Source organism: Triturus cristatus, chromosome 6 (assembly GCF_964204655.1).
Source record: "Triturus cristatus chromosome 6, aTriCri1.1, whole genome shotgun sequence".
NCBI lineage: Eukaryota > Metazoa > Chordata > Amphibia > Caudata > Salamandridae > Triturus > Triturus cristatus.
The window spans coordinates 1,113,873,670-1,114,017,848 of record NC_140589.1 but is presented as its reverse complement, the minus strand read 5'-3'; the positions used below and the strand labels follow the sequence as shown (position 1 = coordinate 1,114,017,848).

General features: G+C 47.7%; 1 protein-coding gene across 1 annotated transcript; it reads right to left on the bottom strand.

The window, feature by feature from the left end:
- Positions 1–42,132: 42,132 nt before the first annotated feature.
- On the bottom strand, positions 42,133–115,454 carry DACT2 (dishevelled binding antagonist of beta catenin 2). Its single transcript, XM_085611973.1, has 4 exons — positions 114,880–115,454; positions 86,265–86,397; positions 73,143–73,442; positions 42,133–44,213 (listed from the first exon to the last, which is right to left on the bottom strand). Exons 1-4 carry the CDS (start codon positions 115,111–115,113, stop codon positions 42,436–42,438), a joined length of 2,445 nt encoding a protein of 814 aa, XP_085468099.1. The 5' UTR covers positions 115,114–115,454; the 3' UTR covers positions 42,133–42,435.
- Between the last annotated feature and the right edge of the window lie 28,725 nt (positions 115,455–144,179).

Sequence of the window (144,179 nt, the reverse complement as noted above, 5' to 3'; positions counted from 1 at the left end):
CGACAGGAGGTCACCTATTTCGGTCAACTACTGTCGAAAAGTGTAGGAGGTTGACCCATTAGTGTATTAGTACCATTGTGAAAAGGCCATTCCACAAACTCAAAAAGATGTATGCGCTTTTATAGGTATCACTTCCTACTGTCGCCAGTGGATACCTAATTACTCCCTACTAATCAAACCTGTGCTTGCATTAACAATGAAAGAAGTGCATGAGCCTTTGCCTTAGACACCCGATTGTCAGCAGTCTCTTGAACAATTGAAAACTGCGCTTTGTTCAGCTCCTGTGCTTTGTTCTCCTAATTATGGCAAGCCTTTTGTGCTTTACGTCCATGAGATGGCTGGTTGCGCGGTTTCTGTCCTAACACAAAAATGTGGTGATAAGCAAAGGCTGTGTGCTTATTTCTCTGCTGTGCTTGATCCAGTAGCGAGCGCCCTCCCGAGTTGTCTAAGAGTGGTCGCGGCTGTGGTCACTTCAATCAGACAATCCGCTGGACTCGTACTTGCTACTGATCTCACAGGCATGGTACCCCATGCTGTGGACGCCGCTTTGAATAAGACAAAGACACAGCACCTCACCAGTGCATGTCTTATTGGCTATGAATTGACATTGTTTGCTAAACACATTGCAATCAAAAGATGTGCTACTCTGAATCCAGCCAGGTTACTACCTCTCCCTTCTGAGAGTGATGAAGTTGATAAACATGACTGCATCTTTCGAACAGAAGAAGAGACGAAAGGTCGGGTAGACTTGATTGATGCTCCCTTATCTGACCCACAAGGGGATCTATATGTTGATGGCTCTTGTTTTAAATTACCAGATGGCACCACCACTGCAGCCTATGCTATTACCACGCTGCGCCCGGTAGTAGAGACATCACAGGTCCCTTATCAGTCATCTCAAGCTGCTGATTTAGCTGCCCTTATTTGAGCTTGTGAATTGAGTAAGGGACTGGTTGTCCATATCTAATACTGACAGCCAGCATGCCTCCGGGGTTGCGCATAATTTTGGGTGACTCTGGGCTGAGAGAGGGTTCCTTACTTCTCATGGCACAAAAAGCCAACATGGACACCTCATATTGAGGATTTTGTCTGCTTTGACGCTACCCAAGAAATTGGCCATAATTAAGTGTAGTGCCCACAGGAAGGTTACTGATGATGTGAGTAGGGGAAATGCTTTTGCTCACCAGACAGCTAAGGAAATGGCCCGGACGAAGATGAAAAGAATGTTTGTAGCAGGTCCAGCTAGGTGGGTTTCTGAGGTTGTCATGTTTAAAGATACTCTTAAACATGTAAAGGAGATACAAAGTGAAGGAACCATAGAAGAATTAGCGGTTTTGGCAGGAAAGTACAGCACAGTTGAATGAGGAGGTATGTTGGATTGATAAATCAGGAAAGCAGAGATGGGTTTTGCCAGATGCATATGTTTTCCCTGTGGTTACTATGGCCCACTGCCCAGTTCATGTCAGTGCTAAATGCATTTGTAAATTGCTAGACCCTGTATGGCAGAATGATAACATCTCTAAGACAGCTGCACACTTAGTAAAGTACTGTATGGTATGTATGATGCATAATCCTGGGAATAATATCCCTACACCATCAGGTAATTTTGCACCACCCACTTTTCCTTTTGAAGTCCTTCAAATGGACTATATTAAATTGGAGGGATGTAATAATCTGACGTATATGCTGGTGGTTGTATGTGTATTCAGCAAATGGGTTGAGGCCTAACCCACTAAAGATAATACAGCCATTACAACTGCAAAGGTACTCCTGAAGGAGTTCCTTCCTCGTTTTGGCTTGCCCCGAGTCATCAGGAGTGACAACGGATGTCATATTAATGCAAAAGTGATTCAATTGATTTGTAAGGGTCTTCATGTGAAGCAGAAATTCCATTTTGCCAATCAATCACAGTCAGCTGATTTAATTGAGGAGTACAATGGTACTCTCAAACTGAAATTGGCAAAAAAACAGGAGACAACAGGGTTAAAATGGTCAGATGCTTTACCATTAGCCCTTTTGTCAACAACAGCTCATTCTAGAACAAGATTGTCACCCTACGAGGCCGTGTTTGGATGACCGGCAAATGTCTGGGGCGTCCCCCGCAGGTTTTCGGATATTGAGTACCCTGTGTTGCTTGACTATCTCAGCCGGTTAACTGAGAATTTACGTTCTATTTACCAACAGGTGCAGGAGCCCTGCCTTTTACATCAGAGGCCATGACATTCAGCCTGGAGATTACGTGTTCCTCAGGAACTTCCAGTGGGAGAAAAGTTTGGAGCTGCGCTGAAAGGTGCCTGAACAAGTCCTGTTGGTGACGCGTACTGCTGTGAAGGTTGCTGGTTATAAGAACTGGGTGCATGCCAGCCACTGTCAGAGGGTTCCTCTACCCCTACCCTATGACTAGTGGGTCAAGAATGGCATCGGGGACTCTCAGTGCGAGCAGGTCCCTCGGTTTGTCCCGTTCGGTGATGCCCAACTGATGTGGAAGCAGAAGGATTAGGAAAATGATGACGTGTTGAAAATACGAGCTAGCCAAGAGCCTTTATTCACTGGCCATTCAGTGCCTGGGGCTACCAGGTACAATTTGCGCCCTCGGCTGAGGAAATGTGCATCTAAGGAGAAGAAAGATTAGTTAAGGATGGACTGTGTAAGATAGGTTGTGCTAAAGGATAGTACCAACGAAGTTAGTTCAGATTGGTGAGGGATTTTTGAATTGTATGAACATTGGACAGAGAGGACTGAAGTATACCTTGAAGGTATACCATCCTGATCGAGGTGGGACTATGAGCTTAGGACTGAGCAAGCTCCACCGCCGGTGCTCAAGAGCGACAATGTACTGATGAACAATAGGAGCCTGTACCAATGAGGCTCTGACGGACACTGGGAATTTGTATACTTCTCTTTCATTTTGCCCCCTTTTCATTATTCATTATGCATCTATTTGGTAGGATGGTTGCTGTGGAAGAGCAGCCAGTGCTCACCGTTGCCCAGCATACTATGCTATGGACCCGCAAGAAGAAAATAGTATGTGTTGCTCTTGTGGTTCTGTTGCTCGTAATCTTGTGTGGGGTGTCATGGTTTTGGAAAATGGCCAGAATGTACCTCTACGCACTAAGGTTAAGTTTATTCCTCTGACACAACAGAAAAGGACAGCCCGAGTAATGTGTTTTAGACACACACAAGAGGTTCTTTGGAGAAGGGACAGCTTGTTACCCCACTGAATCTTTTGCTAGTTTATGGACTGCATATCCATTATCGCTTGTCAACTATACCTATATCCGTCCATCAAAATTTACCGAAGTAAAAGGAGTTTTGGTTTTGGTTATCCAGATCTCTGTTTATATTACAGAACGGCACAGGGGATGGGCTATCCAGGGTGTGATAACAATACATATTGCAATAACTTTCACATGGAAGAACAGAATGTTACATTGGTGGGTTGGCATTATCAGGAAGGGACAGTCACTAGGGAGGCTGGTTATTATCCTACTTGTTGGCCTATCGTTAATAGCACTGACACTTCATTGTATATCAATTGCTCTGGAATAGTATTGTACAAAAATACCATGCCCCTGGTGAACAACAAAGATCCACGCACATTTGGAATGAACACCAGATATGCTGCAGTAGATTTTGAAGGACTGCTTTATGCACACCCAGGGTTTTATTTCTTGTCTAATGGTACTTATTCCAATGTTCATAATGGTACAAATGATGTTGCTCTTGGGATGGTGTTGTCTTTGGGTGTACCTTGTAAGTATGGCAAGCCAAATATAAGATGGGTGAAAATAACTTTGACAGAAGAGTTCTGTGAAGGAGTGACTGATTTAGACATCAACAATTTTAGCAATGGGCCCACTTTTGGATATATCCTTTCCTCTAGTATTAGATTGGGTGGTACCTCAATGGCCAGGGGTGAAAAACCTAGAGAGTATTTTGGATGTAAATTACACATTCTATCCAATATTACCACAGCAGCTTTGAGCGACATCACCACTCAGTTAGAAAGTTAGCGAATATATTCCGAAGAGACTAGATATACGGTTGATTTTATCTCAGCTACAAGTGGTGGTGTGTGCGCTATAGTCGGAGACCAGTGTGTAGTCGGGATCAAAAATATGGAAAGGAATATTACAAAACACATCTTAGACATCCTAGAGAAAGTCAAGGGAATGGAAAGTGGAAATTGGAGTTGGTCTCTCTTGGGTAACTGGGGATGAATTTTTGAAAAAGTGATTTATATGATTGTGATGCTGGTACTTTGCTGTGTCCTTATTCAGTGCCTCCCCTTTTGTTGCTCTTATTGCACCACCCTTCTCACCCAAAATGTTGATTCATGACACTAATGCTGCGATTATGGTACAGAAGGAAATAGACAACCTCATGCATATCGACTAGGGCGTTTTCAAGACTTCTTTCCTCATTACAGTGTCCCTCCCCGATGCTGTGAATATAGAATGCTCATAAGGGGTATTTTCATGGCCTACTGTTTTTTCTGATTTTATATTTCTCTTGCTGACATTAGATAATGTTTTAGCTCATGCTAAAGGGAGGGTCTGTTAGAATAGAAATGTTTATGCTTGCGCATTATCCTATGTAAGTTTGCATTCGCGGCACCATTTTCTATTCAGACGCCATTTTGAATCATGATCAAAACCAACCATTTGCTATTTCTGAGAAAAGGCCTCTGTTAGGTTTCGTTTCTCCAAGGTTGGGTTTCTGCTTCACTAATGAATAGACTGTTCATATTAGCCCAAACCTTTCCCACTAGATAGAAGCCTTCTCCCACTCGTCTGGTGGCGGGCACAGGGTAAAATGACCTTGGGTGTACTAGGTAGTGTGAGATATGAGAATCAAAGCTTATTTTTGGTATACTACTGTGGGGGTGCCCTCATTTGGTTCTGAAATGTACATAATGTATCTTTATGCTTGCTGATATCAGTCCCTTTGCAGCACTTCTAGCGACTGGCAGACTGGACTCCACTCTGAGTGTATACAATAAACAGTTATTGGTTTGTATTCTCTACTGTCTGACCGACTCTTCATTTTGTATGGAAGGCTAAGCGGTGGTCGTTAGTGACACGGGTGACCCAAATCGAACCACTTACTTAAGTACTAGGGGTACCTTTTAGAAGGGACTTACATGTTGCCCAAAGGTGTATTAATTGTGGAAACAAAGGGACAGTTTTAAGAAAGAACACTGGTGCTGGGGCCTAGTTCGCAGGGTCCCAGCACACACTCGGTCAAGTTGGCATCTAGTATCTGGCAAAAAGATATGGGGTAACCATAAAAAATGGGTCACTTTCCTACAAACCCTCCCCCCACCCCAGTAAAAGAGGATGAGAATAACCTTTCCCAAGAGAGTCTTCATTGTGTAAGTGGAAGAACCTGGAAAGTCAATCTGCATTGGCATGGACAGTCCCACTGAGAAGTCCATTCCCTGTAGGAAGATTGACCACGTCAACAGTTTGGGATTTTCACTTTTCATTTGCATTAGCCATCTGGGATGTCCGTTTTGATTAGGAAATGAGTCCCAAACAGGCAGGATCTCAGCTTCTTAATGGACTAAACCACAGCAAAGGCCACCCTCTCAATGGCACTCCAACGCTGTTCCCCAGAGAGTAGCCTCCTGCATATAAAAGCAACAGGTTGGACATGGCCGTCATCATTGGTCTGGGATAGGACCGCTCCTATCCCTAGTTTAGAGAGGCATCATTCTGCACAATGAATTGCTTGGAGTAGTCTGGAACCTTGAGAATAGGTGCTGATCACATTGCCTCTTTCAGGGTGTCAAAAGCCTTTTGACAACTAATTTTGTCCAGTTCACTTTCTTTGGCATTTTCTTGGAGGTAAATTCTATGATGGGTGTCACGGGAGATCCATACCCCTTCACAAACCTTTTGTATCACCAAGTCAAGCCAAGGAATGTCCTGATGTGGGTCTGGGTTGTTGGAGCTTCCCAGTTCAGAATTGTCTGGGTCTTGGGTTGTAAAGGTTGTACTTGGCCTCCATCTACAAGGTGGCCCAAGTATACAACAGTGCCCTGCCCTATATGGCACTTTGATGTCTTGATAGTCAGAACTGCAGACTGCAGAACATGTAAAACCGTCCCCAGGTGGACCAGGTGATCCTGCCAAGAGGAGCTAACAAGAGCAATATCATCCAGATAGGCTGTACTAAAGGTCTCCAACCCAGCAAGGACTTGATTTACCAACTTTTGGAAGGAGACAGGGGCATTCTTTAAACCAAAGGGCATAACAGTAAACTGATAATGTCCATCAGGTGCGTAGAATGCTGTTTTCTCTTTGGCTCCTGAGACCATGCCAATCTGCCAGTACCCTGCAGTTAAGTCAAAGGTGCTAAGAAATGTTGCGACCCCTAGCTTATCTATCAGCTCGCCAGCCCTGGGTATGAGGTGAGATTCTGTTTTAGTGACAGCATTAAGACCTCTATAGTCCACACAGAACCTAATTTCTCTTTTTCCACCCTAGGTGTGAGGTTTGGAGACTAAGACCACTGGGCCGGCCCATGGACTTTGAGAGGGCTCAATAATCCCTAATTCCAGCATCTTCCTTACTTCATCTCTTTAAATTGGTCAGACTAGCAATAGATCTTTGTTTTGACAGGCAAGCTTTAGCCAGTGTCCACATCATGGGTACACCAGTGTGTCTGTCCACTAGTTGAGGAGAAGAGCCCAGCAAACTGCTGCAGGACATGCCTACCGCCAGGCTGCTGCTGGGCAGTGAGGGTTTTTGAGTAGATGACTTCATCAACTGACCCATCTTTTGGACTGTACGAGAGGAGGTCAGGGAGAGGTTCCCTGTCTGTTTCCTAATCCTCATCAGTGACCAACAGCATGGACACATTAGCCTTGTCACAGAAATGTTTCAGACGATTCACACGGAACACCATCTTGGGGCAACTGCTAGTTGAATCTTTCAACAAGACCATTGGTTTGGGGGTGTAAGGTGTAGTGAATTTGTAGTTCACTCAACACTCATCCCACATGTGCTTCATGTATGCAGACATGAAGTTGGTACCTCTGTCTGACACTACCTCCTTAGGAAACCCTACCCTGGTAAAGATACCAATGAGGGCTTTTGCTACTGCAGGGCTGTAGTAGTCCTAAGGGGGATTACCTCAGGATACCTGGTAGCATGATCCACCACTACCAGCATGAATTTGTTTCCCGATGCTGTGGGTGGCTCAAGTGGACCCACTATGTCCACACAAACCCTCCCAAAGGGAATCCCAAACAATGGTAGTGGGATTATGGGGCCTTTGGGTGCCTACTTGTTTTGCCACTGGTCTGATGGGTGACACAGGAGCTGACAAATTCCTTTACTGTCTGGGACATCTGGGGCCAGTAGAAATGGCTGACAAGTCTTTTCCAAGTTTTAGTCTGACCCAAGTGCCGAGCTAGGGGGATGTCATGAGCCAAAGTGAGTAAAAACTCCCTATACAGCTGAGGCACTACCCCTCTCCTAGTAGCTCTAGGTTTGGGGTCTCTGGCCTCAGTGTACAGAAGTACCTCCTCCCAATAGGTCTTGTGGGAGCCACTCACATCTCCCTTTTGCGGTGCAGTAGCTTGCTGTCTCAGGCTCTCAAGAGTTGGACAGACTTTCTATCCAAAGCACAGCTGTTCCGTAGAGGGTCCCCCTGGACCCAGGAGTTATACCTGGTAAGGTCCAAGTTCCATGGGCTCAGTTTCCCCTTTGGCTGACAAGTCCTCTCCCTGGGGAGTGGGGTCCTGAGTTTGATGCTGTTTAGAAGCTGGACCCCCCACCTTCTTGCCTTTCCCCTTGGGAGGTTGGACCATCCTTTCATGATCCAACACTTCTTTTTCACCCTGTGCTCAAGTTTGGGCTCTTGTCTGTTCACACACTAGCTCGGGGATTTGCAGCATGGCTGCATGGATTTATGGCTCTACCTCAGCCCATGCTGAGGTCTCCATGTCATTTCAAAGCAGACAGGCAGCTGGACGTTTTGGAGAGATCACTACCTGCTTTAGGCAAGTAACCCCCCTAGTCGAATATTACCATAGCCACTGTCAACGATGGTTACTGGGCAGCTTTTTCCAGTCAGGTATTGTCTTGGGGAAACCAGTGTATCTCTCACCATAGTGACACTGGCACCTGTATGACTCAGGTCTTCTATTTAAGTCCCATTAAATAAGGTGTATTGCAAGTACTTCTTTACATTAGGGGCCAGACAGCTAAGGTGGCCAACTCTCCCTCCCCTTCAGAAACAGCTTCAGTGTGAACCGTTATTTGCTCCGGGCACACTGCTGATCCCATCTGGAGATTTGCCATACCAGTGCTAACTGGAGGATGAGTAGGGGCATTTTTGTTAGCACAGGCAGAATCTCCAGTTTTGTGTCCAACCTTCCTACAGGTGCGACACCAGGCCTTTAGGGGATCAAAATATTTACCCTTATACCCACCAGTGGACTAGAATGACTTCTGGGGCTCACCCTCCTGAGCAGGTTTTTCGGGCCTTTATAAGACTCTTGGTTTTTATCTTTGGGGGATCACACCCTTTCCCCTGGGGAGGTTGTGTAACCCCTTTCTTTTGGTTACCCAAATGGTCTGCCTCCTTTCCCAATTCTTGGGTAGAAATTAGACTTAGGTCTACCAAATACTGATGCACCTTTTCATTTGTGCAGTTACTTAGCATTTGTTCTTTCATCAACAAATTATAAAGATCAACATAGACATGCACTTCACTCCCAGTTAACCAACCATTTAGTGTTTTTATTGAGTAGTCTATAAAGTCAACTCAGGACTGGCTCAGGGTTTTGCGAGCCCCCACAAATATAATCCTATACTTCTTAGCTGTGAGTCCAAAGCCCACAATCAGGTGCCCTTCATGAGGTCATAGGACACAGCATCTGCCCCAGTGAGGGTCGGACGTCTGTCTCTGCAGTTATCAGAGAACAGTTCCCAAAGTAAGGCTCCCAGTGTGACGTCTTCACTTGCCTCATTCCACAAGCCCTCTCAAAGGCTGTGAACCATTTGGTGATGTCATCACCTTCTTCATATTTGGGGACAATCGCTTTGGGTATTTTAGGGTCATTAGATTTCTCTATTCCCCTATTTGGTTTGCTGCCCCAATTGATGGGAGGTAAGCCCATCTCTGCTTGCCTTTTTTCCGGATCTAGGAGTCTGGACTCTGGATCTATTATTTTGTTCAACCTTAGAAGAAGGATGATCTCATCAGGTCCTGTCCCAGTGTGTGGGGCCTAGGTGCTGTGAGTACTACTCTTGGAGTCAGGGGTACAGGGACCCTGTCCTCCCTATTTAGTGTGGGAGTTTGGGGTTGTCCTCCATGTCACTAACCTTATCATCTCCTGAGTCGAGATCTCCCCCTTCAGAAGGGTGGTCCCTTGTGCACTCTGCCAAGAGCTCCTGGAGCTTGTCCTTGGGGGCATAGACGCCATGGATATTTTTTTGTCTGCACAGAGATGTTAACTCACTCATCTCTAGATGTAGGTGGGGGTGAGGTAAAGCTTCTCAACCCTGTCCTGTGTATCAGTCATTATTTCACTAATAGTGGGCATCTCGTTCCAAGAGGTCTAAAAAAATCTTCTATAAATACTTTTGTCCCTAACTACAGTAAGTTGTTTTTTTAAAGGAGATGCTAAAGGAATTAACCAAGACCATTGTTCCCTGTAGCATGCGCGCCTGAGCTGGCGCGCACACTGCCTTTCCCCAGCACGCACACACTCTCCTACAGCGCGCACTTCACTGCTCCATGCAAGACCAAGAGATGGTTTGTGAGCGGCGCGACAAAAAGCTCACTTTCATGGAGTTGAATTACAGTGACTGCAAGTTTTCAAGGCCGGGTGAAAGAGCAGAATGCATATGGAAGGACTTGAAAGTCTTTTTCTTACATGAATGGTTTTTGCTACTGTGGATGACAGCACTTGGAGCAGGCAGTTGTTAATATGCTGATTTCAGTATTATTTTCGAGTGGGGGGCCTGCAAGAATTCAGCAGCAACAGCAGCCTCTGGGAGCCTGATGAAGCAGAGGGCTGATAAAACTTAATACATGTTATCTGTTGTAAAGCTCTAGGTAAAACTGTGCACAATAAAAGGTGGATTCTGCCTGGAACTAAAATCTAATCACATCATTTAAACATTAAGCCCAAAGCATTTACCTTTGATGGCACTAAGAGATACCAATCTAGCGGCTGAAGTGCGCAGCCTGAAACTGGAAATCCTGGTATCTGTTTTTGCTTGACCAAAGTGTTTGATCCTAGGCAAATAAATTATTTCACTGAGCAATTTTTTTGTTTGTTGTCACATAAGACCATTTTCAAATAATTTAGTTCAGGACATGTGCGGTGAAAAAAACGTTTCTTGTGTTTGATTTAATAGCTTATAAAGTTGCTCTATCTAAAATAAGAATCTAGGCCACATGTCCTGCATATAACTGACTTGCCTCTTTGGTCACTTATAGCATGGTCATCAGGGCCCAGGTAGGAAGGTTTTTCAGTTAATGTTTAAAAACTCCTACTTTTTAGAAATACTTTGCAAATAAACTGATATGCTAAGGTCAAATGCTTCTGCGTGTTAAAGAAGTACTCTTTCTTGAATCTCAAAGGCAACTTATTATAATCTAACGTAATGTTTGTTGCACAATTTAGATGGCAAATATTTTTAGGGCTCAGCTCGTACAGCGGCTCTTAGAGCCAGATCCATTACTTGGCTCAGCTCTTCCTGTTAATTAGTTGGCTCGCCAATCTCTATTCACTGCCCGCTCTGCATTGGACTGCAGAAAGTTGTTCATTTGTTCTTAATCCCCTTCTATGTCACAGAGCGTCCACTCCTCAGTCTGTTTGATGAGTCAAGTGTGCTGCCAGCAAAAGGAGAAATCATACTTGTCAACATGGCTTTACTTGGGATGAAAAAGTGGGGAGCCTCAAAAGGGCCGCAGAAAAAAGAAGTGTAACTATTACTGGGGTTTGTTGAAGGCGTAGTGGTCTTTATAGTGTCACAATTACCTGCTCACTTGTAAGGACTGCATTCACTTTCACCCTGTTAAAAATGACACTTCTTGTGATAATCTACACATTACATAGCGACTTTAGCCCCTTTTCCTCATCCTGCAGGATTTAACACTACAATCAATTCACAAGGAGAAGCTGTGTCTTCTGCAAACTGTGAATTAAAGACACCCAATTTTACCTTCAAGAATTCCAAGCAGAGGTTCTCAATATCACAGTCTGATAGCCAGTTTCAAGCAGTTCTCAAAATTGTTCAAAATCAAAGACACACTTTACCCCATTTGGTTTTCACCAGTATGATGAGAAAAATACTTTCATTTGCGATCCCAGCTTCATGGTGGATCAGCAGATAGCAATGCCACTGAGGAGAGTGGTAGAGTGGGTCTGTCCAGGAGTGAGGGGATGCTGATAATATTGCTGGACAGATTTAGTAAGTAGATAATGTGAAGTTCAAAGTCCATAGACCTAACACCTTTGGAGGTCCTGGATTCTGTGAAGGAGAGCCTGGGAAGGGGGGCTCAGGGGCCGAAGGGGAAGAGACTCAGAGTTGGCAAGAAGGAGAAAGTATAGCAGAAGAAAACAACAGACATCATGCCAAGACCCCATACTCCTACTGGGCCATGATCACCCTAATGATTCAGAACTTCAAGGACAAGTGGCTCACACTATTACAGGTAAGATGACCACCACTCTGATGATCGTTAGTCACTTATGACTTGTTCGCCATTTGGATTGCTTTGGAGAAAGTTTTCTAATCGTATGTTGTAGCAAATACCACTAACTTCAACCCACTATTCTGGGTCCAAAAAGGCTGCATTAACTAGCTCTAACCCTTCCAAGTCATTGTCGCCAGGCCTCCACTTTACCTTCAGCAACATCTTATAATGGTACATCCTTCTGAGTCCTATCCTTTCCTAAACCTGGGGTGCAGGTGCTACACGAGTAAATAATACATGTCATGACAAAGTGTATTGACATTACAAAACTGTCTGAAGACCTTATTAAATGTAGCTGTATGTCTGAACTGCACCTGTTTTCGCTATTGTTATAAACAAAAGTTTGCAGAGGTGATTGCTACAAATTTACATAGCTAAGCGTTTCACTCACATGCATCATTGGTTCCTTGGTGCACATAGACTTGTCTGCAGCGCACATAGATCTTACACTGCCCCACACAGTGGAAATAAATTAGAGGGAACATTGACCAAGATCCTAACAGACTTTTTAAAAAATTTGAAAAACTTGTCAATTCAAATATCAGAATCTAAAGACAATGTGGTGTGATCAGGTTTTGGCTGAGTAGTCCAACAAATGCAAAGTCGTAGACCCCACCCCTGATCCACCAATGAAGGAAGCTGTCTCTATATATATTATCCCAAAAAGAGGTATAGTGTGCACATAGTCCAGTATGTCCCCAAAGGTTTGGCAGAGTTTTAAGTAGATAATACCTTACTCTCAAGTTAGGGGTAGCTGGGCTGAGCAGTTAGGCTTATTAAAGGGTAGTGTGAATGCATTTGTTGTTTATACTCATACAAGGCATGAACACACACTCAATGACTTAACACCAGGCCAATGGTTGTAAAACTATTACTTTCGTTACTTTTTATTTAAGGAACCAAGTAAACTCAATTACAGACACGTAAACTTTCCAGTTATACAATATTTTCCAATATTCTTGGCAATAGGTTTGTATAGCAGCAACCAATACTTTTCACATACATGAAACACGTTTTAGTCTATTAGAAGATAATTTGTATACAGGCCACCACTGAGCGCAGTGTCAGTCATAGGGGCTGTGGCCACTCATAAGGTGTGGAATTCAGTATCTTTGCAGTCAGTGGGGGCAATGAGTGGGATAGGTGTCAGCAGCCAATACTAGTACCGTCGCAGTTGCTGGCTGTCGATTGCTGTGGATCGAATGGGTTTCTACCAGCGTCGGACTGTCCTGGGGCAGTCACAGCCTGGGAGGTGGTACAGGAGGTGGCCGAAAGGGCACCTTGCAGGAGGGTATGGGATCTCGGACACGGGGATGTGTACAGCTGTGGTCTTGGGGCTGGGAGGATCCCTCAAGGTAGTGGAGGCCTTCCGGCTGAGGTGCTTTCTTCCGGCAGGGCAGAGTCGTGTCGGCACATGTGCCGGTCCTCCAACACATCTCGGGTAGTAGCGAATCACGTCAATAGGAGTGCTGGTCCTCAACTGCGGCTGTTCTTAGAGTTCTCTTGTAGCAGGGAATTGTGTCGGCACAAGTGTCCATCCTCCCTTTTGTGGTTCTTGTAGAACTTGTACCAGAGGATGTCGTGGACTAGAGCCTCTAGTCTGGAGGGAGGTTCTTGACACTTTGACGAATGTTGCGGGGTCACCAATGCAAAGGGGGACCCCTGAGAGCTAATAATAGGCAGGAGGAGCAGGGGAAATTAGTAGAACCAACACATACAAAAATCAACTGCCTATATATGATAATTACAAAAGGCCCTAAGGAAAGGGTCCCAAAATAATGCGCCAAGCGCCAGAGCTGACAATTGCATATATTCAATATTCCAACAACCAAGTTAATTTAACAAAATTATTTTTCTTTTTTATTTTCATAATATCAAACATGATTGTCAGACTTTACAAAATACATAGATAATTAAATACTCAACAATAGATATATATATATATACACAGTGTCCCACACATCACATTCAAAGCTATCAATCATCCTTGCATACATTCAAATTGACATATACATTCATTCTACGAAACGCCTGGCGTTTAACTCTTCTCTTGTCCTTGGATTGTGTTTCCATTTACCACTGGGTCGATACACGAGAATCTTCCATCTGAACATCATGTGGCAGTCTTACAACCTTCATTGATTTGTGATGCCCTGGAACTATGGTTGTTTTGTAGAATGAATGGGCAATAGTCGGCCCAGGGAGAGGGTCATGCAGTCTCTTGACCCTCTTCCATTAGCATTCCTTCAGCCCAGTTAATCTCACTCACCACCCCAACCCAATCCGGGCAATAGTACAGTACCTGGCACACAATGTCATCGGGTCTGGGGGGAGAGAGAGCAGTAAGTCCAGCGCACTGGGGGCCAATTATTCAATGAATGGAGAATGGACCAGGGAGGGGCCTCTCGGAAGCAGGAGGCACTCTGTCAGAAACATGATAATCAGGGTGCCACACAGGCAAATCGGGCGTAACATCTGGTGAGCGGTGATTTGAGTTGCACCAGACCATTCCGGTCTAACGCAATGAAGAGTTGCAAACTCAGTACCTCCCTGGAAATGAGGCTCAATGTGTGGTGAATGCTGCTCTGAGTCGTACCAGACAGTTTTGGTCACACACAATGAAGAGTTATCGATTCAGTGTCTTCCTGGAAGTGTTTCACCAAGTTGGGTGCATGTTGGTACGGGTCACACCAGACAATACTGGTCACGCACAAAGGAGAGTCGCAAACCTCTGTACCTCCCTGGAATTGAGGCTTAACACGTGGCGTGTGTTGTTACGGGCCACACAAGGCAATTTCAATTGCACACATAGGTGCAAGTCTAGCAATGCCACACATGGTAGAATGAGGCACTACTAGGGGTATGCCCTCATCTTCGAGGGTTGACAACCTGTGAATCAAACTCCGTACGTAATGAGCATGCAGTCGGCATGTCGCACAGGAGAGATACTGCACGATCAACAAAACGAACCACGTTGGATCCCACAGCTGATGAATCCGCTCACCACCAGCAAGGCACTTATGCGTGTTGAGGTCCCTACGATGCAGGGGGCCCTCTTCTTAGATGTGGACAGTCCTTTCTATGCTCTGTACAAGGCAATCTGGTCTCCAGGTACAGTTCTTAGTTCCCAGCTTATGCCGCACTACTAGCTGGGATTGAGCAGACAATGAGAGACCTTAATGGGGCACCGCTCTCCAGATGTTGCTGGTAGATGATGTGGGTCCCTCATGGGAGGTCTTTGATGTCCCTGAGACTTTCACCATAGAACGGGGGGCAAACCACCAAGCACTTGAGATTGCATTTCAGGGTGCCACACAGCAGCAGGTAGTCAGCCCAGGCCAGCCACTGTTCAGGAAGGGCACACGGCCCCTTTCAATGGCTGTAATCATCCTTGTGCACAAAAGAGTCCTCTGGCAGTGTGCACTATGCAGGTCCTGGGTCTTCGGTCCTATGTCCCCAAAAGTGTATCTTTGTCCTGCTGACTTATGGCATCAGCAGCTATACTATAGTGTGCCTTTGAAGTTGGGGGTGGTTCGGAGGGTTTCCCTTTGACCCATAGATGTCTCCCCTAAATTTCAGTCCTGTCTGCCAGGAGGCTGTGGAATACAGATCTTTAGTTGGGCCATGATCTGGCTCCCAGGGGCCAAGTGTCAAAACCTGTACCTCCAATTTATCCAGCTAGGCCCTCAAATGGTAGAGGACTGTCGATCCAGTTCCAAGCAGAAGGTTTATAGCTGTCACTGGGGAATTCACAGATATGCTCCCCCAGCCTTCGAAGAGACTGGAGTTTTAGAGCAGAGAAATGCCGACTTTCTAGTGGTGGCATTTCTAAGCTCTTAACGACAACACCACCTTTACCACAGGAGAGAGATTGTCATTGTGAATCCAATAAGACGAAACATGATGAGGCTGCTCCACTGCAATCTACTATTGCAGCCTGGAGTAATTTCCCCCATTCCCCCATGTTAACCTAAGAGAACGCAAACCTCATAGGTAGTGAAAACACACAAGTGTATTCGTCACTACCTTGGTAGCGTACACACTTGTGTACCTGCTCGGCCTTTCACCTACCACCTTCTTCTCCCCTCAAGACGTACCCAAGGGGTGCTTCAGTGGTAGTTAAAGGTCCCCTCAGGATTGGCTGTTAGTTTAGAAGGGCCTACCTCAGCATAAGTGCAATTGCACACACACAGACTTGCAATGGCAGGCTTGACACATGTTTGAGAACACCATCGGTGCAAGCGTGCACACACTGGCCTGCAATGGCAGAACACCATAGTGCAATGGTAGGCGGGACACATATTGAAAACACCATAGGGGCAAGTGCGCTCACACCCAGGCCTGCAATGGCTGACCTACGTTTCGGAACACCATGAGAGCACCGCTTCCTAATATGTGTAGGAAAGGCACACACACTTTCACACTGCATTTACAGTGGGAAAGGGCCCAGGGACCATAAAGCCACTAAAAGAGAATCAGTCACACCCCAGTGTTGTCTCATGGGGAGAGCAGACCTCCTTGGTAGGGAAAATCCTTAAGGGGTCCTTCACTACCTGTGCTTGAAAACCCATGTTTACCTGCTCTGCCTTTCACCTACAAATGGCTCAAGTGGTGGCGGAAGGCCTGCACAGGGTTGGCTGTTAAGTTAGAAATGTCAACCTAAGCACAATGGCCAGGGGTGAGCTATTTTTCCCCCTGCCCCCTCTTTGGGGTCCCATACCCACTACGCCAACCTGCAATTAGGGGACCTCCCTCAGTGGATTTTCTCCTGGCCCAGGCCTGCTTCCCTACCTGGCACTCCCTTTGGAAATACACCAGGCCCAGGTCTGGGTATAGGGTATTCTGGACTTTTGGCCACCCCGACTCCCCCTCACCTTGAGAAAGAACATGGGACCGATTCCTTACCCAGCTCCATGGGGAACTTCATGCACTAACACAAATTTCACCCACCCATGGTAGAGAGATAGCTGACCCATCCGACTGAGGACCATCCCCTAATGTTTTTCCAGAGTAGAGTAAAAAAGTCCTCTCCCTCCAGGATGGACGGTTTGGGTCCTCCCTCAAACGTGATAATCAAAATGGCTTTCTTGACCAGGTAGCTGCCAGTGTAAGGGCATCTCTCCCCACCTTAGGTAAGAACCATCATAAGTTACCTCCCCAGATTTCCTCTGGGACCCTGTGTGTTGTCAAAACGGCCTAATAGGTTGCCAACCATTTCGTGATGTCCTCCCCAACAGGAATCTTGGTATTATCTTTTGGGGGGATGTGACCACTACTCTCACTGTCAGATGCAGCTGGTGAGTGTAGGAGTGTAGGATCTGCTTCACATGGGTACCCCCACTTTTTGCTGGTGTTTCACTGTTTATCGACCTTAGTCTGGCTGTACCCCTGCTAATCAGGACCCCTGCCTAACTGCTTCCTCTCTAAAATGGTTTGCATGTACATTAGGTACATATCTAATTGGATTCTGGAGTGCCTTATAAGCCCCTAGTATATGGTATACTATGTACCTAGGGCATAGGTACCTCAGAGGCCTACCAGGGGCTGAAGCATGTATTATGCCACCCCTGGGAAGCACTCCAAAATGGCACCACAGATCTGCTACTGCCGCTTGGGTAAGGGTGTGCTTACACCCCTTACAGTGGTATAGGCTACCTATATCCACATATATATATACAGACACATATAAACCTATAAGTCACTCCTATGGCAGGCCTTAACAATCCTGAAGGCAGAGTGCTTGGTTTTGTGTGAGAGGGTGCCCAAGCATGAGCTGAGCCCCTCTGCAGCTTTCGGAAATCCTTCCTTATGGCTGTTCTGAAATACAGCCATACCATATACTCTCGGTATATGCTAACTTTGGAATAGCTGCATCAAAACATATCGTGTTTGGTGTCAAACGCTTTGGAATACTACCCCCAAGCCAATTCTGGCGGCGGGGGTAGCATTCCACCCTTCTAGAGGGAGAGACATGTTCACACTGGTCAAACCTGGTAGGACTTTCCTGAGCCCTGGCATCACAAAATGGATGCCTCTGCCACAGACACGGGTCTGGCCTCCTGCTGCTGACTGAAACTCCGGCAGGGGAGGCCTGGACAATAGGTTTCTTGTTGAAGGGAGGTGTAACCACCTCCCCAGACAGGCAGATGTGTATTGGGGCTGGGCGGGAGCACTCTCTGGTGCTTTGAAGTCCTGCACTGGGGGCACACTTTATGTCCCTGTGCATAGTCCAGTTCAAACCGGTTGCACGGGCTACCTGCCCCTGCTCTGGCGTGAAACTGGACAAAGGAAATGGGTGTAACCACCCCTCTTTCCAAGCCCACCTATAGGTGGGGCCTTAGAGTTAGTCTATCCCCTAAACTTAGTATAAGTATAGGAATCCAGTCCCTAGGACTTAAGATTACCCTGGACGAAACTCTGCAACATATATCCTGGACCGTCGACTTTCTATCACGACTAGAAGACGGAAGAAATCTCCCTTGGGGTCAAGGAGTGACTCCCCTGCTTGGCAGGCACCAAAGAAGCAACTGACTGGTCTGCATTGGTGAAGCTTCTGCCAGACGCCGAAGTCTTTGCATCACCAGAGGTGGATTTCCAGACTTCCCCAAGGCTACCCAGAGTCCACAGCAAAGCTGAGGCCCGTGGCTATCATGGGTGACGTGGAACTGTGACCCCTGGACACCATGATCTTTTGCAGCAACAGCATCTTCCTGGTCCTCTTCGAAGTTGTGCTTTGGGCTTCGAGTAGCCCCAGCCTAGAGCACCTCCTGCACCAAAGATTGCTGGCCTCCACTCCACAAGTGACCCGTGGGCCAGTTTCAAGTGCAACCACTCGAGGCTCCTTTGCGATCACTAGCCCCTTGGCTAGCAGGTCCCCACGAAAGCAACTCCTTTTCTGCTTGGGCTTTCCTGGTTGCTCCAGATGTGCCCTGACTTACCCTCACCGGGTGAGTCCCTCAGACCTTGCTGGTCTGCACCGCAGTCCTTTCTCTGAATTCCTGTGACTTGATGTTGCCAAGGCTTGTTGGCTCCAATCTGGTCGCCGACACTGCAGCACTCGACAGACTTCGTGGGACAGCTCGGATCCGGCTCGTGGACTTCGTCGACACCTCCTGGACCTCGTGGCTGAACATTCAAGACACCCATCAACTCACCTGAAGCACCCGACATCTGTGGGCATTAGTCCATCCTGCCCTCTGTCACTGACTAGTGACCCAGACTCTGTCACCTCTGCTTTCAGGTTCCTTCCATCCTAGATCCAGGCTTGGATCACTTCGGACACTTCTCCTCTTCAAGGCAGCAGCAGTTCTTTGCAGGCTTCCATTGTAATCGACGACGCAACCCGACACCCAAAGACACCTTTGCACCCGGCTTCCCTGGGTGAGGTAACTCGAGTAGTCCAGTGCTCCCGTGGGTGCTAGTCCTAGAACATCTTAAGTCCAAAAGGGTTTGGTCCTGACTCGATTCTAAGTGTCCCTAATCTTTAAATTTCCAACCGCTACATTGCCCACAGAAGATAACGGGAACCCGCGGTTGTGTTTACACACTGCATACAGTCCCCGTGGGTCCCCTGTGTCACTACCATTGGTGGTTCCTTGGGGTCCCAGCGATTCTAGAGGCTCTAGGCCTTGTGTCTAGTTCACTCGTGGTTCTTATACCACTTTTTTGGTACATGGTTTGGTATTGGTACGCCCCTAGGGCCCAAACGTGTATTGGTGCGGTGCGCAGGGCGAACTCTCGAATAAGTTTCCCGTTGAGAGAGGGGTAAGACAGGGGTGCGTACTTGCACCGACCCTGTTCTGCCTCTTTGTTAACGGGGTCATTGACCATCTTAACGGGGTCCCCAATTCGGATGTCCCGAAGTTGGCGGGAAGGAGGGTCCCAGCAATTATGTTTGCCGATGATACCCTCCTTCTCTCCAAGTCACCTATGGGAATCCAGCGTGTTCTGGATGGTTTTGGGGACTTCTGTAGAGAGCACGGATTGGAAATTAACACCACAAAGACCAAATTTATGGCCTTCAATCCGCCACCCAGGTTTCACCGTATTCCTCGCATTGGGGAAAATGTATTAGACCGAGTGAGCACGTTTGAATATCTTGGCGTCACACTCAATGAGGAATTGGAGTGGGGCGAACATCAGGAGAAAACAAGGGTGAGGCTGGCGCAACATATTGGCGGAATATTAACAATGGTGGGGAAGAATAGGTCAACCCTTAAACCCATAGGCCCTCCTCTTCATATTTATAGGGTCCAAGCAAGAGGGGCAGTTACCTATGGGAGTGAGCTATGGGGTCATAAAATCCTGGACAGCCTGACAAAGGAGGAGAACAGATTCCTTAGGTGTCTAGTAGCTCTTCCCCCGAGTACACCGCTAGTGCCTTTAAGACTTGATCTAGGCATTAGACCACTGGAGGAAGAGCTGGCACTTCGTCCTGTGATCTACTGGCGCAGATTATGGACGGTGCCTGAATTGATTCACTACAGACAGGGTCTCCAGGAAGTTCTCAGCTTCTCAAATTCGGGAAACATTCCTTGGCTTAAATTCATTAGGAACAGTTTGATGAGCCTAGGACTAGATGCACTCTGGAATGATCCTGGCAATGCCTGCCCCAAACTTTCTAAAAAGGCTCTAACCAAGGTGTATCATGATTCTAAGGCTCCTATACTCCGACCCTCTAAATTTCTAGGGTCCCTAACAAATCAATTCCTTCTTATGAAGAGTACGTATACTTTCGAATCGGCCTTGGACAATGTTTACCCCGTAATGATTAGGAAGCTCTACCTGCAATGGAGGCACGGGTCCTTGCCAATTCGTGCCTTTACTAGCTCCTGGTCCACGCCAACATCCAGTATTTGCCCGGCATGCAGCGCAAGTGAGGAAACTGAGCTGCATTTTATATTTTTTTGCACGGGCTATACTGAGTTTCGTAGAAAGTGGATCATTCCCATTTGTAGGAACCTGGGTTTCGTAAGGTGCCATCAAGCCTTTAGAATTCTTAAGAGCGAAACGGCCGCGCACATTGTGTTTGCAGTGGCTAAATTTTTGGGGGCTTTCTGGCAAAAACGGAAAAAATACCTAAAAATGTCGATTTGATCTAGGAATGTAAATATTATGTATTAGCTGTCTGGATGCATTATTTTAAAGATTTTACCCATTATTCTCAAATGTTTTACACTGATTTTATGTGCTTTTATGGATTTATTCCGAAATAAAGTTTCTTTTGACTTGACTTGTATTTGTGCTATTACTGATGATTGCTCACTTGTAAACAAAGTACTTCGAACTCCAGTCTCCTAAAGAGACTAGAGGGGTGTGTTTCATCTGAAATACATATATTTTGAATATATACCTGGTGTGGTTGTCCTTTCATTTGATCATTCAAGAGATTATAGACTGGTAAAACAAGCTGCTTTACATTCCTTCAAGACTTAGGCTGAAGGCTGCTCTCCATAGCTACCACTAGGATAGCTTTCAATAAAAGTTGACTTTAACCATTCACCATAAGGGGTTGTTTGGACTGATACAAGGTGCCCACTAGAACTAGTGGACAGCATATATCAGGCCACCTTCTCACAGTGGGCTGCTAACATTACTGCAATTGGACCCTATTTGCAGCGTTCTAACATCCGATTCTCTGAGGTTAAGCTCATGGGCCATCTTTTTTTCTTGCATTACTAGCCTTTTCTCAGTCAGGGCTTGATCGTTTCCAATCTGGCAAGGACCTGCTCCTTTTCTAATTTAGCAAGGGATAGACACTGCTCCTTGTCCTGTCTGGCAAGCTCTAATTTCAGCATCCTTTCTTCCCTTCTGTCCTCCAGCTCTTCTCCATTTCATCAGTAAGGTGGAACGTATTTATAGTGCATTCAGTCTGAAGAAGGATCCCTCCGAACCTTCAGAAAACTCTACTATGACAGTCCCCTCCCACTCCATACAAGACCTTCCGCCCATATATTCTAAAGAAATGGACGTCTTGTCGGCCAAGGTAAAATCAGGCTTTCCCGACTATCCTTTAAAACCTGACCTTTTCAGGAAATTTCACAACTGCTTCTTGACTGAGGGCCGGGAGTTGATAAATAGGTCACTCCAAACGACGGTGATCCCTAAGTCATGGAAACACGCCAAAGTTATCCCTTTGTTAAAAAAAAAAACACACTTGATGTGTCTCTGCCAGAGAGCTTCCACCCAATTTCTCTGCTCACATACTTAGCTAGAATTATGGAGTCCTATGTAAACATTGCTCTGACCAAACACCTGGAAGTAAATGAGATTCTGGACAAAATGGCTTCCGGCCCTGAGACAGTACTGAATCTGCACTACTTGCAGTCACAGAGCAGCTACGGGGCACTTTGGATGAGGGCAAGACCTCGGCATTGATTTTACTGGACCTCAGTGCAGCCTTTGACACAGTCTCCCATAAGATTCTGCTATAACGGTTAGAGGAGATCGGGGTCAAGGGCAAGGTCCTGGCCCGTCTCGCATACTTCCTGACCGATCTCTCTGTTCAGGTCTCTGCCCTCCCCCCCCCTTTTGTCCAGTGTCTACCCTCTCGATTGCGGTGTTCCCCAGGGCTCTAACCTAAGCCCCATGCTATTTAATGTATATGTCCGCCCATTGACCCTCTTGGCCAAAGCACGGAACATCAACATGGTATCATACGCTGATGATACCCAAATGGGTATCATCAGCGCTTTATGTGGAGTGGGCAAAACTCTGCGAACTCCGCCGGTGGAGCAGAGTTCACCGTCCACACCTAGAGGTGATGACCTAGCCTGGCAGGACCTACCCCTCCCGTCAGGGGTGGTGATTACACTCACTATATAACCAGCACTCACTCAGGGGTAGCTTGGCACTAAGCAGTCAGGTTTATTACAGAATATATGTGCAAAGCATTGGTACAGTACTCACTCACAATAAACACACTGAGCATCACAACAGAGACTTTACACATGATGTGTGTAAATAACGCTTGTATTCAACACACATAATAATCAACACAACATGAACATCATGTATTTCTAGACAGAAATCACACTTAGAAATTTTACTAGAAGTACGAGGCCCAACCGTGTTGATATGACATCAGTAGTATGCACACTTGGGAAAGATCCTATTCTACTGCCCCCAGCACTTTTATGAGGTGCAACATGTTGTCAAACCTAGGCCCACCCTGGCAATTCGATAATTCAATATCACACCGTTATAGGGTGTACCCGGGTCACGATGATATCAGAAATTTGTACATATAAAAAAAATAACACTTATAAGCAGGCCTGCAGGTTGAGACTGCACGGGTAAAACCAATGTCAAAAGTAGTTTTCTTCTAGAAAGGAATTAACGTGTAAATCAACACCACCGGCCAGTGTCGTTACTCACAGGCGGTGCGCAGACTATCACTTGCACACATACATACACACAAACTCACTCAGCACCGGTATGTGGTGCAACGGATATCTGGCAGGTCCATACGGAATGCGCTCGCAAACATACGCACACAGCACTATAATGCGGTGTCCCTGATATCCAGCGGATTAATTGATAGTATACTGTAGACCCCGTGACCCAAGCCTCCCTCCACCCTCCATCTCGACCGACTACCCAACTCCCACAGTTTGGAGATAACGGCCCACCCCCAGTTAGTAAGCCGCATATTGCCGAAGTCACTCTTAGTCAGGGTCCCGTGGAAGAAGGTGGGGGTAGGTAGCAGGATTAATTAGGAAGCAGTAGTTAAATGGGGGTTTGGGAACCACTCGGGAAGTTCACCCACAGGATGAGGAGCAGAAGCGGGCTCAAGGCCATAATCACAGCTCACTCAAAAGGGTTCCACAAGAGGCCTTCTGGCACCAGCCCAGTTCTGCGAAGCACAAGGGTAGGGTTATGCACTCTCTTGAGCCTCTTCCGATCGCTTCTGGGAAGCTTTCCTTCAGCCGAGCCAATCTCTCTCACCACTCTAACCTGATCCAGGCAATACTACCTGGCACTAGAAGTCTTCAGGGCCTGGGGGGGAGAGGGCAATAGGTCTACCACACTGTTATGTTGTTATGTTATGTTATGTTATTTGTTTTTGTAAAGCGCACGGATGCCGCAGCCAAGAGGCGTCCCGGCGCTTTTGGAGACAAAGAGACATAACACCACTGAGATAAGCCAAAAAGACAAAGACTAAGCTGTAGAAAATAAGAATGTTTTTATAGCTTTCCTAAAAGGGAGCAAATCTGGGATAGAGCGAAAGGAGGCAGGCAAGGAATTCCAAAGGGTGGCTGCTAACACCGAAAAAGAACGTCCACCTAATCTCGCTTTTTTAAAACGCGGAACGATGGCTAAATTAGACCCTGCAGAACGAAGGGTTCTAGAAGGAACATAGGGCTGGATGATCTGAGTGAGAATAGGAGGGGAGGCCAGCTTGAGAATTTTAAAAGTTAAGCAAAGAGCTTTAAACTTAATTCTCTGACCTACTGGTAGCCAATGAAGATCTTGGATGGTACTACGAACCGAGACAAACTTAGGAAGGCCGACCAGCATCCTGGCCGCTGCATTTTGAACCCTCTGGAGGCGAGCTAGTTCTGCCTGATTAACGCCTAAAAGCAGAGAGCTGGCATAGTATAGCCTAGTGAGAACCAGAGCTTGAACTATGATCTGTCTGGTATCCGCATCAAAAAATTTAAAAATGGGCCGAAGGCACTGCAGAGCACCAAAACAGATACCAGCTACGCGTTTGGTCTGGGGAATGAAAGAAAGTTTGTCATCGAGCCACACGCCAAGGTTTCTAACTTCGGCTACAGGAATGGGAACAGGCCCTAACTCCGAGGGCCACCAATGATCTCCTCATAGCCCAGTTTCCCTGCCAAAGATGATAACCTCGGTTTTGGTGGCGTTAAGTTGAAAGTTGAAGTCTGTTTGTCGCCATCCAGCCAGCCACTGCCTTAAGGGCTAACTGAAAAGTAGAGGCATCCATATTGGATTCACCATTCAGTGCCACCGCCAGCTGCGTGTCATCGGCGTATGACACCATGGTGAGACCAAAACTATGGGCTACCTCCGCTAGTGGCTGAACATACAAATTAAATAGGGTAGGGCTAAGAGCTGATCCCTGTGGAACACCCTGAAGAATGGGGCGAGGAGCAGAGACAAAAGGCGGTGAAGATACCTTGAAGGTTCGGTCCGTAAGAAAGGAGCGGAACCATTCAAGTGCCATCTCTCCTACTGGGGGCACAAAAGGAACAATCAATGGATGGGGAATGGAGTGGGGGCCTCTTGGAAGGAGAAGGCACGTCTGGTGCGTGGTGAAATGAGTCGTACCAGACGATTACGGTCACACATGTTGAAGAATCACAAATTCCCTGGAAATGAGGCACAACGTCTGGTGCACATTGCTCCAAGTCATACCAGACAGTTCGGTCACAAACAACGAAGAGTTGTCAATTCAGTACTTCCCTAGAAGTGAGGCACCACGTCCGGTGCACGTTGGTATGGGTCGCACCAGACAATACCAATCACACACAATGAAGAGTCACAAACTTCTGTATCTCCCTAGAAATTAAATACAGTGCCTGGTGCACATGGTGACTGGTCTCACCAGGCAATTCTGGCCACACACACAGCTGCAAGTCTAGCAATGACACACAAGGTAAAATGAGGCACTACTATGGGTACGCCCTCAAGTCCAACGGACGCAACCTGTGAATAGGACACTGCACACAATGAGCATGCAGTTGCCGTGTTGCACAAGAGAGATTCAGCACAATCGACGAACAGGGCCACGCTGGATCCGGCAATGAGTGAATGCACTCACTACAAAGACATTTATGTGTGTTAAGGTCCCATGATGCAGGGGGCCCTCTCCTTTAAAAAATGTTTTTTTTTTTATTCATACCAAAATAGCGTCACATAGAAGAATACATATCAATAGATCATGAAAAATAGAAACAGTTCTGATAACATTGTGCAAAAATGCAAATAGATCGCTTAAATAAAAGATGACAAAGCAAAGAGCATCCCAGTTATAGCGATTGCTAAGTATAGTATATGCAATTTAAAGCTAAAGAAATTTGGCAGCACCCTTAAAAAAAGCATCACAGGTCCTTCTTACAGAAAAAGACATCCTTACATCCTATTTCTAGTAGGGTTGTGCAAAAACGCAATAGATCACTTTGTATAGATATCGATAGATCATAGGTGATCGTAGCAAACCTACTAGGGTTCTGTAAAAATACAATTATATTACTTGGAGAGACAAACACCACATATGAGCTAATCCAAAATAAGAGCAGTTGCTAACTATAGCATATACAGTTTACAACTAAAAAGATTTTAAGACCTAGTTAAAACAAACATTATAATTCATTTATATTGGGAAAAGAACCTTTACAGCCACCTTATTCCAGCCTGTCAGAAACTTTTCAGAGGAGAAGCCTGCTATGACCGCTCTTAATCCCCTATATCCATGCTTTAAGGCCCCCTGGCTTCTTTACACCATTTTGAAACATGTACCCAGATTCCCCCCCCCCCACACGGATTCTGGCCTGCCTGCCTGCCCCTACATGCATACAAGGCCTTCTCCTGATTATATATTCCAAGAAGTCTAGCTAGCCACATCTGACATGTAGGTGGCTCTACATTCTTCCATCTAGCAGCTAGCATTATCCTTAATAATGCTGTTCCCACAAATATACAATATTCCTGTGCAGTTTCAAGCTCCAAGGAGCTATCATATCCCAGGAGCAACAGGGTAAGGGTTAATTTAAGTCTCAATCCAAACATATTTTCCCAAAAGTTGAGTAACCCATTCTTTAAAGGAGATAGTTTATCACATTCACAAAACATGTGAATTAATGTGGCCGGTCCGACTCTGCATGTAGGACACCTATCATCTGCTCTTTTTCCTCACTCAAATAATTTAGCTGGGGTAAAATACAAATGAAATACAGTTTTATAAATTTGAGCCTTTAAACATGTAGATAAAAGTATTTTCGTAGCTAATAATAGTATCTTGTAAATATCCACATCCGGGTTGTTCAGCTTCCTTGCACAGCCTGTCTCGGTCTTTTTTAAATCATCTGGTAGTTCATCTATCACCAGGCTATAAATATTTCTAATTCTACTAGTCTTCCTGGTGATTACATCTAACATTGGTATCCTATCCAGATTTACCACCGGTCTACATGTGGTAAAGATACTCGTAACCTGCAGAAATTTAAAATAGTGATTATTTGGGATCCCGAATTATTGCTGCATCCTGAAAAAGTGGAAGATTTCCTCTCCCCCAAAGGGATCTCAAATTGTAGCCACATCTAGCTCCTCCCATTGATTTCCCATAGCATCGTAAGAGAGGGATGGGAAGAGCGAGGACAGCCACAGGGGAGTATATCGACAAAGCTTAAGTATCGCCATATGCTTTGACACTCTTTTCCATATCCTCCACGCACCATCTAAAATCTTGAAGTGAACCTTTTTATAATAACTGTGCTCAATTTGTCTCAACAACAGCCCCGGGGCCTCCTTCCCTATGGTGAGCTCATATACTGTTTGTATTCTGCCTGCACTTTCAACATCCCTGACCCTTTCTGCTACAAACAGGGAGGTCATCTGGTGCAGAAGAGCCACCCAATAGTATAATGTAATGTTAGGGATTGAAAGTCCCCCTCTATCCTGAGGGAGAGTTAGATATTTAAGTGACCTTCTCATTTTCCCGTATTGCCAGATAAAATTAGAAAAGAGCCTCCAAAGTCTCCAATATCTGCTCATCCACCGCTAATGGGATTGAGCGAAATAGGCATAAGTTCTTGGGTAGCATAGTCATTTTTTAAAAGATCCCTCTCCCAATTATAGATAAGTGCAATCCATTAACTCTTTTTAACTCCACAGATATCGTCTTTACCAGGGGGTCAAAATAAATTTTCACAATTTCATCCACCTTCGGGCTGATACGAACTCCGAGGTAAACTGCCGACTCAGCTCGTCGAGCATCATTAAAAACAGTATTCTCAGTGCAAATAACAACTGTCTTCCCCTTATTCAGTGCATAGCCTGATACAGGCCCTTATCCCTCAGCTATACAAACAATATCCCTAATTGCCTCTGTTGGGTCAGAAGTTATCACTGCAACATCGACGGCATACGCTAATACCTTGGTCTCGGACCCCCTACTTATCACTGGTTTGATCTCCTGGCACGGCAGCAGTTTTACCACCAAGGGATTGATATACAGAGTGAACAAAATGGGTGAACAAGGGCGTCCTTGTCTGGTTCCCCTGGATATCATTATATTTCCTGATTCGCTCCCCATCACTTGTAGTCGGGCTCTTGGGTCGGAATACATAGCTTTAATTGCCTTTATAAATTGCGATCCCAAGCCTTTTAATTCCAGTATGCCCCACAAGAACCTCCAGGAGACCCGATCAAATGCCTTCTCGGCATCGAGAAGGATCACAGCTATCTGGCCCCCCGTACCAGCCATGATGTCAAATAGCGATGTACCCCCCTGGATACGATCCGTTGTTTCCTTTCCTTGGATAAACCCATGCTGCCAGGGGGAGACCAGACATCCTATAATCCTCCTTAGCCGAGTGGCCAATATCTTCAAATAGATTTTAGTATCCAAGTTAATTAGGGATATCGGCCGATATGAGGCTGGATTATCTGTCGGTTTTCCTTTCTTTGGAAAGATAATGATGTCCGTTTCTTTCCAAGATTCTGGAGGATGGCCACTATATTGTATGCCCTTAAAACGGTTAAGTAAAAGAGGGGCTATCTGGGTTTGCAATATCCTATATACTTCCAGGGGAATCTTATCCGGGCCAGCAGTCTTCCCTAATGCCAATTCTTGCAGAGCTGCCAAGACCTCCTCTAGTGAGATATCCTTTTCTAAATCATCCTTAGCAATGCCATCCAGCACCTCGCCAAGGTCTGCATTAGTTACTGTTCGGGATATATCCTGTATTGTTCCATCTGTATTCATGTCATCCTGATACAACTGTTGATAATAATCCTGAAACACCCTTATTAAATCATCTATTTTGGTGTATATTTGCCCATCCTTCTTAATTGAGGATATTAAATTCCGAGCTGATTGCTGGCGGGTTCAAAGGGCTAGTCTCTTATCCACTAATTCCCCATTTTCATAAGAATTATTTTGCTGGGACTGAAACCCTTCTGCCGATTTTTCCTTGAGCCAGCTATTTATTTCCCCTTTAAGGGCGATTATTTGATGTTGAGTTTGAACCACCCCCGATCCTGTGCTATTAATAAAATGTGCTCTTCTTCTGCTTCTGCTAGATTTTGCATCAATTGCTCATTCTTTGCCTCCTGCTCCTTCCTTGCACTGGCAATGAAGCTAACCGTTGCACCCCTAAGACCAGCCTTAAAACAATCCCACACATCCCCCCCTGCCAGCACTATATCTACTTATATCGAAACATTTCTGGGACCATTCCTTAATGTTTTCAATATAGGCTTCATTAAAAAAGCAGCTTTATATCAAAAGTCCATTTATTCCGGGTTCTTTTGAACATTTTGACTTCAATATCTAAAATTAATGGATTGTGATCAGAGATCACTTTGGGAAATTTCCTAATGCCAGCTCCGTTAATTATGTCCCTCGTACCTAGGAAGAAATCAATACTGACATACTTTCTATGGGGAAGGATTAATATGTATACCCCGGGCTAGTGGGGTTCTTAAAAGCTCAGATATCAACCAAGCCATGGCTACTTATAAGAGATGACAGCGCCCTATGTACTTTGAGCTTACGGCCTTGCTATGCTCCTTGATTTATTTGCCCTTGGCCAGAATTCAGGGAGATATTAAAATCTCCACACATAATTACTGGACAAGGCCATTCTGCAAGCTCCAGCTCAAGATCTTCAAAAGATTTTGGATCATCTTGCTTTGAGCCATATACCGCACATACCATAAGCCCTATATCTAGCTTTACCATTGCCCACCTTCCCATTGCATCTGTGGTCTTTCGTTTAGCCACCCCTCGAATGTGTGAGCTCTGAGCCGTGCAAACCAGAAAATTATAGCCCCCAATGCCCAGCCACCCCTTCTTCTTCCATGGGATATGAGTCTCCTGCAGACATATTATATCAAAGCCATTAGTCCTCACAAACTCGGCCAGCCTAATCCTTTTCTCTCTATTATTCAGTCCACCTACGTTCAATGAACAGATAGTTAATCTCCCCATTTGAACTTGAATCCATGCCCACCTGAAATACCTCTGCTCTTTTCATTTCCTCACCATGCAACAAATAATCTTTTTTTAAGCACATTTCTTTCTCGCCTCTGGGTATGTTTTCCTTTTAGCTTTCTGCCCCCCTCCCACCCACAACCTCTCTTCCCCTGACCCCCTACCCACCACCACCCTTTTGAGGCACTCAGACTGTGGTCTGTGTGCGATGGATATGGCGTGCAGAACCAATAGCCCTATAATCCTCAACCTTGTGTTCCAAACAATACCCTACTACATGCTTCCTTAAGAGAGAGAAACGCCCCTCCCACCAAAAAAAGAAATACCCCTCTCCCTCACCCCACACCTTTTTAAATGTTCTACTTTAATAAACCTTCTTATGCTCAATTATTTTCTTCTGATCAGTTTGTACTAGCCGGCTTTACCCTGTAAGACCATCTAAAAATTCCTTAGCTTTGATTTCGGATACAAAGAATCGTGTTTGCCCCCTCCCCCCCCCCCCCCAAATCACTTTCAACGGAGCCGGATTGTTCAAGAAGGCTTGTGTATTTTTATCATGGAACGGTTTGATCAATTGCCTTAGCCGCCATCGCCTTTCGACAGTAGTGTGGCAAAAGTCCGACCGGACGAAAAACGACACTCCACCCCTGATCCTTCGTGCTTCGGGTCTAGCCTTTTCGAAGATAAGTTCCGGAAGTATACTAGAATGGCTTGTGGCATTGCTCCTTCCCTTACCGGTTACTTTTGTATGAATGGGGCCCTGTGGGAACTTGCACCTCTTGGCCCCAATTCCAGTCTGTTAACTCCGGGAATGCATCTCTTAGCAAATACACAACGTACGAGCGGACATCTGCCCCCTCGACCCCCTAAGGAACCCTAAGCACCTGCAAGTTGTTGCACCTCTAGCGATTTTAATGCTCCTCCAGCTTCCATTGTTTGTCAATTAGCTGGGACTCATGGGATTTGGCTAGTGCTTGAGTGGTTATAAGGTCGGCCTCTGTGGTAACAATCATTGACTCAAGATCAGTCATTTGCTCCCCGATGGCACTGCAGGTCTTGGTCAGCTTCCTGACCACCCCCTGCACCTTTCTCATAGCTGATTGAGCCTTACGGCCATCCTGCCGGGTCTCCTCACAATGCAAGGATATGGCCTGAAAGATGGCTTCCAACGTTGGAGGGTTTGGTACATTTAAATCTGAAACTGATTGCCCATTGGTTGAAGGTCCGACGAGTTGATTTGTAGGAGTATAATCCCAAGCAAGGTTTCTATCCCCCGGTTTTTTTCTTCTCTTCTGAACAGTTTTAGCCCTAGCCCCATCAGTCTCTTCCATATCACTGTTGCTAATGTGGGTAGAAGTACCTGAGCCCTCCTCTGACCATTCTCCCCGTCTGACACAGAGAAGAAAAAATCACTTGGCTCCTTATCCAAATAATTATCCAGATCAGACCTATCAGCTGTATCAAGCCCCTGAGGCTCCTGAGGCCCCATGCCTGAGTTAAACCGCTGGGATAAGTTGAGCCTTCCAGCCTGTGCTCTGCCAGAGTTTGAAGTGGGGGGACTGAAATTCCATCATCCCTTCCCACATTCGCTCCCAGTAAACTTGCTTTCTGGTTATCTGGGACTGTTAGGTCCGCATTACCATCCACTCCCCCCCGTTAGCTGTCAGTGAGGGAGGGGGGTTATCCGCTCCTGGCCTACCTTCCTTCTCTTCTAGGTTGGCTACTTGATTGTTTCTGTCCATCTTTAGAGAGACATCTGCCTCTCGCACCGCCTCCACTCCTTGCGTTGTGCTCCCCCAGCCTGTATCGCCTTCAGCCTGAGCTTTCCTTGCAGTGGGGCCTCTCAGAAGCTCAACCACCGTGGGGCCGGCCGGACGCTGTTTTCCCGCAGCCCCGCCTCTTCTTCTGTTTTCCTGGGCTTGCTCCAGGGCTTGTTCGCGTTACTCTGCCTGCTGCCCTCGGCGTCCCTACCGAGGCGTCTGCCTGGGTGACACAGCCGCAGTGTCGATACTCGTCTCTTGCACCTCCGGCTGATCCTTGAGCGTGGGGCAAGCAGTCCTCGACTTGACCGCTCCACCTGCTGGCTTTGGCCCCATATAGTCTGCTTCTTCAGAAACTACTCCGTCCACAAGGTGAGATTCGCTGGAGATCCACTTAGGCACCACTCTAATCAGCCTGTCAATGTGCCTCAAGACCGCAAGCCCTATTACTGTCCCAATTAGGTGCACGTAGATCCTTACACCTTTCGAGGGACCATATGTCACTTTGCCTCGTATACCGATGGTCATCTACACACGTTCTTCACTGCTAATTCTGCATGTAGATACTCTTAGGGCTCTTTAGTGGTCTGGGCGCTGCTACGGTCTCAGTCGACCGCCATCTTGCCTCTCAATCGCTTAGCAGGGGCCCCTCTCCTTAGATGCAGGCAGTATTTTTGGGGTTCCGGACAAGGCAATCTGGTCTCAAGGCAGAGTTGTTAGTTCTCAGCTCACGCCGCACTACCAGTTGGGATGCAGCAGATCATGTGGGCAGTTAAGAGGGCACCGCTCTCTAGATTCCAATGATAGATGGTATGGGTCCATCGCGGGAGGTCTTTGATGTCCCTGAGACCTCCACAATAGAACAGAGGGCAAGCCAGCAAGCCCTTGGAGACCACACTTCAGGATGTCACACAGCAACAGGTAGTCAGCCAGGCCAGCCACTATTCAGAAAGGGAACACGGTCCCTTTCAATGGCAGTAATCTTCCTAGTGCACAACAGAGTCCTTTGGCAGTATGCACCATGCCATTCTCCGGTCCCCACAAGTGTATCTTTGCCCTGCTGAAAAATGGCACCATTAGTTATACTATAGTGTGCCTTTGAAGCTGGGGGTAGTTACAAGGGTTTCACTTTGAACCATTGATGTCGCCCCTAAATTTCAGTCCTGTCTGCCATGAGGCTCTGGAATGCAGATGTTAATCTTTAGTGGGGCCATGATATGACTCCTAGCCGCCAAGTGTCCAAACCTTGCCCTCCAATCTATCCAGCTAGTCTCTCAAATTGCAGAGGTTTGTCATTTCAATTACATGCCCAAGGTTTGTAGTTGTTGCTGGGGAATTCACAGATGTGCTCCCCAAGCCTCCGAAGAGACTGGAGTCAAGCTAAAAGGCACACAAAGAGTTTTGGAGCAGAGAAATACCACCTTTCTAGTGGTGACATTGCTAAGCTCTTAATGCAAAACCACCTTTACCACAGGAGCGGGTTTGTCATTGTGTATCCAATGATAGGAAACATGATGAGGCTCCTCAACTGCAATCTACTATTGCAGCCTGAAGTAATTTCACCCATTCCTCCATGTTAACCGATGGGAAGAGCAAACCCCATTGAAATTGAAAACACACATGGGTATTCTTCACTACCTGGGCGGAGTACATTACGGCCTTTCACCTACCATGAACCACTTAGGACTTATCCTAGGGATGCTCCAGTGGTAGTGAAAGGTCCCCTCAGCATTGGCTAGTGGTTTAGAAACGCCAATTTGAGCACAAGTGCAATTGCGGACACACAGACCTGCAATGGCAGACTTGACACATGTATGAAAACACCATAGGTGTAAGCGCGCACACATCCAGGCCTACAATGGCAGTCCTGACCTACGTTTAGGAACACAATGTTAGCACCTATGCCTAACAGTATAAGAAGGGTGCGCACTTTCACAGTGCATTTACAGTGAGAAAGGGCCCAAGGCCCTAAGGCCACTAAAAGAGAATCAGCCACACCCCGGTGTTGTCCCATGGATGGAGATGACCTCCTTGATAGGGAAAACCACGTGGGGGGTTCTTCACTAGCCGGGCATTGAACACCAATGTGTGCCTGCCCTGCCTTTTACCTACCAATAGCTCCTATGGTGGTGGAAGGCCTGCTCAGGTTTGGCTAACGAGTTAGAAATGCCAACCCAAGCACAAGCATCACTGCTCCCCCACAGGCCTGAAATGGCAGGCCTGATACATGTTTGACAGGCTATTCAGGTGGGTGGCACACTCAGTGCTGTATCCTGCTATTAGCCAGTGCCATACCCGCCCTGGGTAGGGGTGTACCTTTTTACAGAGCATGCATAAGTTCAGCCCCTAAACCAATTACGTAAGTACCCCTTTCTGGCATGTATAGGAGGGGTGCACATGCTTTTTCATTGTAGTACAGTGGGAAAGTCCCCAGAGTTCTATGGTCATGAGAGTCAGCAAAAACCAGGAGGAAAAAGCTAAAAGTTTTATAGAAATCCCCTAAGAGAGGCCAAGTCCAACAGAGGTTTAGTAAGGTTGAACAGTGCAAATAATATCTAGAGAAGTATAAATCTGACGTCCAGAGTAATGCATCCACCGGCTTTAGATCTTAAGCAGAATACCAGCTACAGCTGGTCTAATGATCAAGGCTGTAAAGTATCATAGGTCCAGGATGTCATGAATGACAAGTGCCCCTTGTACCATCCGCTACCTCTCCAAAGCATCTGGGAATTTGGTGCTTTAAAAGCTAGAAAGCTAAGGATCTATGAAGGCCTTTTTAGGGATCACCAGATGTCCGGATTGTCCTCCTCCCTTCTCATCAACTACAGCATGCCTCATCCTGTTGGCAATAAATCCTGCAGGAAATTCCTTGCACCATCTGTCAAAATGTAAATTCCAAGTTTTTTACAGTGCATAGCATTGGCGGTATGGTTTACTCCCATGGACTCCCAGCTTTTTGAGCCAAAAGAGCTGATACATAAATTTCAGCTGCTGAATGATCAAATTCAGAAAAGTCCTTTCCTTCTCTGAAATTCATCCCAATACATGGTCACTGCCGCCCAGTGGGCTAACGTTCTGAAATGACTGCAAAGTGGCATTCTGTGCTCTTCAATAAATCATCAATAAATAAAACGAAGTAGCATGGAGTGTTAACTAGCAGTAAAGAAGAAACAATCTGGTTCCACAATATTAGGTCGATATAACTTCTGGCAATGGTGTTCTCTACTTTTCACTCTCTTAGCAGCCACGTCTGCACGCATAACAATTCTGATATTTTAACAAGTCCAAGTTGGCAACGGATAGGGATCCTTAACCATGAGCAAATATACTAAGAATAGGGGGGCATCGCAAATCCAAATGAATGTCAGGACTCCGTGTGAGTCTCAGAGTTGCACTGGGACTTGCACCAGTACTTAATGCCAACGGCTGTTCTTGATGGAAAAGCTCATGGAGGGTTGGGGCACTGGTGCTTGTGGCAACAGGGCAATACCTGGTGGTATGTTTCACATGCAGTGGGTATGATGGGGAAAACGTCATTCTGCACACATGGAGACTATCCTGGAAAGAGGAAGAAAGCAGAAGAATGGGCATGGTGATGTAGCGACCATGTTTAGCAACATCTTCTTTGGGACACTTTGCAAAGGGAACTAGGTGCACGTCAATCCTAAGGGGCCTTTTATTTCTTCTTGGACATTGCACTTAAGTTCTGGATTAATGTTCTATTACTTACTGGTAATCTTCATTACTCCGGGTCCCGTTGTCCTCATCCCATTCATTTACATATTGGAGATAACCATCTCCCGACAGAAAAAAAGAACAGAGGCATGCTGGGACCCCAATACTGCCCCTCCCACCGGGAGTACATAAGCAGCACTTACCCAGCATCCCGTCTGTACAACCAAGCCCAGACAGGAAGGCCGGCCGCCCGGGAGGGAGGGAGGGGCGCATGAATGGGACGAGGACAACGGGACCCGGAGTAATGAAGATTACCGGTAAGTAATAGAACATTACCCCCAGGTCCCTTATGTCCCTATCCCATTCATTTACATATTGGAGAATACCAAAGCAGAAAACCGGCCTTCCGCATCCACAAGCACACCCAGGAAACCACAACCAAAGCAGCAACCCAAGGGAGCACCGAGAAGGAGAAAAAAGGGAACCGCAGGAAACAACCGGCCCGAAACCCAGAACAGGACCGGAGACAACCCAAAAAACAGAAGGCCAGAGCCCCAACAAGCAGGCCGTCAACCAGAGAAACCGGAGACAGGGCAACCAGAACCAAGACCCAAAGGACACGGCCAAGCAACCCTCCGGGCCAGCCGCAAACACACAAGGCAAACCGTGACCGCCCCGAAGAAGGCCATTGAAAGAAGCCAAGACCGGCCAACAGAGCGCAGGCACAAGCACCCAGACCAACAAGGAAGGAGGAGAGCACAGGCCAGAAACCGGCCCACCCCACCAAAACGAACAACCCGGCCCCAGAGAGCCAAGAGCAGGGTCCGAACAGGAGCAAGACCTCAAACAAACAGAAAGACAGGCAAGGGGAAGAAAACCGAAAACCCAGGAGGCCAAAAAAAGACTTCACCGGGAAGGAGGCCACCAGCCCAAACGGGAAGGCCACCAAATCTAGAACAACAGGGAAGAGGAGGCCAACCCAAAGACCACAGGCCAGAGACGCCCCCAGAAAGAACCAGCCGACATCCGACCAGCAAGGAGGCCAACAAGACCGGAAACCAAAGCCCAACCAGGGCGGGGACAGAGCCACCGGCCACAACCCCCAGAAAAACTCCAACCCCAAAAGGAAGGGAGAACAGGGCAGGAAAGAAGGCCATAGCAACCGGGAACAACCAGCAGCCCCCAAACCAAGAAACAACCAGGCAGGAACTCACTGAACTACAGATGGCAGGTGCCAACACGACAGAGGACCACTCAGCAACCCACACACAGGCCAAGCAAACAGCAAGGTCAGGAGCAGCCGAAAAAGAAAACGTCCCCAGGGCACACAGCACCCAGACCAAAAGGCCCCAAGACCCAACCCCAGCCACACCGGAGAGGAGCCAAGGAAACATCACAAACCAGGGCAACAAACGCCAAAAGGAGCCAGGAAGCCAGGACCAAGGCCAAGCAACCCGACGACGCAGGAGGACCCGCAGACCCAACCAAACCCCGGAAGGAGCCCACGCTGTGCCAAGGCCAAAGCAAAGGGCAGGGAGGAACAGAGGACCCCCAGCACAACACCGCCGGTCCACGCAAAAGGCCGGAAAAAGAAACAGAGGAAACCGCCAAAGCGGAAGCCGCAAAGAAGCAGAGGGACAAGCAGTAGGAAAACCCCAGACAACCCGCAGCCAGGAAGGAGGACCCCACAGGGGCAAGAGCACCACAGAACCACACCCCAACCAGAGAGGGGCGGGAAGGCACCCAAACAAACACACCCCGGGAACAAAGCCCGGGGAAGCAAGGAGCGAGCCAGGATACCAGAACCAGGAAAGAACCAGTAACGCCCAGCAAAACACACCACAGAGCCGGCCCAAAACGACAGCACAGCCACAAAGCTAGGGAGGCACAGCCCGAGGCCACCCCAAACCAGCAGGAAGCCGGCAAACCCGGAGCCACAGGACCCCACACAGGCCTTAACACAGGTGAAACAAGCCCGGGAAGAGAACCGCCGGCAGGAGAAGGCCCCGAAGGACCCACCAGGAAGCGGCCACAAGCGCACAGTGCCACGCCAGGACACAAAAGAGAGCCCAGGCAACGACGCAGAGCCCAAAAGGCGACCAACAGCCACACAAAACCATGCAGGAGCGGAAAGCCCCAGCAGACACACAGCCAGGCACAACAGCAGTGGCACGAACCCCATCAACCAAAAGGGGAACCGCCACTGGAACACATCCCGGGGGGGGACACCAAGGAAAGGAAAACCAGACAGAGAAGCCCCCACCCAGTACCCCCAGCCATAACCAGGCAAAATCAGCGGCAAAACCAGGCGGGCAGGAAACCCCGGAAGCAAGCCAAAGGCAAGCACAGGGAGAGCCAGGGCAGGAGCAAACAAAAAACAGAAGCAGCCAGACCCCATAAGCAACCCAGCACACAGAAGGCCCCGGGACAAACACCCGAAGCCCCAGGCCGGAACAAAAGAGAACAAAACAGCCGCAGGTCCGGCATTATGAGCCACCCAGGCGGAGGCAGAGGAGGCAGAGAGCCCCAGGCATGACACCAGGATGCCACAAGAGGAACTAGATGCAGCCCAAGGAACGGCAGGAACAAAGCCTGGAAGCAGGAGCCCCCACGCACCACAATCCAACCAACCACGCAGAAGCAAAGGCGAACACCCAGAACCCACAGCGGAGCCGAGGCCACAACACAACAGCCAGCCCGCAGCGGAGGGAAGGCCACCCAAAAAGGGGCGGACAGACAGACCCAACACGCTCAAGGCAAGGCCACGATACCCGCACCTGTGACACCCAGAAAAACAGGGCAACAGAGGGGCAGCAAGAAAAGTGGGGAAACCCGAGGCAGAACCAACAGGAACCCAGGGGAGGCAACAGGACCCACCCCCCAGCAGCCGCTAAAGGAGCAGGAACAGCGACCCACCACCCACCAGGGGCAGGGAGCCGCGGAGGAAGCCAAAGGAGAGGGGACCAGGAGCGCACCCCAACAGGCCACCGCCGAGGAAGCGAAAGGCGACCCCGACACAGGCGCAGCAGAGAAGGTGCAAGCAAGCAGGCAGGGAGACCCCAGCAACATAGGGAACCCCAGGAACGAGCACAGACAGAGCCAGCAACAAAAGGAACCAGCCACCACAGAGGCGACAGGAACCCACGCCAACCCGATACAGGCGACAGGAACCCACGCCAACCCGATACAGGCCCCCAAATAGAAGAGCGAATGCCAACAGCCCAGAGAAGCAGCAAATGAACCCAACGGAGAGGAGAACCCCCCCCAACAAGGCCCAAAAAGAAAATGCCGATGAGCCGGGAAAGAGGAAGAGGCAGCGGCGGGCCACCCAACGCAACCACCCCCCACAGACCACACACCCCAGGAGGGGGGCAGAGCCCGGAGCAACCGCAGGCACAGGGGGCACAGTCGCAACAAAGGGCGCACTCGAACCGGGCAGAGCAAGCCTGGAGGAGGGCGAGGGAAAGAGTAGGCAGCATGCGAACCAAGACGGAGGAGGAGAGCAGCCCCGACAGGGCGCCCCCCGAGAGGAGCGGCAGAAGCAGAACTCGCACCCACAGAAGCACAGCCCAAACCAAGGCGCAACGGACCAGGGCAGCAGACACCAGAACCGGGAGACCACAGCAAGCCCCCGCGAGGAGCAGAGCGGCCCTAACAGGACGCACCCCAAGCGGAGCCGGACGAAGGCACAGAAAGCCAACACCAGGCCCCAACCCGGAAACCCAGCGCCAAAACAGGGAGAATCATAGGCACAAACTCCGGCAGTAGGAGAAGGACACGGACACACAGCAGGCAAGCGGGCAGAAGGCGCCGCAAGGAGCCACGCACCCCAACAACACCGGAGCAGGGCAGCCCAAGCGAAGAGCAACAGCACAGCGCCAGCACACAGGGAAGCCGGGAGGGCACCGACAGGGAGGTAGCTCAGAGGCAGAGCGCATGCAGCGGAAGCATGAGGTCCCGGGTCCAAATCTCGGCATCCTCAGGAGCCACCGCAGCACAACAAAGCAACAGGAGGCAAAACAAGACAGAAGAACAGAACCAGACATGTGCAGAAACAGACAGACTGAAACAGGGCAAGACACAACAGAACACCTGTATACGCAAAGCGCACAAATCACCCAGGGGTTGCAAGGCACCGAATAACAGATGTACATTGGTACCCAACTCAATGGTGCAGGAATATGAACAGCAAACCGGGAAAGAAGGAGCCGGCGGCGGGACACGAACCTCAGTAGCGAAAGAGGCCGCCACACCAACACCACAAAACGCAGCCACTGAGCCACAGCCTCCGGCGCCCAAATGCGAAGGCAGGCGGCAGAGAGAACAGCACTCCAGGGAAAAGGAGTGAGAGAACAGCACAGAGAAAGGAAATGGCCCAGGGCAACGCCCAGTCCATGGGACACTACACACAGGACGAGGCACCACCCGTGAAAGCACCGCAAGAAACAATACCATGAGGCCACAGCAACTCTCCTTCCCAAGAAAAGGAAGACCGCTACGCGGTACTCACCCGGAGGGGGGGCCGAGATGCCACCAGGAAGACGCCCCCCCCCCAACAGCCCCAGCGAACCGACCCGGCGGGCCCACGAAATCCAGGAGCGCCAGGAGACCAGCAAACGCGGCGCGCCTTCCACCTGGCCTGGCTCCAGGAAGACGCGCACGCGATCTGGAAGCAACCGGGAGGCCAGCCGCAAAGGGCCGGCCGGCAGGAAACAGAGGAGCGGTATGCGAACCCTGGAATCTTCCACCAACTGTGAACGCCAGGGCACCCATAGCCCCACCTGAAGAGCCATAGGAGGCAGATCCGGTCATGAACAGGCCCGCAACCCAGCAAGCCCGGCAGGCCAGGAGGCAGACCAGAAGACCCCCCGCCCTCACAGCCAGGCAGCAGGGCGGGGGGAGGAGAAAAGAAAGACCACTCCAGCCCAGCAGGAGCAGCACCAGCAAAACCACGTCCCTTCTGTCGACAGACAGAAAAAAAGAACTGCTTTGGTTGTGGTTTCCTGGGTGTGCTTGTGGATGCGGAAGGCCGGTTTTCTGCTTTGGTATTCTCCAATATGTAAATGAATGGGATGAGGACATAAGGGACCTGGGGGTAATGCTCTATTACTTACCAGTAATCCTGTCTGGGCTTGGTTGTACAGGCGGGATGCTGGGTAAGTACTGCTTATGTACTCCCGGTGGGAGGGGCAGTATTGGGGTCCCAGAATGCCTCTGTTTTTTTTTCTGTCGGGAGATGGTTATCTCCAATATGTAAATGAATGGGACGAGAACTTAAGGGACCTGGGGGTAATAGAGGAAGGGATAGAGTAAAACCTAAAAAGGAAATCACTATTTAGTGGGGTTCTCTTGCTTTTCGCACAGTTCGCACCCGGTCTTCTTGCGTTGTGCATTTTTCATATGTTTTGCTGCTTCCTCAGTTATCTGGTCTAGTTTTTTTTTATCTCGCTCCACTCTCATTTGTTCTTTCCTCAGAGTTCTTGGATGCATGTTTAGAGTTCTCCACACAAATCCTCAGTCAAGGTGCTCAACTGGCCGTTAGGAAACGAGTTCTGCTACTTGTATTCTTCATTTAACTAAGACAAATATCTTTTTTCTGTTAGCCAGTTACTCTCTATTTCATTTTCTTTTCTTCCTCAATGTTTGATGTCATACTTTTGGCATTCATGAATACAACCTACCGCATCTTTCCTTATTTTATTGCTCCGTTTACCAAAAATCATGCTTGTCAGGACAGCTTCTGTCCTTTTATAATAGTTTGGGAATTGGAAAGACTGTGGGTCTAGCAGTCATTCTGGTTTATATAAAATCCTCTTTGGCTTCCTGACAAGACCTCTTATGTTTCCCAGGTGTACCAGAGCTCATTATGTGGGCCAGTAGCATAACGCAAAAACCCTACCCCCCCCCCCCCCCGCCCCATGCAGAATGTGATGAAGGGACCCTGAGGTTTCCATATCTCCCAGATATTCATTGGCCTTGGACTGAAGCGTGACCCCTTGAAAAGTTGGGGGCCTCCTGGAGGGTGTGGGGCTCACTTGACCCCCAAGGGCTGCAGGGGCCTAAGCAACGCCACTGATGTGACCCAGCATACGCTTGAACATAAGAAAACTCTTCCATTAAAGACATGTGAAAAAAATCCTTTTATTAAAGACGGGAGAAATAACAATAGCCGAATGTGGGTTTCTCTGTAAATTCTCATGCCCCGGCACTGCTGTGGTGAGCTCTAAATACGTAAAATTCAACCGACAAATCATCAACTGCGTCTCTATTGCCTTAAGGAAGAATGCTACTACTGTAAAGATTCTCTCTTACTGCTCTCTGGGATTGTCAAGCTAACTGGCCAACCCAGGATTCAAATCAGCAATCACTGAAGTCCACATTACCTCAACTCAGTTCGAAAATAAAAGCGTATAAACATCATTATTTGCACGCAATGAAACTATTTTCTTTTACCCAGAAGTCGGTTGCCAATTTGTTCCAGAATTCCACAAAAGCATTACTTCCAAACAGCGTGGCCCAGCCCAAGGTAGCCTTCTGCTGTGCTATAGTGAAGTCACTTGAAGGTGTTTTACAAAACTAAAAGTGTGTATTTTATCTTGCGAGGGTAAAGAATATTTGCTTGGAAAGGCTTCGGTTCTGTAAGCACTTCGTTGAAGTTTTGAATAAAACAAATACTTTGGAAATAGCGTTACTACGAAAACAGTATAGGCATCATTAATAACCATTTCCAATAATGCCACAATAACATACGGAACCAGCGCATTAAAATCCCAATAAGTACCCCCAAAAGAATATTAATATATTTATTAGCACTTTGCTTTATACGTCAATTACACTGATGTGAAGCTGTAGTAGAAAGACAAATCTCGCAGTACACAATCAAACACGGGGTTGCAGACATTGGCAAAGAAAAAAGCTCTTGGTGAATACTTGGGGTTATTTACAGTGCATTCAAACAGTGAATTTCTTGGAAGGACGGTCCTTTTGTTTTGCTAAACCGAAGCCAGCGTGATGTCTCCCACTGTCATCAGGCAATCAGCTGCTCAGTCTTTCTTTTAGTCTCCACCTCCCTCCCCGGGCACTAGCCAGCTGTCATACCATTGTCATAACTTTCAAAGCCGCAGGCTGAAATCTCCTGATCTTTTTCTTTAGAGCTCTTGAAGCTTTGATGCGATAGATCTTTGGTTCTGGCAGAGGCTTGCTGGTGGTAGACTGGGCAAGTGCTGGCAATCTTGGGGGTGCTTCAGCCCAAACTAACTCACTCTCAGCAATGTCATCAGAGTCGAGTGTGAGGCTGCTACCACTGCTGGCCACATCAGACTCACTTTGACTCGACTCACTGTCCCCAAACCGGTTTGCGGTGTAGTTGCTGACCTCACCTTCGCTGGTCTCGATGATGGTGGAGTGGAATAAGGAAGCACAGTCGGCTGAAAATTCAGACTCACTCTTTGCATACGCACCAGGATGGGGCGGGCTGGGTCTTGCCCTAAAGCTTACAGGGTAGAGGGCACCAGCTCTCCTGGTAGACTGCTTTGGTGGCCCTAAAGCAGCTGCAAAGCCATGTTGAATGTTGGTAAAATCGGATTTTGTTTCAAATGTGGACTGCCACTTACGCTGCTTTCTCTTTGTGGTATTATCAATGTGCGAGGGTTTAAGCAAATGTATTTTTTTAACTGGCGCTCTATAGACTTCCGCTTTAGGAATGTCATGGGGTACTCTTAACTGTACAGGCAACAAACTGGACTCTGAACAAGACCTTGCTGATACATCACCAATATACGTGGGTCTTCTGACCAGGCTTTTACCACTATGATTCCTACTGGCATGTGTCCACTTTACAGCTTTGAGTCCCTTTGGCCTTTCAAGACCAGGCAAATGTTTCGTAGGACTCAGCAATTTCTCACTGTTTATTCGTTTCACCTTCATTGCTTTCGCTTTAGAGCTTGAAGCTCTCACTTTTACATTTTGGGATTCTGCGGGCACAAACTGCGCATGCACAAAGTTAGTTTGTGCTGGAGGTTCTTGAACGACCTTTGCAGGCTTTAAGATGCAGTTTTCTTTGTTGACCCTACTGGATAAAATAATTTTGGCTGGTAAAGGTGATGGGTCGTGACAGGACTCCTCTGAACAAGCCTGTAAACTGGAGGAAGAACCTAGCTCCGAAAAATGCTCTCTGGACTCCCTCAATGCAAAACCACTTATTTTTGACCTTCCATCAAAACAGTTATTAATATGTGTACTGGGGAGACTGGAAAGCTCTTCACTGTCTGTGCACGTGGCAAACTCTGGCTGATTTTCAGGTTCCACATCAACCCTCTCTTGTCTGAAATTACTGTAGATTGCTTTGTCTCCTTCAGAAGACCCCCCATCTTTCACCAACTGGCAACAGCTGTCCGTCTTTATCATATTGGCGGTGGGGTATATAGGAAGTCTTTGATTTTGCGCACATCGTTGGGTACTGTCCAGACCACTGCTGCAGGTATTAGCTTGGTTGCTGGTGGTTTTGTACCTGCGTAGTTCCAGAAGTTTCTTGATGTAATCCCCAGGCCTGGTTTCAGTGAGGGGCCTAATCGGAAGCGTTCCGTTTACCTTGAGTGTACTGGGCTGAGCAGGCTGGCTGACTACAGCAATGTCGTCAGTATCCCAGGATTCTCCAATCAAAGAAAAGAGAGGGCTTTGAAGTGCCACAGCATGAAGTGGACTTGGGTAAGGATACACCTCATTACCCCTCCTGGGAATTAAATCGTTCTCATATTTTGGGTCCACTACATGATGCTGAATGCCACTCCCATGACATAAGGAGGACACGGATTTCAGATCCACAGTCTTGTGAAATCCTGGGTGCATTGCTACTATTCTCTCCACGTCACCTACGGAGGGGTAAAAGATGAGGTTATATTAGGTCATGAAGGCCAACATTAATATAACAAGTTGCATAGAAAGACTTTTTTGTTAACTCATAATGAACTAACAATATTATTTTATACTATAAATAAGCAATTGCATTTTTCCATATATACACTATGGGCCCGATTCACAGAACTAACTTAAGACAAAATCCTAAACTTACTACCATTTTGGTATTCACAGAATGCACTTACTGCTTTTGGTATTCACAGAATGCACTTACTACTTTTGGTATTCACAGAATGGATTTACGACTACTAACTTTACGTCCGCACTCGGGCCGGAAATTCCGGCCCGGAGGCGGAGCTTCCGGCCCGGAGGCGGAGCTTCCGGCTCGGCGGTGGAGATTTTGGCCATGGCTAAATCTCTGCCATTGGCCGGAATCCCCACCTCCGGCCCGGAAGCCCCGCCTCCGGCCCGGAAGCTCCGCCTCCGAGCCGGAATTTCCGGCCCGAGTGCGGACGTAAAGTTAGTAGTCGTAAATCCATTCTGTGAATACCAAAAGTAGTAAGTGCATTCTGTGAATACCAAAAGTAGTAAGTTTAGGATTTTGTCTTAAGTTAATTCTGTGAATCGGGCCCTATGTTTGGGTATTGACATCATATATATACAAAATGTCGACTTATGGTTACAGTAGTAAGAAACTCAATACACAAGTCAAGCATTCGTCTGCTAAAAAAAAATCACCAGAATTAGAGGCAAGAATAAGTGATGCTGGGAGGAGGCTCAGGAAAAGGTTTTCACACAAAATGTATTGAATGCCTCAAATGACCTCATAAAAAAGTGACGACGGGAAAAGCACTGGGTGTACGATTGAAAAAAGCAGTGCTTGTGATAGCATCCTCTACTGCATACCTTCCCACCCAATCCTTTGAAACATGCTATGGGTGTTTTGATGAAACAGGCTTTCTGCAGGTTTCATCGCATGTTTTGCCCCTATTCTGACTACAAGGCACTGGTGTAATGGCTCTGAAATGCAGGTGCAGCTCCTCCGCTATGGCAGGGGTGGGCCATGTCACACCAGCAGCGGGGGCAGGACCAGTTGTAGGCACTGAAAGAGCAAATGTCAGTTTGGCTGGCCATCCGTGGCTAGCCAAACAGACATGCGCACTTTGATATCTCCAGGCTGTTCCTTGGGGATATCCCCAGTGCTAAGGGCACCGGCTCCCAGTCCCTGCTGGAGCGTGAGAATGGCCCAATCCCAGAGCTGCTCTCATGCTGGGCGTAATAGCATGAGAGCAGCATTGGAATCGCGTGGAGAGTCTGGGAGCCTGTGCTCTGAAGATTGGAGTGCCGGGAGCAGACGAGCAGTGCGACGCAGGAGCTGAAGATCGCAACTGCCACAGTGAAAGGTAAGTGTATTTCTTTTTCTATCGCTGCCACCCCCCCTCCAGGTCGTATTGGCAGTAGCCACCACTGCTGAAATGCCCAAAGCCCTGCTAATCAGTGTATGTGCTCTGACCCTTAAAATGGTACATTGTCGATTGGCTCATACCCAATTGGCAAAGCTTAACTTCTAAGTCCCTCATATATGCTTCCAGGGGTACCCAGGGCCTGTAAGTGAAAGTGTCACTTGTGGACTGTAGCACTAGTTGTGCCACCATGAGTATGACAAGGTAAAACATGTCTCCCAGACTGCCACTTCAGACTGGTAGAGCAGTTTTATCTGCTAACTCGACTCTCTCATTTAAGGAAATGGCAAAGCCCAAACCTCCCTTTGTAACATATATAAGTCACCCCTCCAATAGGCCTCATGAGTCCTAAGGCAGGTGAAGTATATGAAAAGTGAAAAGCCTTGATTTATCGTTTCTGTAAAAAGGTATATCTCTGGAACCCTCCAGTAGATCTTTTTTGTTTGGATGTCCATAAATTCATAAAAATGTAACCTATTTTTGTAAATTAATGTCGGATTTCTTGAGAGTTGTGTATCTTTCTTTTTCAGTTGTTTTAGTGCTATTTCAGATCAAATTAAATCAATCTTTATTCGGTCGCAGTCACAACCATAACATATAAAATCACAGAGCCAATTCATTTAGATACAATATCATCATAAATACAAATAAGATTTAGATAAAATCAAGTTTAAAACAGTATACAGTAAAAATATATCCACAGAATATCAATCTCATCTTGATTGTTTTGACTTCAGGGCTGTCCGAAGAAAGGAGGTTACAGCAGAAAGGGTGTACTCATGCATGAGCACCACACGGGCTTGCGTATAAAATTTCTTTCACTTTTAAAACAGTATACAGTGAAACATGTCCATAGAACATCAATCGGGTCTTGATTGTCTTGGACTCAGGGCTGACCGGAAAAATGAGTTTACAGCAGAAAGGGTGTACTCATTTGACAAAAGCTGCAGATGCATGAGCGCCACATGGGTTTGCATAAAATTCAAGTCTTTCAAGGGGGAAGGTGGCTGCAGGAACAGCTTCCTAGGCCGGGTAAAATATTTACAAAAAAGCACAAAGTGCAGGGTGTCCTGTGGAGACTAACAGTCACAGGCAGAAGGCACTTGCAAATTTGCTTGGGGACAGCCAAAAGGGGTGGGCAAGAGATGGTGAGCTGGTTAAACCTAAAACGGGTCACCAGGAACCTGTCCCTTTCACTTGTAAGGAGAGAAAGGCTGATGAGGGGTGTTACCTCAAAACCAATCCCAAGACGCTTGTTTCTGGTCCAAGTAAGACCTGACTTGGCAGTTCAGGCTGGACTGTTCCAATGAGAAACAGGGTCAAGACTGATTTGCATGTGAGTAGGTCTGAACTGGGATGGTGAAGTGAGCTAAAGAACGATGATGGATTCAACCCAGATCTGTGACTAGGGGTGAGTGTCTGAATAGTTTCAGTGCTCCGTCCATCATCTCATTGTGGTTGCTTTGTTTGCCCTAAGTTGTCAGGGTATGCCCAGACATGGGTCCCTTGCTCACCTTGCCACTGGATTCAAGCTAGCCTGGCTGATGAGGGGCTTGGCAGTTCGGCTGGACTGTTCCCATGAGGAACAGGGTCAATACTGATTTGCATATGGCTGGGTCTGAACTGGGATGGTGAAGTGAGCTTAAGAACGATGATGGATTCAACCTAGATCAGTGATTAGGGTGAGTTTCTGAAAAGTTTCAATGCTCCATCCATCATCTCCTTGTGTTTGAATTGAGAAAGGTAACTTTCCATAACTTGCACAGTTTTCAGCAGTAAGCACCCCCTTACTGCAGGCTTCACAAGCTCAACGCTTTCACCATGAGAAAGGGCATGCTTAAAGACAAGGCCCTTTACATACATGTGCTCGCAAGGACTGAGCGTGACATGGTTGTGAAAGATGTCCACCCTACCTAACCTGGTAAATGACACCCTTACATAAGAGATCCAGGGGTTGTATATGCATTGTCAAATTACAAACAGTCGGTCAAAATCAGACGATTTAGCTGGCCACCCTCCCTGGACCATATCTTAAACCAACACAACAAAGGCTTAACAGCCATCAAGTCAGCAATGTACTTGATGCCCAGCTCTTCATGTCCAGAAAAGGACGGAGTGCTCTGGGGTGCCCTCAAGATCCACCTTAAGAACTCGTTTTGTTCAAGCTGTATCTTGTGCATGGGAGTGTACCCCAACACTTCACCTCCATATAAAACCTTAGAAAGACATTTAGAGTGATAAAGGTTTACTAACACACTTGGCGACCAGGAACCCAGCCTCTTGGCATAGCTAGCTAGGGCCCCTATTTACTTGTTCATCTCGCACACCTTTCCCTCGACCAAAGGCTTCCAGTTCAGTTTGGCATCAAACAGCACTCCCAGGTAAGAAAAGGCAAGGACCTTTGCAAGTGTGTGGCTCCCCGCCTTAAAAGTTTTAGACCTAGTCGACCGAGGGCCAACTTCCAGAGGGAGATTTTCTGAAGTTCACTGTCAGGTTCAATCTGTCCATAAAAGAGAGAAACATGTCTATTAAAACCTGTAAATCCATTGCTGTGCGCGCTATAAGCACCGCATCATCTGCACACAGCAAGACTGGCAGGGATGTCAAGCCTATTCCAGGGAAGTCAGACAGTACTGAAGAGAGAGCATGTTCTAAACCATTAAGCTACAGGGTGAATTAGAAGGGTTCTAGTATTCACCATTGACAAACATCCCGTACACAATTAAACTGCTCTGTTAGGCCCATCCTGTGTGAGTAGATAACCGCAGCTATGGTGTGAGCCTGGAGGTTCTTTAATAGGGTTACAATATCCGGGTTAGCGCTCAACGAAAGGAGGATGTCCCAATGCTTCTTTTGATTTACTCTATCAAAAGCAGATATAAGGTCCATAAATGCTAAAAACATGGTGCCAGGCTGGGCCACAGTATATTTATCAACTATTAGATAAGAGATTTAGACACTGATCATTCGTTGATTTGCCCGGGTGAAAACCACACCATATAACACAAACCATTTCCTCATAGAGTTAACTCAAGAAGGGCTTTCCAGATGAAAAAAGTTAAACCCACCAAAGTAAACAGTAACTGTTAATCCGACCCATAACCCTCTACAAATCCTTTGGGCTGTGGCCTCCCACCACAACTAATGAAACATTATTTTAAGTGCTCAGTGGGCACAACTGAACAATTTCCACTAGACCTGTCAGCCCTTTGGGTGGTCCCTCCTCATCATTATTTATTTTGTCCCACTTTTGCCTCAAACCCTGTTTGAATTTTTCCTTTTTGGGAACCACCAGACTTTTTCGTGTTGCTACAGATTCAGGGAGCCATTTTAGCTACCCCTGAAACTTCTGTCTGAGGGCCTGAAGCACAAAATGGTGGCCACCTGTGACATCACCAGCATCCACTGGAACCTACCAGCACCTTCCAGAACATTCCAGGAGATTCCAGAACCCTGTGACCGTTGGAGGCGGTTTAGAATGTTGGGAGGATAAGAGAGGCAGTTGGCAGTTGGAGCTGGCAGTTGGCACCTGACTGGTGAAGAGAGAGGAGCACAACAGTGAAGGAGGAAGGAGTGAAGCAGCAGGGGTGGAAACTTGTGCCTGGAGTGGGGTCCATAAACCCACCCTTGATACTTGTCCCTACTGATGGATCCCAGCCTATAGCCCTGTGTGGGAAGAAGACAGAAGAAAACCATCCTAAGGACCTGGACAGCAGGAACAGGCCTTAGAAGCAGAAAGCAGCAAGATCCTGACCTGGAAACTGGTTTCCCTGGAGTCCGGCGTCGAGTAGCCTGAAGACCTGGAGCCCGAGGTGGAGAAGCGGCGCTGACTGAAGTAGCAGACGTCGTACCCGGAGCCGCCTGAGGTCGTGAGAGGGCGCCGACGGGGGTCGAGAGGAATACCAGAGGTCGAGGAGGAAGTGAACCGAGGTCGAGCAAGCGGCGTCATCGGAGGAGTGAAGTCCGCCCTCCGGAGTCGTCGGAGACCGAGGTAGAGGAGCACCGGAGGTCGGGAGTGAGGATCGCACTCCGGAGTCGCCCGGAACCTGTGAGGAGGAGCACCGGAGGTCGGGGGTGAGGATCGCACCCCGGAGTCGCCGGAAGTCGACATCGAGGCCAGGCCGGCCGACGTCATCGGAGCCGAGAGCGCCATCGGACCGGAGCCGCCCGAAGTCGACATCGTGAAGAGACTGCCCGACGCCGTCGAATCGGAGGTAGAGATCGAACCGAGGCCGCCGACATCGGACCGGAACCGCCTACCGGCGTCGTCAAAGAACTGACATTGTGCCGAGGCCGCCGAGACCGAACCGGAACCGCCTCACGGCGTCGACACGACTCCAGCGGCGTCGGAACATCAGAAAAAGGGCAGTAAGTGGAGTAGAGGGCGCCTAAGGCCCTGTGGAGACCTGAGAGACTGCTCTAAGGGGCTAGGGAGGTGCTGAAACCAACCTGACTGTGCCTGGGGTGAACTGGGACTAACCTAGAGAGGTTGTGTGGAGAGAGAAAGCCAGGGCACTGGTATTCCCCCCTTTGATCTACCTCAGTTTGGGCCTCAGCCTTGTCCCAGCCAGGGAGTAGCCTCCCCCCTCAAGCCTTCCACAACCCTACAAGCTGTGCCTGGGCCAAATCAGCCCTTAAGAAGTGAAGTGTCATCTGATTATATGAGGGTTGCTGTATACTTTTAATTATTTATTGGGGATACTGTATTTATTGAATTTTTATCTATTTATTGCTGCACTATATTTTTAGGTCCACAGGACTTGTTGGTGTACAATATTTATTGATACAGTATTTATTGCCTCAAAGTATTTAATTGTCTGTATATATTGCACTTGTATTTATGCCCTGTTATTTATGATCACCCCTATTTATTTCATAAAACAGCCAATATTTATTTGGCCTGCACTAATTGAAATTTGTATATTGTGATTGACCTATTTATTTTTCCAATCAGCAACTAAGAGAAAAAGATAAAGAAAGAATATTTTCATAAATTTTACGGTGTAGAGTCGTTTTTGGAACGGATGCACGCATGGTTATTGTATGGGTATATTGTATGCTTAGCACTGTGCCTGTTTCCTGACCACTCGAGCCAAGCTACCCCATTGTGTTGGGAAGGTCCACCACCACCCTGCGGAGTGGGAGTGGGGCTGTTTCCAACATAAATTGGTGTTCAGTGGTGGGATAGAGCTGTGCCTACATATACTCAACAATAACTGTGGGTAGTCCATAGGCCTACACCGGGAGTTTTCTCACAGCGGCCTTCCAAATTGTGGGTTTTTGTTTTTTCCAAATTTACTCTGGTGGTGGGAGGAGGTATTACTAAAGGTACCCCCCTGCATTGTTACTGCACAAAACCTGTCCTCTAACCTGAGTGGGCAAGATGGAGTTTGTACTGGAAGATTTAGAAACGTACACTGTGGCCCAACTCAGGGAGTTTTGCCAGCGGGAGGGGGTGTACTGTCCCCCAGGAGCAAAGAAGGGTGCACTCCAAACCAGCTTAAGGGCTTGGGGGGAGGCACGCCGAGAAAGCAAGGCTGAGGAGGAAGACAGGGATGGAGAGCCTAACCCCGAGGGGGCTGAGATGTACCAACCTGAGGTGGGGAACCTGTCAGCAGGGCCCAGGACACTTTCTAGGAAGGGCAGCACTGTCTCTAGCGGGGGCTTATCCAGCGTGGAGTTAGCAGATCGGAGAGAGAAAAGACAGCTCACATGGGATTTAGCAAAGCTGGAGAAGGAGAAGGAGGAACAGAGGTTGGCTCATGAGACGGAGAAAGAGAGGATGGCTCATGAGATAAGACTGAAAGAGATAGAGCTTCAGATCCTAAGAATAGGGGCACAACCTGTTCCTAATGGTGGCAGCCAAAACCAAGAGGTCACCAGGGAATCCAAACCTTACCTGCCAAAGGACATAGTAGCTAGCTATGGGGCGGGTGACGACATCGCCAAGTGGCTAGCAGCCTATGAGGTCTCGTTGAGGGCCCATGGGGTTCCAGTGAAGTACTGGGGAGGGGGATTGTATAAGTACATGCCTCCAGCTGGTAGGGATGCTTTATTGGCCCTCGAAGAGGATGAGCAGACCCACTACCCCACCATGAAACTGGCGCTCATCAGAAAGTTTGGACTAACACCTGAAAAGTACAGACAGAAGTTCAGGGGTAGTCACAAGCTGGGCACACAGAATTGGGTGGACTTCCTGGACTATGCAAAGAAGGCACTGGAAGGTTGGATTCAGGGCAGTGAAGTAAGGAACTACGAGGAGCTGTTTGACCTAGTACTGAAGGAACACCTACTCGAGAAATGTTTCCCTGAACTGCGGCAACACCTGGTGGATAGCAAGCTGACCAGCCCCCGGAAGCTTGCTGAGGAGGCGGACATTTGGGCTAGTACCCGGGTGTCCACAAGGGGGACTGGAGGGGATACTCAAAAGGCCGGACAGGGCGCCCCCAGAAGAAAGAAGGAGGGGAAAAGAAAAAGGAGTTCTCCAAAGGCCCCCAAAATAACTTCCAAGGGAAGGGAACAGGATTCACCTCTAAGGCTAACCCACCCAGAAACCCTAATCCTGGCCAGAGTCAGCAGCCAAGGGTTGTCCATTGCTACGAGTGCGGTGGCGTTGGACACTATAAAGGAGATCCGAAGTGTCAGAAACGATCACCCCCTCCCACTGGAGGAAAGACCCCCGGAGTAGCTAGTGCAGTGCTCGGGGAGGAGATGCCCTTAACTAAGGGAAGGGAGTGGGCGGGTGTCACTTTAGTGTCCCTGGGAGAACGGGAGATGGTTCCTAAGATCCAGGTGCCCGCAAATACCGCAAAGTATGGGCAGTGGATCACCATCAACGGCCAAAGAGGGGAGGCTCTGAGAGACACAGGAGCCAGTATGACTATGGTGCGTAGCCAGCTGGTGTCTCCAGAGCAGGTAATTCCCGATGTACTCCACCCAGCCGCGATGGCTGACGGCAGAACAGGTCACTATCCAGTGGCCGAGGTTCCCTTTGAATGGGGGGGGGTTGCAGGTTCACTTCGAGTTGCCGTAAGCCCTGCCGTGCCAGTCGATTGTCTGCTGGGCAATGACATGGAGCACAACGCTTGGAAGGAGGTGGAATACCGGACTCACACCGAGATGCTGGGTACACCTGACTGGGCCTGTGTTAGCACAAGGTCCGTGACTACCCGAAGAGGGAGTTCATTCCGGCTGGAGCCTGGAACAAAGGCCCAGCCAGCTGCCAGTCAAGGGAAGAACCGAGGACAGGAGGAGCCTGCCTCGGCGTCTCCACCCCGTAGGACGGATAGGCCACCGGAGGTGGTGGACCAGGAGTCTGCGGAGGGGGACGTTACCAACCTGGAGGACCTACCCATCCCGGCCGAGTGGCACGTGGAGGGAGGCCCGTCCAGGGAGGAATTCTGCCAGGGCCAGAGGGAGTGCCCTACCCTTGAGGGGCTGAGGCGACAGGCCGAAGCCCAGGCAGCAGGGAACGTTGAAGGGAACTACAGTGTTTACTGGGAGGATGGCCTCCTCTACAGTGAACCCAAGGCACCCCTACATGGATCGTCACGAGCCTTGGTAGTTCCTCAACGTTATCGAGCCTTCCTTTTAGAGTTGGCTCACGAGATCCCCTTGGCAGGACACCTGGGGCAAGACAAGACCTTCGCCCGTCTTGTCCCACACTTTTATTGGCCTCAGATGAAAGTGTCGTCCGATACCTACTGCCGGACATGTGTGTCTTGCCAAGCCAGTGGGAAAACAGGGGTGAAGCTGAAAGCTCCCCTGGAACCACTTCCTGTCGTTAGCACCCCCTTTGAAAGGGTGGGCATCGACATTGTGGGTCCGTTAGATCCACCAACATCAGCTGGTCACAGGTTTATCCTAGTCCTGGTGGATCATGCCACACGGTACCCAGAGGCAATACCTCTGAGGACCATAACAGCACCTGTTGTGGCTAGGGCCCTGATGGGAATCTTTACCCGAGTGGGTTTTCCCAAGGAAGTTGTGTCCGACAGGGGGACCAACTTCATGTCAGCGTATATGCGGGCAATGTGGAAGGAGTGTGGAGTGACATACCGGTTCACCACTCCTTACCACCCCCAGACAAATGGTCTGGTGGAGAGGTTTAATAAAACCTTGAAGGGCATGATCAGAAGTCTGCCTGAAAGCCTGCGGAGGAAATGGGACGTCCTCCTACCCTGTTTACTTTTTTCTTACAGGGAAGTGCCACAGAAGGGAGTGGGCTTCAGCCCCTTCGAGCTTCTGTATGGGCACCCTGTACGGGGACCTCTTAACCTGGTGAGAGACGGATGGGAAAGAACTCCCAGAAAGCTCCCCCAGGATGTGGTGAGCTACATGCTGGCCTTCCGGAGCCAAATGGCTAAGTTGTGGAAGCAAGCTTCTGACAACCTGGAAGCCAGCCAAGCAGTAATGAAGGCGTGGTATGACCACAACGCTCACCCGGTGGAGTTGGAGCCTGGCCAGAAGGTGTGGGTGATCGAACCCGGAGAGCTTAGTGCCCTCCAGGATCGCTGGTCAGGACCCTTTGAGGTGTTGGAGAAGAAGGGTAAGGCTACCTACTTGGTGGACCTGAAGACCCCTCGTCAGCCCCTGCGGGTGCTGCATGCCAACCGCCTCAAACCCCACCACGAGAGGCCCGAAGTCATCTTGATGATGGTGACTGACGGAGGAGAGGACGTGGAAAGCGAGCCTCTCCCTGATCTGTTTGCGTCTCAAGAAAAGGATGGGTCGGTGGAGGGAGTGATTCTCTCCCCATCTCTAACTCCTGAACAGCAGGAGGACTGTCGCCAGGTCCTGGGGCAGTACTCTGCGTTGTTCTCCCTTGTCCCGGGTAGGACTCACCTGTGCGTCCATGACGTGGACACAGGGGACAGCCCACCTGTGAAGTCCAAGATCTACCGGATGTCAGACAAGGTGAAGGCCAGCATTCATAGTGAAGTCACTAAGATGCTGGAGCTAGGAGTGATTGAACCTTCTAGCAGCCCCTGGTCCAGTCCGGTGGTGTTAGTACCGAAAGCTGCACCACCGGGTGCCCAACCAGAACTGAGGTTCTGTGTGGACTACCGGGGACTGAATTCAGTGACAAAAACTGATGCTCATCCGATCCCTAGGGCGGATGAATTGATTGACCGGCTGGGAGCTGCCCAATATCTAAGTACCTTTGACCTTACTTCAGGGTACTGGCAGATCTCGTTGACTGATGGAGCAAGGGAAAGGTCAGCCTTCTCCACGCCCAATGGCCACTACCAGTTCTGTGTGATGCCCTTTGGGCTCAAGAACGCACCTGCCACGTTTCAGCGCCTGGTAAACCAGATCCTCACCGGAATGGAGAGTTTCTCTGCTGCTTATCTGGATGACATCGCCGTCTTCAGTAACAGCTGGGAGGATCACTTGCATCACCTGCAAGCTGTTCTCCAGGCCCTGAGACAAGCTGGATTGACGATCAAGGCCAGCAAGTGCCAGATCGGGCAGGGGTCGGTAGTGTACCTTGGACACTTGGTGGGTAGGGGAACAGTGCAACCCCTCCAGGCGAAGATCGAGGCCATCATGGCCTGGGAACCCCCCAAGACACAGACTGAGGTCCGAGCATTTTTGGGCCTCACGGGATACTACCGCCGCTTCGTGAAGGGGTACGGTACCATCGTACCCCCCCTCACGGAGCTCACGTCCAAGAAACAACCTCGACGGGTAGTCTGGACGGAGGCTTGTCAGCAAGCCTTTGAGAGATTGAAGAAAGCCATGTGCGAGGCCCAGGTCTTAAGGGCCCCAGACTTTTCCAAGAAGTTCATTGTCCAGACAGATGCATCAGAACATGGCATTGGGGCAGTGTTATCGCAACTCAACGAAGAGGGTCTGGATCAACCCGTGGTCTTCCTATCCCGGAGACTACTTCCCAGGGAACAGAAGTGGAGTGCAATAGAGCGTGAAGCCTTTGCAGTGGTATGGGCTCTGAAGAAGTTGCGGCCATACCTGTTTGGATCGCACTTCCTCGTTCAGACCGACCACAGACCCCTTCGTTGGCTGATGCAAATGAAGGGGGAGAATCCCAAGTTGTTGAGGTGGTCTATTTCCCTACAGGGGATGGACTTTCAGGTGGAACATCGGCCTGGAGTGGACCACGCCAATGCAGACGGTCTCTCAAGGTACTTCCGCCTTAGTGATGAGAACTCCCAAGGGGTTGGGTAGCTCTCCCCACTTTCAGCTGGGGGGGACGCGTGTTAGACCTGTCAGCCCTTTGGGTGGTCCCTCCTCATCATTATTTATTTTGTCCCACTTTTGCCTCAAACCCTGTTTGAATTTTTCCTTTTTGGGAACCACCAGACTTTTTCGTGTTGCTACAGATTCAGGGAGCCATTTTAGCTACCCCTGAAACTTCTGTCTGAGGGCCTGAAGCACAAAATGGTGGCCACCTGTGACATCACCAGCATCCACTGGAACCTACCAGCACCTTCCAGAACATTCCAGGAGATTCCAGAACCCTGTGACCGTTGGAGGCGGTTTAGAATGTTGGGAGGATAAGAGAGGCAGTTGGCAGTTGGAGCTGGCAGTTGGCACCTGACTGGTGAAGAGAGAGGAGCACAACAGTGAAGGAGGAAGGAGTGAAGCAGCAGGGGTGGAAACTTGTGCCTGGAGTGGGGTCCATAAACCCACCCTTGATACTTGTCCCTACTGATGGATCCCAGCCTATAGCCCTGTGTGGGAAGAAGACAGAAGAAAACCATCCTAAGGACCTGGACAGCAGGAACAGGCCTTAGAAGCAGAAAGCAGCAAGATCCTGACCTGGAAACTGGTTTCCCTGGAGTCCGGCGTCGAGTAGCCTGAAGACCTGGAGCCCGAGGTGGAGAAGCGGCGCTGACTGAAGTAGCAGACGTCGTACCCGGAGCCGCCTGAGGTCGTGAGAGGGCGCCGACGGGGGTCGAGAGGAATACCAGAGGTCGAGGAGGAAGTGAACCGAGGTCGAGCAAGCGGCGTCATCGGAGGAGTGAAGTCCGCCCTCCGGAGTCGTCGGAGACCGAGGTAGAGGAGCACCGGAGGTCGGGAGTGAGGATCGCACTCCGGAGTCGCCCGGAACCTGTGAGGAGGAGCACCGGAGGTCGGGGGTGAGGATCGCACCCCGGAGTCGCCGGAAGTCGACATCGAGGCCAGGCCGGCCGACGTCATCGGAGCCGAGAGCGCCATCGGACCGGAGCCGCCCGAAGTCGACATCGTGAAGAGACTGCCCGACGCCGTCGAATCGGAGGTAGAGATCGAACCGAGGCCGCCGACATCGGACCGGAACCGCCTACCGGCGTCGTCAAAGAACTGACATTGTGCCGAGGCCGCCGAGACCGAACCGGAACCGCCTCACGGCGTCGACACGACTCCAGCGGCGTCGGAACATCAGAAAAAGGGCAGTAAGTGGAGTAGAGGGCGCCTAAGGCCCTGTGGAGACCTGAGAGACTGCTCTAAGGGGCTAGGGAGGTGCTGAAACCAACCTGACTGTGCCTGGGGTGAACTGGGACTAACCTAGAGAGGTTGTGTGGAGAGAGAAAGCCAGGGCACTGGTATTCCCCCCTTTGATCTACCTCAGTTTGGGCCTCAGCCTTGTCCCAGCCAGGGAGTAGCCTCCCCCCTCAAGCCTTCCACAACCCTACAAGCTGTGCCTGGGCCAAATCAGCCCTTAAGAAGTGAAGTGTCATCTGATTATATGAGGGTTGCTGTATACTTTTAATTATTTATTGGGGATACTGTATTTATTGAATTTTTATCTATTTATTGCTGCACTATATTTATAGGTCCACAGGACTTGTTGGTGTACAATATTTATTGATACAGTATTTATTGCCTCAAAGTATTTAATTGTCTGTATATATTGCACTTGTATTTATGCCCTGTTATTTATGATCACCCCTATTTATTTCATAAAACAGCCAATATTTATTTGGCCTGCACTAATTGAAATTTGTATATTGTGATTGACCTATTTATTTTTCCAATCAGCAACTAAGAGAAAAAGATAAAGAAAGAATATTTTCATAATTTTTACGGTGTAGAGTCGTTTTTGGAACGGATGCACGCATGGTTATTGTATGGGTATATTGTATGCTTAGCACTGTGCCTGTTTCCTGACCACTCGAGCCAAGCTACCCCATTGTGTTGGGAAGGTCCACCACCACCCTGCGGAGTGGGAGTGGGGCTGTTTCCAACACCGACCCATAACCCTCTACAAATCCTTTGGGCTGTGGCCTCCCACCACAACTAATGAAACATTATTTTAAGTGCTCAGTGGGCACAACTGAACAATTTCCACTAGCCAACAGAGCAATATTGCAGTATTCAATTGACTAGTCAGAACAGCAAAGAATGAGAACCCCTGAACAAAGACCAACCAGAAGTAACATATTGATGGCCATGTTTACTTGGGATTGACTAAGATAAAGAAAATGTTTGTTTTCATTGAAGGACCAGTGTAAGTTTGTTTGGGGACTGCAGTTGATAGCGTTTCTTTGCTATCTGTCATCCTTCAGGATTTTAATCAGTCGATGTATTGGATGATTCAAACTCGTTCAGCTGTAGTTTGACCATGGAGAGGCCGTAATTCAGAATGAAGTGTCCTGAGTGTGGTAGGGTTTTCTAAAAGGAAGACAACTTAAAAAAAAAACACAAAAGTAACTCCGTAAGTAGTTACTCAGGAGAAGGGCGTATATTAAAACGTTAGCTGGGTCTTTCGAGCAAGTAATGGTGAGAGTCTTCTTTCACCCCTGAGCAAGAATATATAGCACTGTGTTTTTAAATGAACCTGCACTATGGATTTTCCTGAAACGCAGCCGAGTTTTAATAATCATAAAACTCAGGACGTTAGATTTGAAAATTTTACATGTGTTACTTTCTATAAACTCAGCGTGTGTTACTTTCAATAAGCTCAGCGTAAGCTAAGCCAACAAGAAAAAGTCAAACAGCTTCTTTGCACTGTCATTTTCAGCAGGTGAGTGGCAGTTATAAAAACACACTACATTTTTGCTGCATCTGATAATTCAATCCTTTATGGAAATGAAGCACTCCCTACGAATTACCGCCTCGTCCCACACAGCCGTCTGGGCCGACCGACGCCAGCTCCTGCAAACCGGCTCTGTTGCCTGCACCACAACCTGCCAGCACCGCATCGAGCATCGTCCCGCCCTGCACAGTAAGCCTTGGTCTCACCGACGCAGTCTGGACGAATGTCGCGAGCCGCTGCCTGCACCGCATCAAGGGGACCCTGCACCCTGCACCGCTTCCATTTTGCAAGGGGGTCCCCAAGTGTGGCAAGAGGGCACAGCCACCCACCAGAGGGCAGTCCAAGGCATTGGCTAGTGTAGCGCTTGGGGTGCCTGCAGAAATGACCCTCGTCACACTAGGGGACAGTGAGAAGGTCTCAGGAAACCAGGTGCCCCCTAAAACAAAGAAATACAGCACCTGGGGGGACCATCAATGGGAAAATGGTAGAGGCTCTCGGAGATACTGGAGCCAGTGTGACCTCAGTCTGGTGTCACCTGGTCTCTAAAGAGCAGGTATTCTCAGGGGCATTCCACCAAGTAATTGCTGTGGACAACTCAGCACGCCAGTGTATGGTGGCACAGGTTCCCTTGGAATGGGGGAGTCTCAGGTCCCTTGAGGGTGGTTGTGAGCCCTACCATACCTGTAGATTGTCTGCTAGGTGACGACCTGGAGCAGTCCTTGTGGAAGGATGTTGAGCTCAGGTCTCACTAGGAGATTCTTGGGTTGCCTGAGTGGGCATGCATGTCCACTGGGTCAATGGCGGCCAGAAAGGGTGATCAAAAGGACCTGGAGCCTGAAACAGTGGCCCAGGTCCCTGCCAAGAGAAAGGGCAGGGGGCACGGGAAACCTACCCCTGAGGTTCACACGGACCGGTAGGAGGCTGACATTTAGGGGGACGCCCCGGTACCTAGACGGGAGCAGGTAACTGAACTTCGGGGACATCGCTGAGCTGACCCATTGGCAGCAAGAAGGTGGTCCCACCAGGGAAGAATTCTGCAGGGAGCAGAAAGAATTCCCTCCTCTAGAGGATATGCGGTGGCAGGCTGCAGACCAGGCAGCTGGATCACATTGGATCTACTGGGAGAATGGTCTCCTGTATAGCGAGCCTAAGGTCACTGAGCCTGGGTCAGCCTGGGTCAGCCCGTGTGCTGGTGGTAACCCAGCGCTTCAGGACCTCCCTACTGGATCTGGCTCATGATGTACCTTTGGCAGGACATTTTGGGCTGGACAAGACCGTTGACAGGCTTGTCACCCACTTCTTCCGGCCCAAAATGCGAAGGCAGTCAGATGGACATTGCAGGTCTTGCCCAAATTGCCATGCAAGTGGTAATAGTGGGAGGAAGGTCAAAGCTCCTCTCCAACCTTTTCCAGTTGTTGTAACCCCTTTTGGAAGGACATTGTGGGGCCACTGGATCCCAAACAGACATGGGCAACAGGTACATCCTGGTCTTGGTGGACCATGCCACCCAGTACCCGGAGGCAATCCCTCTCAGTACAACGATGGTGCCAGTGGTGGGCCGGGCATTTTAAAGGGGATCTTTTCCCACGTGTGTTTCCCCTGAGAGGTGGTTTCTGACTGTGGGACCAATTTCATATCAAAGTATATGACATCCCTGTGGAAGGAGTCTGGTGTAACCTACAACTTCACCACTGCTTACCACCCACAAGGTAACGGTCTGGTAGAAAGATTCAACCAGACATTGAAGGGCATGATTAAGGGTCTAACAGAGCCCATGAGGCATAAGTGGGACGTCCTCCCGCCATGCATTCTCTTTGCATACAGGGAGGTACCTTAGAAGTCTTCAGCCCCTTTGAGCTTCTGTATGGCCACCCTTTGAGAGGACCTCTGAGTTTGGTGAAGGAAGGCTGGGAGGCGACTCCCAGGAAACTCCCTAGGATGTGTTTAGTTACATGCTGGCCTTCAGAATCCAAACTGCCTGCTTCAGGAAACTCGCTCAGGCGAACCGGGAAGCAAGCCAGGAAGAAATGAAAAAGTGGTATGACCAGAAAGCTACTCTGGTTGAATTTCAACCTAGACAAAAAGTGTGGGTAATGGCCACCGTGGAACCTTGTGCTTTGCAGGACAAGTGGACTGGGCCTTTTGAGGTGGTGGAGCGCAAAAGGGATGTCACCTACCTGGTGAATTTGCAGACTCCTAGGAACACTTTGAGGGTCCTCTATGTGAACGGCCTCAAGCCCCACTTTGAGAGATCCGAAGTGAGCATGCTCTTGGCGACAGATGGAAGAAGAGTGAACCTCTCCCTGACCTCCTGTCCACCAAGGAGCACGATGGGTCAGTAGAAGGTATGATCCTCTCCCCTACTGTCACCAGTTGTTGGGACAGTTTGCCCTACTGTTCTCTCTGACCCCATGTTAGAAATGTGGGTCTCTAGTGGGCAAGGGCTTGCACCTTTGTCGAAGTAGGGACCCTTCTTCCTAGTCAGGATAAAATAACTCCTGCTCACCCCCTTGGTAGCTTGGCACGAGCAGTCAGGCTTGTCTTAGAGGCAGTGTGTAAAGCATTTGCACAAAACCAACAGTAATACAATGTAAGCACTACAAAAGGACACCACACCAGCTTAAAAAATAGCCAATATTTTTATATACTTAAAACAAGACCAAAGACGATAAAGAATCCACAATACAGTACTTCAAAAATAGTTACTTCTCAAGATGTCTTTAAATTGCAAAAATACATTGAAAACACAGTTCGTACGAGTCGGTAGCTTGGTCCGAGCCTACCGCGATGCTGAAAACAACAGAGTCTCGTAGTTCCAGCTGATCGTGTCGGTACGGGCCAGCAACAGCGTGAACAGACTCGTTAACAGTACCTTTCTTAGTGCGGCTCACACGGGCGTGCGAATCGGTCTTGGCATCTGTCGCGGTTGCGATGCAAAGTGGAAGCGGTGCAAGGTGCGGTGCGAGCAGCGGCTCGGTGACGATCGTCAAGATGGCGTCAGTGAGACCCAGGCTTGCGGTGCAGGGCGAGACAGTGCTCAATGCAGTGCTGGCAGGTTGCGGTGCAGGTGATAGAGCCGGTCGTGGCGTCTGTCGCGGTTACAGTGCAAAGGGGAAGCGGTGCAGAGCACGGTGTCCTCTCCATGCGGTGCGAGCAGCGGCTCGGTGACGATCGTCCAGATGGCATTGGTGAGACCAAGGCTTGCTATGCAGGGCTCGACGGTGCTCGATGCGGTGCTGGCAGGTTGCGATGCAAGCGACAGAGCCGTTTGGCGGGAATGGCGCTGGCGGAGCCAGACAGCTGTGCGTGACGAGGCAGCAGCGATCGTGCCAGTGAGACCAGGCCAGCGAAGTGAAATGAGGCGGTGCAGGCTGCGGTGCCTCTCGATGCGGTGCAGGCAGCGGCTCGGTGACGATCGTGCAGACGGCGTCGATGAGACCAAGGCGTGCGGTGCAGGGCGAGACTGTGTGGCCTGTGGTACCTTCAGGACACAAGGTCAGCGACGGAGTCAGTGACAGAGTCGGTCGTGGTTCCTTCTTCTCTGTGGCAACTGAAACAGTGGTTCCAGGAGCAGTACCCAGGGCAGAGGCAGCAGCTGCAGGCCAACCCAACAAAGGAACAATACAGCAAAGGGGCAGTACTCCTCCTGGCAGCTCTTCCAGCTCTTCTTCTTGGCAGGTTCCTTGATTCCAGCTAGTTCTTTGAGGTCTTTTCTATCCCAGAGACTTCCAACAGGAGGCAAGCTCTACTTCAAGCCCTTGGAGAAAACTCTAACAGCAAGATGATGAAAGCACAGTCCAGTCCTTTCCCTACCCAAGACAGAAGCAACCACTGCAGGCCAACCCCACAACACGCAGCATAGGGGCAGCACTCCTCCTCCAGCTTTCCCGGTCCTTCTTCCTGGCAGGTTCCTTAGTTCAGAAGTTATCTAAAGTTCTGGGGTCTTTGCCCCAATATGTATACCACCAAATCCTTTGTCCTCTGAAGGCAGAGGGTCCTGTACCTAGTTCAAACCAGTTCTGGGTGCATTCTGCCAGTGTGCACCTTCTTCCTTTGTCAATGTGGGCCAGGGTCATCAGACGCACCACAGGAGGTGGAGCCAGCATTTTGAAAGGCAGGCACAGCCCTATTCAGACCCAGGTGCGACTCCTCCCACCCATCTACATGCAGATAGGTCTATTCAGCCCTGTGCTGACTCACTCTGTCTCCTGGAGTCTCCCCCAGCCCCTGTCACTCACAAACCAGACAGACAATACACAAGCTAGCAGAGGCAGGCTGGAAGGTAAGGTAAGAAAATACCTACTTTGTATAAGTGGTATTTTCAATCACAGAATGTTAAAACCACCTTCACTAAAAGATGTATTTTATCATTCTGAGTTCAGGCATACTAAACTCGAATTTCTACCATGTTCTCTGGGTCAGTTAGGATTATAGGATGCTATAATCAAACTGCCCATTCTGGCCTATGGGGAACAGGTAGCCTTGCAATAGTGAAAAACGAAGTAGGCTGTAATTCACTATCAGGACATGCCACACACACCAGGGCATGTCCTACCTTTCAAATACAATGCACCCTGCCCATGGGGGTACCTTGGGCCTACCTTAGAGGTGACTCACATGTAGAAAAGGGAAGGTTTAGGGACTTGCAAGTGTGTGCACTTGCCAAGTCGACATGGCAGCCCCAGGCTGCGCACAGGCTCTGCAATGGCAGGCCAGAGGTACACTTTATGGGCTGTCTGTGTGGGTGGTACAATCCAGTGCTGCAGCCCACCAACAGCATTTGATTTATAGGCCCTGGCACTCACAGTGCACTTTACTAGGGACTGACACATGAATCAAATAGTCCAATCATAGAAACACCAATCCATAACACATTTTACACAGAGAGCATATGCACTTTAGCACTGATTGGTAGTGGGAAAGTGCCCAGAGTCTTAAAACCAACACACACTGGTCAGGAAAAAATAGGAGGAAAAAGCAAAAGGTTTAGGGATAACCCTGCAAAAAGGTCCATTTCCAACACCCCAGATGTTACTCACTGGTGTACCCATGACTTGGACACTGGTGACAGCCCTCCTGTAAAATACAAGATTTACAGATTGACTGACCGGGTCAGGGCCAGCATCAAAGAGGAGGTCTCTAAGATGTTGGCGTTAGGGGTAATCAAGCCCTCCAGCAGTTCTTGGGCCAGCGCAGTAGTCTTGGTCCCAAAGGCTGCTGCACCCGGTGCCACCCCAGAACTGCGGTTTTGTGTGGACTAACGTAGGCTTAATGCCGTCACCAGGACTGACGCACACCCCATCCCCAGAGCAGATGAGCTCATTGATCGGTTGGGAGCTGCCAAGTTCCTCCGCATGTTTGATTTAACATCTGGGTACTGGCAGATTGCCTTAACCGATGAGGCCAAGGAGAGGTCAGCATTCTCAACCCCAGAAGAACATTACCAGTTCCGGGTGATGCCCTTTGGGTTTAAGAATGCCCCTGCCACCTTTCAGAGGTTGGTCAACCAGGTGTTGGCTGGACTGGAAGATTTCAGTGCTGCATACCTGGATGATATTGCAGTGTTCAGTTCCAGCTGGGAAGAAGACTTGCTGCACCACGGGGAAGTGTTGAGGGCTCTGCAGAGGGCAGACCTCAAGATCAAGGCCAGTAAGTGCCAGATCGGGCAGGGTTCTGTGGTGTACTTGGGACACCAGGTAGGAAGCGGCCAGATGGTGCCCCTGCAGCCCAAGATTGACACCATTCGGATGTATGTCGTTACAACGCACACTTTTACAACGCATGCACTTACAACGCATTTTTTACAACGCACAATCCATTACAACGCATGACATTACAACGCAGGACACTACAACGCATTTTTAAAAACTACCTTTACAACGCATTTCCATTACAACGCATACTACCTTTACAACGCATACCATTACAACGCATAATATTAAATTGCATTTAAGGTAAGTATTAGATAGTATAGGGGTAAACATTACTATTCTAACTCCAGGGGGTGCAACAGTAGGGTAAGTGTTGGATAGTATAGGGGTAAAAATTACTATTCTAACTCCAGGGGGTGCAACAGTAGGGTAAGTGTTGGATAGTATAGGGGTAAAAATTACTATTCTAACTCCAGGGGGTGCAACAGTAGGGTAAGTGTTGGATAGTATAGGGGTAAAAATTACTATTCTAACTCCAGGGGGTGCAACAGTAGGGAAAGTGTTGGATAGTATAGGGGTAAAAATTACTATTCTAACTCCAGGGGGTGCAACAGTAGGGTAAGTGTTGGATAGTATAGGGGTAAAAATTACTATTCTAACTCCAGGGGGTGCAACAGTAGGGTAAGTGTTGGATAGTATAGGGGTAAAAATTACTATTCTAACTCCAGGGGGTGCAACAGTAGGGTAAGTGTTGGATAGTATAGAGGTAAAAATTACTATTCTAACTCCAGGGGGTGCAACAGTAGGGTAAGTGTTGGATAGTATAGGGGTAAAAATTACTATTCTAACTCCAGGGGGTGCAACAGTAGGGAAAGTGTTGGATAGTATAGGGGTAAAAATTACTATTCTAACTCCAGGGGGTGCAACAGTAGGGTAAGTGTTGGATAGTATAGGGGTAAAAATTACTATTCTAACTCCAGGGGGTGCAACAGTAGGGTAAGTGTTGGATAGTATAGGGGTAAAAATTACTATTCTAACTCCAGTGGGTGCAATAGTAGGGTAAGTGTTGGATAGTATAGGGGTAAAAATTACTATATTATGCGTTGTAATGGTATGCGTTGTAATGGTAGTATGCGTTGTAATGGAATGCGTTGTAAAGGTAGTTTTTAAAAATGCGTTGTAGTGTCATGCGTTGTAATGTCATGCGTTGTAATGGATTGTGCGTTGTAAAAAATGCGTTGTAAGTGTAGTGCGTTGTAAAAGTTGCGTTGTAAAGGTTGTTCCCCCACCATTCTGGCTTAAGAACCCCTCATGACCCAGACAGAGGTGAGAGCCTTTTTAGGTCACCAGTTAATACAGGAGGTTTGTTGAGGGCTATGGCACCATTGTTGCCCCCTTAACAGAGCTGACTTCCAGGAAGCAGCCCATTAAGGTGATCTGGACTGAATCCTACTAGAAAGCTTTTGATGCCAGACAGACCACAGGCCCCTCAGATGGCTGATGCAAATGAGGGTTGAGAATCCAAAACTGTTGAGGTGGTCCATCTCCCTACAGGGAATGGACGTTACGGTGGAACACTGCCCTGGCACGGAACACGCTAACGCAGATGGTCTGTCCAGGTTCTTCCGCCTTAGTGAAGAGAACTCCCAGGGGGTTGTGTATTCCTCCTTACTTTCAGTTGGAGGCGACATGTGTTAGACTTGGCATCTTTTGGAGTGTTTCCCCTGACCTTTTGCTTTCTGACCTACATGGGATTTCATGCAGTCGTAATCTCATTATACATCAGTGTTTGCGCTTATGGAGACATCCAACACTCGAAAACGCACATTCACTCATATGCGGAGTTAATTTCGTTTTTCGGAAGTTACGTTTGGTAGTTTCTTTTATTTGTATTTTATTTTCATTGACTGCTTATATTCAGGATTTATGGTCAATTTGTCAGACCACATAAGTCTGGACCAGCACACCTTTGCGCACATAATTGTTCTTTACAAATTTTGCGATGAACAATAAAGTTCATTGACACTCACCAAATTCAGGGGTGTCACTCAAGCTTGGATAAATAAGGAACTTCTCACGTACTGTCATTACGACGGGGTTATGTGTTTGTAGTCACAACGCACAGAACGTTGGTGAGTTCACGAGTTCAGACTCGGCCATAGAACGCTGTTTGAGATGCATGCGTAAGACACTCAATTCAATTCAATTCAATTCAATTCAAATTCAATTCAATAAGCTATTTGTTTCTTCACCAGATTTTCTGTTTTGTACTTGAGGTCTCACGCTAGGAGAACGTAAGATAGGTAAGACACGTTTTTTTTTATCCGACATGCAGCACATTTGAGTGCAGCATACTGTTGTTAGTAACCACCAGTTTTTCTTATGTAACAGGAGTTCACACCAGTTTCCCATTTTTGTAGAGAAGATTTAGAGGTATCTGGTTTGTTCAGCATTCGTAAACTTTCACGACACCATTATTCGAGTCATATGCTTTGATTTACTAGTCTTGGCATTTTAAAAGTATTTTAGTTATAGTCACGTATTCACGTACGTTAAAGCTTTTAATCCACAGGAATTCAGCCCATATATCATTGCATTGACGCATGTTTTAAACACTGGGACATGCATCTCTTTGCTGGATTTAGCAAGTGTTACATGAGGCACTGCACTTTTCAGTGACGGTTGATCGACAGTGACTGCAAACACTGATCTTGTATTGGAATGTAAATAGGATATGTCAATATATTCCATTGAGTTACTTTTCCTTGTTTTCTTTGTGTTCCGGCAGGAGGCCGTGGAAGATTCATTTGTATCAACATTATCTCCATGAAGAAGGGTGTTACCTGAAATTAATTGGGGCTGTTTGAATGTGATGCAATTCCATGAGGGTTGCTAAAAATGCAATGCACTTATAAAAAACTAATTGTGTTATGAACAGTGAACTACGTATTGTAATGTTTAATTTGTGACTCTACAATATAATTCATACTGAAATATAAATGCTAATATCATTTTGGAACATCACCTTGGATTACTGTTTGATTTTGGTTAAAACTCATGAGTTTTCAAGTATTATGCTGAAGCCTGAGGGACTACAGCTGTGCGCTGCGAATAGGAATGGAGTGGTTCTCCGCTCCTACTTGTTCACAAGTGTACCCACTTGCCAGGCCCTAACCTTACCTTTTCTTACATGTCAGTCACCCCTAAGGTAGGCCCAAGGTACCCCTGTGGGCAGGGTGCAGTGTATGTGAAAGGTAGGACATGCCCTGGTGTATGTGGCATGTCCTGATGGTGAATTACTGCCAATTTCGATTTTCACTAATAGCAAGGCTACCTGTTCCCATAGGATGGAATGGGGAGTTTGTTTATAACATCTTATAAACATAACTGGCCCTGGGAACCAGGTAGAGAAATACGTGTTAGTATGCCTGAACTCAGAATCTAAAGATGCATCTTTTAGTGCAGCTAATTTTTACATTCTGTGTTTGAAAATACCACTTTTAGAAAGTCTGTATTTTCTAGCCCAGCCATCCAGTAGGCCTCTGCTAGGTTTGTGGATTGACTATCTGGGTTTTGGATGACAGGGGCTGGAGAGGAGCAGTGGCTCCAGAGAGTCTAGATGGGTCAGGGGAGGGCTGAAAAGACCTGGGCTGCATTTACAGCAGGGAGAGGAGATTTCCTTTCACCTGAATAGGCCTGGTTTGCCTCTGACATAGCTGTCTCCACCTCCTGCCAGGAAGCTGCACCATGGAGGACAGAACTGGTTCTAGCTGGGAACAGACACTCTCTGCCTGAGAGGACAAAGGTTTAGAACTCGCTGGAATCAAGGAACCTGCCAAAAAGAGGTGTACTGCCCCTTTGCTGTGTTGTTGCTTTGTTGAGTTGGCCTGCAGTTGCTGCTTCTGCCTTGGGCAGTGAAAGGACTGGACTGAACTTTCTTTACTTGTGCTGAGTATCTCCAAGGGCCTGAAATTGATTTGGCCTCCTGTTCTGAAGTCTCAGGGACGGCAAAGACTTTACCAACCTCTGGGAACTGCTTCTGGAGCCGCTGTTTCAGTTGCCACAGAGAAGGGAACTGCAACCGACTCCATCACAGACTCCGCAGACCACACCGTCTACATCTCGTACCACAACCCTGAGCTTACCAACAATGACGCCCGTCGCTGCCGCCACTGAGCCGCTGCTTGCACCGTGACCTGTGGGTACCGCAGTCCGCACCACTTTGCCATCCTGGTCTCACTGACGATGTCGCTGCTGCTGACTCAACACCCGTGACCGCATCGTGGTTAGGGCACCGCTCATAATGTTTCACGACGCACCACATCGTCCCACACAGCCATCTGAGCTGACCGATGCCAGCTCCCGGAAACCATCTCTGTCTCCTGCACCGCAACCTGCCAGCATCTCATCGAGCACCATCTCGCCCTGCACCGTGAGCCTTGGTCTCACCGACGCTGTCTGGACGTTTGTCGCCGAGCCGCTGCCTTCACCGCATCAAGAGGACACCGCGGCCTGCACCACTTCCATTTTGCAATGCGACTGCAATGGTTGCCACGACCAGCTCGCACCTCCGTGTAAGCCGCAACGAGAAAGGTGCTGTTACCGAGTCTGTTCATGCTTTTGCTGGCCCGTATCAACGCGGTTGGCTGCGACTGTTAGACCCTGATTCTTTCAGCATCGCGGTAGCCCCGGATGGAGCTGTCGACTCGTACGAACTGTGTTTTTCGAGGTATTTCTGCAGTTTAGAAGACATCTTGCAAAGTAACTATTTTTAAAGTACTGTATTGTGGATTCTTGATCGTTTTTAGTCTTTTTTTGTGTATATAAAAATATTGGATATTTTTCGAAACTGGGATGGTGTCCTTTTGTAGTGCTTTCACTGTATTACTGTTGGTTATGTGCAATTGAATTACACACTGCCTCTGAGATAAGCCTGACTGCTCGTGTCAAGCTAACAAGGGGGTGAGCAGGGGTTATTTTAAGGAACATAACTACCTTAACCTGATGAGAAGGAAGGGTCCCTACTTGGACAAACTTGCAAACCCTTGCCAACTAAAGACCCCCATTTCTAACAGGTCCATTCAAAAAGATATTTTCGGCTGTGATTGTAAGTTTATGGCTGAAAAAAGTTCACTTACAGATGTGAGGACATAAGGCATAAATGCATTTACTACTGCAGTGAACTCTTAGTGGTAAATCTCACCTTAAGGTGGGAAGTAGGCATTACAAAGCATGATTTGCCTTGTATGTTTTGGGATGCCCACTGACATCTACGCTTGCTGACATACCCAAGCTTCAGCCCAAACTCTTCCTGTCCTGGGAAGGCTGAATTAACAGGATGGGAAAGGGGAAAGAGCACCACTTGATTTTTAAGTCTCGCTAAGGCAGCACTTGCCCTGTCTCTTCGAGACATGCTGTATTCAGAATATGGGCTTGAAGCCACGCCCATTTTCTGGCTATAAACTTCATTGGCTCCTTTGAGTGTCTTTTTGAATTACTTTTTTTCATTAGTCAGTTTGTTTCTAAGTCTCTCCTCAGTACCTCCTTTACTCCTCTTGTAACACCCATGAGAACTGCCCCTGATACATACGTCCTTACTTGGGATGTTGCATTTACTGTGTCAGACCACTACTTGGTTATTTCATAGTTGTTCTTGCAGGCATGGCACGCTCTCCTACTGTGAGCTTGATTTTTCCTCACAATGCTGTACTCTCTTGTAGCTTAAACTTTCATTAATTACATGGTATTTGGAGCCCACACAGCTTGGCGCTGTGCTTCATGCTTCAAGCTTCACTCTTTTTTTGTTTCTATTAACTGCTCATGTTTCCTGCAAGTGTTTACACATTGCTACTGCCAGTACACTTACAGCATTCTGCAGTTTCCTTTTGATTTGCCATATTTTAGTTTTATTAGTTCATAATCATGTGTTTCTTTTTTATTTTTTTTACTGGGCATGGACGTGAGACTCGAACCCCATTACCCCACTCCACAGTCAGCAGATTGGATGTTACGCCACACCCTCACTCAAAATATTTCTGGGCATAGGTCAGTGTGTTTGGGTGGGAGTGGCTGAGTTTTATTTTTTTTTGGTTTGTTATACATGCAACAAATGATCCGTTCAACAATGTCTGTCCAAAGACAAGACTACTGTATTTCCTTACCAAATCTTGCATGCTCCCAGACACATCTTCTCTATGGTCCCATGCCTATTTCCTTTGGTCTGCAGCAAGTTCATAGGCGTAGCTCAGCTCCAAGCTTCATCGATTGCGCAAGCACTCAAAATTCACGTTTATAGGTCCCTGAAACACTCTCAGATTTAACCCAGTGTTTCAAGTTCCTGAGTGTATCTCGATTATGACTCTTTAGTCACTGCTTACTTGTCCCATGCTCTCCAATTTCTGTGCTTACAGTACCCTTGAGAGCTCCATGAGTTCCAGTGTACATACAGCTCCTCAAAAGCTTGGTAGGTCTTCACATTCTCTGTGGTACACATGTCTGGTGCTTATCATTATTACAACAATTGGTGCTCGTTTTCAATTCTTACGGAATTCCAGGGTGCTCACCAGGGTCTTTGTTTACAGTTCCCAAGTGCTCATCCCATTCTGTGTATACAGCTCTCTCCTAGCTTCCTGTTCCAGTATTTACCTGTTTCCAACAACCTCAATGGTATCAGCATTTTGAATTCCCAAATGTTCCAAGTTCTGATTTACCGCTCACCAGGTGTTTCAGATCCGGCTTTTACAGGTTTCCAATGTGCTTCCAAATGCTTCTAGTTACATTTCTGATGAACTATCCTGTCCGCTCCCCACACCATGTGTTTACAGTTCACCAATGTGTCATCAGTTCCGGTTTACACTTTTCAGCCATATTGCAGCCTTAACAATCAGGTTCCTTTGTCCTCAGCTGATTACTTTGAAAAACCTCCCTACCTACAGATCTATTTTAGTGCACGAAGTGATGAGGACCGACAGCAACTTGCAGATACATGTTTATTAGTTATAATAATATCCCTACCGGAAAACCTTTTTTTTTAATTAAAAAAAAAAAAATGGTATCCATCTCCTGCATTTGCTGACAAGCTCATTGATTCCATAAAGGAAATTAATTACATACAGTTTTTGCATACTGTTATGAGGCACCGGTCCAGCAGCAGTTAAACAGTGGTATATTTTAACTGTTATGCGGCTTTTTCATGTTTCAATGATGCATCATTTTTCGTTAATAGTGTCAGATACTCAAACGGGGCAAACGTTTCACACATATTACTGTGTGTGCAGTGTTTTGCCTTTTAACGCAGTAGTGGCATATTCTGCTTTTTTTTGTAAATAGGACCCAATAATGTAAAATTAAAATTCAGTTCTCAAAAGCACAAAACATTTGCATGGCATAATGTAGGACTTGCAGACTCATATTTCACCACTATCCATGCTAACGCAAATACTGCATAACCCATCACCAGTTGGGCAATTAATTTTCCAACTCTTAATGTTTTTGGGGTAAGAAAAAATCTAAGTCAATTTGTACGTATTACACCACTACTGGGATGCCCGTTCAAACATTACCATGGACTATTAAACTGAGACAAAAGGTAGTGCAGGGTCAGAATTAGCCTATCTACCAGTCTGCCTTTTCCAGGCAGTCTGCAGGCTATGGGATGCTTTCAGCGTTGGATGGTTTGAACATTACTGCAAATGTGCTCCTGGCATCCAGTCCAGTCCGACTCTCCACACAGAGCCACCTTCTGGGAGATGGTTTTTGAAAGAGGGGCATGAGCTAGAGAGAACCAGATCATTGTCACAGATCCATCCCCTCCCCCTGAACCTCACCTTGCATGATGCAGGGGAAGTACAGTGTGAAAGCCCTTAACACCCATGTGATTGCCCCCTCCCCAGGTCCTGGCCACCACGAACACTCCAGAGCTCACATCTGGCATAAAAATGAATGATTACATTAAGAATCGAATGTAGTTCTTAGCAAGTGATGCTGTCTCCGCATCCAATTGCAGGAGTATGCTATAGGAATTGTACTATACTTTCCATAAGTCTTTTATAGAGGGGCGACTGCACCTAAGGGCATTCTTGTAGATAAAAAACAAATTATCCATTATAAATCTTAGTTGCTACTCAAGACTGCATTCTGATTTTTAGAATCTAGTAATTAAACCAGTCACTTCATAGCGTATGTACTGAGTTAAGAAAAGAGAATATGACACTTGGAAGTTGGTCTAGGGGTAAAATGCCTAGTAGTAAAATTAGCTTAGTTTCAGAGGCACTGTGCATTGCAAAAAAAAGTAGTAAGTGAGGCCAAGACTGGATGAGGTAAAATATACAGGGGTAGAGCAACTAAATGCATGTAGTTAGTGCTAAACACACATAAAATGAGAATAAAAGCATAAACGGAACAATTGACAAAATATGTGACGTAGTACGCTTGCAGTACTGCTTCACGTTCTCATAAATGCCTTAACGAATTAGTTCCATAGTTTGGCTTATAGACGAGTATGAACATGGCTGTCATAAGTGTAAAAAAATACCAATTCTTTCTGAAGTTGCTCCTTGTGTATTATATATTATACATTATAATCCCTAGCTGGTTAAGAGCTTGCGGTGGCCAGATTGTGATAGTAAGCATGCAATTGTGAGGGATGGGATAGAAGGGTCATTCATTGCTAAGTTGATACAGGAGACTGTACATTTCCTATAGAGGTTTTGAATGCCAGAAATTAGGTGACTGCATCTAATGCTTTGTGGCAAAACTGCTAAGAACAATTTTTGTGATGAAATTACTTTGTATTGGGGAATCGTTTAAGATAGTACAGTAATAAGGAAGCTAGAATGTTAAAGTCACTACCTGTTGAAACTGGCCTTGGTCGGGGCCTGGTTCCGTTGCTCAGATGTTCCACACTGGTTCTGATCCGGCACCCGTCCCTGATAGATGACCCCTGCCTCTGGAGGTTAGCAGAGACAACTGCTGCATGTACATTGGTTTCATCTGCAGATCTGGGCCTGTAGCCAAATATGTTCAGTCTCGTTCGCAGCTGCAGGGCACACGGCTGAAGACTCCCATGCGAGGAAGACATGGACTCACTGTAGACAGAGGTACAGGAGGCGGACAGTGAACAGGAACCACCATCACTGAGCTCGTAAAATCCTAAGAGAGAAGGGAAAAGACGTTAGGGGACAGAAGACCTTTGTAAGAAATGTCATCTTCCACTAAAAAAGTAGCACTTTGGTGACAAACCCAAGGAGGGCTAGACTTAACATCAGTTATACTAACGGGAATTGATGTTATGCTGTGGAGAGTACAAATATCAGAAAAATAACAGCGTTATCGTTAAATCATTGTGCATGAGGCAAAGCCATGTATAGTCCACTATACAAAATGGACAAGATAAAAACATACTGCTAAGTTGATAGGTTAACGGTATGGAATTCAACAAGCCACACGAATCTGAACATATGTTGTTGGCTTCTTGAACCTTCTGGGGTTAAAGCATGCTGTATTGAAAATGTGTTGTTATTTCTGTTCAGCTGAGCTCTTCACTACACGTCACCAGTCTAAGCGTACTGGTTTAAAAAACAATGTTTATTTTTTTGACCGTGTTTATTCCAGGAGGTTTTGTGTTCATTTTGCTGTTGAATGCTTCCTGTTTGGCCTTTTTTGCGAGTTCACACGTTGACACATGTGCCTCTCTTTGACATGACTCTGAAGGTATTGGCTTGTTTACTGGTTGTTCTTACAGCAGTCTTTAACAGTACTTTATCAATGACAAGATGTCTGTGTGTTCTACAGCTGGGTGCTCTTGGCGCTACCTACTCCGATCACTGCTGCGGTTTAAAGATTCAGCATCATGGCTGCAAGGATCCCTGGTTTGCATTTTGTTTAGCCCTTAGACCACATTTTCTTCAGTATTGTGTCTTTATTTTATCTATTTCATTATTGTCAGCCGTTATCACTTGCCTCTCCAAAAATACATTATAGAGGATTCGTAGGAGGCACAAAAGGGATAGAGGGGCTTGCAGAGCTCACATCCCAGAATGAGGCACCTACCTCTTGTGAGACATGCTGAAACGTGACCAGTGGCAAGCTAAGTATTCTTTACCATTTCTCCACAATGACAACTAGGGACCAGGGGCCCTACACTTAGGAAACAATATGATGTTTAATGCCATATTCAATAAAGTCTTTACCTCTACCGAGATATGGTGGCAATGCATTATGCACAGCTAAATCTAGGAAGATGACAACAGGCAGTAAGTACCTAGAAGTAAGTCCTATAAATTTAGACCGTCTTCACTACAGCATCTACACATTTGCCTTTAATTCAGAAATTGACTAAAGTCCTGGCATGCATCAGAATCATTCAAACTAGTTTCTTCTAGGTAGTAGTCTTTCCACCATGGATTGACCTGAGACTATCAATGGTACCAAACCCCACAGTAAATCTGAACTTTACGTTTGCAAGATTAGAAAGGAGTTTCTGAGATTCTTAAACCTAATGTTTTCTGTCACGTTCGAATTTCATTTAATCAAATACAAGGCATCAAAAATCTACCACAGCACTGGAGAGTTTTTACTGCAATATTGCTACACAGTTAATCGCAGTGTTTCGAGGGGTAATAGCATTCCAATAACAGTAAGGATTCCTTGTATGCCTTTTCATGTTTGGAAATGTTCAGGTTAAAGGACCAGTCTATGACTTTGGGGCAAAGCAGCCAGAACAAGCACCGAGACCGCCATGACCACTGCCACTGATGGCATCAGAACCCTCCTGGACCAGGTTATCCTGAAAATCATTTGTGTATATATTTCACAGTGTAGTGCTCTTGGCCTGCAGATTGAAAAGAATATTGATGAAGTATATGCTTTCAAGTGTCTGAACGTCCCCTTCATCATAGGTCATTGGGCTCATGTATAATATTTTGGACCAATGGACTTGTGTAATACTTAACTGCCTTGACCTATTACTTTACCCATTCAATTAATATCTATTGCCTGAAGGATGTCAGCCATTATGATTATGTTGCTGTGATGTAATTTGTGAGGATCAGGGTGAAAGAGAATGTTTGCTATTAGTACACCTGGGGCCGTATTATTTTGCTACTCTCTCTTGGTCTTCTGACCACAATTTTCAGACCTTTGCACCAATCAAATAGCTATTGAGATTGTCATGAGGCAGTTTGTAGCTCCTTAGTGATCGATAAGGTATGGAAATTTTTGGAAAATGGCCCTCTCTGAAGGCTCACCCCAAATGTGTTGCCTGTTTACTTGCTCTTTTTGTTGATTCTTTTTGTTGGCCTTAGTCTTTGAGCACGTTATCACTGCTGGCCAGTGTTAAAGTACATGTGCTTCTCCCATAAACATGGTAACATTAGTGAATACACATTTGGCATATTTAATTTACTTGCAAGTCCCTTGTAAAGTGGTGTATCATGTCCCAAAGGCCTGTAGATTAAATGGTACTAGTGTGGGCCTGCAGCACTAATTGTGCCACCCACGTAAGTAGCCCTTAAACATGTCTCAGACCTGCCACTGCAGAGCCTGTCTGTGCAGTTTTACTGCCTCTTCGACTTGCCATTTAAAATCCTTTGCCAAGTCTTAAACTCCCCTGATTATTACATAAAGGTCTCCCATAAGGAAGGCCCTATGTATCCCATGGGGCAGGGTGCTTTGTAAGTAAAAGGTAGGACATATACTTTTAAGTTTTGCATGTCCTAGTAGTGAGGCCTACTCCTCTCATGGGATAACATTGGGAATTCCTTAATATGCAATCATTTTAAGTTGTAATTCCTGATTAGAAAGGAGTAGCTGAGCCATGTTTTATCTTTGGAAATTGTAATGGTAAATCCGCTTTACTGGTAAAGTTGGTTTAACTTTACTGTTTTAGAAAGGCCACTTTTAGAAAGTGGATATTTCTCTGATCTTACAGCTCTGTGTGCCTGCAGCCTGTATCCAAAACACATCTGGGTAACAGCTTCACTCTGTGCATTCCCTCTAGACAGCCACAAATAAAGGAAGATTAGGTGTGTTTGAGTACTGATCTGCATTCTGACAGCTATTCTGGGGCAGAAGGGGAGGCAGGAGCTGATACTTACACCCGAGGGCGCTGTCCCTACACAAAGGGCTGATTACCATCTACAGTTTGTCTGGAGCCAGAGTTAGGTAGAAAGGGCTTCTGTGCACTTCAAAGACTCTTCTTTGAAGTTACCCCTACTTCAAAGACACAAATGGTTATAAGTACTGGGGCTCTGACCCCACCAAATCAGACACTTCTGGACCTGTAACTGAACTCTATCAGAAGAACCACTGTGCTGCATCAAGGTCTGATACTCTGATAGACTGCCGATCTAGAAGATCTGCTTTTCTGCTGTGCTGCCCTGCTGCCTATTGCTCTCTGACCCTGTTGAAGGAAAGCTGTATGTAATCTTTTATGGCTCTTTTTGAGTCGGATAAAGTATATTGATTGATTAATTGATTGTGAGCTGGACTCTGCCTTGCAACTGAAGTGATCCCCAAGAGCTTGTTTGCTTACCTCCTGTTGCTTGACACTCAGGGCTATGTCTCTACAACTACTCCTGTGGCTGTTTCACAGGAAGAGGATCCAGATACGTGATGAGAGAAATCAGCATATCTCCAGTCTGCGTATAGCAGAACCGGTGCATCAACCCTATTGTGAGAGTAGAATCAGCGCATCACTCTCGGAGCCAATGCATCGCACCCAGAGCCGGATGCTTTGGAACCATGCATCGCAGACGCAGCAGTGTGGAGATATTGACGCAACCCCACCACTACGTGGAGAAGCCAGGTACATCGCATTTCGATACCTACGCATCTCGGTGTTTCATCTACAGAACCGCCGCATCGCCCCCACGGTGTTGAGAAAATCAAAGCATCGCTTCGACTGCAGGCTCGACATCAAAGCATCCCTCATCTGCGGCGTCGCATCTTGCTGTTGCGGCCAGGAACAAGGTACTCTATTCACGGACCTGTGTGGCACCTGTCCCCACCTTGCGCTTCAACGCGGTCGGCTTGAACTATTGACTTAGCCTCGGTCCAGCGCAACCTGATAACCTCCATTGGCCCTTATTGCTTCTAGGCGCTAAAACTCTGTTAATTCTTTAAAAATTCCCATCTTGTCTTCTACCTATTGGATTGTCGTTATGATCTTGATTTCTTTATAAAATTATCATCTACTTTTCTTTTTCTTTTTTTTAAATAAATATTTGTATTGAACAAGCTCATGAAATCACATATATTAGAATACTAGCATATAAAATCAATTGTTCAAGTATACAATTACACACATTGTTTCAAGGTCAGCACATCATTATTAGTTCAATCTAGATCTGACAAGTTGCCAAATAAGTAGGGTTGGCCAAGTCGCATCTGCATTATCTACTTTTCTAAACCAGTGTTGAGTCTTATTTTTGTGGTTTCATTGTGTTACTGTGCATTGTGTTGCACAAATACTTTAATCATAGCCTCTTCAGATAAGCCTGACAGTTCTGTACCAAGCTACCTGAGGCTGAGCACAGTTTATCTTTTAGTGTGTATCTGACTTACCCTGACTAGGATTGTGGTTCCTGCTTAAAAAGTGTGCATACCTCTGCCGACCAGAAACACAATTTCTAACAGATCATCCAGGTAGTCTTTAGCAATGTGCCGGTTTCTCAGAGCTACATGTTTTCTGACTTTGAAGATAGCGTTCTTGCCTGAGCAGAGAGACTAGGGCATTATCATGGTAGCTTCATTCTGTGCTGCCATCTTCTATGGTGCATGAAAAGCCATTAATGAGGGGAAGTTCATTCAGACGGCTTGATGTGTGTCTTTATTTATGTTGTCCCTATTGGCACTTTCAAATGATTCTTAACTTAAATATTCAAGTTCAGGTTGGGGCTCTAAAGTTACAGTTTACACTTTTCCCCTTAATGTTCTTGTCACGTTCTTGTCACATTTTTGCTCATTCTCCATTGCTATTTCACAAAAGAAAATATGAGTGAAGTTTCACAAAAGGAAATATGAGTGAAAACACTTTCACAGGCAAAAGATTGTGACAAGGCACTTATCTATGTAAGAATTTCAATATGGAACCTCATTTAGAGCGAGAAAAAGACACTTTTTTTTACCACTTCGACGGTCAAATGCTACTCGATGACACCTTTCTACAGACACAATTCAAAAGCCTCGACAAAGTAATGACATTGAAAAACAGGCCATATTGACTTCTAGATGTAAGCAAATTGGCACGTGGTTATGTACGTACGCAATGTTGGTCCCGAGTACCACGCATTGTTCAAGATGTACAGAATACAAAGCACAGGAGTACAACCGTCAACCCAGTTGAGACCGGATGAAGTGTATAGCAAAAACAACAGTGTCTCAACCTGTAACCATTGGGCAGAGGCAGTTACAGACAGTGTATAAATCACTTGAGGAACAACCAGGTGTGCACTGAACATGCTAGTGTGAGTTAATGGCGCAGTGACACAAAGGTGAAAAACAGCGTGAACATAGTCGCCGACAGTTTGGATTACTGCAACATTTCTCTCTCAGGTACTTCTAAATTACTTACCTGACCTCTTTACACTCTTTTACCTCTAATACTTGTATTCAGGACCTTCCTACTCTCAATTTTCTCATTCTCCTTCTCCTTTTGTACAGCACTATCTGTGATTTAGTAACCATCGTCCTGATGATGACCTGATATTGAACAGGTCGAAACGCCGTTGACTGTGCAGCGCAAATTACGGTTCCCACAGGGTCAATCAACTCTGCCTAAATCATAATACTTGACTTGTGTTGATCTGTCTTGTATCACTGACCTCAGAACGACTTGTTTTTACTGTTTTTTCACCGTTCACGCTGGTTTTTTCCCCTCTGCGCCACTGCGCCGTTCACTCACACTAGCACGTTCAGTGCACACCTGGTTGTTATGGTTACTTTAAATTAAATTGTATTGTAGTGCTGTTATAACTACCTACAAATAACATTATTTATTTAAAAACCTGCTCTTGGTCTCCCTCCCTTTTTATTCCCTTCCTCAAGTGATTTATACACTTTCTGTAACTGCCTCTGCTAATGGTTACCGGTTGAGACACTGTTGTTTTTGCTATTGTTCAAGATGAAGGCTCTGGCTGTATGACAGAGGCACGCATGGCTAAACCACGCATGCCTCTGCCATGCAGCCTGAGTCACAAATGCGTCTTAACCAAGCATTTCTTTACCACGCATGCCTTTACCACACATTTTTGTTGGAAAGGCATGATTGGTAAGGGGGTATGCGTGGTTAAGGTTGGCCACTACTCCGACCCCAGCACCCCTGCCATAACCCTAAAATACACATCCCCTACCTCACCACCCACCGAGGCCTAAACCTGCCCTGCCCTTAAAACTACCCCTACCCCTTTCCCTGGCCTGAGGCCTAAAACCATGCCTCTTACCACATACTACACGAACCCTGCCCTAAACCCTAAAAGTCAAACCCCCTACCTCGCCCCCCCACCCTGAGGCCTAAACCTACCCTACCCATAAAATGACCCCTTCCTCTCCCCCTGAGGCCTTAAACCATGTCTCTTACCATATGCTACCCCACCCCGCGCTGTCCCTAAAAGTACACCATCCCCGTCCCCCTGAACTGAGCCCTAAAAACCTCTCCCTTTCCCAAACTACCCCAATCCCTTCCACTGCCCTGATGCCTAAAACCCTGTCCCCCAATTATAAAATCTACCCTGATCACCCACGCTTTGAGCCCTAAAACCGCCCCCACTCCTTAAACCTTGCCCCCAAGCCCAGCCCTTAAAACTTCCCAAACCCCTCACCCCACCCTGAGCCCTAAAAATCTGTCCCCTTTCCAAAAGTACACTGACTCCCCGCCCTGACCACTAAAAGCACCTCCACCCCTAAAAAATGCCCCTCCAAACTCGGTCTCATCCCCACTTTCCCGTACCGCGTCTCAAGCTTCCTGTTCCGACGCTTACCCGCCCATCCTGAACACTAGAGCACTATCTGCCTCAACCACACATGTGTGTGGTTAAGAACATGTGTTATTCAGGCAGTCGTGGTTATGCTTGCGGTGTTCCGGAATGCGTGGCTCTGCTCGCGTTGTTCCCAGCGTTTCCCGTAGGCTCTTGATTAGTCACAGAAGAGCATTTTTGTTTCAATGCTCCCAAACACCGCCAAGTATCATGTGGGCCGTGCGCATTCCAATTTGAAGAAAAGCCCTTTTCTGTTAGGAGCCACTGTGTTCTTTAAAAAAAATACGAGTATCGAGAAAGGCTTTAGGGAAAAAGGCATGTCAGCCATTTAACCTGCTCGATTGTCCTCATCTGGATGCACAGATTCTAGGCTGTGAAGGTCGATTAGAAAAGGGGTCGAACATTTCTAGGTAAGACATCGACATCGCTTCACTGTTTAAGGTGGTCTCTGCAATTTCAGTGACGTAGCTGCACAGTCTAAGGTGGTCTCTGCAATTTCAGCTAGGCAGTAGCTTTGACCCAGCTCTCGGAAGCTGTAATGTGCCTGTGTTGTATATGGTGTAATTGGAGCACACAGTAAGGCACACAATGGGTCACACTGTAGTACCAGATACGGTCTGAATGGACTGCAAATGTGATCACGGTAAAGAGGCAGGTGACTTGTTTGGCTGCAAATTAATTTGTAATGAGAGTGTCTTTGTATGACAGCTTTGTTTGTAATTATGTTGCTGTCTTTTGTTTCTTTTCTTTTATCGAGCAGAAGGGATCATTTGTGAGCATTGCTCAATAAAATATTTATACCTATCATTTTATCGCATAATAAACAATGCCTTAATTTGTTTGTCTCTGAGGTATCAGTGAATAACATGTGTACGAACAAGCATTTGCAATGCAATCGGTCTCGCCTTTGGGACCTTATATGTATTTAGATATACAGCACATTAGCCTGGGTGCTGAAACATGTACCGGTCTTTAACATGGAGGGAAAGTAAGCACCAAACTGTGTGGCACGCCAGGGATAGGAACACATGGAGAGAAATATTGCCATTCACCGGGAAATGGTATAGTCCAAAGCTCGGTTTTTAATATAAAATCAGGGCCTTCAGTGGTCATCTCACTGAAAATACAAGATTTGAAAAAAATATTGTCTACGGGTGCTCGTGGAAGACAATATCTATGGACTGGAATCTAGAGAATGCTAAAGTGATTCTGGCATTTTACTGACCTCTGCCTGTTGCGTGAAGTTTGGTATTTTATGATTTGTTTAATAAACATTTGGGAATCCTTAGATGAAAAGTTGTTAACCCCGCACTTAGTGGTTTAATGAGCATGCTGCAGACATCAGCAAGTAGCTGGTAAGTCAGAGATGTCAGACTTCACTATGTAGCTCAGTGAGTTATTGTGTCTCCTGCAGAGAGCCTGTGTGTAAACTGCATGTAACTGGTGTCAGATATGGACCACGTGCTTCAATGGGTTAAAGCGCCTGTTGCAGAAATAAATGTGCAACGCAAAGATTACAGGGTAGAAGGCCCACTGTAGCCACCTCAGCCTCTCATCCTCCCGATGGTGATAATAATAGTAAGGTGAGAACACTGGATATTGTCGGCGCTTTGACTGCGCAGGCTGTCACTGTGGCGCTACATTATGTAGACAAGTGCTGCATTGTCAGTGTCGAGAAGGAGACGTCCCTTCCCTGTCACTGTTCAGCGCTCCAGTGGTTTTGTGCTCCGCTCTGCTTCAATGCAGCAGCCAGCCAGGCTCTTCCATCAGGGACATATGCAGGCGCTGCCGTGTTTGATTGTGCATGTGGTGCGCCGACCCCGTGAAGCACCGACCCCCACGTCAACGGGCAGTCAGGCCGCTAGGTCGTTGTTATGTTATGGTGGGTTGAACATTGCATCGGGTGCGCTTATGTTCAGAGGGCGACACTGAAACAAACGGACATGTTGGACGATGGCAGTTAGTAGTTTTGCTTCCGTCACTGGTGTCTTTTGGTACGCAAAGAATAAGTGCTATAGTGCCAAAATAAACAGTATACCATACACACGCAAACTCATATACACCATACCTGACCATTCCACACTGTGCCATGCCATAACACAACTTAATGTGAGATAACAGTTCAGCATAACACAGACTTGTATCATAATACAGCCTAGCATGGCATAGCATACCGTAGGATACTATACACAATAATACAGCATGAATATGGACAATGTCAGTGTGGCATAATATAAGAAAGCTTAGCCTAGCATAACAGCATGAACTGACATGACAGTGCACAGCAGGATATAGCAACACATACAATAACAATACATAGCAAAGTACGATATTAAAGCTTAACAGAAGAGAACATAAAATAACAAACAGTAACAGGTGCAGTTAGAGGAGAAACTCAATCTTATGCAACGCCCCAGAAAAAATAGATAACCACTGCCATACACAGAAACACAGAAATAAACCCAAGAACACATCCACAAGCACAGAGACACACTTGGAACAAACATGCTGCCAAAGATAGTACAATAAAACACACTAGCATTTCTACACACAAACAGGCATCTACACAGAGCCAAGAGACCCAACTAAAGGGTAAGCAGGGACACGCACATTACATACACACATCCCACACCGCAAGGGGGAACAAGCCAAAATTATCAGTGCAATGGTAAATGTACAGCTATACAAGCACACAGCGAAATAAATGGAGAGATAGATTTGGGAATATATTCACACTCACCCTCACATTCACACAGAAGTACAACAGACACAAGTTCAGCTTAAATGCACGCAACCGTACCATTAACAACAGCTACATTTGGGAGCACACCTAAAACGTGACAAGCACTCGCATGCATACACAGAGACACACGTACACACGCATCCATGCAAAGATAGCTAGACCTGAGAATAGATTGGCATATTTGTACACAGAGAGACACACACCACACACACAGATAGCCAGGCCTGCAAGTCTGTGCGCAAATACCAAGATATGTCAGCACTCGCACACGCAGAGGCACGCACACAAACTGCTCACATTAAATATTGCACATAGACTTACATGGGAACAATTCACTTCAGTTCCCAAAAAGCCTACGCAAGCCTTCACACAGACATGCAATTCACCACACACAGAACACTTAACAGGCAATGTCGGGGAGACAACCATGCACACTCACAAGTGCAATGCCATCCTATCAGATTGTCCCATCTCAGGAACAGCCCAGTAGATAAATATGTACAGGCACATACCTATAGATACACATACATATAATCTGAATACAGACATACGTCTATTGATTCAAGTGTGCACAGGCATGTAATGTAAGTGCACATGTAGATTCATGCACACCAATACCTACACACGCACACAAGCACACAGGCATAAACACATCTGTATCCAAGTTTGTGCGCAAACACTTTTAAGTAACCATGCACTTCCGGAAGATGCACGGGAACAATCAGATCAAGCACACAGGCTTCAGATACATATGGGCATGCACGTTACTTTAAACACACATGTAAACCACCCCTCCCGCACACAAATACATTGATTACACAATCAAGTACGCAGAAATACACATGCACATAAAACACAGGTGCAAACACACACACACACACGTAAAGACATATAACCATTGTAAATGTAAAGATATAAAGCTATAAACCTGCATGTACGCAGCCCTTCTTTAGACACAAGCATACATACTGTACACGCACATGTGCTATGCATCCATGAACAGCCAGTGATTCTGCACAGCAGCACTCTGAAAAGATTGTGCAGATAGCAGAGTCTGGAGAGACCGCACGCACCTTGAGTAACCACACACTCCTCATGTTGGGCAGTAGAGACTGCAAGTGGGACAGAGAGACCATACGTGAGGCAGGAGAGGGCACAGCCTCAATACAGTCCGCACAATCCACCAGTTGGCAGAAGAGAGTGCGAATTTGTGTTATCCGAGTGCCAACGATTACAGTAAGAGAGACCACGGGTAGTTTAGGAGGAACACTTTCAAACAATGGGGAGGCGCTATCTTCAGAGCCAATACAAATAAATAAATAAAATGCGATGCGGGAGAGAGCTACAGGCAGGAAAAAAGATATTTGCAATGCAATAGGTCTTGCATTTAAATGCGAGACCTATGCCGGTATTGCCTGCGCATGGCGCACTCAATGTAAGCAGAGCACGTCGTGCCTACAGGAGAAACTCATTACAGTAAATAGTGCTCAGAGACTAAAGAAGAGGGACCATGTAACATCCGAGGTAAAAGGGCCAGTCGCCAAGGGTGGTATCAAATGGCGACAGTGCGGTAACAAGGCGGGACTAACAAGTCTCATTATCAATCGGAAGCCCGCATTTACCAAGGACAATGACACCAGCCAATGAAAAGTAGGGGCAGAGAGTAGGCGAGGCTTACACACCCTAATCTACTACTGCATGCCTCGCAGAGCGAGCAGCGCAGGCGCGCTGCAAGGCTAGGCTCAACCTAAAAATTAGGAAGATGCAAAGTTTGAAACAATAAAGCGAGGCTTAGATGGGTATTAGGAAGGTTATTGCTACGGACACAGGCAACTGCATTTGCTCCAGACAACATGGGATGGAAGTCAGTTTCAGGAAATATACCTAATTTCTTAACCATTAAACCTGACATTGTTTATGTACCTACATGAAAAGTAGTAGAGAAGTTTAACTCATGTCAATAATCTCTGGATTAATCTTTTCTCAGAAAAGTAAAAATTAATGAAGTCATGAATGTGCAAACCGTTCAGGCTTAAAAATGTTTCTTCATTGAGAGGTACGTTATTCAGATATATTTAACTAGATACAGTAACAAACTTTTTCTCCTTGCACTGATGCATATTACTAATCTATGTTTAGTTCTATTCCCTTCAATGTTTGTATTGAGGTAGAGCCAATAATCACAATAAGTCTTGTGTGTGAAATGTATTGGCTTTGTCTATGCTTGTTTGAGTGAGAGGAAGCTGGAGTGTTGGTGGGCACGTGGGCATTGGGGAAGAGGATGGATTGCTTTCACTAAAGATAGGAGGGTAGGATTGAGAAGGGGGTAAGTGATACAGAGGGAGGAGAGAGCCCCCATATGCACCCAAATACAAGGTCTGAAGTCAGTGGTGGAAGGACATGTGCCATCCAATCAAAACACGTTGAGACCAAAAGGCTCCTTTCAGTGGGCCAAACTCATGAATAGGGAGTAAAGTCATTGAATCGGGAGCAGAGAAGTAAGAGAGACAAGAAAGATATACTCTCAGAGTAAGGGGTTCACCTAAAGCCCACTTTATATATTGTTGTGCTCATGGTCGGTCTTTGACAATTGATAGCTAAAGCAGCAGGAAAGACCTAAAAAGGTTGGTAACTGAATGAATCATGGCAATTTGCAAATTTGTACTTACGACATAAGCATCAGAAAACAGAAGTATAATACGTATCTGGACTAACACATTTATGTATGATGATTATTTGGAGAATTCTTAAAAGCAGCTACCTTCGAGGTGAGGACATTGTGGCAGACAATATCGGATCTGCTGAACCACAGAAATGTGTTATGTGTCTGTGACAATGGCAGAACTCCATTATAAGAAGACAGAGGATTCTTTTGGGAAAAGAAAATGCAACTCACGACATTTCATGTACTTAGCAGAGGAGTAAGTACTGTGCAAGCATCAGCTAACTGATTGTAGGCAGATTGGAAACTGACGTACTCAAGAATTTTTTTTTTTTAATAAAGGGTTCAATTTAGCTCCTCATTGTCTTTACCAAATGTTCCCAACACAATATTTATAACCTGAGGGACCTGCATTAGACTTAAAGTACACACCCACATGTATGGTACGCTCCTTTGTACCTGGCAGGATCTCAGATGTAACTTGTCGTGCTGCTTTACTCAAAGTACCTTCAAATGGTATACAATGTGGCTGAGATCCCTCAGCAACACTAGCGTTTTCCAACAAGATATATGGATTTTTTGGAGAGCATTACCCGAGCTCGGTCTGCTGTCGCTGTCGATGTGTTCGCTGGATGCCTTGTTGACATCTAACTTCAGTTCACTGATTTGCTGATCCAGCTGGTCAAGATGGTATTTCAGACCGACATCTTGTCTCCTTAAACGCGACTAATGATCAGGGGAGAGGAGATGAAGAAGGACAATTATTAGCTACACAACGAGTAACAATACATCGCTACACAACTGCACATTTGTACTGAAAACCATTTTGGTTACAACATACCATCCACCACAACCAACCATGTACTTGCACTTAAATGTGAGTTAAGTGTAGGAAAGCCCTGATCCTGTGGGCTACAGCGGCCAGCCATCCCATCTCTGCTGAGCGCTTTATCTTCTCCCAATCTTCTCCACTCTCTTACCCTTTCAGTGTTATAAGGCCACACTTAGTAAGCTTCACTGCCTTATAAGTCACTACAATTGCCAATTAATGATCAGTGATTCTACGTCACATTGGATGTACAAGGTGGAAATGGCATATTACAAAGAGTACATTGTCATGTCTATCAGGCCAAGTAACGACAGACACCGTGGTCTGGGTACAGGATCTTTATTCACACGTCTTCTCTCTTCTTTCACTTTTCCCTGACTGCCCGCCGTCCCATCTAGCTCCTCTCTTTCCTCTCCACCCCTCTACTCCGCCCCTCGGACCACTAGACTGTCCTACGACTGTACATCTCCCCCTTTGTTAACAGAACAAAGTAACACTGTGTTACATCTCTTCAATTAACCTTTTGGGCCGTTGAATTGTTTGTCGGGGTCTGAGAGACCGACTTTCTGCCTCACCTCTCGGGGTGCCCCGTTCTCCCCTTTCCAGGCTTGTGGCACCCTCGGCTCGTTCCTCAATCTGCTCAGTCCTCGGTGTCACTGCTTGGGACCCAAAGGCTTCCTGTAGGGCAGGACTACATTTGTGAAAGTGCGACACATTGCGGGTGATGCGCCTGTTGTCTGATTCTGCGGTCAGCATGGTGCCCTTTTGTCGGATGACGGTCAGGGGTTCCGCCCTGAACCTGCTGTCAGTCTTTCTGCTCTGCTCCTGCTTGACTATCACACAGTCCCCTTTCCGAAGTGAGAGTGACCGTGCACGTCTCCTGCCGTCAGCATACGCTTTCATACTGTCTTTGCGGGCTCTGTCTGCGACCCTTACTTCCTGATGTATGCGGTTGGGTGATACTGGTCGAAGGGCCCCTTCCCAGGTAGGTATCCTTGTCTGAGCAGGACGTCCTAACATGAGCGTCGCAGGACATTTGCCCGTGGTGGCATGGGGCGTCGTCCGGTATGACCGGAGTACGTCATTGAGGGCTGTTTGCAGATCTCTTTTGTCCAACGTGGCCTGTTGGAACATTTTCTTGAGAGTGGCCATGAACCTCTCGACCGTGCCATTGGCTTGTGGCCATAACGGGGTTATCCGCCGGTGTCGAATATCCATGAGTCTCATGAACTCCCCAAACTCCTGACTGTTGAAAGGTGGGCCATTGTCCGTTTTCAGTTCTGTAGGCACACCCCAGGCTGCAAAGACTTCATCTAGCACTGGAATGGTCACGGCTGCGCTGGTAGACGACACAAACTGAGCAATGGGGAAACGCGAGTATTCATCAATCACCACTAGAACATACTTGCCCGATTGCATGGGGCCATAGAAGTCCATAGCTAGCTCGCGCCACACACCCGACGGTAGTGGCGTCATCTGGAGTGGGGCCGGAGGGTCTCCCTGCCCCACCACCTGGCACTGCGGACAGTCTTTCAGGGTGAGTTCCACCATCCTGTCGAGAGAGGGGAACCAGACACGCTCACGAAGGGCTCTCTTGGTCGCAACTACCCCTCGGTGGCGTTCATGCGCCAAGTTGATGACTCCTTGGCGCAGTAGACTGGGAATGACAATGCGGTGGTCTCGCAGTAGCAGACCCTCTGAGGTGACAGACAGCTCCTCGCTCACGTTCCTGAACGCCTGCAGTTCTTGCCTCGTCACCGGATCACTCCCTTCCTCGGTATCTTCGTGCCGCCATCGGTGTGCCTGAACCTTGCGAATCACTCTCTGTAATGTCTCATCTTGCGAGGTGGCTTGTTGGATGACATCCAGGGGGACAGCCGGTGGCCGCGCCTGGTCCACCACAAAGTGAACATATTCCTCAGCAACCGACGGTCTGGAGGATTGGGATGGCTCCGGGTGACGCGACATGTAGTCAGCAGGGTTGGCTGACTTTCCTGGCTTGTGTACAATGGTGTATGTGTACTCCTGCAACCGAAGTCCCCATCGTTCGATGCGAGGCGGCGTTTTGGAGCGTGGATTGCCAAAGATGGTGACTAGCGCTTGGTGGTCCGTCACTAAGGTGAAATGCTTCCCATATATGAACACGTGGAAGTGTTCACAGGCCCATACGACCACGAGGCTTTCCTTCTCAGGTTGTGAGTATGCTTTTTCTGTGTCGGAGAGACTCCGGCTGGCGTGGGCCACTATGTGGCGTTGATCAGTGTCATCGTCGTATTGGGCTAGGATGGCACCCAGACCGACCGTGCTAGCATCTACTGTGATTTCAGTCTTGCGGCTAGGGTTGAAATAGGCTAGGCTCTCGGCTGCTCCGACCGCATGTTTAATCTCTTGGAAGGCTTGCTCGCACTCAGAGGTCCATTCGAATTTCTGCCCTTGTTTGGTCAGGGTTCGGAGTGGGTGACTTAGTGTGGCATAGTCTTTGATGTACCTTGAGCAGTAGCTCGCCATGCCCAGGAAGGATCTCACATCGCTGACATCCCGCGGGCTTTTGGTGTCGTTTAGCGTGCTCACTTTGTCCGGGTCAGGCTTCATCCCAACCCCTGAAAAGATGTGCCCGAAGAATTTCAGCTTCGATTGATGCAGTTCACATTTCTCTTTGTTGAGTGTTAGGTTCGCCTCTAGGAGGGCGTGACAGACTCGATCTAAGGCCGTGTCATGGTCTTGGACATTTGCCCCATACACTAGGATGTCGTCACTGTAGTTCAGTGTGTTGGGGATATGGTGAATGGTTTGCCGAATCGCTTCTTGGAATATTTCAGCGGCCGAGGAAATTCCAAAGTTCAACCTCTTGTATCTGTATAACCCCAGGTGCGTCGCAAAGGTTGTAATATACCGAGAGCTGTCATGGAGTTCCAACTGGTGGTACCCTTTATTGAGGTCCAGCTTGGAGAATACTCGAGCACCATTCAGCGCGGCTATCATGTCACTTAAGTGTGGGCCTGGGTGACGCTCTCTTTCGATAGCGGTATTGGGCATCCGCATGTCCACACACAGCCGTACCTTCCCCGGAGTCCCTTTCTTTGGGACGATCACTACGGGCGACACCCATGGCGTGGGACCCTCCGTACGTTCAATGATGTCAGCTTGCAGGAGGTCTTGCAGTTCATCCTCCACGGCTTGCTGAAGATGGAATGGCACCTTCCGGGGGTGCTGGGCGACTGGCCGGACCTGTTCATTGATGTGGAGACGTATCTGGTTTCTGTTCATTTTCCCCAGTCCCATGAACAGTTTTGGGAACTTGTGGACAATATCACTGTCATTGCTGACGCGGTATAGGACTTCCACTAGCCGGAGACGTTCGGCCGTCGGCAGACTAAGGAGGCAGTCGGCCTCCGGTCCTTCTATGACGTGTATCAAGGCAGGGACAGATGTTGTTTTGTGTCGTAGTGTGGTTGAGAACTTCCCGAGGCACGGAAGTGGCTTCCTGGACATCCAGGTGTAGACACGGACGTGCACGGGGCTCAGTCGAGGACGGGGATGCATCTTATTGTATTCAGTCACTGGGAGGTAGATTAGTGATGCCCCACTGTCCATTACGAACTTTGTGTTGTGTTCACCGACGCTGATGTCCAGTCGGGGATATTTCTTGAGCTGATCTGGGTCAGCGATCATGTTTGCATACTCCACCGAGTAGTCTCGTTCCTCGGATGTCGATCTGGAATCCCGCGATGGTGACTTCCTCGACCATCGCGATGTCCGCGACTCCCCGCTGGACTGCGAAGACCTTGACGACGACCTTGGGCGGTCACGCACCGCTCGTGCGTGGTGCCGGTGGGAGTCGCCTCGCGACGACTCGGGTCTATCCTTTTCCTTCTCGCGGCGATACTCTCCGCACATGGCCTCAAAGTGGTTGCTTCGGCTACACTTGCGACATTGCTGTCCCATGGCTGGACATGCTCCGGTGTGTGGGAAATCATACTCGCATCTATAGCATCTTCGTGCTGGTGTCTTTCGCACGGGGTCATGGCGCTTGCTTCTCCTCCCTGAGTCTGGCCGTCGACGTCCCGAATGGCGGCGGCACGATGGCGGCCGGGTGTGACGTCTGTGCTCTCGGGACCCTCGGCGGGGCCGGCTGGTTCGCACCTGGCATATCTGTCCTCTGCGTTCTGTACTCCCTGCTTCGATGGTCTTGGCCTGTTCTTCGACTTGATCATGCACCCTCGTCATTTCTTCGATCTCGTCGAGGGTGTGACTTTTCTTCAATAACTTCCTCCGAAGGGTCTCGGACAGGCAGCCATCAATGACGCGCAGTCGTATGGCATCATCCGTCGAGAACGCTTCAAAATTGCAATGTCGCGCCAGTCTGCGCAGTCGTGTTATGTAGGTATTCATCCTCTCATCTTTTTCTTGGCGCACCCGCTGGAACACATACCTTTCGTAGTCCACATTTTTCTTATGCAGGAATTTCTTGTCGAGGGCCTCCCGTACCTTGGCGTATGTCCCTGCATCCGCAGCCGGGAGTTCCTTGATCATTTTGCTGATGTCTTTTCCCGCTAGGTTGCGAAGCGCGATTATTTGGTCTTCATCGCCAGTTACTTTGGAGCCTTTGATGTAGTCTTCAAAGTCTTCAATCCACTCCTTCCAGCGGGGGCCCATGCTGCTCCCGACCACCAGCGCTAGAGGCTCTGGAGGACGAAGGTGAGACAGTCCCATCACGATGGGCTTCACCTCTTGGCGTGCAGGCGACCCTTGGTTCGACATCTTGTGTGGTACGAGTTTGTGGGGTCTCTACAGCTTGCTGGTGCTTATGCTTCTCTTCTTGCTCGCTTGCTCTAGCTCGTGCTTTTTTTTGTTGTTGCCTGACTCCAAGATGGCCGCCAACCTGTTTTCAAAGCACTGTCCTATGGTGGCCGCCTGGTTTAAAGATGGCCGCCGGGCTGGTTCTACACGCGGTGCTTGTCACGAGGCTGACTCATCCCTCGGATTCCTTCCCTTGCAGATCGCGCTGCTGGCAGCTTCACTCACTCGCTCCCTGGGCCTTCCTCATTCCAGGTGAGCACGCGCAGTTGCTGTCGCTCCCTTGTTTGCACACACGCGAGGCTCTGGCTTCACGCTGGGGCTCACCTTTGTACGGCGGATTTTCTTCACTCCAGTCAGCGCTGCTCTCTGACACACGCAGCAGGGGTCAGGCTCATGGCTGGGCTCTCACTTTTGTCCCGCTCTCACAGGGCCTTTGATCCCGCACAGGTTCCGGTCGCGCTCCGGAAGGGCCGCTTTCAGGCGTCTCCTCTTGCGCCTCGGCCAGGGTGCAGACCACGGTCTTCTCCGGGTTCAGGGGAGCATCACATGCATCCCACTCTCGTCGCCAGCTGTCATGTCTATCAGGCCAAGTAACGACAGACACCGTGGTCTGGGTATAGGATCTTTATTCACACGTCTTCTCTCTTCTTTCACTTTTCCCTGACTGCCCGCCATCCCATCTAGCTCCTCCCTTTCCTCTCCACCCCTCTACTCCACCCCTCGGACCACTAGACTGTCCTACGACTGTACACATCTATTGAAAAGAGTTATTGATATTGCAAACGTAGCCGACCTGAGTGTAAGATGTAAGGGAACCAAAGAACACATTATCAACTGCCAAATATACTATGTATATAATAAAAGGAACACAGCAAAAATGGTTCAGCTTTTAACCAACGTATCTCTCTTTAAAACAATGAAAAAATGAACTATTCCAAGTTTAAAAACAATACTTTTCTGCTCATTTAACGTCTTCCAAAGAAAATGTTATGCTGAGCGGTAAAGAAGATGGACTAGCCAGCCCCTTACAAAATGCACAGCACTTAAGCTGTAACTAAAGAACACTGGAGCTGGTAAAGTGATCAGACATGACGCCAAGACAGAAGCAGATATAATAGATCAAACCACAATGCACAATATCATACCCACAAGGCCATTGTGAACGTAGGAGAACCAGCAATCGTGAACATGAGGCTGGGGTAGATCTTGTAACAAATTTGGGTCATCTGTGCCCAGGTTCCACATAGTAGCGCCCTCTGTTTTGGGCTAATTTGCCACACTCCAAACGGTGCCAAAAGGTCTGAGGAAATATTGCTCCAAATAAAAGCTTTGCAACATGACCAGAGGAAACTTGCTCTGTGGGATATCAAGAGTTGCACTATTTTGATCCCAATCTGTGCCACTGGATATAAATTAATCTAATACCATCCCAGTGTCTCGATACTGCTGCTAAAGTTTCATGGTTTAGGATAGCAGGAGACCGAATTGTAGCTTATGTGTAAACTGATCTCATGCATGCAGGCACGATCGAGCCGTTTCCGACCACAGAAAGGCTTTTACATATGTACAAATGCCAAATTATGATTCAGTAACTTGTTACAGAATTGCAATTTGTTTTAGTGAGTAGGTATTTGGAAAGGCCGTGTTTAGGGCATCCCTTCCAAATACCAAATGTCATTGCTATGTATGAATGTTTTGCCACCCAATTGCGGTCACAAAACATTCATTTGTTACTGACTACTAAAAGATAATGGTAACCATTTTCAAATGGGAAGGGGCCCCCTCCCCTTCCCCTTTGAGAATGTAAAAAAACTAATTTTGAGAGCAAGCAGTGGTCCTAAGGACCACTGCATAGTCTTAAAAAAATAAAACTTCAAAGTTTCATTCTTCCTTTTTCAAAACATCCCGTTTTTCTTTACGGAAAATAGGTTGCATTTAAAAAATCATAAACTTTGCTTTATTAACCAGCAGTCACAGACATGCTGGTCTGCTGACCTCAGCAAGCCACCATCCCTGTGATTCTTAATGGGTCACAAATTGCGACCCACCTCATTAATATTCATGTTGAAGGCCAATTTTCGACTCATTAGTAATTGCTAAATGAAACTCATCGGGTTTCATACATTAAGAATTGGGATTTCCTAATTGCGATTCGCAAAGATTCTCAATTAGGAAACCCTAATCCCTACAATTGGCACATATGGCCAAATGTTCCTTACAGGTTTGTGAATGTCGTCAGTATACTTGCCTCATGTCAATCGCCCAAGCATTTAGTGAATGAAGATATTGTATTGTTCTCTGCCCCTAACTTTCAAACATATTGACTTAATGATACCAACACCTCAATTCTGAACACATGGGTATAGCTCCCTATGTTAAAAGGATACAACAAAAATAGGACCGTGCATTGTCTTTGCTAATATATCTGTGATATGGTAATCCCAGCCTGAATGTGAACAGTTCAACACTGTCAATAGAGCTAAGGACAAGTGATTACACTTTTATAAATATTCAGTCTTATAATAGACTGCCACTGTTAGGCCAATTCAAATAAAATTGGTTTGTAACTAAATAACGAACTAGTATATGATGATAAGATATGAAATTCCATTAAAAAATGAAGGCAAGTAAATATATTTCATTAATGAATAATTATGTAAAGATTTATTTAAAGAATCCCACCTACAGTAAAATGCTTATTTTTATTTAGTTTGGATTTAAAAATTGCTAAACGTTATTTAATTAATTATAAATAATGAATTTTCACAACAAAAAACAAAAGTTACATTTATTTCTACATTTTCAAAAAAGTTTATTAAATAATACAATAAAATAATATTTATTTGTGATTCATTTATAATTTTTAACAATCAAGTAAACTGTATATCCATTTTTAAAAATTGAAATAAGTTTATTTTAACATACTTTTCTATGCAGCTTTATTTTAAGTCCTTGCCACCATTATTTTCTATTTGGAGGGTGTTACGGTTCCATTTGTTATCCATGTGTGGCGCTGGACTCACTCCAGGATCTGAGCTAGAGTACATTTAATTGTTTTGAGATCTTTTTGCCTTTAATAAGTAAAGGTATACGAGCCACTGAAAGCTCAAGTCAGACTCTAAACTGAAGCATGGCTCTAACTCAGCTCGAGGTCCTGCTGGAACCTCGAGCCCATAATGAGCCGAGCTTTCACATGGCTTCTACCTGTACCCTGAATGTGGCATTAGGGCCATAGCTGCTGACTTTGGACCAGGGAAACCCAATTCGAGTCTTGGAGCTGGCTCAACATCCTGTCAATCTGGGCAAATCAATTAATTTCCCCATCCCTATAAACAATGAATGATGGCCTTGTGTAACATAACTGGTGCTTATGTAAGGAACTCAAATACCTTTGTGTTGAGTTTGCGGTATATAGTAACTGCTGCAAGGTGTACAAAGAGATAAAAACAAAACTTTAACGTAAGGAATTTTACTCTATAATAATCTGGGCCACTACAGGGTTTACATGGAAATTGTCTTGCAGGTTAGTTCCCTAAAGGTTCAAGTTTAAAAATGACTCGATGCAGTGCTGTTATGTAACATATTAATGTTAAAGCTTCCAGATGCTAAAGAAATAAACTTTTTTTGAAACTTTTGAGGAGACTTTATCTTATTTTACATGATGTTTAGTCTATGATTTTCCTAGCAAACATTATCGGGTCTTTTACATTTTCTTAATGTTTCTGGGGGTGGTGGGGGGCAGCTGTAATCACAGCAAACCCTCACAAAGTTAAAAAAAAGTTTGGTAGTGTCCCTGCCCCCAATAGGGGCACCACCAGCAAGAAAATATAATCTATGAATGCCCTAGGGCATTATGGGGTAGCTCCTTGCAAAGCAGTTCATCATAAATGAGTAACTCCTGCCACTCGTTTTTTATTCTTTTTTTTGTGACTGCCTTGTGCTAACCTGGGACACCCACACTATTTTTTAATGTTGGAGGCAGCAGGAGGATCCCAAGGCCATGTGGCCCCAGTTGGCTCCCAGAAAAACACAATGGAGCTGATTTTGATGTTGTGCCGTAAGCCTACGACTGACAGTCAGATTCTTCTAGACCATGACGGAACCCCTCCGCCAGACTCGGTCGGTTTACAATCTGACCGACCGATTGCGATGTTCAAAGTTGAATTGCAAACCGCGCGGTCTTTCAGAATCGGTCCCGACCGGCTCGGCTCTTGGAGTATCCGTGTCAGTCGGAGCCGCATCGTAGAGCTGTACAGACAGCATTTCCGACAGAGCGATTACGATGTCGGTTTCCGCCATCCTTTCCGAGTTGGCCAGTTTGACATGAAAATGCTACCGGAAACTGAATTTGGGGGCCCCTATCAGGCCCCCCTTCATCTTGCAGCCTCTGGTTGGGGGCTGAGGGGGTACCCAAGGGACCACCCTATAATAACATGCACTGTGTGGCAAGCACCATGGGGTGCCTGTGCAAGGTGCAGGGTGTTCTTGAAAAGCCCCATTTCCACATAGGAGCCAGAACACGGGCTCCAATAGAAGTCAATGGGACTCCGACCGAACAGTGTTCGTTCGCATCGTAATTGGTCGGGCGGAACCACTGACTGCAAGTCGTCAGTTCCGATTCCGAGAAGGAGTCAGGCGGAAAGTTTCCGCACGACATCGTAAACAGCCCATATGTTGTATGCTGGCGGGAGCCAGCTCCATTTTACTCCCACAAGGACGGGAGCAACAATTTTCACTGCTCTGGTATGGCTGAGAGCAATGTTGTGCTCCCTGCCCATGAGAGTGCAGGCAGGACAAAGATTTCTATTCCCTCCCGCACTTTCCCAGGTAGAGAACTGCAGTGTCATGAAGTATGGGATCCCTGGAACACTTTGAGCAAGCTCGAGAGGATGGGTTCCCTGAAGCTGATCTTTGTGTGTGGGGGTCCCATGCATGCCCACTCTGCAAAACAATACACTAGCCTTAGGGATTCTTTAAGGATTTGGGAGGGAGGCTGGGTTCCCCCCTCCTTTCATTATAATGAAAGAACCCTTGGAGATAGTGGACCCTGGAGCCTCTTAGAGGCTTGGGGAAGAAGGATGTAAGCTCCCCTCCCCTATTTATGATAGGGTCCCCGGAGTTTCAATGAGGCTTGAGAGGAGGGCTGCATGGGTCCCTCCCAATCATATAAATACCAACTCAGCCAGATGGGGTTTCTGGATCCTCATAGAGGCTCATGGGGGGGGGGCACACCCCTCTCCCACAAAAACAAAGCACCGATCCCTGGGCCCTGGCCCGCCATGGGGGGGGGGGGGGTCATTTGTTTTGAAAAAAACATTTGTGGCTGCCATTTTTTTACATTACCCCCTTATATGGTAGATTATTTTTTTCAAAATATTTTCAGGACTGAGGAACAAGTCTTCGAGTCCTGTATCTCGGCCACACCTCAATCAATCAATCAATCAATCAATCATGGCATTTGTAAAGCGCAATACATACCCACGAGGGTCTCAAGGCACGGGGGGGGGGGTTGGAACTGCTACTGTTCGAAGAGCCATGTCTTGAGAAGTCTTCTGAAGGTCTTTGGTCTGCCGCAGGCAGATGGGGAGGGTGTTCCATGTCTTGGCGGCGAGGTGGGAGAATGATCTGCCGCCGGTGGTCACTTCAGATGCGGAGGACGGTGGCGAGGGTGCGGTCTGCGGAGCGGAGCTGGCGGGTGGGGGTGTAGAGGCTGTTGAGGTACGTTGGTCCGGCATTGTGGAGTGCCTTGTGTGCGTGGGTGAGGAGTTTGAAGGTTATCCTCTTGTTGACAGGGAGCCAGCGTAGGTCTCTCAGGTGGGGTGAGATGTGGCTAAGGCGAGGGATGTCGAGGATCAGGTGTGCGGAGGCATTCTGGATGCGTTCTGGATGCGTTGAAGCCATTTCAGGAGTTTGGCCGGGGCTCCTGCGTAGAGTGCGTTTCCGTAGTCCAGTCTACTGCTGACGAGGGCCGGGGTGACCGTCCTTCTTGTTTCGGTGGGGAACCACTTGAAGATCCTGCGAAGCTTGCGGAGGGTGTTGATGCAGGAGGAGGAGACGACGTTGACCTGCTTCGTCGTGGAGAGGGTAGAGTTGAGGATGACCCCTAGGTTGCGTTCGTGGTTGGTGGGTGTTGGGGGTGTTCCTAGTGCAGTCGGCCACCAGGAGTTGTCCCAGGCCGAGGGGTGGATCCGAGGATGAGGACCTCCATCTTGTCCGAGTTCAGCTTCAGTCGGCTGTTCCTCATCCAGTCGGCGACGGCCTTCGTTCCTTCGTGTAGGTTGGTTTTGGCGGTGTGGGGGTCCTTGGTGAGGGAGAGGATCAGCTGGGTGTCGCCGGCGTAGGAGATGATGTTGAGGTCATGCCGTCGTGCGATGTGGGTGAGTGGTGCCATGTAGACGTTGAACAACGTTGGCCTGAGGGATGAGCCTTGGGGTACACCGCAGATTATCTCGGTGGCTTCGGAGCGGAAGGGAGGAGGCAGACACTCTGTGTTCTGCCAGAGAGGAAAGAGGAGGTCCAGTCCAGGGCTTTCTCTTGGATTCCGGCGTCGTAGAGGCATGTTCGTAGTGTGCAGTGGCAGACCGCGTTGAAGGCGGCTGACAGGTCCAGGTGGATGAGGGCCACGGTTTTTCTGTTGTCTAGCAGGGACCTGATGTCACCGGTGGCGGCAATGAGGGCAGTTTCTGTGCTGTAGTTGCTGCGGAACCCGGACTGGGACGGGTCCAGGATGCTGTTCTCCTCGAGGAAACTGGTCAGTTGTTTGTCAACGGCCTTTTTGATGATCTTCGCCGGGAACGGGAGCATGGAGATGGGTCGGAAGTTCTTGAGGTCCTTGGGGTCGGCCTTGGATTTCTTAAGTAAGGCGTTGATCTCTGCGTGCTTCCAGCTCTCCGGGAAGGTCGCTGTCTCGAAGGGTATGTTGATGGTTTTTCAGAGATGGGGTGCGATGGTGCTGCTGGCATTGTTGAAGATGTGGTGTGGGCAGGGGTCTTCCGGGGATCCGGAGTGGACAGTGTTCATGATCTTGATGGTGTCGTCGTCGTTGATGTTGGTCCAGGAGATCAGGCGGTTGGTGCGGGTGGTGGTCGTGGGAGCGGGGGTCTCAGTGGTTGCCGGGGTGGGGACGGTGTTGAAGCTGTTGTGGATGTCTCCGATCTTGCAATGGAAGAAGGTGGCCAGCGAGCCACAGAGGTCTTGAGAAGGTGGGATGTTGTTGGTGTTGGAGCTGGGGTTGGAGAGTTCCTTCACGATGTTGAAGAGCTCTTTGCTGTTGTGTGCGTTGTTGTCTAGGAGGTCTTTGAAGGAGGTCCTTTTGGCAGATCTGATGAGGTGGTGGTGGTGTCTGCGGGTGGCGTTCTTGTGGGCGGTGTAGCTTTCTGGTGTTCATTCATGGATCCAGGTTTTTTCGAGTTTTCGGCAGGTTCGCTTGGAGACCTTCAGTGAACCAGCTGGCTTTCTTGCTAGTGTGGGTGTTGGAGGGCTTCTTGGGGGGTGCGTGGGTGTTGGTGCAGTCATTGATCCATTGTTTGAGGTTACGGGCGGCGATGTCGGGGTCGGTCGGATCTGCGGGTGGGTTCTGGGCGAGGGAGGTGGAAAGCTGGTCTTCGGAGACTTTGCTCCTGCAGCGGTGTGGAATCTGTTGGGTGCGGTGGTGCGTGGTGGGTTTCCGGAAGGTGAAGTGGATGCAGTGGTGATCGGTCCAGTGGAGCTCGGTGGTGTGGTTGAAGGAGATGTGGGAGCTTGCGGAGAAGATGGGGTCACACGTGTGGCCGGCGGAGTGGGTGGGTGTAGTGACGAGTTGTCTGAGTCCGAGGTTGGCGAGGTTGTCGATCAGGGTGGAGGAGTTGGTGTCGTTGTTGTTCTCGAGGTGGAAGTTCAGGTCCCCGAGGAGGATCTAATCCATGGAGGCGCGGGCATGTGTGCTGATGAGGTCGGTGATGGAGTCGCTGAACTGTGCTCGTGGTCCGGGGGGTCTGTAGATGAGGGTTCCTCTGAGGGTGGTGTTGGGATCGGTGTGGATCTGGAAGTGCAGTTATTCGGCGGTGCTGAGGGTATCGTCGGTGCTGGTTGAGACTTTGAGAGAGTTCCTGTGGACGATGGCGATTCCACCTCCTGCTCCATTGGTGCGGTCCCTGTGGGTAATTTTATAGCCTTCTGGGATGGCTATGGCGATGTCGGGTGCCGAGGAGGGGTTCTGCCAGGTCTCCATCAGGAAAGCGACGTCTGGGGTGTTGGAGTCCAGTAGGTCCCAGAGTTCCACGGCGTGTTTGCGTGCGGAGCGGGTGTTGAGAAGGATGCATCTGAGGTGGTTGGGTTCTTTGGTAGGTGGGTTGGCGGGCCGGATGCTGGTGAAGCTGCAGTTCTGGCAGGAGAAGGGTCCTTGGGTGCACCTTGGGGTACCAGGCAGCAGGTGCGTGATCGCCCAGCGTTAAGTGCGTGGAGGGTGCTGAGCCGTAGCGGAGCAGGCGTTGTTGCGTTCGCGGGGGCCAGGGGTCCTGGCGCTGGGTGCGGTCCAGGCGCAGACGGGCTTGCTTAGGCACGCATGTTGCACGCGTCTGCTGCATGGCCGCGCAGCGGCCGCCATATATGGGGAGGTGGGAGGAAGGAGCAGCTGGGAGGCGGGAGTTAGGGGAAGCGAATGGACAGTCAGGGGGGCGAGGCCGCAGGGGATGCAGCAGCGGGAACGGGAGCGATCTCGGGGTCACAAAAGAGAAAAGGGGCACAGATCACGGGGGTCACAAAAGAGAAAACGGGCACAGATCACGGGGGTCACAAAAGAGAAAACGGGCACAGATCACGGGGTCACAAAAGAGAAAACGGGCACAGATCATGGGGGTTACAAAAGAGAAGACGGGCACAGATCACGGGGGTCACAAAAGAGAAAACGGGCACAGACCACGGGGGTCACAAAAGAGAAAAGGGGCACAGATCACAGGGGTCACAAAAGAGAAAAGGGGCAGAGATCACGGAGTCACAAAAGAGAAAACGGGCACAGATCACGGGGTCACAAAAGAGAAAAGGGGCACAGATCACGTGGGTCACAAAAGAGAAAAGGGGCACAGATCACGGGGGTCACAAAAGAGAAAAGGGGCACAGATCATGGGGGGCACAAAAGAGAAAACGGGCACAGATCACGGGGGTCACAAAAGAGAAAAGGGGGACAGATCACGGGGGTCACAAAAGAGAAAAGGGGGACAGATCACGGGGGCACAGAACTTACCTCAGCAGCGGCAGCTGGGGCAGGGACAGGACGCACAGGCGGTGCTGTGCGGAGGGGTAGCGACCTAACAACATTTCCTTTCATGTTGCGGCCAGCCAATCAGTGCGCAAACTCCTGTTGTAGTCTCCACCCCTGTGGGAGCGAAGTGGCCAAAAGGAAAAAAATACTCTTCAGCTAATCAGATCGCTGTATTTTTTTAAGCTGAGGACTCGCAGATTCCCCCGAGAGTCCTGTGAACTCACCTGTCCAGTTATACAAAGTTTTTTACCTTCATTTCTGAAAAAAGTCTGAACTGATTTACACCAAATAAAGAAAAGCATGCCCTCTGAACTAAGATCCAGCTTTCTGCCACATTTGGTGAAATTCTGTTCAGTCGTTTTTGTGGTATCACTGTTCAATTTTCTTATGGATAATTGCACAGGCACATTGTGTTTTGGGACCCTCGCTTGACAGATCACTCAGAAATTTTAAAGGAAAGAGCTTTGTCACCATTTCTTGGTCAAAACGTTGGTGGGTGGTGGAAATGGTGGCGGGATTTATGCTTGAATAAATAAGCTTTTTGAATCTAAATCGACTTCTGGAGTGCGGTGCCCTTGCTTGATGGAAAATTAACTACGAGGTATTGTCTGACCTCGACACCGGCACCCGTGTCATAGTGTGCACCTTGTACAGACTAATTGTTTTGAAAAAAAACAAATATATATATATAAATATATATACACGTACACACACACACACACACATATATATATATACATATACATGAGGTGTATATGAATCATGCTGCATGTGAGTGACAATAGACATTTTTGTTTTTCTCTCTATACAAGATGGAATGCAGTTATTTTCTATGAGAGACTGAGCGCAATGAAATAAAAGAAAAACTAAATGTTTACCATCAGGTTGCATGCAGCAAAGCACACGCTGATATGGCAGCTAGTGAGATAGGTATCATGACTGAGAACTTTACTAGTTCTTTGCCGTGATTCTGTGCTTCTCCAATGAAATCACCTCTAATTGTATTTAAATATGTGTTATGTTTGATGCTGAGTTGAGGAGCACTGGGGAAGGCAGAGGGTTGAAATGCATTTGCTCAAATAAATCTAACTAAGAAAATGCCCCGTGAGTGCTCCTCATTTTGCAGCATATATAAATACATAAATATATATATATATTTTTTTTATATATATATATATATATAGACACATACACACATATTTTCTGTACATATGTTTGTCACTGCAATTGTCCCCCTGAGCATGTAAGATGAGATAAAATAACTTTGAGGCCCCTGTTTATAACAAGTTTGGGGGGCAACGGGTCGCATTGGGCACTTGCCCCTTACTAGCCATAGCTCTTGTTGCAATGTAGTTAGGGTCTACTTTCTGGTGCATAAGTATCAGAATGAATTTGGTACCGAGAATGAGATTTCTTGGGTGTCAACCCAGTATAGCAGCAATGACTACTGTAATGTGGAGGCTTATCCTACAAACTTGGTTTGTGTTGTAAATTATGATTTTTGCTGAGACTAATCACAAGTTTCACTTTAAGATTTAATTGCAAATTGTCACTTTAAATGTTCAATATGCACTGTCACTTTAAGGTTTGTTAAGGCCCAGGAACATGTATATAATGAAACTAAGATGGCAACCACAATAGGTTTTGACAAAGGAAGCTGCGTCTGATGAAACATGTTACCAGTTGTTTTGCCAATAAATCGTCCTTGAGCAATCTCGAGTGTGCTGGAGTCTGTCTTGATTGAAGGGCAGGCGTGTTGAGATGATATGTATATATATATTTTTTTTTTACGGAGTTTTATAAAGCGCAAACTTGACCCGGATTCGGGTATCAGAGCGCTTTAAATAGCATCAGTTGCATTATATGAGGACACATTCATTTTTGTTAGGCACGGGGAGATTAAGTGATTTGCCTAGAATCACAGGATGTTCACCATCATTGCCAAGACTCGAACCCAGTTTCCCCGATTCGAGGTCAACAGCTCTAGCCGTTAGGCCAACTCCTCCCCCTATATATAGACAAACACACACACATTTTCCGTACATACGTTTGTCACTGCATTGTCCCCCTGAGCATGTAAGATAAGATAACTTTATTTGCGTGATTACTTGAAACCATTGCAATAAAGTAAATACCAAAAGTGCCATGACTTTTCATAAGTTAGGACTGAAAGTTGCAATTTGATTTTTGTACAAAGCAGTTATACTGGATTTGCACCCTGTATAAAGAAAAAAAAATGTGAATTTTGTTGTATTTAAAAAATATTAAAAAACATAAGTGAAAGATTACGAAATTCAGTAATATAAAAGTTATTAGTTGACACTCCAATAAAAAAAGAGCAAAAGTTGTTCTCTAGACAACCGAGGTGATAACCCTGCGCCGACCCAACCCGCTATGTGCGCAATCCTACGGCACCTGGGAGTGGTGAGTCGGGACAGGAAGGGTGTATGTGGTCAGAAGTCTGTGGTCCTGTGCCTGCAGTAGTCGACGCTTAACGATTTTAGTGGACCTGCACTGTAAGCGTTCGGGTGGCACGACCAAAATTAACATTCATAATCCATTGGGGATCCAGACTTCCCTGCCGCCTTGCGGGGGTCCCGTGATTGTCGAGGCGCCGTCGCAATAATCTCCTGTTGTCAGATGACTTGGCTTCCTCGTCGGAGCCTCCTTCCCGCAACCGGAGACCTGGTGAGCCCTGGCGCCCTGCTGTGCTTGCAGGGAGGGCGGACCGGATCACCGTTTTGGTTTTTCGTGAAACTATCTTTTTGTCTGGAACCACAGAGGTCAAAAATAGCCGCTTCTGGGCAGTCGATCCCTCCTCAGAGTGGCTGTGGTACTGTGGGGCTGGACCATGGTGCCGTGCTGCAGACGAGCAGTCCTTTTTCAGTGAGACGGTTCAGCAATGGTGAAACCTGCGCCCAACTCCTGATATCAACAAAGTACAGTGAGAGAGGAGGCGGGGGGTGGCGCCGACGACCCCAATTCGTACCAGGGGTCCTGAGTTGCAACAGCCACAAGTTTTTGGAGACAATCTTGTGTTGATTTTAGACAGGCAGGGATGCCTGATCTCAAAATGGCCGCCACAGATAGGCGCGAGATGCCTGACCCGTGCTGCCTGACTTCAGATGGCGGCTTTTATCAACCTCTCTCCAGGATCTCTAGGCAGTGTTAAGCGGTGGGCTCCCCAGGGAACAAACATATACTGGTGGCCTAAAAATAGCAGCCAATGCGGAGTCCTTGTTCCTAGGGATCCTCACCCTAAAAGTTACACCCACCCGATTAACAGTTGCTCTATTTGAGACTAAGGACTATCAGCACTTAAACAGTCAGTACTATGATGGCTGAAGAGCTGGAACCAGACAAAGAAGCTTCCCGGACTGAGATCATTAACATTTAAATCTTGGCCATCTTGAACAACACCCTGCAGAACATATGGGCCTACTACATAACTCTAAATAAGTCTAACCTAAGTGGCCTCTCCGGCCTGCTGACTCCCTAATGCTTTTGGGCTTACTGTAAAAGCATGGTTGGTGGGGCCCTGAACTTTTGAGTTTAGGGTATACACTGCAAAAAATGTTTTATACTGCAGTTAATATGACACTTTAGAGTTTATTGTATATACAGCATAAAATTATATGATAATTACCACCCCAGCCTACTGCTCGATTCCTGATTGAGACTCGGTTTTCTACAGGAACGCGCCCGGCCTGGCGTTTTGTTTGTCCTGATCTCGCCCCATGCCGAATCGACCCAACAACCGAAAGTATCGCCTTTCGCCTATGTTAGGTCTATTATTGTCTATAATTGACTGCTCCTGACTATTAATCTGTCTGAACATCAAGGAAGGAAGCCCTCATCCCTTCAACTCTTTTACCGATCTCTCTTCCATTCAATCATGCGCCCGCCTAACCCCACCCGGAACTCTAATCTTGTGCGTTACGGACCCAACTCCTGGTCCATTAACTACCCAGACAAAATGACCAGTAATGCAAAAAAGAACTTCAAGCACAGTACTCTAAAACAACACCTGGAAACACTCATTGTAGATAACTACCACACAGCGACCAATGGCAACACGAAAACTAACTTCATTTTTTACACTAATCGCCTGACTAAATGGAAAAACACCTTCTTTCTTCACCTTCAAGTCGCCAAGTCAGTAATCATTCCCTATGGGAAAAAAAAATTCCACTACCATCTCCCCTACCTTCTGAGGGGAACTCACTATTTCCATCTACAGAACTGGAACCATTCTCATACAGGCCACTGACCCGCACCACACCACTTTTGACCGCCACTTCCCCACACTTCTCTCCTCGTTAACTCAACTGAGCCATCAAAACCTATCTCCCCTATCCCCCACCACCCTCACTAATAACGTGGAACTGATCCAATCTCCCTGCCCTGAAGAGCCTCTCTTCAACTCATGGACATCCACCATCACTCACTACAATCACACTACCCCTATCATTACTCTCCGTCACCAAACACCCACCATTATTACATCAATTGATCACACCAGGAACAGCAAACTCACAATTAACAAACACCACAAGGCCGATCTCGATCTTGACAGCTCAGACTCTAACCTCAGCCCTCCCGTGACTGAAATCCCCACAGGCACTCCCCTCTCGACCCCTGATAATCTGAACCCTCCCTCACAAAATACCCCTTCCTCCAACACAGACCCTTTTACTCCGACCCTTACTTCCCCCATGTCCAACGTCATCTCCAATCCATCGGTCACTCTCCCCCCGACTACCACTGCCCACTCCCCTTTCGATGTCCCACAGGCACAGCCTGTCTCCACCGCTTATCTCACTGACAACCCCCGTGACATCCCCATGTCCAACGTCTTCACCAATCCAGCAGACACTTCCCCCCCATTATCACTGCCCACTCCCCTTCCGCTATCGCACACTCACATACACAACCTGCCTCCACCGCTAATCTAGTTGACATTCCCCGGAACTCTGACTTCCTACCTAGAATTTCTCTCCCTCCTCTCTTGGACATTAGAACCACTACTCCTCCTCTGAACACCTTGAATGGGAGCATTACTAACCCGGCTCCCCGCGTCCAATCTCTCCCCTTTCCTAATCCCACTGATTCCGTCCAATCCCTGACCCCTGTTCTCTCTCCCTCCATAGACCCAAGTCATTCTCAGCCCCTGCCTAACTCCTTACACTTTTTCAGCTCAATAACACAGCCACTGAACAGAATGGAGCGGAAAATCAACTCCCTTGCTGCCGATTTCCTGTACTTACAACAAGACCTTCTCAACAGGACTAAGTCACCGTGCTCCCTCTCCCCGGGTAGATTTGCTCCTTCCCCCCTCAATACCTCTCCCATGGCCCCACAGAGCACCCCTCGACCCTCCAGTCCGTTGGCGAGTCAGGCACTTCGACCCAACCGGGATCGCCACCCCTTTTCGGTACCGAAACCTGATGAAAATAACGACTCTTACGTCGCTTTGAGCCAGAAGCCAGCCCCTGTCTCCATCCCTGTTATTGTTGACACTAACAGAATCCATAAAACTATCCACTCGCCTAGACCTCCTGCTCAATACTCCTCTATCCACCTAGCTCCCCCCATCATCAAGGTTCCCCGCCCTCTCTCTTGCATGCTCCTAAACTGCAAATCTGCAGTACAACATGCCACAGACATTGCTGAAGCTCTACTCGCTGAAGAAATTGACATTGCTTTCCTCACAGAATCCTGGCTCGATGTCCACTCCACCCCCATTCTTGACATTCTCACCCCTCAAGGGTACAACATCATCAGACAAGACAGGCCGATCAAAACTGGGGGGGGACTAGCCATCATTCACAAAGCGGGAATACAGATTACCAAACTTAAACCTGAAGAATACCTATTGTTTGAATATCTGGGTGTCGAACTCACTGCCAAGGTCACCACACCCATCAAATTCCACACCATCTACCATCCTCCTGGAGAGCGTACCCTCTTCTCCGAAGAACTAACAGACATAATAACACGTTTCTCCCTGACAGACACAAAAGACGTGTTCCTGGGTGACCTCAATATCCACTGGAACGACCCAGAAGACTCCAATGTCCAAAACCTATCCAACCTACTTGAAATATACAACCTCAAACAACTCTGCAATAAACCAACTCACATCAAAGGTGCAACACTGGATGCAATCATTACCAACAATGAACTGGTCTCTCTGAGATCGATTTCTCCCATTGACTGGTCCGACCACCACCTCATTCTGTTCAAGATTGACACACTTGTCAGCCACCAACCTATTTGTGATGACAAACCTAAGTACTGGACCAGAAACATCAAAGAAGTCCCTTTACCTGAATTTGAATCCATGATTCATGCCCATCTTCAACTCCAACCCTCCTCCTGGATGGCCGATTACCTCACTGCACACTTTAATTAAAAAATGACAGAGGTTTTAGACCAAGTAGCTCCACTCAAACTCAAACAAATGAGGCGAACCAAATCTAAACCCTGGTTCAACGTAGATCTTAATAACGAAAGGCATCAACTCAGACAAACGGAAAGGTCTTGGAGACTAAACCCCTCGACCTTGCACCTAGCGCAACTTAGATCTGCTCAGCTGGCATACAAAAAACACATTTTTTGTGAAAAGGCGTCTTTCTTCCGCAGCCAACTAGATCTGGCGAAAAACAGACCGAGAGAACTCTTCAACATTGTCAAAAGCCAGACAAACTGCACTCTCTCTCACGAAATCAAAGCCACCAAAGAGCGATGTGAACAAAATTGCCACCTTCTTCACTAATAAAGTCTCAAAAATAGATCAATCCTTCATCCAAACCGCTAATCCTCCTTCCCTCTTAACCTGTCCCCCCTTTATTCACCCTTGACCAATCATAAAGAGTTCTTACCAAGGACAATCAGGTCTGCCTCCAGCTAAAAAACAATGCGCACTGGTCCGACTTTGAGCTAATGTCGGAAAACGAGGTCTTCAGTATAATTGTAAACCTAAAACCTTCTTCCCACACTACGGACCCCCTCCCATCCACAATTATAGAATAATTCAACCAAACCATTTCCCCTATCTGGACAAAAATCATCAACGCCTCTCTCATCTCAGGCTGTGTCCCAGACTCCCTTCAACTAGGACAAATCACACCCATTCTCAAGAAACCAGGGGAGGACCCTAATAATCTTAAAAACCTCAGACCTATCTCTTGCAAAAACATTGGAGAAATGCGTTCTCCGTCAACTCAACAAAAACATTGATGAGTTGAACCTCCTTAACACCTTTTGATCAGGATTCAGGATAGGCTGTATCACTGAAACAGCTATGCTCAACATCTCTGACGATATTCACAAGGCTTTAGATGAAGGTGATGCCTGCCTACTCATCCTTATTGACCTATCTGCGGCATTCAACACAGTAAATCATCCAGCTCTTCTGGAGACCTTGACGAAGCGCTCCGGCATTAATGGCACAGTACTAAAATGGTTCACCTCCTCCCTTCAACACCGCTCACAACAAATTAAACTCAACTCCTGTCTCTCGAAGCCAACAAAAGTCACACTTGGGGTCCCGCAGTGCTCGATCCTCCCACCGTCCCTCTTCAATCTCTTTATGGAGCTCCTCACAATCATCTTGAAAAAAGCTGGAGTGAATTACCACCTTTACGCGGATGACACCCAAATCTATTTCAAAATCAAGTCACCCCGCAACATCCGACACCTCAATGTCACTCTAACCGAGATCCAAACTTGGTTCAACGCTAACCACTTAAAGCTCAACCCAGATAAAACTGAATTCATTCTATTCTCTCCAGACAGTAACCTCCGTCCAATCCAAGAGTGGCTCAAGAATCTGGATGCCCTAAACTGCCCCCTCGTCCTATCCGACTCAGTTAAGTCTCTAGTCCCAACGGCTTCTTCAAAAGATCCCCGGTTTCGGGAGCCCGTCAGGCATTGGCGAAGGGCAAATGCCCAAATGATAAAGCATGACATCCCTTGGGGTGTGTGAGGGTATTTTTTTGTACCTCTGTTTTGCTTCCTTACCGCCTTCCTACTATGTGATGCACTTTCCTTCTGTTTTTACACTGTGTATGTAAAGCGCTCTGATACCTACGGGTCAAGCTAGCGCTATATAAAACTTTTAAAATAAAATAAATAAATAAATGTTTGCTGGTGGTCACAGTACAATTAGACTTCAGCACCGGATCCAGGTGGATGGTTCTAATGCTCAGAGTGGGAAGCCAGAACATAAACATGGAGACTGGGAACTTAAGGCTCCCAAGTGTTGAGGGAGGCAGATTTTCAGCTGTATATGGATGAGTCAGCAAAAAGGTTGTGTGCAGCGTCTCTGTGGAGAAAAATGTTGGTTGCAGTGCGAGCCCTGAGCATGTGTTTTATAATATATATATATATATATATATATACACACACATACATACATACATATATATATACACAGACACACACAGAATGGACGCGCATTGTATTTTTTTTGCTTTGAAGATATTACATATCATATTCACAAATGTGTTGCAATAATGAAGAGAACGGAGATAACGAACTTCAATTGCGTTTTTAACATAAAAGTCTTGAATGTGACGCCTAGGAGATGTGTCCTGTCTACATTTACCGCCTGAACACCGAAAGCAGGTGGCACAAGTATGAACATACACATGGCATGTGTGCATGCATAGCGGGTGGCTGGGACAAAAGGCAGACACGCTGCCGTTTATTGGCACACGTGGGGAGAGGGTCGTCAGCCCCGTTAAACATAAATGCATTCATAATGAACACCCAGGGGCTGCTTTCGGGCCGGGCAAGGGGCCGTTCCAATCACCCTGTCGTAAATCGAAAACTGGAGACACATTCCACACACAGGGTCGTTTTGTTCTCCGGTTTAATTACGTGCCCGCAACTCTTAACTGAAGGCCATTTTCCTGTTACGCTCACTGGGACTGGGGAGGTGGGTCAGACAGAGTGGTGGGAGGGGCGCACTCGCCCTTGCCCTCTTGCTACCGCCTCAGAATCACCGAGCCAGAAATTCGGCTTGTTTATTTGTTTTCGTGTCTTGAACCTACCCCTAAGGTTTCTGAGTAATGCTAGAAAGGCCATAAATTGAAGGGCCAAAAGCGCCGATTTGTGGCCCTTCGGTCTCGCCACAGCTCTCGGGACACTCAGTGGACATAAGCCCCTTGTTTAGGACCACCTGCCCCCCATTGTGTTTATTTGGTGCTACCCCAGTCGCTGGGGGCGCCATAACAAGTTTTTGTCTTAGACTTTTGTTAACTACTAGAAAAGAAACAACCCTTGCCAAGACCTTGTCAACCAAACCGCATTCCAAATGAGCGGCGAGAGCACTTCCTCAGAAATTCAATGGTTTATGACATGTCGTTCCACATTGTAAGAAAGAAGCCATTGAAAAAGCGTTGAACTTTTTTTTCATGAGACCAGTTATCCGAGGAAGAGTTGGCATTCTAAAAACACATTAAAATACTATTTTAAAAAACACTCGAATTCGAACATATTTTAGAAGTTTTCAGCAAAATGTTCGAGACTACTACATTTACATTTGCTGTCTAAAGCGCGCATGCGTGAGTGTGTTTTGCTTCAAAGCGCTCAACATACATTAGAGGGGATATGTTAATCCAAAATGCCCCCTCGCCTATCACCTTAAACGCCCTGAAAAATCTGCAAGAACCAACACAACACATTGACGACAGCCTGTAAAAGCAGAGAGAAATTGTGGCGACATTATTAGCATATCTGGAAAAAATGTGCATGGATATCATTTTGTTTACACATGCAGAAGTGTAAAGAAGAGATGATGGACGGAAAGCTGAACAAATAAGCATTCACACCCAATCACAGATCTGTGTTTAATTTATCGTTTGTTTTCTTCATCAGCCACCCAAGTTTGGACCCAGCCATATGCAAATCAATCTCAACCCTGCTCCCCATGGGAACAGCCCAGCCCGAACTGCCGGACCAGGTCCTCCCCTGGACCAGAAACAAGCATCCTGGGACTGGTTTCTGGGTATCACCTGTCATCAGCAAGGCTAGCTTGAATGGACTGTCCCCATGTTAAATCCAGAAACAATGGATTTAACCTAGATCTATGACTGGGGGTGAATGTTTGATTTCTTCAGCACTGCATCTATCACCTGTTCTTTCTGTAATGGCAGAAGTGACATAACACCAGACAAGGTTGGCCTCCAGCATCCCTTAGATTCCTCAACAGCCTCCTGTTTGCTTGTGAAGTGGGGACAAATGCAAACAAGCATTGGCATAGCCAATAGGTCTCGCCTTTGGGACCTTATACGTTTTTAGCTAAGCAACAGTTGCATAACTAAATACTTATAAGGTCCCAAAAGCGAGACCTATTGGCTATGCAAGCGGCGAAAGTGAAAGTGATCGCGATCACGATCAAACATCAAAGCGGCCGTGAAAGTGGAAGTAATTGCGTTAAAGCGCGGCGCGCGCGCCCGCGCACATGCACTGTAGCTCTATGCTGGCCTGGTAGCACTTTTTGGAGCCCTCTCAATAAGTCTGGCCAGACCAGCGCATGCGCTGGGTCAGGCGAGACCTAAAAAACAAAAGAGGGCTCTTAGAGCTATTTTACTTTTTTTCTGCAGCTTCCATCAAGACTACTGCTGAGGGTAGGAGGGCAATCACAGTGTCAGGGGTGTCAAGTCAAGGCTATTAACTGATACCAATGGTTACCTTTAATTGACGTCCATGAAAGACAGTCCGCAATAATCGGGTGGTATAAGAAGTGGCTCGCATTCTTACTCTCCAATCAAGAATAAGGGTGGATTGAAGGGGGAGGGAGATCTCCCGCTTTAATGGGAACCTTGCCAAAGGAGGGTGTGGGGTGTGGTTTTACTTATCCATGTGTTTCCTGAAGAGCCACACATGGTGTCGTACGCAATTTAAAAGCACTTTGTCATGACTGCACACGCATTTATGTAACTGTATATGTAATGCATTATTCACTATTGGTGGTTTATAAATAGACAGTGATAAACGATTATGGTTTAACCATGTGTTTATACTTCATGGGACTAACCTAATGGGATTTTTTTTAGATTTAATTTTTGTGTAGATTGTGTCTGGGTATTGCTCCAGGAGATTCGTTGATGTTTTGTGCAAAGCCAGATTCTGCAGCTGCATATGGACTTGCTAAATATTCCATTGCATACCCATTCTCTTCCAGGGTGGGCAGGCATTGTTCAATATCCCTTCCAGGGATACTTGTATCGCCGTTTACGCTGACCCTTTAGGTTTACGGCTAAGTACTACAAGACTTGTTCTCGAGTTCTTCAAATGCAAAAATACCTATCCAGAACAACAGGAAGAAATACTTCAGAAAGTCTCATCACTATGTCACAGTTTCTCCCAGTAGGAAGCTAAATTACTAATGACGTATGCTTATTGTGTCCGTCTTCCTTCTATGTTACAGAGAGTGCATAGTACATATTAACTAGATGGACGGTTGGCAACGGTGTATGTCCTTGGTCAGTCCCTCTCTTAACAAAATGTACGCCCCCACGCACATTTTAGCCAATTTGCCCTGAAGATCGAGGCTGGTCCCACCCACTAAGCGGCAGGGGAACGCTCTCCCGGTAAACTCACATCCTCTGAATTTTCACACCTGATTGGTAGCTGGGGCCTGTCTAACACCCTCAGCGGGAGGGGGCGGGAATTAACTAGAAGTCACTGGAGAGTGTAATTACCAGTGCGGAGGAGTTTAAAACCTGGTGCCCTGCATTGTGCTGCACGTAGCCCAGATCAATCGTCATTTAAATTGAAACTAGTATAACTTTCACTCTGTTCGGATGTAGCGGACATCGAAGATAGCATGCTTTTCATGTAATAATCCTCCGGGGGATTGTGAAGGCGATGCTTTGCGCCCCGTCCCTTTTGTGAGTGGAAACCCTTTTCATCTTTCAGTCCATGAGTGCGATTGTAATTTAAAACCCGTCCCCGTAGGGGTTAATCATCACGTGTGTCTTGCCACTTCTGGAGTGGGAATCGGGTTGCCATCTCCACGGCATGTTTTTTTCAGTGCCAGTAATAAAACCCCCACACGTTTTCCCATAAAAGAAGGGGAGAAGCGGTTATACGGGTATCTGGAGTGCGCTGATTATACTGGAGCGATGGGTTATGCACTTGTGAGTCGAGGTCGTTAAGTGGGCCGGGTCTCAACGGTGCTGAGCACCGGCAGTTTTAGGAGGCTTCAAAACGTGTATCTATCGGGCTGTTTCGTACCCTGGCACAGGCGGTCCGTTTTTTCCCGGACTGCAGTGACAGCAGGCACATCATCGATATGCGCTGCTCACACTGCTCACTTCTCATTAGTGGAGAAGTTCCGACATGAGGTCATGCCAGGTGGACGTTGTAGGGGAAGGGAAATCCTTTAAAGAGAGTCATCTTCTCTTTGGATTTCTCTTCTCTTTTTGAAGCTCAGAAGCAGCAACATTGTCCTGGTGTCACCAGGGCTTTAGGTGGAAGCTTTTTCAATATTATATACAAGCCATAATTGCTGCTTATTTATCTTATGCAACTAACAACCATTGACAATGCAAATAGTCCTGACTTGTTGTAGGTATGATGTTACTTGTTCTGTCATATATCTGAAAGCAATGACAGAAACAGCAAAATACCAGCCAGGCGGCACACTATGCTATACACAGATTTTTAGCTTAGGTGTTTTTAACCTACGCCATTAATTACGTAGGCCACGCCCCTTTGAGAGACCCCCAGTTTTTTTTCGTCCCACACAAAGTCCTGAGTGAGTCAATGCCCCCCTTAACCCCGGTAACGTCATACATACTGCGCCTGGCAGGAATGTATCGGCCATGATGTACAGTATACACACAGTGAGGATTCGATTGACCCTAATAAAGGTAGCATGAATGGGCCCAGGTAAGCCAATAGAAGACACCCATAACTGGGGTGCAATCGACCCTTCATATCTTGAACCCTGAACTTTTTACACCACACAGTGAAATTCCATTGTGTCGTATGTACTAAAGTCAGTATGGGTAGTGTATAGGTGTCTGTACATCCTTATACCTATGCTGGTGTTAGTAGTGTAGAATGCTTGCCAAGGGGCCCTAGTGGGACCAACGAAAAGGGGCAAACTATCCCCCTGGTGGGGAAGCAAAATACACCCATTATTGGCGTACAAAGTGCCTAAAGCCTACTGCCACTCTACCTGCTGCTCGCCCACACATTTGGCAAGTAGTTTTTGTAATCCATCGAATATATCCTGAATACCGTTCCGTACTTCAGTTATTTCAGAATTGCAACGCTCCACTGCTCACGACATAAACCGCATGTGACTGGGAAAAGCCTCCTTTAATCCTTTAACGGGCACTGAATATTCTGCCCTCAACACTGGCTGAATTAATCAATTCAGAAGTGGTTGATTATTATCGCTCGAGGTGAAAGCACCGACATAAATGAGCAGCAGCCCCATACAGCACTTATAGCAAACAGTCAGTAAAAGGATCGGGAGGAGCAGCAGCGGCTTCAGGTGGATAGGATCTGACCCCAGACAGATGCTGCCTCAGAAGCCACGGTGGCCTCTCCATTATCAGGGCCACGGCGGAGAAACCAGCACATCTCTAAAATGAATGATGCTTAGTAACCGATCCTTACAACTCAACACTTCCTAAATTTAGAACGAAAACGTGTTACATAAAATGATTTTTTTTCCAAGTTTGAATAGTCACTGATATCTGAAGAAATTAGAATCTGACTTGAATGTAGTACTAGAGCACAGGAAAGCGCAGGGGGTCTATAGGTCAGATGGGGCATCAGGTGATCCTCTGAGCCACCCCCCCCCCATCCCCCCCAAAACAACAGATTCTACTCGTCCCTCGTTCTGTAATGTACATTGTGGCGTTCCTAGAACGGTTACAGATGCACGGTGGACTGGGAACCGAAAGCTCTGCTGGCAAAAAACACAAACGCTCAAACTAACCCAGATTCTGTCCTTTCCTCTCTATTTCTCTGCCCCCCTCCCCCCCAGTAACAAATCGTCTGCCACCTCTGAATAACTTGGGAAAGCTGGAGAAAGGGCCAGCGGCGCCAGCAGTTGACCCTGCCCTAAAACCGGCCTCCAAAGCTCCAGCACACTGGGAAATGCCCGCAAAACCCAGAACAGTAAGGAGCAAGGCTGATGGGGCATGTCCCCCTACCCCTGCTCTATTTGTCCTACTCACCTACCTGCATTATCTGTGATACGAGCTTATTATAGTTTCTACTGGCGCATCGACAATCATGCTACTTTAAATACGTAGAACGATCACTATTGTGCATGTGCGCCCCAAGCCCTCCTCTCCAGGGTACTCACCAGCTTCTCCCTGAGGGCACTTAGAGCGCACTCCAGCCGCAGTTCCTCGCTGCTGCGTCGCGGTTGGACTGGGGCCCCCGCGGCCGGGTCCATCGCAAGTGCCCGGGTCACCAGCGCCTGGTGCCGGCTTCGAAGCAGGTGCAACTCCCGCAGACCAGCCAGGGCGGCTTGCAGCCTCTCCCCTACACGTTCCCGGTCCAAGCCTGCACGGCCCGCGATGCACCCCGGCTGCATGTTCGCCTCTAACCGCGGCCCCAAGTCATTGCAGGCTCCTCCGGCGGGGGCAGGGGTGAGGCGAGGCAGCACAGAGGAGAGCAGACAAGGGTAAACGACACAAGAAGGACAAGGCTACGGGAGGGTGAAGAGAGTGCAATGAAAAAGGCAGGGGGCACCAGATGGCACTGGGGTCGGCAGCACAGGGAGAGAGAAATAAAGTAAGATCGGAGGAGGGTACGGGCGCTCAGGAAAGGAAGGGCAGAAAGACTCAGGCTCTATAGGCATCGGATAATGGCTGCGCTCAGGGTTTTAGGACAGGAGGATATACAGCCCGAGGCTCAGTAAGTATCTGTTCTGAATCCCGCAGGACAGCTCTGTCTAGCAGGCCGTGACGTGTTTTGTGTAGTAAGCTCCGCCCCTACAGCGTGACTCGCCCGAGGTTAATCTCGGGCCAGCCATACCTGTGTTCACTCAGCGCCCTGCCAGCTCACGCCGCCTCTCCATCCCGTCTGCTTGCTCTCCTAATCCACACCTAGGGCCGGAGATTAACGCTCCCTGCAGGCCTGAGCTGTGGGGGGTATTCCCATTCACTCAGGGAGGTTTAGATTGAATGCAGGCTCAGTCTTGATATGTTTGGTGTCTTTAGCCCGTGGGGCCAGAAGCCGTAGGGGGTTGGCAGGCAATCACTCTAACGCCTTTGGGGTGCATACAAATCCAGGTGACCTTTAGCTCCCGGAACTCGCCAACCAGATGCGAATCGAGTTCATAAAAATGTACATGTGTTTGGATTTGTTTATTTCTGAAAGTTTTATATAAGAGAGAAGGACGCCCAAGACAAGAGAGCGCCAGAGCCCCTCACCTTAATACATCCATAATATATGAGCCGGTCAGTCGCTTTAGATGTCAGTTCAAAATCTCCAAATGATTTACACTATGCTACCTGGCTACCACCAAGAGCTTTGAACACCATTTTGTAACTCTTCAATAGAAGTCCTCCATTTAAGTTCTCGCTGTATTTTTCGCTGCTCTTCTTTCTATTTATCTGCCTCATGGTTCCTCGTCCTGTGTGGAAAAGCCCACACGTCTTAGAGTTGCGACTCTGATTTACACACATTTACCTTTTTGTAGATGCTTGAATTTTCGGTCGTGCTCCTGTAGTCACCGATGTAGAGAACCACCCGGGCTCTCCAACAATGTAGCAGGTCTTACACGCATACACCCCTCGTGCGGGCTCGACCTGAGGGGATAAATAAACGGCCGGAGACCGCTCGGGGTCTTCCGGCCAAGAGAGTGAAAGTGCTGTGTCCTCTCCACTAATTTAAGCGCTGCTGCGGCCTACTCGTGCACGTGGCCCCGCCGAGCTACATTGGCGACGAGGCCGGTCGCACCCCACGCGTGTTCTGCCACCTGCCCGAAACCTGCTAGGAGCTCGCGGAGCCCACCCGCGCTGTGCTGCTCCTTCTGCGGCCTGAAGTCACTCGGTGTCCTGCTGCGAGCTCGCGGAGCCCACCCGCACTGCTCGGCACCGGCCGCTGTGTGACGCTTCAAAGTGCCTCTGTGAGCCCTCGCAGTGCTGGTGGCCCGCATCGCCGAACCTGCACCAGGAACCGCAGTGCCTGCACCCGCCCACGTGTCTCCCTGCCCAATGGGAGCGCGTTCAGCTGGCGGCGCTCGCTGTGGCTACATCCAACTGCGGTGAGCTCCCGCTGCGTGTGTGGTGTCCCACAGTGTGCCTCACCGTGGTTGAAGCGCCCCTTCTGCTCCCTGCGCTGGGCGCGCCTGCAGGACATCTGGCACTCTCACCTCCTGCCTCTCTAGCGCCACGCTCCAGCATTTGGGCCGTCTGCTGGGCCCTGGCTCCCTCACAGGCCCGACCAGCTGCGAGGACCCCCTGACTGGGCCCGCCCTGCTGTCTGTCTGCTCATGAACTAGCAAGAAATGGAAAGAGCACCTTAGTGATCTGGAAAAATTGGAAAGGGGGTGAGAGAGCAGGAAGAAGCACCTGGCATATAAAGGACGGTGGAGAGAGTAAGGGGCACATCAGGATAAGTGGCTACACTGTGCAAGGCGGACAGAGGCCTGGTGCACACACTTTTCCCATCCTGCCAGCCAGCACCAAAGAACATCACACTGCCTGCACGCCATCAGCACACCATCACCTCCACGGGATAGTCCAGGGCATGTGGCCACGCATTGACACACACCCAAGCCACACCCTCGCACCTGCACGCAGACGCACGGCCACAATGAGTAATCCACCGACAGCTGGCGCGGCCAGCCCGCAAGCCGGAGGAAGCAATCCAGATGGGGGTGCCAATGCGCCACCCCCAGGGCACAACCACACAGCGGTTGCTCCTCTACCTCCCTTCAATGAAGCCTCAGACCCTGCCACAGCGGCACCGAGATGGAAAGCGTGGGTTGGTCGGCTCAATCACTACTTCAAAAGGACCAGAGAAACGGATAGCACTGTAAAACGGTCGCTTCTCATCTACTACGGAGGTTCGGAAATCTATGACCTCTTCGAAACGCTCCCCAACACAGGCAACGACGACAACTACGAGGCAGCGGTCGCCACGCTCAACAGGCACTTTGACCCCCAACTGAACCCCGATTTCGAGAAGTTCAAGTTCCGGAGGGCGTCGCAAATACACTCAGAGTCCGTCAACATGTTCTACTCACGGCTGCACCGGCTGACCAGCACGTGCGCCTCCACGGATCACCGGGAGGAAATACGCGACCAGATCATCTTAGGATGCCGCACCAAACTCCTGCGGAAACTGATCCTTCGTCAACCGGGGATTTCGCTGGCCGAGATCCTTGTCCAGGCCTGCTCCCACGAGCTGTCGGACGTCCGAGCTGAGGAAATGGAGGCTGCCTTACACACGCCGGTGGCCGCCTCTCATGAAACCAGACACCCGCCGATCAAAGAGGAGAGGGTCGAGGCTATCCAAAGACACCCCAATACAGCTCGTCAAGCTCCTAGACTACCACCAGGAGGACAGTGTGGCTACTGTGGAGAAGATCACTCAGCGGCCGCTATCTGTGGGGCAAAGGGGAAGACATGATCCCGCTGCGGCAGGCTCAATCGCTATGCCAAAGTGTGCCGGGGCGGACGGTTCCGACAGACGCCGTTGAAGCCAAGGGGCATGTCGCAACATATTCGCCAGGTCTCTCTCGACGATTCGCTGTCGGCTACGGAGGCTCAGCAGCCGGAACGAGGTCCCGTGTTTGATGATGATGAGGTGTTTGTAGTGTCGTACGTCGGTGGAATGCACGGCGGTTCGGGCCCTCATCGACACCGGTGCCTCTGTTTACGTGATGGATTCAGAACAATACAACCGCCTGTCACCACGACCCCCGCTTATACCATCTAGGACACAAATTTACACCTATAGAGGGACCGATCCACTTCCTCTCCGAGGAGTCATCCAGGCCAAAGTCACCAGCGGAAGCTACACCACGGACACCAGGTTCCACGTCACCGAGGGATGAAAAGGGACACTGCTCAGTTGCCACACAGTTGAGGACCTGGGACTCGTCTTCTTTGCCAACCGAATCCATGACTCACACGCCAAAGCTATCTTGAAGGAATTCCCGGCTCTGTTCAAAGGACTAGGGAAACTCAAGGGCAAGAAATTCAAACTCCACATTGACCCCTTTGTGAGACTAGTCGCCCTTAGGCACCGGAGAGTGCCGTTCAATCTTCGCCCGCAGGTGGAAGAAGAGCTGAGAAAACTCGAAGAACTCAACATGATCGAGAAGGTCTCTAGACCAACCCCATGGGTTTCCCCGTTTGTCGTGGCTCCCAAACCCAAACAGCCCGGAGCCATACGGCTCTGCGTGGATATGAGGCTATCAAACACGGCTATCAAAAGGGAACGCACATTACTCCAACCATGGACGACATAGTGGCAGACCTGAACGGAGTCAAGTGGTTCTCTAAGCTGGACTTGAACGCTGGCTACCATCAGCTGGAACTTGAGCCCGAGAGCAGGTATATCCCCACCTTCTCGACACACGTTGGTCTCCGAAGGTACAAGAGGCTCAGCTTTGGGGTGTCGTCGGCCGCCGAAGTCTTCCAAAACGCCATCAGAGAAGCACTGTCCGGGCTGCAGGGCCTGATCAACCTCAGTGATGATATACTGGTATTCTTGAACACGCTAGAGGATCACCACAATCATCTCCGAGCCACCCTGAAGAAACTTGAAGACTGCGGGTTAACCCTTCACAAATCCAAGTGCTCATTTTACCAGGAAACTGTCGATTTCTTCGGATACACCTTCACCCAGGAGGGACTACTAGTGGACCCCAAGAAGGCCACGGCCATCCGAGCAGCCAGCACGCCAAAGAACCCCACAGAAGTGAGAAGCTTTCTCGGCATGGCCACTTATTGTGGGCGCTTCATTCCAAACCTTGCTGCCATGTCGGAGCCGCTCCGGACTCTCAGACGCAATGATCACAAGTGGGCGTGGACAGGGGCCGCCAACAAAGCATTCAATGACATCAAAGCAGGGCTGCTGGACAAGACGGTGATGGCCTACTTTCATCTGGGGTGGCGCAGGGAACTGATCATCGACGCCAGCCCAGTGGGCCTGGGAGCGGTCCTCCTTCAGGAACATAGCCCCGAAGTCTGGAGACCAGTGGTCTACGCAAGCAAGGCCCTCACCGACCCAGAGACCAGATATGCCCAAATTGAGAGAGAGGCGTTGTCCATCAAGTGGGCGTGCCAACATTTCCACCTCTACCCGTGCAGCCAAGAATTCCATGTTGTGGCCGACCACAAGCCTCTGCTCCCGCTCTTCGCAGGCTCATTCCGACTGGCGCACCCGAGAATTGAACGGTGGGCGGTGCAGCTGCAGTCATACAACTTCAGGGTTGTGTACCGTCAATGTCGTCCTCAGGCCTGTCGACAGATGCGTGCAACACTGAAGCATTTGTGAAAATGGTGTCGTAGGGGGCGTGCCCCACGGCCATGATGCTCGAAGAGATCGGCTGTGCCACCCAGGAAGACGAGACATTGTCCCGGGTTATAGCTGCACTAAAGAACAATGGATGGGCACACTTCATGGACGGAACCCGCCCTCTCAGGACGGAGGTCAGCCATGCACGACAGCAGCTCTGGCAAGTTCGCCACGAACTCAGCGTGGGGGAGCAAGGAGTCGTTCCAAGAGGACACCTGATTGTGGTTCCAGAAAAATTGCAGAAGAGGATCCTCACGCTGGCACATATCGGCCACCAGGGGATGGCAAAGACAAAGGCCCGGCTGCGAAACAAGGTCTGGTTCCCCGCAATGGACTCCATGGTGGAAGAGATGATGAGGCAGTGCCATGCCTACACGATCACAGGAGGTGATCCAGCGCCAGTGATCACCGAAGAACAGAGCAAGACCCCCTGGACACACATCAGCCTGGATTTCGGAAGCTTCCCAGATGGACGTCACATGCTGGTCATGGTTGACTAATTTTCAAAGTTCCCCATCGTGAAAGTGGTGATATCAACGGCGTTCCCCTGGTAAAGAGAGTCCTAGACAAGACCTTTGCAATGATGGGGCTGCCCGAAGAAGTAAAGTCTGACTATGGACCTCCGTTCCAGGGCCGAGAATTCCAGGAGTACCTTGAGAGCAAGGCGGTTCGCCACCGGAAGATCCCCCCGCTATGGCCTCAAGCTAATGGGGAGGTGGAACATCTGATGCGGACATTCAACCGAGCACTGCGCATCGCTGTGGACGAGGGAGAAGACCTCGAGATAGCTCTAGACCAATTCCTTGGTGCATATCGACAGATGCCTCACAGCACCACCAAGTGTGCGCTGGCTCACCTGCTGTTTAAGTGGCCCCGCAAGACAGTATCCCGTCAGACCTGACGTGGGTGCCCTCGGAGCGAGACAATGAGGCGGTTCAGGCAAGGAGGGAAGCGACGAACCGCAAGGCCAGCGAAGCCCGTCGGGCACAAGAGCCCCAGCTAAGGGTGGGAGACGGGTAGTGATCAAAGACCGACACCCCGGTTGGAAGTTCCGGACACCCTACGAGCCGGAGGTGTGGACCGTCGTGGGCATTCAAGGGACAATGGTCACTGCTCAGAAAGGACAGCACTCCGTCATGAGAAATGTGTCCAGCTTCAAGAAGACGGGCGAGAGTGAGCTTGGCCACGAAGAGTACGACGATCATGACGCACTCCCGGGTTTCTCCCCACCTGCCTCTCCCAGAATGGGGAGTCCGTCACTGGAGACATCTGGACGAGCGAGCCAAGGTACTATCGACGTGGCTGGGTCAGCCCATCCGGACGAGGTGCCTGGGTCGTCTGAGGGTATTCCGTCCAGCGCAGCGGCCAGTTCCAGCTCCCGGAGCCAGAAGTATGGTCTCCGGTCAAACCCTGCGCCAAGTCAGAGACTTTGTGTATATGTCTCCATGAACTGGGAGGACTTGATGGTCTGGTACCGAAAGAAAGGAGGGATGTAGAGAGCCACCCGGGCTCTCTCCAACAATGTAGCAAGTCTTACACACATACACCCCTCGGGGCAGGCTCGACCCGAGGGGATAAATAAACGGCCGGAGACCGCTCGGGGTCTTCCGGCCAAGAGAGTGAAAGTGCTGTGTCCTCTCCACTAATTCAAGTGCTGCTGTGGCCTACTCATGCACGTGGCCCCACCACGCTACAACCACCATAGCCATACTCGCGTGTGTAGATTATGGACAATCCGCAAATTTAAGGTTGAATGTGCAATTGCGCACGGTTTTTTGCTCGTGTTTTCTCCACATAAAAAAATCAACATATAGAAATTCTTTCTCTAATGCCCCTTGACTAAACGCTTGCCACGTTAAATGAAAACATTTTACTAACGTTTTCAAACTAAATTATTGTGTGAATTTGAGGTGGGTAATCCATTTGAAATGCCTGTGAATATCCGCCAAAGAGGGTATCTCCTGGTGCTTTCAAAATTAACAAATGACACCTGCTGCAATTCCCTGCTAAATTCACATTTCCCTACCACCTCAAAATCGTCCAACAGTAGAAGCTACAAATGTGGTGTATTTTCCTTTGTCTTAAATGAAATTTGCCATTAGAATGTTCTGCCCATCTTGTTTGACTGAACTTAAATAGTAAATCCGACTTTGTGTCACCTTGAATTGTGCCATTTCCACTATATATCTGGTTTTATGGAAGAGATAGTGTAAGATAAGAGAGATACAATGTGAAGCAAGAGAATACGGGGTGATACTGCTCCCCTGAAAGGTTATTATTTTATATTTCTGTGAATCCTTTTATTCTATTGTTTTTTGATGTGTAAATTTCTGGTTTTCATTACCAAAATAAATTTGTCAGCTGCCAACACTATCTAGATTAGTACACATTTTTTTATAATGTTTCTGAGTTCCTTTCCACCCGTTCAATCATCAGGCCAGTCTCGCTACATCCATGCCCTAATCCAGACTATGCGCTGTACTCACGAATACCCGGCCAGTCACCAGTAGGACCAAATGAGCTGGTGCTAGGGGGTTTATGGGTCGCAGCAACCATATCCTCTCAGTGCGCATGAGAACCAGTTTGGGAAGGAATGCACAAATAACACAATGGAAGGGTTCAATATTTATTATGTGCCTCGCAGACATAAACAACCATTTACAAAGTCAAAAGCAACTTCCTAAATAAATGATTTCATTGATATGAAATGCAGAGAACGCATTTGTTTACAAATGAAAGAATATGCCATCATGTTAATCTAGCTAAACAAGCCTATAATTATAACCTGTCACTTGCTCATTGGTTGACAAATATATAGTACAAAATTCAAAGAAAGGAACAGGGTACAAACAGTGAAATAACATTAAGCATTTAGGAATCACGTTATGAGTGTCAGACCAAAATCACATTAATTACAAAAATATTCAATGGTTCATGCTCTAAGTAAGTATGTTGCTGTTTCAGCACAAATATAAGATTATGAAATCAGCGCACACCTTATTAACAATGTAATAAAACAAAGCTCAGGGTATTGTTATCAAAAGAAAGCGTGCAACCCAGAAAAGGGCAGGCAACCAAAGACAATGGAGTTATGCTGGTGGAGAACCACCAGTGTACTGGGTGCACAGCGCGTGTACAAATATATATATTTCACATAATTAACAACTAAGACATCAAACAATTGGTTCTTGATAATTAATACAAAACATCGATGAAGTATCAAAATGTTGTCAACTTTTATACAGAAAAGAAAAAATGACATCCATATTTGCTAACATTGCAATATCATTTATAATCAATGAAATTAACCATGATATTGTTGCAGTTGGATGGGATTTGCACCGCTGTGCAGATTCTTGGTGCAAACCCAAGTGCAAGCTGCACTTGAGCAGATGGGCATTTAGTCCAGGGCTGAGGTTTACCATTAACAATGCATCAGTAACAGTGAAGCACATTTGACCATGAAGATTTATCAGCAGATTAGCAATGTTACCAACTCAAATCATTCAAATTAGTCCTAAATCATAAATCATCGGGTAAATGGTGATGGTCAGTACAATTCAAAGTGATTGAAATATAGCAACTACAAAGGCTGACTGTTAAAGTCATCATTAGCAAATTGAGTAAATCCAGTTTCCATTAAGAGAAGTTCCCTCATGCTAAACTAAGAAGTCTAGTGAATAGGGGAAATCAAGCATAATGTGTCAGCAAACAAAGTCTCTAAAAGTAGACTCAAATAAAATTCAGTTAGCTAAATGAGAAAGGATTTAATAATAAACTTCTTTATTCGGTTATTACAAATTGTAAAACCATAAAAGATTCATTTCAAAAAGAATACAGATTTACAATAAACAGAAAATCAAGATAAAAAGTAACATTTACACAGGGGCGAAGTCAGATATTTACAAAGAAAAGGTTCTTATAGTTTCAAAACCGTATCTGGGAGTTCATTAAACATACATTTTACAGATTTTTCCTATGCTTTATAATACATTTTAAGAAGTTAAGGACGCGGTAACAGACCAGTTCAGATTCTAGCAGTTGAAGACGTAGCATCGCAGGACGACATTGTCTAAATCCCCATTGCTTTAATAGGGGTAATAACCAAACCCTCCTGTGTGGATGATGGAATTTACAGAACAGTATTGTATGTAAGTTCGACTGTATTGATTCCTCATCGCAAGGACAGGTAGGGAGAATTGGATCCCAATTTTTCCTCTCTGGAAAGGATACTAATCTATGAAAAAGATCTAGTCTGAACCTTGTCAACAACATTCTATCATAGGTACTAATCTGCAATGTTAGATAGGGCTGGATAAAAAACGTAAGCTGAGTCATATTGGCATGGAGAACAGAGGATTTTGTCGACTCAGATGTCAACCTCAATGACTCTAAATGTGTCAGAGCCAATTGTTTCAATGATCGCTTAGGAACTTCGATAATCTTTTTGGGTTCAAGATAATATTTCTCCAATCCGAGGTCATTGAAGAAATTTCTGATGTACCGAAGCCATTTAATTTTTAATGATTGATCAAGGATCATTGTGTCTGCCACAATTTCCTGGGTTAAGATGTTTTTGTCAGAAGTCCAAATGCGCCTCCAAAGCAATAGTGGTTGAATCCTTATTAAGTCCTCTAAGTAGGGAATTCCAAGTTCCAGATGGGAAGCGTAAGTTGAAGTACTACGCGGTGTTGCTAAGAGGAATCTAAGGAAGGTGTTTTCAGCCACCTGTAGGGCACTGACATCTACATATCCCCAGACTCCCGCCCCATAAAGTGCAATCGCCTGACACTTGGCGATGTAGATTTTTAGTAATTCCACTGGGGGCCTTCTCCCTAGTCTATAAGAAAAACTCATCAAGGAAGTTATGGCTCTTTTAAAAAGATGACATCTGGCCTCTACTGCTGGTCTCCAGTTAAGTCTTTCGTCAATCATGATACCCAGGTAGCAGTACTGAGTAGTTACCTCAAGTTTTTGATCTTTGAGGCAGATGTTCTTTATACGTTTTTTCCCGCTCCCTGCTACCATGACGAACGTTTTTTTGACGTTTACTTGTAGGTCCAGCCCACCCATGAAATCGACATATCTATTCAAAGACCTCTGTAATTCTCGCGGCGTGCGTGCCAAAATGACGGCATCGTCTGCATAAAGCAGGGCGGGGATCAGGCGCTGTTTTACTCGTGGTAGGTCCTGAGCCCCCCTCAGCATCTCCCCCTCTAGTCCGTTTGTGTACAGAGAGAAGAGGAAGGGGGCCAGGACACAACCCTGCCTGACTCCACGCTCTACTGCAAAAGGTGCCGTCAACTCCCCCCCGTGCCAAAACGCACCCTTGCTGATGCGTTTGAATATAACTCTCTTAGAAAATCTAAAAGAGGGGGGTCCACTCCCATGTGGGCCAAGATCATCCAGAGTTTTGCGTGTGAAACGCAATCGAAAGCGGCAGACAGGTCCACATAGACCATGTAAACCGTGTCCTTCTTTGCTTGGAGATATTTGCCCACTATCAAGCTGAGATTAAGGGCCTGCTCTGTCGTTCCAAAACCCTCCCGAAATCCAAACTGAAGATCTGAGATGATTTCTCCCTCCTCAGCCCAGAGCCGGAGTCGTTCTAACACGACTCTGCCAACGACCTTTCCCAAAGAGTCTAATAGAGAGATTGGACGGCAACATTTCACGTCTTGACGGTCACCCTTTTTAAAAATTGGGACCATGATTGATTTTGTCCAGGATTTTAGCAGACCCAGCTTTACGGCTGCTATGCATACTCTCGTGAGGATAGGGGACCAGAGATCTAAATTGGATTTGAAAAGATCCACTGGAACCCCATCTGGGCCTGGGGCTTTCCCGCTTTTGCTTGCTACCAAGGCCACTATAACTTCGGAAATGTCGAAGTGCAGAGGAATTGGGTATACGACTGTTGGGAGTACGGATTGTGTCCCTATCGGTGTTGCTGTGTTTTTAAAAATCTTAGAGAAATGGGACACCCAAATATCTTCTTCAATTGCAACTTCTATCTTTGGGCTATCTTTGTCTTGTAGATAAGGGGTTTTAACAGTTCGCCAAAAAGCGTCGCTGTTTTTGGAGACGGCACTGGAATGTAAATCATTCCATAGTTTCTCTTTTAAATCTTTAATTCTTTGCTTGCGTGCCCATTGATATTGATGTCTCAAGGATTTGATCTGCTCCTGATCCCTAACAGTTTTGTTTAGGGCCTCCTTAAGTTTAGTTAAAGCCGTAGTGCAGCTGTGGTTAAACCACCCTTTAGTAGTTGGATTTAAATTGTTTGAAGTTACTGTGAGAAGTCCCTTAATTTTCTCTAATATTTGTGAGAAATTATTTAGGACTTCTACATCTGATACTCCTAAATCCAAACAGTTAATTATGTTTACATATGCCTCCTTTACCAGTTTTCCTGTGAGTTCTTCCGGGTTTATCTTCCCCCATTTTAATGTGTAGCCATTTTTTCTTCCTAACTCTAGATTATTTTGTGCAAGGGTCTTCGCTATGGCTACATTTGGAGATTGAAAAACAGTTACAAAAAACTCCATCCTAAGGGCAGAGTGATCACTTAGATCATTTGTCAAGACCTCAAACAACCTAACTCGGGGCAACAGTCCTGTTGACAAGAGGATGTAATCTACTGTCGTTTTGTAGCCCGACCCACGTATGTTGGTTGCAGGGAATTTGAACCTGGGCTTGACTCGTTAGCAATTACGAGTTCCAGGTCTAATAGGGCATTGTTCATAGCCGTCCCCCCCCTGCTATGAAAAAAATGCATGAGGGGAGTATCATTTTCATCCACAATCCCACAGCGTTTTTTTCCGACATGTGGGCATGGGTGTAAATTCAAATCTCCTCCCCATAAAAGATGGACTGCCCCTTTTCCTATCCTTAGATTGTGAGTTAACTTTTCCTTAATGTTAGAAAGAAGAATCAAGAATTCGTCCTCTTCTAAATTGTTATAGAGATTAAGCAGGAGGATCGACTCTTTATTTTTTAACACAAGGGAGAGTAACTGGAAATTTGAGTTAGACACTACTACGGATACTTTCAAAAAATTAACTGTATTTGCAATGTATGTGGTCAACCCTCCCTTAGGTCTACCTATACCGGTACCTAGAGCAGGGGTAAAAAATGTTTTGTAACCCGGAAGATGGAGCTCGTTCGTGGACCATGTCTCCTGAAGACATATAATTTTTCCCGACTCCAAGAAGGTAGCAGCCGTCCCATCTTCAATTTTGGAGCGAAGACCAGCTACGTTCCAAAAGAGGATAGGTAAGGGCTGCGATTCTATATTAGTCGGTGCTTCGTTAACTATACGAATCATTTTTTCTTTAGGTGCTGGATAATATATCTTGGAGTTAATCATTTCTGGGTCGGTCACAGGTTCATTTGTTGGGCAAATTGTTTTTCCTTCAGGCATTGGATGACATACCTTAAGATTAGTTATTTCTGTCATCGCTAGTGGTCAATCGACCGATTCAAGGACACTGTACCTATTTGCCATCGGGATATTGGACCAAACGTCCCTTTGGGGTGACTCTCTATATGGCATACGAGTGCCCCAATCGTCCCGTCCTCCTCCCCAATGTCGTGGCCCCGATAGGTGCCAGGGACCATCGTAGTCATGGTGGCGGGAACCCGCTACTTGCCAGTGATTGGAATGCTTCCCATGACGTAAAGCTGTTACTTCCCAAGGGCGAGCGAAATGGTTTGGAATCCCTTTATAGAGGCCAGAAGGATAAAAAAAGGAGAGTCTCCTAGTTGCTATTTCCTCATTTACATTCGAGAACTCCCAGGAGCAAATATAATTTACTACACTGGGGTCCTCGAATGTGATCAAAATGCAGTCTCCTGGTATTGTTTTTCTGCTATTTCCCACCCAAGGGGTCCTACGTACCATCAGAATCCTACAGGTCCAATTTACTGGTACAGGACGATTCGTATTTAACCAGTGTTGGACCTTATTTTTTAATGACCACGTAGGTTCTGCGTTTGGGTCGTCTATTTTAGGGACACCTGTCATTACAACTACGAAAGGACTTGCTTCTGGAGGCAAATCCACAACCAAACTAGTTTCAGGAGGTTTCCTTAGGTCACCTCTATTGGCATCAGGCGTCACGATTTTTGGGGAGGGTTTTTTTTTTGAGGACAAAGTTTTAGTGTTAGGCAACAGTTTTTTAGGTCCCGAAATTATCGGGACAGGGGTTTTTTCTATCAGGACATTACCCTGGGGCGAAGTTATCGTGGGATTTAGGGTAGATTCCACTACTCTGTTGGTGTTTCGTAATTTAGATGGTGGTAATTTAGATGTTACTTTTATAGGTAGAGTTTCAGGGGCTTTGTTTTGTCTGTGTGCTGGCTTTTGAGGGGGCATCTTTGCTCCTTCTCTGCTTTGGTCCCCAGGAGCTTGCTTATGTTTCATGATGTTAATCAGGTTCGATAGCTGGTGCTCTATCTGAGTTAATCTTAATTCAAGTGGAGCGAGGGAAGATTTTAAGAGGGCTGTGATATTATTGATCAATTGTGAATTTTCAATATCACTTCTTATTTTGCTAGATGGTGAGTGCATGGGAACTTCCTCACTAATTAGTTCTAAAGTATTGCGTGTAGACTGATTTATCATTATGGGATCAGTTGACTGTTCTACACTGGAAGGTACAATCTCCTCCCCACTGCACTGATCAACAGTTTCTCGGGCGCTCGTATTTTTTGAGTTGTTTTTTCGCTTCCGTACGGCGCCCTCCCTCCTCCCTCTTGATTGTCTCAGATCATCGGGTGTTAATTGGGGAATCATCTCTGGTGTCCTCTCTAGGTCTAGACTTAACTGAAAATCAGATAGTTGAGAGGCCGATAGGTCAACGTTGTTTGGCAAGCTACGCCTACCCTCACAAGGCGACCTATACCCAGTGATAGTAGAAGTTTCCGGGGTTTTCGCGTCCCTTAAGATACCAATAGATGATCTCTTAGCCAGAGCTAGATCCAATGACACCCTACCTTCTATTAAGCTAATACTTTGGTCAATAAAAGTGTTAGCCTTGACTATAAAGTCATCCATGGGGCCTGAGAGCTTGCCTCCACCCCCCATTACTTTAGTTTTAGTTTTTTTTCCTCTGGTTAGTACCATGTTTCCTAAACACCGGTAACAATGGGTAAGAACTTCAGTGCACGTATTTGTCAGAAATACTCAATTTTTTAAAAACATAAATAAGCGATAAAAGTGAAATAAGATTACATGTGATAATACGTACACAGTTCACAGAGAATAGAGAGCTTTAGGGGGATGGCCCGGTCCGGTCTCTTCCGTTCTCTAACGGCCTCAAACGGCCCGCTCTTTGCCCGGTCTTAGCCCCGTGCTAAGACCCGGGCGCGTCCCGCTGGCGCGTGTAAGAGGGAATGCGAGTTATAAGGCAAGGGGAGGCGGTGTTGGGGGAGGAGTTCGGGAAGAGGACCAGGTGCAGCTAGTCAGCGTCACGCAGAGCACCCTGGTCCTCGCAGTCCCGAATGCGCCGGGCACTCACGGTTGTCAGAGTGTCCAGGTACACCCCCTCGATGAACTCGGGAACAATACAGCAAACCGGGCAGCGTGGAATGAGGGCACCGGTGACGCTGTATAAAGCAGGCAACAGAGTCTCGATCCCTCGAGCGGCCCCGCGAAGCGGGGGCCGCGAGGAGCGGTGGCAAGGTCCAATACTGCAAATAGAATCCAGGTAGTCCCAGGAATGGGAGTCGGCAGACAGCAATCCTTCAAGCGGAGCCCATAGAGCAAGAGCTACAATGCTTGATAAAGGTGTTGGGGGAGGAGTTCGGGAAGAGGACCAGGTGCAGCTAGTCAGCGTCACGCAGAGCACCCTGGTCCTCGCAGTCCCGAATGCGCCGGGCACTCACGGTTGTCAGAGTGTCCAGGTACACCCCCTCGATGAACTCGGGAACAATACAGCAAACCGGGCAGCGTGGAATGAGGGCACCGGTGACGCTGTATAAAGCAGGCAACAGAGTCTCGATCCCTCGAGCGGCTCCCGCGAAGCGGGGGCCGCGAGGAGCGGTGGCAAGGTCCAATACTGCAAATAGAATCCAGGTAGTCCCAGGAATGGGAGTCGGCAGACAGCAATCCTTCAAGCGGAGCCCCGAGAAAGGATTTGCTAAGGAGTCTAACTGTGAGCAGGAGTAAAGGCAAGTAACAAGTGTCAAGAGCTTGGAAAGGGCATTTGCTCTCAAGCAAGTGGGAAAACATATCTGAATCTAACTAGCTCAGCAATGCACAATTAACACATGCAATTCTCTACAATCTGCAACGCTCCCCACAGTTCCCAGGCTGCGGGTGCCAATGAGGATCCAGAATTTCTGGATATCAGGGTTTTGCCCTTCTTCCCAGCCACCACACAAGGGACGATTCCAGATGCATGGCTTTCAAAGTATATTTCGTAACAGGATGGCTAGTCTGACTTATTAAACTGAGGCCGACATTAACTAAGGCTAACTTAACATGAACATAATTTTCCTAAGATCAACAGTAATGTGAGAGTCACACTCACTTTTTTACTTTATCAAATTTGTATATAAGGGTTACAGGGATATTATAGCTAGAAATTAGCATTTAAAAAAACCTTAGAAATTCACAGAAAAAAACAAAGGTTAAAGTGACATAATAGTTAGGAAATGGAATAAAAAAGACTAAGAAATTCACTGAAAAAACCAAAGGTTACAGAGACGTTATAGTGAGGCTTAGGTTTCACTCACACAAAACCATTGAAATTCAGCAGTTATAGTTAGTTGAGCTAACTATAACTCGAACTCCCGCAATGCACTGCTACTGACCTCACATAATACATCTCTCATGACATGGTCAGTGACATCACCTATGACATCTCAAATGACAAAATCCAGTGGCAAAGACAGCAAAGGACCCATATCTGGGCAAACACAAGTAAATGATAGAGGGAGCGCTGAAACTTTTCAGACACCCACCCCTAGTCACAGATCGGGGTTGAATCCATCATCATTCTTTAGCTCACTTTTCCACCTCAGTTTAGACAAATCAGACTTGACCCTGTGCCTCATGGGAACAGTCCAGCCCGAACTGCCAAGCCAGGTCTTTCCTAAACCGGAAACAAGCATCCTGGGAACGGTTTCTGAGTAACACCCTTCGTTAGCCAGGCTAGCTTTAATTCAGTGGCAAAGTGAGCAAGGGACATATACATAATATGGGGCGGTTTGATGCCCCAACTCCAGGTGCACTGCTAAATGCGCGTATTTTGCGCCTGCTTATTTTTTCAACCGTTAAACTCCATGTATTCCATGTACTCCATTTTAAACATTCTTTAGTAGCTTAGTTCTAGTTCAATCTACATGTAGGAATATTCTGCCATTTTCAAAGCTTCTTATGTTTACGTTGTGCCCATCGGACCCCTTCCAAAAACAAGAAATAATGCAGGATTCGTCCAAGGCAGTGTTCATTAAAACCCAATGCATTTCAGGCTACCAGAGCCCTTCTTCAGGGGTAACTGTAAATGACAATAAAACATTCACCATTATCTTGTTGTTAATTATTGAAGTCCATTGTTATTGTTATGCTTCCTGCTTAACGCATTTTAACAATGCGGTACTCAATAAGCCCAATCTCCATATGTTTATTTCTACTTGATGTATATTTCAACTCATAAACCAATCCCCAAACTGTTCTAGTAATAATAACGTGCAATTATATTAAACTGACAAGCCATTTTCATATATGAAAATCAACCACGTGCTTCCGCAACATTACCCTCCCTTTGTCTCCATTATAAACATCCACACATTACTTATGCTAACACCCTCTCTTCGTTATACGTTTTTTTTTTTTTTCTCCCAAAACCTTTATTTTGTAAATCAGTGACACAGCTATTCAGCCGACAACCCGGAGGTACGGCAGCTTTAGAAACACAACACATGCGAGCGTCCACATTTCACTGACAGGGAAGACAAAGGTTCTGTTTTAAATAAACACAAATCCAAACCTAAACACAAGCAAGGCGATAATTACTATAAGCACCAAAAGGGTTCCCATCAGGGGGAGCGAGCCCCATTTCGTCCAACAGACACAGGTTTATAGTAAGGGAAAGGAGGGGAATTCAGGGACTCAAGAGGACAAACACATATCAGCAAGGAGGGCAAAGCCGGAAAAAAGGCTAAGGGGAGAGCTGCTCCTCGGGCGGGTCCGGGTCTGGGGGCAGGCATATGCCCCCTCTGTACTGGTTCCATCGCCCCCATACAGAGTGCCATTTCCGAGGGCGCCCTCGAGCACAATACACTGTCTTCTCCCTAAACATGCTCCAATCCATGTTTTCCATCCACGCTGTCAATGTAGGTGGCCTATTAGAGCCCCACAGACGTGCGATGTCGCGCTTGGCTACCATATTCCCTAGGGTCACCTATTGAGTCTGTGCCGCGTCATGGTCAGTAGGACCCCAAACATTCAGGAGACAGCACCGCGCCTCAGGCTGCATGACGAGGCCCGTCACCTCCCCCATCACCTCGTGAACTCGCCTCCAAAACTCCATGATCGCACCGCATTCCCAAATAATATGTAGGAAGGTGCCCACCATACCACAGCCTCTCTTACATAAGCCCTCCTCAGAGAAACCCATATGAACCAGCCTAGGCCCCATCACGTAGACCCTATGGAGTATTTTAAGCTGCACCAGCCGCAGGCGCGCGGGGATCGCGACCTCTTTGGGAGAAGAAACTGCATACTGCCAATCCTCATCATCTAGTTCAAGGCCATCCCTGATCCATTGGTCGCGCAACCCTAGAAGAAGATCCGCCCGAACATTAATAAGTTTCTTATAAATGAGCGAGATCGTACTCTCTGGCATATGGCCATCCAGGATCCGGTCCTCTAACGGGGAGGACTCAGGCACCTTCTCCCCTTCTACCAGGACTGACCGCAAGGCGTGGCACACTTGGGCGTAGCGGAAGAACTCCGAGTTCCCTAGCTCATATTCCTTCTGCAGCTCCTCGAATGACTTTATCCTACCCTTAACCAAACGGTCTCCAACCCTGGATATACCGATCAGGTCCCACTTCGCAAACCCTTTTGTATGCCAAAGCTTTCCCAGAATATCGGAGTCAAACAGAGGGGTGGCAAGGGTAAGCTTACCCTTCCAGCCCAGTGAATCCGTCGCCACCTTCCATACATGCATGGCCACCCTGGTGGGCCCCGTAAGGGTTAAGTCCGACGACTTCGAGTACAACGCTCTGTGGTAATTACCCCCACGCAGCAACCATCGGTCCATGGCGAAGCCGGGGCTCAGCGCCGGACCATATACACCATGGTTAATCGCGCTCAACTGGGTGGCCCAATAATAACGTCGAATGTCTGGAAGCGCGATACCACCGTCGTACCACGGGAGCGTCAACTTAGCAATCGCTATACGCGGACGCCCTTCCCACAATAGCGCGCGCTGGTGGCTTTCGACCTCACGGAAGTAGCTGGCCGGGACCAAGTCAAGGGTATTCTGCAGGGCATAGAGGAAACGGGGGAGAGACATCATTTTGAACAAAGCGGCACGGCCAAGGAGGGAAAGCGGCAACCGCCGCCAGCCCGCCATGTCCCGCCGCAAACGTGCCAAGGGAGGGAGCAAGTTCTTCTCGTATCGTAAAATGGGGTCGGTGGAAATATAGATCCCCAAGTACAAAAAGCCCTGCTGGGCTATCTGGATCGAGCAGTTGCGCGGGACAGGCGGGACATCCCCACACAGGACGTACAAGTATGACTTACCCCAATTAATGACAAGACCAGAGTTCCTACCGAAAGAAGTCAAGACGTCACAGACCACTATCAGAGATTTCTTAGGCGAGGCGAGATATAGCAGAATATCGTCGGCGTAAAGTGAAATACGGTCTTCGTGGTCAGGCGACCAACGAATCCCACGTATATCCGGGTGCCATCGTATCCACGCCGCCAGCGGCTCAAGAGTAAGGGCGAACAACAACGGCGACAGGGGACAGCCCTGCCGGGTGCCTCTCCCGAGCTCGAACGGTGCCGACGCCCGCCCGTTCACCACGACGCTAGCAAGAGGCCCCTCATAGAGCAACCTCACCCAGCCTACAAATCCAGGCCCAAAGCCGAACTTGGCTAGCACAGCCCACAGGTATGCCCACTCCACCGTATCGAAGGCCATCGTGGCATCGAGGGACGCCACAATGGCTGGCTCACGCATCGTGCCCGTCCTAGCAATCACTCCATGGAGGCGTCTAAGATTCAGTGCAGTGTTACGGTGCGGGATAAAGCCCGACTGATCCGGGTGGATCAAGTCGCCAAGCACCCGGACCAGGCGTTAGCAAGGATCTTAGCAAGGATTTTCGGCTCGGCGTTGAGAAGTGATATCGGCCGATAGGAGCCACACTTGTCCCGGGGCTTACCGTCTTTATGTATTACCACAATCGTCGCCAGCCGTTGATCGAGCGGAAGAAACCCATTCACCCGCGCCTCCACGTACATGGCGCGCAGGTGAGGAGCCAACTTATCCGGATGGAGCTTGTACAGCTCAATCGGCAAACCATTTGGGCCCGAAGCCTTACCGGAGCGCAGCGCACGGATAGCACACGCCACTTCGTCTACAGTTATATCCCCATCGAGGTCAACCCTATCAATGGCAGAAAGGCAGGGCAGAGTGATGTCATGCAGAAGGTCACACGAGTCCTCAGTTGGCCTGTCCGAGACCGAGGTGTATACCGTACGAAAATAGTCCGAGAAACACTGAACTATACCGTCGGGGTCAGTGACAACCTCTCCCCCATCCGTCGACAACTCCGGCACCACGCTATTAACACGCTCTTTTTTATCCAACCACGCCAGCAATTTCCCGGCCTTATCACCAACATCGTACAATCGACCCTGCTGCTCCCTATTGAGGGTCTTGGCAGCGTTCGTCACCAGGTCCCTATATTCCAATTGCTTCAAGCTCAAATTATGCAGTGTGGCCGTTGCAACATCCTCTTCCAAGGCCACTTCTAAAGCCGCTATCTCGTCCTCTACTTGTGTCACCTCGGCGTCTCTCCGCCGCTTGGCGGCCACTACCAAGGAAAGGGCCTCCCCTCTCAATACAGTCTTAAAGCTTCCCACAGGGACACCGCAGATTCAACTGAACCCTGATTTTCCTGAAAATAGTGGTCAACTGTCTTCAGCAACGCACTGCGCAGCTTGGGGTCACGAAAGTACCAGGGGTTAATGGGAGCCACCCTGCCCCCCACCACCCGGCCACCATAAAGACGGGCCCACACCGGTGAATGATCTGATATGCCCCGTGCCATGTGCCTAGCCTCAGATACCAAAGAGGCGTGGGCAGCCAAAGTGAGCAAGTAATCAATCCGAGAGAGACTCCCGTGGGCCCCGGAATGAAAGGTATATTGTCTCTGAGTGGGGTGCCGTAGCCTCCAACAATCTACCAGACCAAAAGTATCTATAAAGTCGGGAAGCCTCTTCTGAGCACCCCCGGTGTCTCTGGGCGGGTGCCTATTGAGCATTCCAGAACCAACCGCATTGAAGTCTCCTCCCACCACTAGCATCCCTTCGGGCAGTTCCAACAAGGCCTTGCCCAGATCAGCAAACGTGGAGGCCTGCAGGGCTGGAGGGACATAAACAGAAACCAATACCAACGTTCTGCCCTCCCACCTCCCCGCCACAGCCACAAAGCGCCCCCTGTCATCAGCAATGGTGGAGTCAACCTCAAATGGTAGGGAAGCTCTAACGAGTATGCCCGCACCCCTGGAGCCCGTGGAGAACCCCGAGTGAGCAATGAATTTGTAACCCTTTCTGTTAAGTGAATAACACATATTCCCTATAAGGTGGGTCTCCTGCAGGAGGACCACATCTGGCGAGGTCCGTTTCAAGAATTGCAGGACTATCCCCCGTTTAATACGATCCCCTAAGCCATTAACATTCCAGCTAATTATGTTTAAGCCCCTATCCCCCATCCCTGAACACAAAGAGACCTCCACCCCCCCCGGAGAACCACGATCGGACAATACTGACAACCATTGCTACGCCATGCAAGAAAAAAAAACAACCCCCAACAACAACCCCCACATCCCGAATCCCCCCCCTCCCTGCACCCCTGCGTCAGCTTACTAAGCCCCCCCAACTTGCAGTGTGCCTGTCGCCCTATCAAAAAACAAATCTACAAAAAGTACCCCAAGGGAGGAAAGAGCTCCTATCTTCCCCCCGCCGCCCTCCCATTACTGCAGTAAGGTGCGAGTCACTGTCCGGAGCTGAGTCAAAAACAAGCCGACACCGGAGATATCACTTCTGGCCATCTCGGTCGCCTTCCGCTCCATCCACGCTGTCCCGGCCAGGCTGTCGCCGCAGGAGCGCATCCAACCAGTCCCCTGCCATGTCCGGTGATTCGAAGAAGAAAGTCCGATCTTCATACACCACACGTAGCCTGGCGGGGAAAAGCATGGCATACTTCAGGTCCATCTCCCGAAGCCGCCGCTTCACCCCCAAAAAACTTTGCCTCTGTTTCTGCACCATCTGGGTGAAGGCAGGATAGAAGCTCACGGAGGCATTCTGAAAAGGCACCGGGCCTGTCACCCTCGATGCTTGCAGGATAGCGTCTCGATCCCGAAAATTAAAGATCCGGGCTACAATCGGCCGCGGGGGGGCTCCCACCTTAGGCCGTCCGCCAGGCACTCGGTGAGCCCGCTCCACCGCAAAAAACCTGCCGAGGCCCTTAGGCGCAAGATGATTCACCACCAAATCCTCGACAAGTAAATCCACGGAGAGCTCCTCTGAAGTTTCCGGGACCCCAATAAGGCGCACATTGTTGCGCCGGGCCCGACCTTCACAGTCTTCAAGCCGGCGGGCAGAGAGGTCATTCGCGGTTCGTAACTTACGAACCTCAGCCTGGAGTTCCAAGACATCGTCCGCGAGGCCAGTAGTCTTGAGGTCCAGGGACTTGACCCGCTCATTGGTTTTGCCCAGGTCCGCGCGAATCAAGTTGACATCAACCAAAATTGTGTCCACCTTGTGCGCCAGGGCCTCAAACTGTCGCCCGATCGAAGTTTGCATCCCATCTATCGCCCTCTTGATATCCTGCAATGATAACTCCGAGGCTGGGGGTGAATCGGCCTTCTGTGCTTCCAGCGACTGTCCCGATCCACCAGCCGACCCTTTCTGCTGGGCATAACGATCCATATTGTTGGATTGGGTATAGCCTCCCCGCCTGGTAGTCTTGGACTTCGACCTGTCTGCCTCCGATTTGGTCGACATCTCGAGCTGCAGGACGATCAGTTGCAAAGGGACGTCCCTCACTCAGCTAGTGGAGACAGGGTCAACCCGGACTTCAGCAGCCAGTCAGGACCGAGTGGAGGTCTTCCAGACAACAGAGGACCTGCACGAAGCACTCCCAACCCAGTGCGAACAAAGGGCGAGAAAGCGAAAGTGAAAGTGCAGCAGCATCCGTCCGTCAGTTCACGCCTCCCTAGGCCGCTGTTGTTCAATTAGTGGCCGGGCATCCTGCCAACGCAAGCCCCTGGCATCCTTCGGAGGTAGGCCGCAATCTTCCGCCATGCACAACTTCGGTCCCCGGTGGGCGATCTTAGCCCGGGCAACGTCAATCGCCCCAGCTGTGACTCGTCTGCAGGATTCCGTACATGAAAATCAGGATTTAGGACAGGATGATTGCCGGAGGGCGCGAGGGTAGCGGGAGCTCAAGGCTCACGCGGCCATCTTGGTCAAGCGCTAGGCTCCTCCCCCTCTTTATACGTTTTTTACCAACTCCTCCTAACCTTAAATCCCGTCTGAATTTACCAGTGTTACTCCACATGGCATTTCTTCCGCTTTCATTACAAACCTCCCTCCTCTACTCCCATACAACCAATCTTCCATACTCCCTGCAAGAACACTTTGCTCATGACCTCTTGACTCATGCACCCACATACGCACTCTATCACTCGTTATCTGCATATGCCACTATTTTTTAAACAACTTACTTACTAAACATTCAATCGCCAACCACTGTTTTTCTCACCAAAGGTCACGTACCTGCCGCAGATTTTAAAACCAGTCCGTGCTCGTCCCGTCCTCATAGAGTGATTCATCCCTCCCAACTTCCACTGGGTTTTTAACCACGATCACCTGCCATAGTCCCTCCCTCCTGTGTGTTATCCTGATTGGCTCACTTCGCCACCCCTGTTCAGATACAGCTAAATGCAAATCAGTCTTGACCCTGTGCCTCGTGGAAACAGTCCAGCCCGAACTGCCAAGCCATCCCTTCCCTGGACTGGAAACAAGCATCCTGGGACTGGTTTCTGGCTAACAGCCCTCATCAGCCAGGCTAGCTTGAATCCAGTGGTAAAGTGAGAAAGGGACCCATGTCTGGGCATACCCTGCCAACTTAGGGCAAACAAAGCAAACACAAAAATATGATGGACGGAGGGCTGAAACTTTTCAGACAGTCGTCCCCAGTCTCAGATCTGGGTTGAATCCATCATCATTCTTTAGCTCACTTTGCAACCTCAGTTCAGACCCAGCTATATGCAAATCAGTCTTGACCCTGTGCCTCATGGGAGCAGTCCAGCCCGAACTGCCAAGCCAGGTCTTTCCTGGACTGGAAACAAGCATCCTGGGACTGGTTTCTGGCTACCAGCCCTCATCAGCCAGGCTAGCTTGAATCCAGTGGTAAAGTGAGCAAGGGACCCATGTCTGGGCATACCCTGCCAACTTAGGGCAAACAAAGCAAACACAAAAATATGATGGACGGAGGGCTGAAACTTTTCAGACAGTCGTCTCCAGTCTCAGATCTGGGTTGAATCCATCATCATTCTTTAGCTCACTTTGCAACCTCAGTTCAGACCCAGCTATATGCAAATAAGTCTTGACCCTGTGCCTCATGGGAGCAGTCCAGCCCGAACTGCCAAGCCAGGTCTTTCCTGGACTGGAAACAAGCATCCTGGGACTGGTTTCTGGCTACCAGCCCTCATCAGCCAGGCTAGCTTGAATCCAGTGGTAAAGTGAGCAAGGGACCCATGTCTGGGCATACCCTGCCAACTTAGGGCAAACAAAGCAAACACAAAAATATGATGGACGGAGGGCTGAAACTTTTCAGACAGTCGTCCCCAGTCTCAGATCTGGGTTGAATCCATCATCATTCTTTAGCTCACTTTGCAACCTCAGTTCAGACCCAGCTATATGCAAATCAGTCTTGACCCTGTGCCTCATGGGAGCAGTCCAGCCCGAACTGCCAAGCCAGGTCTTTCCTGGACTGGAAACAAGCATCCTGGGACTGGTTTCTGGCTACCAGCCCTCATCAGCCAGGCTAGCTTGAATCCAGTGGTAAAGTGAGCAAGGGACCCATGTCTGGGCATACCCTGCCAACTTAGGGCAAACAAAGCAAACACAAAAATATGATGGACGGAGGGCTGAAACTTTTCAGACAGTCGTCTCCAGTCTCAGATCTGGGTTGAATCCATCATCATTCTTTAGCTCACTTTGCAACCTCAGTTCAGACCCAGCTATATGCAAATAAGTCTTGACCCTGTGCCTCATGGGAACAGTCCAGCCCGAACTGCCAAGCCAGGTCTTTCCTGAACCGTAAACAAGCATCCTGGGACCGGTTTCTTGGTAACACCCTTCATCAGTGAAGTGAGCTAAAGAACGAAGATGGATTCAACTCAGATCTGTGACTGGGGGTGAGTGTCTGAAAAGTTTCAGCGCTCCGTCCATCATCTCCTTGTGTTTGCTTTGTTCGCTCTAAGTGGCAGGGTATTCCTAGACGTGGGTCCCTTGCTCACTTTGCCACTGGATTCAAGCTATCCTGGCTGATGATAGCTGTTAGCCAGAACCAGTCCCAGGATGCTTGTTTCCGGTCCATGGAAGGGATGGCTTGGCAGTTCGGGCTGGACTATTCCCATGAGGCACAGGGTCAAGACTGATTTGCATTTAGCTGCGTCTGAAGAAGGGTGGCGAAGTGAGCTAAAGAATGATGATGGATTCAACCCAGATATGTGACTGGGGGTGAGTGTCTGAAAAGTTTCAGTGCTCTGTCCATCATCTCCTTGTATTTGCTTTGTTAAATATATATATACCAAGGTGTATCGGTGCATTAGTGGGTGTATGAGTGCCTGCATGGATGATTCAGTTGGTGCGTGACTGACTGCACAAGTGAGTTATTAGGTGTCTCAGTGAATGTATGGGTGAGTGACTAGGTTCTATGAATGTCTGTATCAGTCTGTCTGTTGATGTCTAAGTGGCTGTTTGGGTTGGTGACTGGGTACATTAGTGGCTGTGTGGGTGAATGATTGGTTGTCTGAGAACCTGTACAGGTGTATGAGTGTCTGTGTGGGCGGTGAGGATGTATGTGACTGCCTGCATGGATGAGTGATTGAGTGAGTCAATGCCTGTATGGTTTAGTGAGCATGTATGTCAGAGGCTGTTTGGGTGACTGAGTGTGTGTATGGCTGTGTCAGTGAGGGAATGGATGTGTCAGTGGTATATGGGTGAGTAACTGCATATGTGAAAGGCAGTATAGGTGAGTGTTAGAGCATATGAGTGACTTTATGTGTGAGTGAGTGATTGTGAGAGTGGCTGTATGGTGTGTGGTGATTGTGTCAGTGACTATATAGTTGAGTGAGTACATGTTAGTATCTGTATGGATAAGTGAGTGGGTGTGTGTACATAACTGTATAGGTAAAAAAGTGGCTGCGGGATGTACTCTATTGAGTGATTGAGTAGGTGTGTGAGTAGCTCTGTGGATGTTTGACAGTGTGTGAGTTCCTATATGGATGTATGAGTGCATATATCAGTGGCTGTATTAGTAAGTGAACTGGTTGTATGGGTGACTGAGTGGATGTGTGTGTAGACCTATAAATCGGTGAGTGGTTGTGCAAGTAATGTATGGTTGTGTCAATGGGTTTGAGAATGGTAGTTTGGAAGTTAGAGTGGGTGTATGAAAGGTTGTATTGGGGTGTAAGTGGGTACATCAGAGATTCTGTGGATGATGTCATCAGTGATGTGATCAGTCATGTCATATGAGAGGTCATCAGTGATGTCACTGACCATGTCATGAGTGATGTAATATGTGAGGTCAGAAGCAGTGCATTGCTGGGGGTTGAGTTATAGTTAGCTCAGCTAACTATAACTGCAGAATTTCTGTTTTTTTACGAGTGAAACCTGAGCCTAACTATAATGTCTCTATAACCTTTAGTTTTTTCAGTGAATTTCTACGTTTTTTAAAATTCCATTTCCTAACTATAACATCCCTCAAACCTTTTCTTTTTCAGTGAATTTCTATGGTTTTTAAATTCTATTTTCTAAGCATAATGTCCCTGTAACCTTTCTTTTTTTCAGTGAATTTTAAAGGTCTGTCAAATTCTATTTCCTAACTATAATGTTCATGTAACCTATGATATTTTTATTGAACTGTTAAGGTTTTTAAATTGTATTTTCTATCTATAATGGCTCTCTAACTTGTATTTTTATAACCTTGTTTTTTCTGAAGTAGATTAATAAGTGTTGTTTATTTTTTCTTTACTTGTTTTATATTCCTGACGATGTTGCGATACCTGAGGTGATGTCGCAAAAGGCACATGTTTTTGAGGAAGTCTTAAACATATATATAGACAGATTTCACTTAATAGTAGACACTAGTTGCTTAGTAATGTAGACTTTATATTTGAGATTGTGTGATGGTTTTGTGAAAAAAACCTCTTAAATGTGGTGTTTTATATATTCGCGGTGACTCTGTTGACCGTGGCTGTGTTGGTAGTCACAAAGTGCTTGTGTTTTTTTTAAACTTGGAAACATACACATATTTTAATTAATATTTGACACAAGTTGTTTATTGATATACTCTTTAAACCTTACTTTTGTAAGAAATTTTAAATTAAAAGCCTTTAACTTACTGTTTTGTGTGATCGCAGCGATGCCAGAAGTTGTGATGATGTCAGTAATCGCAATGAACACGTGTTTTTGGTAAAGTGTAAAACACATATTTATACATATTACATTGTATTATCCACATTTTGGGTTTAACATCAGTCAATTAACACTTATGTTTGAGTACTTATTTTCAAATAAAATATCATTCTGTTTAATTTCATGTCTTCGCGAAGATGCTGTTCATCGCGAAGATCATCTGAAAGGGAAATAAAGGAATATGATTGGATGATACACTTTTCAACTATAAGAATAGGAGGAAACCACTGCAATTTATCTATCTTGAACATGATTTAGAGGAGTTTATTGCTAGCACTCACTAGCATTTGATGAAGTGTTTCTTTTGCATATTTTTGCAAAAATGGCAACTCAGCCAGAAGATGGAGATCAGGTGGAACAGCAGGTGAACCAGGAAGTCCAAGAGGTGGATTCTGGTGACTCTGGAAATGAGGGGCCTCCCCGGAAGAAATCAAGCATTGCCTGGGAATTTCTTCAGGATTCCATCAGGAGAATCAAAGACAGTCACCAAATTTTTGCACTGCACAATATGTGACAAGACATTGTCAAGGGGTACACATGAGAAATATTCTTGCGGGACTACATCCATACTTTATCATCTAAAAATGTACCATGGAAATCGTCTAAAAGCAGCAAGAAGGCAACGCGAGGGTGAAGGACCCTCAACTTCAATAGCAGCTACAACAACACCGGGGCAGAGAGTCCCTTCAGAGGTCCAATCTCATCTTCAATATTTGGCTCCAGAGTTTTCTAGCATGGCATCATAATGTATGGCTTGTGGAGTTGTAGTGAGTGCTGGAGAGCAGTCCGTAACAGCCCTTCACAATGCTGCAAAGAATCACAAATGTTTTTTTAAAATTTTTATTTTTGCCCCTTCATAGTTTTTCTGCATTTTTGAGTGCTGTTGAAGCTTTTGCACTCTCAGTTGCTATTTTTGTTTCCAGAAAGAAATAAAAACTTTAAATTCATAAAAAACCTCCAAATAAGACATCTTTTCAGTTAAAAAAGGTAAGCTGAATGAATCAGTGTATGAACATGCATATGGTGATTGAATATGTGCATTTGTAGTGCATTGATGATGATTGAATGAGTGTATGAGTGGTGCATGTTTGATTGAATGAGTGCATAAGTTGTGCATGTATGATTGAATGATTGCATGAGTGGTGCATGCATTATTGAGGAGTAGATAATCGTGCATGGATGATGGAATAAGTGCATACGTGGGGCATGAATGATTAAATGAGTGCATGAGTGGTTGAGTAACTGCATGTTGAGTGCCTGAGTGATTGGATGAGTTCATGTGTAGTGCCTAGGTAATTGGATCAGTTCTTGTTTAGTGCCTGGGTGATTTGATGAATGCATGGGTACAGCGTGAGTGGTTGAATGAGTTCAATTGCAGTGGCTGGATGATCGCATGAGTGCAAGTGCAGTGCCTGGTTCGCAAGTGTAGTGCCTGGGTAAATGAATAAGTCTTAATGTAGTGCATGGATGAATGCATGAGTGCAAGTGCAGCGCTTTGTGAATGAATGAGTACAAGTGCATTGCCTCAGTGATTGCATGACTACATGGGTAGTCCCTGAGTGCATGGATGTCTCCATGGGTGCAGCCTAGGAGACTGGATGAGTGCCTGAGTAGTGTCTGAGAGATTGGATCAGGTCAAGTGCAGTGCATGGATAATTGGATGAGTGCATGTGCAGTGCCTGGGTGAATGGATAAGTGCAAGTGTAGTGCCTGGGTGAATGCATGAGTGCAACTGTAGTACCTGGGTGATTAGAAGAGCACATGGGTAGTGCCTGGGTGAATGGATGAGTGCATGAGTAGTGTCTGGGTATTTAGATGAGTGCATGGGTTGTGCCAGAATGATTGGATGAGTGCCTAGGTGAAGTAATGAGTGCAAGTGTAGTGCCTGGGTGAATGGATGACTACAGCTGCAGTGTTTGGATGAATGTTTGAGTGCATGGGTAGTGTCTATGTGATTGTATGAGCGCAAGTACAGTGCCTGGATGATTGCATGACTGCATGGGTCATGTCTGAGTGAATGGATGAGTGCATGGGTAGTGCCTAGGTAAATGGATAAGTGCAAGTGTAGTGCCTGGGTGAATGGGTGAATGGGTGAGTGCAAGTACAGTGCCTGGGTGAATGAATGAGTGCCGGTGTAGAACCTGGGCGAATACATCAATGCAGGTATA

Bases quoted from the DNA above. Each gene is read 5' to 3' on its own strand.
- DACT2 (XM_085611973.1), bottom strand. From the start codon at position 115,113: ATGCAGCCGGGGTGCATCGCGGGCCGTGCAGGCTTGGACCGGGAACGT. The intron at 73,443-86,264 runs GTAATGCTCTCC...CTTCTCTCTTAG, and splicing joins CGACAGCAGACCGAGCTCGG to GATTTTACGAGCTCAGTGAT. The intron at 44,214-73,142 runs GTAGTGACTTTA...ACCCCTCCGTAG, and splicing joins ACCAAGGCCAGTTTCAACAG to GTGACGTGGAGAGAATAGTA.